Genomic DNA, 144,179 nt, shown 5'->3' on the forward strand with positions numbered 1-144,179 from the left:
TATATATTATTCAAAATCATATTCATCTCTTAGTCACTAACGTGACTATTATTTTCTTTCACATTTCTTTAATTTATTTAAGAAACTAATAATAATGATTATCTTAATAATAATACAATCATTTTATGTAAACATTAAACACGCAAAGTACAATAACCACATCAACTTAAGCTTAACAACCCTTATCGCTCTTAAGCCGATAGATAATTAGTTAGTTAAACGCTTAATTTTTCTGGGTCTTACACATTTCAACTGCAAAACTAATCTGGTCTCCTACAACCTGAGAATACATTAAGCTCCCAACTACATATGCATAATAAATTTTCTCCACATGATTCTGTTCCAAATCATTCTCTAGACATTCCATGAGACTTAATTTTCTCCTTCCTGATTTGGAACATGAGGTTATGAATATTTATCCATTTTGAATCTCTCTAAAAGTAATATATGGTTTCTAATCAGACAAGCCTAAAAATCCTTGTGATCTATTCATGAATACTTTTATTCATATCACATAACTTTTCATACACATATCTTTCGTTTTGAAATTACAAAAAAAAACTTCTTAGTCTCACTTGAAAGACTAAGTTTGCAAGCAAGATATCATTAACATACAAAACCAAAATATAAACTTACTCACACTGACCTTTCCTATATATATATATCAATCAACCATGTTTTCCTTAAATCCAAAGGATACAATATAATGATCAAACTTAAGACACCATTATGAGGAAGCATATTTAAGTCCATATATTGACTTCTTATGTTTACACATTATGTGTTTCTTTCCTTTCTCTATAAATCTCATTGGCTGATCCATATAGAAATTCTCCTCTAAATCCCCATATCGAAAGGTAGTTTTCACATCCATATGATGTAACTCTAGACAATAATGAGTCACAAATGTCATGATAATTCTGAGAGAGATGATTCATAGAGAATGGTGAAATAATTCAATGTCATCCTTTTTGAAACTAGTCTGACCTTATAACGTTCTATGTTACCTTAAGATTCAAGTTTGGTCTTAAGAACGTACTTACAACTAACTATTTTGCATCTTTCTGGTAACACAACAAAGTCTCAAACCTCATTCTATTTCATAGGTTTTAACTCATCTTTCATGACATCTAACCACTTATCAGCATTATCACCTTTTATGGCTTGTGAAAGTGTTACTGAGTCATTTTCAATTCCTAAGTCAATTATTGACTCTTTAAGATAAACCACAAAATCATCAGAATAGCGTATCTTCTTTAATGCTAATTGTTGAGGGTTTTTCACTATAGGATCAATAACTTCAACTTCATTGTGAGTAGTGGGGTCATTTATTTGTTGTTCTACATTATTATTAATCGGTTTAATAACATGAGGAACAACAACTTTATTAGAGACAAAAATTAATAAAACTTGCACTCTCATTTCTTGAATTTCACCTTTGTGTGGTGTTTCACTCCCACTAACTTCACCATCCTTAATGAACCTAGTATTCTCAATTTCAACAATTATTGAAGTATGGTTTGGACAGTAAAATCTATACCCATTTGACTAAACAAAACAACCAATGAAATAATCACCGGTTGTTCTTGCCTTCAATTTCTTTTCTTGTGGACCAATCCTAATTTCTGCCAGGCTTTCTCAAACGTGCAGTTGCCTTAAACTAGGTTTCCTTCCTATCCACAGTTCAAAAGAGTCTTTGAAACTGCCTTACTAGGACCCTTATTTAATAAATACATGACAGTCTTTATAAGCATAAGTCCACAATGAAATGGGTAAAGATGAATTACTTAACATATTTCTAACCATATCCAATAAGGTTCTATTACGCCTTTCTAATACAACTTTTGTTTCGATGTACTCGACATTGTGTATTGCACACATATGTCACGCATTTCATGGATTTAGAAAACAGAAATGGATACTATGCACTTTCATCATATCTTCCATAATACTCACCACCTCGATCAGACCTTACAATTTTCACTTTTCTATCTAATTACCTTTCAACTTTATTATTATAAATCTCTAATGCATTTACAGCTTGAGATTTATCATGTAATAAATAGATACATCCATAATGTGAAAATCATCAATGAAAGTGATAAAATATCTTTCCTTAGTGAAAGATTCAACATCAAAAGTGGACTGGGCGAGACCCCAGGGTCCCTCGCCCAGGGGCGCTAGCCTAAGGCAAGGAGCGCATCAAGGACTTGAGCCTTTGTCCCGAAGGCCCAGCTGGCCCATTAGGATGATTTAGAGGCGCTAGGCCCAACGCTCTCATTCTCTCTAGGAATCTCACATCACGTTCCTTGCACAGTAGGTACTATACATCATCTCAATGTTCATGATGGAACATTTGGCGACGTCTGTGGGAAACGGTAGATTTTGATTCCCGGACTACGTGGATTGTAATTGAATTTGGAGAATTCCGATTCTCTGTGTGAATTTCTTCAGTTTTCAGTTTTTCACTTGAAGTTCTTCGGTTCACCAATCAGGATCGATGGAAACACGTCGTCGACGACGCGACGAAGATCAGGAGCGGCGGCGCGGTTCGCCTCCACGTCACGTGAGAGGCAGGGCGCGACGCGAGCAAGTTCGCCGTGAAGAAACCGATCAGTTAACTCCTCCTCCACCACCACCACCACCACCTCCACCTCTTTCTCCAACGCCTCCGTTACCTTCTCCGCCGGAGCAGCAGAGATCACCAGCGCACTCACCCGGAGCTTCGGGAGAGGAGAATGCGGGGCACCTCAGGCACCGATTTCTGGCCAAGACTGGAGGCGTTTGATCCGTAGTGTTGATGATATACGACAGCGGAACGATTACTTGCAAGAACAGCTAGAGTATTATCGTTCCAAGCAGCAGGATGAAGGGGAACGCGAGGCGGAAGCCGTGTCTGAATTCGAACCGTTCTCAGCGGTAGTAAGGGAGGTTGCCATACCAGATAACATGAAGAATATTGTCCTTGAGACATACAGCGGGAAAGTTGATCCCAAAGAGCACCTGCTATATTTCAACACAAAAATGGTGATCAGTGCCGCTTCCGACGCTGTGAAGTGCAGGATGTTCCCAGCTACGTTCAAAGGCACAGCCATGGCGTGGTTTACCACGCTACCCCGAGGATCCATCACTAATTTCCGTGACTTCTCATCAAAATTCCTCGTCCAGTTTTCCGCCAGTAAAACCAAGCAGGTGACAATTGAGGATCTCTACAATGTCCGCCAATCCGAGGGCGAGACTCTGAAGCAGTATGTAAAACGATTCAGCGCAGCATCAGTCAAAATTGAGGAGTCAGAGCCGCATGCCTGTGCGCGTGCCTTTAAGAACGGGTTGCAGCCGGGGAAGCTAAACAGCAAGTTGAGCCGCAAGCCGGCTCGGTCCATGGCGAAGATCCAGACGCGAGCAAACACCTACATCCTGGACGAGGAAGATGATGCTTTCAAGCGAAGGCGCGCGAAAAAGGAGAAGGACGGCGAACCAGGGGACGCTTTGCCGGAAGTTAAGCGGAATAAGGAGAGGGGAGAGGGCAGCAGAAAGCGAGACAGGAAGCTGAGGATAGGGGAAAAAGCTACGAAGGAGCCATTGTACCCTAAGAGAGAAAATTTTGAGCGCCGCAGATCGTGGCATCAAGCCGACCCTCGCCGGCGAGAGGAGTCAGGTAAGAGTCTTAACGCACATCTGACGGAGTTGCTTCGAGAGGTCAAGGTAACTCACGCGGTTGAGGAAGGCGAGAAAGAGGCCGACCCGCCCCGAGTTGTGTTGGATAAAACAAAGTGGTGCGAGTACCACCGCTCGGCAGGTCACGACACGGGAGATTGCTTTACCCTGAAGAACGAGATCGAGAGGCTCATTCGAGCGGGACGATCGCAGATGAACGACCGTGGCGATCGGTGGAATGGAGAGCGGCAGCAAGGGAACCGGTACAAAGGTGGCCGTCAGCAGGATGACCGAAGGCGGGAGCCGCCAGTTGGGACAATAAACACAATCGCGGGTGGCTTCGGCGGGGGCGGAGATACAGCGTCGGCGAGGCGAAGACACGTGAGAACAGTGATATCAGTGCAACAGTACGAAACTCCATTCGGTTTCCGGCATCCAGATATTGTGATATCGTCGGCGGATTTTGAAGGGATCAGGACACACAAAGACGATCATGTGGTTGTGATGATAAGGATCAACAGTTTTAACGTGCGGCGGGTTCTTTTGGACCAAGGGAGCTCCGCTGACATCATTTATGGGGATGTTTTTGATCAATTAGGATTGACGGACAAAGATTTGATGCCCTATACAGGAACATTGGTATGCTTCTCGGGCGAGCAAGTCTAGGTACGCGGATATGTAGATCTGGACACAGTCTTTAGTATCGACGATAACACTAAGCTACTCTGTGTAAGGTATCTTGTATTGCAGGTTGTGGCATCCAACAACGTCATCATTGGAAGGAACACACTCAATCGCCTTTGTGCACTAATCTCGACGGCACACATGGCGGTGAAATATCCGCTGATAAGTGGAAAGGTGGGAAAGATTGTAGTTGATCAAAGGAGGGCGAGGGAATGTTACAACAACTATCTCAGCTTTTATGGAAAGAAACGAGCTGGCGAGGGACACAGGTGTCATGAGGTTGAGGTCATCCAAGGTAATCAGGGCAGGCCGGGGGGATTGAAGCAGGAAGTTGACAGGAAGATAGCAAGATCAAGGAGCAATGCAGGACAGGTCGGGGTAGATGGCAGAACGGGTAAGGATGGACAGTTCACGAATGCTCAAGCAGAGGAGCGTTGGGCAAATGTGATCGCAGACTTAGAAGCGTATAAATTCAACAGGGGGGTGTTGGCGATCGAGCCCAGGCTCACGGTTAATTAGGAGAGACGCTTAGAGAAGCTGGTAGAGGACAACTTTGACCTCTTCAGCAAGATGAGGAGAAGGGAAAGGGAATTACGATTCAGGAAATGGACCAGCGGATCGTCCAGCAGGGCAGGGGCGAGAAAAGAGACGATAAGGCGCGCGAGTGGTCCAAGGACAGAAAGAAGGCGAGGAGAAGGAAACCAGTGAGTCGTCACCCGGGTAAAGCAAAAAGAGAGTCAAAATACTGGAAGCCTGTGGGTTCGGTAGTTTTCAAGCCAAGGACGTCCAAGCACGACAGGCAGAAGGGCAAGATGGGAGAAGTTCCTCACCACCACGAGGCGGGCATGGAAGGAAGCCAGCCCAGAAATAATGACGAATGGCTAGCGAGCACGTCTGGCTCGAAAGATGTGGTGATGGGGATGATACTTTGACCCGAGGGGTTGGGAGCGGAAGCGTGTGGAGAGCGGAGCCGAGGACGCGGCAAAGGAAGCAGGAACGGGGACACAACAACAAAACAAAAAATTAGGACCAAAAATAAAGAAGCACTCTTTTTCTCGCCACGGGAGTTTTTTAATGAGGCAACCCTCCAATGTAAAATTTGTACAAATCAAATACAAAAGGATATTCTCAAGTAATACTCCTAGCTGGACTACAATATGACGGTCGCTCGGTGGGAAAAAATCCCCGAAGGTGGCGATCCCAACACGACCTTGATGTCTAGGGATCACTCCGGGAAAGTCCGACGCGAACCACTGCTACCCAGATAGCAACTCAACTAACATGTCACGTTCGCCCGGTGGGAAAAATTTCCTGAAGGTGGCAATCCCAACACGACCTTGATGTCTGGGCATTGCTCCGGAAAGTCTGGCGCGAATCGCTGACCTCTCGTTGGCGATGTGTGCGGGAAAGCTCCTTGTCCAAGGGCAAGCAGTTTATCCCAAAAGTCTCCCCGAAATATGGGCAAACGAGACCTCCCCAAAATTTGGGCGAGAACAAAAACTAGGAATAAGTCTGGGTAAACCTATGTGGTCATTGGGTCCCTAGCACCGTAAGCCCTCGCCGGGATAAAACCGGCGAGGCCGCACCTGCTCTTACGGGAAATATTGGTGCGGGGAGAAAGCCTCAGCCCAAGGCTGAGCTAAAGTCCTAGTTTCACTAGCACACATTCAAAATCGCTACACGAGCACAAAATGCAAGGCCCAAAGAGCACGAGGGCGCGAACGAGGAGAAAAATAAGCAAACGAAACCACAGCAAATTTTCATTAAATAACGTCGGACGATATTATTTCAAAAAACAAAAAAAAGAAGGTAAGAAAAATCAATACAAAATATTCACACTACACTAACGTTTTCTGCTTCTCTTGCGTTTTCACCAGCCGCAAAATATGCAGCATTGAAGCCCGGGGGATCGTCCGGGCCGACCAATCCCTGGGGGGTGACCTTCTTGAAAGCTCTCGTCCCGCTGAGGTCAATCCCCTCATAAAGATATTGGACTTGAGCTTTGGCGAGCAAGAAACCGCGACCACGCTCTTCCACGGCATCGGCTGCAGCCCTGGTCGCCAGCCATGCCAGGAGAGTTCTGACCTCAGAATCCGCACGGTATTCCGCGTCCGCGATAGCTTTGGCTTTTGTTTCTAATTCAGATTTCACCTCGGCGAGAGATTCGTTTGTCGACCCCAATTCACTTTGAAGGAGCGCGATCTCTTTGTCTTTGACGAGGCAGGCAGCCCTGCCCGCGGCAATCGCCTCAGCCTTGGCCTTCAATTCCTGCTGCAAATCGTCCCGCTCGCCCTCCAGCTCCTCCATTCTCTCTTCAAAAGCGGACAAGTCCTCCTCGCGACGGCTCATCTCGATGCCCAAGTTGTTCAGTTTAGTCATTTGGGCCGCAACTTGGGTCAGCAACTTGTCACGCTCGTCGTGCGCTTGGAGTGTGGCATGGCGGTAACCCTCAGCCCTCTGGCGGAGCTCTTCAACTTCAGCAACTGTGGCTGAATCCTACGACAACCTGGCAAAAAGGCACCCCGCACGCAAAATGCCCGAGATAGCTTCTCGCGCCACCCCATCAAGGTCGGGAGTTTCAGCTCCTCTCATGTTGTCAAGGAAGGGGTTGGTTAGCATAAAGTCAACAGGGGAGTGCAGCTGATGTGGGACAAAGCATGTCTGCTCATCACCAATCGGATGGCTAGTGGCGGGGGAAGAATGACGAAGCGGAAGCGAAGCAGTGGGAATTTGGTCTTCATTGTCGTCAATCATGGTGGGAACAGGAGAGACCCTAGGTGAGCTTGCCTCATCTTGGCGACATGAACGGATAGGGGAGAGGGTTGTTTGAGGAGCACCCGAGGGAACATCTTCAGAAGCATGTTGATCGGCGATGACTCCTTCAAGAAGGGGCGAGTACCCCGCATCGCCCATGGGGTCTGGCTTTTCCCTGCCCTCCAGATCTTGGCGAGGGGTAGATGTTTCGCCAGCCCTGGGTCTCTTGGTTTTCCTTTTCTTCTTCTTTGACTTTTGAGGTGAGGGGGTCGCGACCCTCGTTTCTTCATTTGTGCCAAGGGCGACCCTTTCGGATTTTCGGGGGTTTTAGTTGGGGAAGGTTGGATCGTATCGTCGGTGGACGTCGGAGCCGGCTCGTCAATCTCCAGCGGAAGGATGGGGTTAGGAATTGAATCGCCAAGCCTCAGGGCAGTGACGTTTGGGGCCACCACGGCTGTTTCAGAAGGGGCAGCACCGGATTTTCTGGTCCGTTTCTTTTGAGGAGAGGCGGCGACCTTGGCATCAGCATCCGCGACAGCACGTTTCCTCTTGACCTCGTTAGTATTGAAAATGGGAGGAAACTCAAGTGATTCAGCAGCTAGGGGGCGCTTGAGCGCGACCTCGGTGAAGTTCATTCCTCCTAGAGGTGAGCGTAGGGTGTTCTTGCGAGCGGCTTCAAGCAACTGAGAGCACTCAAGGATGGGGAGCCCAGCAAAAAAGCCAAGGATGGCTTTATCTTCATCACTCAGCGATGTATCAGATAGTTGCGGGACATCACGAGGACTCTTGGTCCAGTAGAAAGGTGTAACGCCCCAATTTCTCAACTGAGGAATCACATTAAGTAACCTAACAAAGTCTAAGGACTATTCTGCAATCCCTAAAATCCAAGGGTATATTTTTTTTTTGGAAATGACTAAATACCATAGGGTTGGAAACACATCATAACTTTATTTAAATAACTTATTTCCCAATATACAGTAATAATAGTTTACAATACCATAAGTAAGGTTCAGAATAAACATGCGCACTTTAACAGTGGCGGAAGCAAGGCTTTAATAACAGAGTTCTCATATAGAAAAGGAGACTCAAACATAGTCCACAATAAGAGAAGTAAAGCTGCTTCTTACACCTCTACTCCACCGCCTACAACCCGATCTCCAACTAGAGCTTCGGCGGAAGGATCTCCATCGCCTAATAGCGTTAAGCGCCCAAACAACAAGTAGCAAATAGAAAGGGTTAACTCCATGCCATTACCACATATGAAAGAGAAAACATGTTATTCGAACTTAATCATATAACGTGATAATTAAACTAATAGCATATATCAAGTTAAATGACGATTCATTGAACAATATAGCATCAAATCAAACATCAGTACGATCGAATGTTAGTGTCCTATAATGCGACTATATGCTTCTACCAAAATGGATCGATCAATATCGTCTCACAAGACGGGACAATCACGCGGGACCACACCCACCTCATCGCCACTTAGCGCCACTACGGACGGGACAATCGCGTGGGACCACACCCACCTCATCTCCACTTTAGAACATCTCGAAAGATGGGACAATCCCGCAGGACCACACCCACCTCATTGCCACTTTATAACGCCTCGAAAGATGGGACAATCATGTGGGACCACACCCACCTCATTGCCACTTAAGGACCAAAGCTTATATGCCAAGTCAGTCAACAACAATGCCCAGCAAATGATCAATTCAGAGTAACCACATGTTATTCCTATTATCAACGAACATAAATCAACTCAATTGCATACCAACTCAGTTCAATGACAGAAACTAGTAAACGGTCGAAGCCTCTCAGAAAACGGAGACACACGACTCAATAAGTTCACTCGGCCGAAGCCTCCAGAAAACATTTTCCCAGTTCAGCATAATAATCATAATCCAATGCCAATCAATATAAACATCTTCATCTCAAACGCAGGCAGTGCGATAAAAGCAGGCAAGACTCAAAGACGCTCTAAAACTGAGTTACCCTTACCTTCGTGAGTAGAAGTTGTGCATGGAAGTTGCGAACCTAGAACAAGGAAACACAATCATCAACACAAGACCTACTAGAAGTAATCAATCTAATAACACTAATCGAAACCGGAAAGAAAGCTTTTAAAGCTTCAGAGTTCCTATTTAGGCACGAATTGACAACAGAACTTTGTTTGCTAAAACGCGCATAACTTGAGCTACAGAACTCGGAATGACACGAAACCAAAGCCAAAATTTCGACAGTCGAAAGAGTTACGCTATAGCTCAGGTCATACAGACCCAAAAATTATTTTTGGACAAGGTACCATAACACTAAGTTTCGGCCACTTTAGAAAATAAGGTTTCCGAACTTTTTCTTCGATCTAAATCAACTCCTAGGTATTCTTAGGCGATATCTAGGCCAGGGAAGCTCTTAGAAAATTATCGGATCGAAAACTCGAACAGGGGTATTTTGGTCAAGATTTTTAGCTCGGAAACTCAAAGTCGGAATTTCGAAAAATAAATTGGATGAGGTCGATACCCACGACGTTTATGACCACTAATCCTACTGATGCTAAGCTCATTCGAGAGTTTTTGATTCAAAAAGCGGAACCTCAGCATAAAAAGGGGTATTTGAGCAGAATTGAAGCTCTGCGGCGATTCGACGAGATTCGGTGAAATGTAATCCGCTAAACATGTTCTTGGGCATGCAGGGAATAAGTTTAGACAGAGAAATCAAGTTATTTGGATAGTTTTACAAAAAGCTCAAAACTTTGAGCACAGAAAGACATAGAGAAAAGCGACAGAATTTACGATCAGAGGTAAGGAAAAGCATCAGTACCTCGAGGCCTACACGTAGCAACGAACAGAGCGACGATCAGACAAGAATCGGCGAAAAGCTCTCCTCCCTTTCTCTCCTTGAAGCTCGTGGGTTTGGTGGGTGAAGGGTGAGGATTTTTGAGTTTTTCTCCTATTTATAGGAGATGGTAAACGCGAGAAAATGAAAATTTCGCGATTCTGATTTTTCCTGCACATTCCTCTGTGAATTATAAGATAGAATCCGGCGCCAGAATTCCAGAACTCGAAACAGGTTTCTCAGAATTTAAGCAAACGATTCACTAACGGTGTTAATCGATTTAACCCGAAAAGTTACTTTTTGCAGTTGATGTCGGATGACAAAACTTCCTTCTAAAGAAAGATTGGAAACATCGAAAGAAATGGGTGTATGCATGTGGAATCTTCATTTGAAGCTCCGAATATAAAAAGTCTTCATCGACAGTTTACTTTAGGGTTCTTGAGCTATCAGGGATTCAGTTTCGGCAAACCTCCGAGAATCGAAATCGATCATTCGTACATTCCAGGGTTTCGTGTCGAAACACTTGTCGTGGAAAGGAATAAGAGAAATTCTTATATTCCTTTGAATATTTTTGAATATCGTTTCTACAGTGCTTTAAGAGCAAATTAGCCCTTTACTAACGTTTTCGCCCTAAGGCGGAAGTGAATGAAACTCGTGCTATAACCTATAGCGACTATATAACTATTCTTAACCATTTCCTGAACTTTCTTCTTCATAACGCTAATCCAAACATTAAACACGAGTCAAGTTTCCCTCACGCTTACACAAAATACTATGCGTGAGTTGGAAATTAATTATTTATTTAATTCTAAAATCTTGGGTCTTACAAAAGGGAACAGAGCGGTCCCGTCCCGGCGGGTGAAAGCTTCAGGGTAGGTAGGGTGTACGAGTATGCGGAAATACAGACACCCGAGTCCCTTCTTGATGTTGCTCTTGTAAGGGTAGAGGCGCTTACGGCCCGTACGAGATTTCAGAGAGATCCACCCAGGAGTCGGGGTCTTCAAGGATTTTGGCTCCACGCCGTAGAAGTAGAAAAAAAGGGAGGTTTTTGCTTCAAGACCAACGGCGTCGTAGAGAAGGCCCAAGCGTTCAGATGAAGTTGGCTTGGGGCTACATTGACTTCCCTCATAACCTGGCAGGCGAAGGGGGAGAAGGGTAGTTTGATCCCCAGGTCGAGGAAGAGGTACTCGTAAACATAAAAGAAATGGGGTTGCTTCACGCCTTGTTCGATCGTGCGGTGCTGCCAGGGGCGGCTGATTTCCAAGCCCCGACCGGTGATGAGGACATCTTCAAGGGATTTCTCGTGGCAGAGTCCGCCAGCCTAGCGGATCGTCTCGGCGATAGACTTGTCAGTGGACTGCTCAGAGGGTTGGCATATGCCCTCCTGAGTGGGGTCTTGAGTTATGGACTGGGGTAGGGTGGCGAAAATTTTGTGCCAGAAAGCGTTCTTTTCATCTTCAGTAAGAGGAAAGCCCCCGGAGGGGGGAGGGTTAATGGGAGAAGGAGATGCGGGAGCGGCGCTGCGGGATCGAGAGGATCCTTTGGTTCGGCGTTGGGGAGTCATTTTTGCTAGAAGGAAGAGGGTGCTAGTTTCTCAATTTCAGCAGATTGTAGGAATTCTAGAGGTGGTGAATGAGTAAGGGAAGGAGATTTTAAAAGTTGGGATAAGTAGCGGTTGGGGAATCGTGTCTCATCATGGCAAAAGTGGAATGATCACTCAAGGGAGTGCGGCGCGAATATCGGGACACGAATGTAGCGCATTAAATGAAAAGTTACAACAGTTGAAGCTTATTGGTTTAAATTCAAATTGTCAGGATTTACCACGATTCGAAGGGACGTTTCAAAGGTAGTGGTTGAGATTCCCTGGATTTGCTGACCTTTATGTCACTTCAGGGCGCAACGCGTGGCGCAGGCTCGGCACATGTCAAAAGTTACGGCTCAGGGCACGTGCGGGACTATGGCGGGGCGAGTAAATCTAGCATCATCGCTGCAAGCTCGCTTGTGGACTCAAGCCACCAAGGGAACATGATGAGGCGTTTAAAATTTTAAATTACCAAGCCATGTTGGCAATTGTTCTTTACTTCCGTACCTTATGCTTAGCATTAGTTAGCTTCTTACGTCCATCGCCTTGTCTCTTTTGTTTAAAGACACACTTAGCTCTCATGCTTCGAGCTCGGTGTCTTTTGGACTTGTGGACTGGGCGAGACCCCAGGGTCCCTCGCCCAGGGGCACTGGCCTAAGGCAAGGAGCGCATCAGGGACTTGGGCCTTTGTCCCGAAAGCCCAGCTGGCCCATTAGGATGATTTAGAGGCGCTAGGCCCAACTCCCCCAACTATAAATAGGGGAAGGATACCAAATGTAAAGGACTTGGAGCTCATTTGAGAAATAACAAGCTAAGAAATTCAGTTATTTTCTCTCTCTAAGCAGTTACGCTCTCATTCTCTCTAGGAATCTCACATCACGTTCCTCGCACCGTAGATACTATACCTCATCTCAATGTTCATGATGGAACAAAAAGGTTGCTTCTTGTGGCTTCTTTCTTTATGTGTGTTTTGTTTATTTACCTTTAATACATTCCACGCATACATTCAAATTAGTAAAATCTAATTCCTGAGGGACTTCATTCTTTACTAATCTTTTGATTCTTTCTTTAGAAACACGTTCCAGACGTTTATGCCACTAAGCATCACATTCACCAAGCAATCATGGTTAACATAATCGATGAAATCATTTCCTTGACTCTTAATTTTGATTTCTTCTTGAAGTAGCATACTATGCATTTCATGCACATTCCATTTATCTTTCATGGTGTATAGTTCATTTGGAAAGAATCATACTCGGACTACGGTCAAGGACATTCTCATCCACATCCATTTTCAATGTCTTAAGTCTTGTTGCAATGTTTGTCATTTCAATGACATATTCATACATAGTACATGAGCCGTCAAATTTAATGATGGTCAAAGTACTCATTATTGTCTCAGCAAGAGACTTATTTGTAGTTTGCAAGCGCTCTTCCACAAACTTCAACATTTCTTTAACACTTTCAGTTAAGAGCATATTTAATGTTGCTAACTTTACTCATTCACATATACATTAGACTTTAACATTTCCCAATTTTTATAATGGTGTTTCTATTCTTCAGTTTTCATATTAATAATAGTACTTGTTTTCTCTTCTCTAAGATAAATCCAATTTCATGTCATCAAGATAAAATTGGATTGTTCACTTAATCTAGAGAAGATAAGTCCATTGAAAAATTGGAACAAATGAGGATTGCGAATGTAAAGCAACAAGTACTATAAATGGTACAAATTTGAAAAATATCAAGACTTTGAGTTACATAAAAACATGCTAAATAAATTCAGACTATTTCATAAATATTTATTAATTTTCACCTTTGAGAATCCATCAATATACAATACTAGACATAATGATGCTTATGGAAATTTACTTAGTTTGACAATGACACATGCATCCACTTGAAACATTTACTATCTTTGGATGTATAATAAATATAACTAATAGTATAGCCACACTACCAGTATTCATGCTCATTGAATATAAGAACAAACGATCAACCTTTGGGCAATCATTAACTGTCCTATAATAATGAACTTCAATTTACTTATAAACCAATTATTTTCATATCATTTATAGCATCAAAGTTATGAGTAAATAAACAACAACTATATAATTTGGAGTTAACTAAACATAAAGATTTGACCACTTTGATGATTAACAAATCAATCAGAATATTACTCCAAATAAATGAAATGTAATCATAAAATTCAAAATTAAACAAACATAAAGATATAATCACTTTAGTGATTAATAAATCTATCATAATATAATTCCAAAATATAAATATTTCATAAATAAACAATCAGAAAATATAAGAATTACATTCATCCTAATTTTAATAATTTCATACAAAGTGCAAAATATTTATTTTACTTTCTTCATAATATACAAGTTATGGAATTTGACCATCAAAAAAAAATTATGGAATTTATGTTTCACATAAATATCTAACGACAATATCAACAATAAAAGATAATTTATGGCTGGTTCAGTGGCAATGTGCTACTCGTCTTTAATGCAGGATCTGAGTTCGATTCCTGTCATGCACCGTTTCACTTTTAAATTTAAAAATTAAAAAGTTTAAAAATGAAAACAAAATGGTGTTGGTCCAATTCGAGCCCACACACCCGCTAAACTTGAGTGAGCAAAACCACCAGGCCAACGTTCATTTATTGTCATCATTTACAGTTATAACTACTTTAAACCCAAATATTAGTTCATTCAAGAATTCTAAGAACCCGAATTGCAGAAATTAAAGAGACGGGGGTTGAGAAGATCACACCAGAGAGTTCTCTTGGTTCACCTCAATTGTTCGGATGAGGCTACATCAAGTCCCATGACATATGAGATTTGTTCCACTATGATAAGATACCAAAGCAATTACACCAATAACCTTGAATCCTAATAATCAACTAAGAACAAGAACCCTACTTTCTCTTCCACACACCAAACCCTATAGTGCACAATTAAACCCTTGAATTGATCAATAAAGAAGAAGAAATATGCAGGCAAAAATGGTGTTCATCCCCAATCAATTGAGAGAGAAGACCAAAAATGAATAATACCTTGAATCCCTTTGAAAATTAGCTCTCAAATCTCTAATCTCATGTAAAAGTGTATTGCGTTGTGTTTATGAGAGTGAAAAAACCTTATATATTCGCACCAAACTCCTCATACACTTGGGTATCACTTCTGAACTGACCCAAGAGAGATAAGAAAGTGTTTTTGTTGAAAACACGTCGGGTAATTGATTTCCCACTACTTGCAATCAATTACCACAGGGCACCGTTTCAGCTCTGTAATCTGTTACCCAAATATGGTAATCCATTACCCAGGCTTATTGTTTGCACTATGAAAAACACTTAAAAACACTTTTAAAACCACTTTTTTCTGGGGTTTCTAACGCTTTTAACTATGAAAGCATTTAAGTTCATATTAAACACATTTCAGAGATTTAGAGAGTCTTTTAACTAACGAACTTAGGTGTTCTTCCTAATAATTAAAAACCTATTTATAAAGCAATAAAGAAAGCAATAAATCTAGCTATTATAATCTTCATTCCTCTAACTAGAGGTCTTCAACTCTTTTTCTTCTTTGTAATGTTGTGATCATCAAAATCATGCCTAACTGTTCTTGGAATGAACATTAAAGGGAGGGATAGTACCTAGTGAGTGGAAGAATGTGCTAGAGGGAGAAAGAGAATGAGAGAGAGAGAGTGCTGAATTTCATATGTTATTTTATCAAATGAGCTCTCAGAGTCCCTTACAATTGGTAACTACCTCCTATTTATAGAGCTTGGGAACTACCTATTGGGCCAATTGGGCCTCCTAAGTTGAGGCCCAACTTGAGGCCAGGCTCTCACCCTTGGGCGGGCTGAACCCTAGGCGTCGCCCCTCTAGGGGCTTGCCCAGTCCACTAGTCCACAAGACACCGAGCTCGAAGTATGAGAGCTAAGTGTGTCTTTTAAATGCTCTTACATGCATCCTATGGCGTGCTGGAATCTAAGCTGCCAACATGGCTTGAGGGAAAAAAGAAGAAAACTACGTCGCCGACATGGCGTAAGCGAAAGGAAACAAGCATCTTTAGTCGCCCAGTCCACTGGTCTTGGCGAGCAACCCAAACCGGCAAGCCCATAGGTCCGCAGGCGGCGGGAACGATCGCTTTGCACTGACGATTAGCTGGAGTAGGCGAGCGTCTTTCGTCGGCGGGCTAGGCGGCAGGCGTTAACCATGTACTGATCATCCAAGTGTTGGCTGGCGATGCCCTTGGCAGGCGGCTAAACTTCATTGGCGCCATCGCTTGTTAGGCGATGGCGTTTAGTCTTCATGGTGGCGAGGTGTTTGGATTTCACGGTGGCGAGGGAACAAGCCGCCGATATTGCCTATGACACTTGTTGAATGATTGCTTTCGCCGTAAATCTTTTTGTCGCCCCTTCGTAAATCGCCGCATTCTTATTGTTAAAAAATTTAAGAATGAATTTCATAGTTAAACGCCCCGACGCACCGGAGTAATAAAATACTCAACATCCTGAGTGACCAAGCACTCGCCTTCCACCTTATTCATTCGCCGACCTTATATCTTGCTCTATTTTTCACGCGTCATGTAATTGAATTACGCCTAACGATTTCGTGCATTAATTTTTACTAGGGCTTATTGCTTGACATTTCTCCGTCAAGACTTTAAACATTTTCCACAAAGGGATAAATGGCCTCCATTCTTGAGGGCTTCGCCCGGGGCTTTGCCCGCTCGGGGCTTACAATGCTTGGGTCCCAATGGCCATTTGGGGGTCCCAAGACTTTTGCCTAGTTAACGGCGCTCGTCGTATTCTGGCGAGACTTACCCAGCACATCGTTTACGGGACCGGCGATCACATCAGACTTTCCGGGGGGAGATTCCCAGGCGTCAAAGGCCATTTGTGGAATCGCCGCCACCTTCAGGGTTCCAGCAAGCCCCTTTGGGGATCAAGCTTGTCCCACCTAGTGATCGCCGTAATTCTTTACATCGATCGGCAATTCCGATCGTCAGGGAATCCCTGGAATCTTTGGACATGAATTTCATGAATTTTCGTTTTATTGAAAAAGAGCACGCTTTTGTCATGGCGATACTTTGGAGAGTTTGGAGATATTTTTAGAGAAATTGAAGACATCTAACTTTGGAGAATTCATCTTGTTCATCAGAAGTTCTTCCTTGGAGCTTTCCACCTTTCCAGCTTTCTCGTCCACGATCAACTGTAATAATAGCGCAGGCTCAAACCGTTGAATGACCTGGGTAGTCGCCTTCCATCAAGCTCTTCCAAGTGATAGGCCCCTCTACCAAAAACTTTGACAATGCGGTAGGGACCTTCCCAGTTCGGAGTCAGCTTGTTTCCTGGGGTTCCCGATCGCCACTTGAGGACCAAATCGCCAACTTGCATATCCCGGACGCGAACCCTGCTATTGTACTTGGCGGCCACGCGCTGCTTCATCGTCGTCTCTCGAATGTGCGCCTCGTCACGCGTTTTAGACAAAAGATCCAACTCCATCGCCATATTGGCTTGATTCTCGCCCTCAAAATCCAGCTGAGTCCGCCATGTGAAATTGTCAATCTCCACCGGCAACATAGCATCTACCCCATAGGTCATCCTAAAGGGAGTTTCTCTTGTAGTAGATTGCTCAGTGGTGTTGTACGACCATAGTACCACAGGGAGTTCATCCAGCCAGGCTCCCTTAGCTTCCTCAAGCCGTCGCCTTAATCCGCGCAGAATCACCCTGTTTGCAGATTCTACTTGTCCGTTCATTTGCGGATGCTCCACAGAGGCGAACCTCATCTGTATACCCATTTCCTTGCAAAATTCCCTTGTGTGGTTGCTTGAAAACTGGGTCCCGTTGTCGGATACGATTGCCCTTGGGATCCCGAACCTGCAAACAATGCGCTTCCAGTAAAAGTTAACTATTTTTGCAGAGGTTATTTTGGCTAGGGGCTCAGCTTCAATCCATTTAGTAAAGTAGTCCACCGCCACTAATATAAACTTCTTCTGCGACCTGGCGATCGGAAATGGTCCTACCAAATCCACACCCCACATGGCGAAAGGCCATGGGGCGCTCATTGTTACCAGTTCCTTTGGCGGTGCCTTGGACAAATCCGCAAACACTTGACATTTTTTACACCGCTTCACAAAGTCCATACAATCCTTTCTGAGGGTGGGCCAGTAGAACCCCGCCCTTAACACCTTACAGGCCAAAGACCTTCCCCCGATGTGGCTTGCACATACTCCTTCATGCACCTCAGACATTATCGCCTCATATTTCTCTGGCGGCACACACTTTAACAGCGGCGTCGAAAAACCACGGCGATACAAATGTCCGTCAATGAGAGTATAGTGGCTCGCCTCTCGCCGTTGCTCCTTCGTGCACTGCTCCACTTCCGTCGGGTCCCCCGCCAAGATAGATAATATGGGTCCCATCCACGTCGCCCCTCTGTTCACACATGCTATGAGCTCACCTTCAATGCTGGGGCACGCTAGCGTTTCCTGAATCACACTTTTGTTGTTGTCGGGCTTCCGTGTGCTCGCCAATTTGGCCAACGCGTCCGCTCGCTGATTTTTTGCTCGAAGAACATACTCTACCACAACTTCTTGAAAAAGTATCATCAAATATCGCACTCGCTCAAGGTATTTGATCAGATTGGGATCCTTGACCTGGAAAGTTCCCTTCACTTGACTCTCTACCAACTGCGAGTCCGTTCTTATCAACAACCTTCCGATTTTTACTTCAAGCGCCAACTTCAATCCGGCAATGAGAGCTTCGTATTCTGCCTGGTTGTTTGTTGCCTTGAACTCAAATTTCAGCGATTGCTCCAATACTAGATCTCCTGGTCCTTCCAACGTTACTCCCGCGCCACTGCCACTGCTATTGGAGGATCCATCTACAAAGAGAGTCCACTGGGTGTCCACTCTTTCAACCAGGTCTGGGGTCAACTCCACCACAAAATCAGGCAGTGACTGTGCGCCAACTGTGCCTCGCTTATCATATTGTAACCCATATTCAGATAATTCAACCGACCAGGCGACTAATCTACCTGACAAATCCGGCTTTTGTAACACTTGTCTCAGAGGCAAATCCGTCTGCACCTTCACTGGAAAGCTCTGAAAATAAGGTCTCAACCGCCGGGCGGTGACAAGGACCGCCAGTGCCGCCTTTTCAATCTTCTGGTATCTGATCTCTGCGCCTTGGAGTGTGTGGCTAACAAAATAAACAATTCGCTGCTCGCCATCTATTTCCTGCAGTATCACAGAACTCAGAGCACTATCACTCACAGCAAAATACAAGTGCAGCGGGTGTCCCTGCATTGGTTTTGACAAGATTGGCGGTGATGACAGGAGTTCCTTGAGGCGACCAAAAGCTTCTTCACACTCCATCGTCCACTCAAATGCAGCATTTTTTCGAAGACACTTGAAAAAAGGGGAGGATCTATCACCAGACTTAGGAAGAAATCGAGATAAAGCTGCTATTCGCCCTGTTAAACGTTGGACCTCTTTCACATTAGAGGGGCTTATCATCTGCTGAATCGCCTTGCATTTATCTGGGTTTATCTCTATTCCTCTGGACGTGATCATGAAGCCTAAAAACTTGCCGCCTTGAATACCAAAAGAACATTTCTCCGGGTTGAGGCGCATATTGTGCTTCCTTATCTCGCCAAATGCTTCTTCCAGATCTTGATGATGGTCCAAGCCACGCGCTGATTTAACGATCATATCATCAACATAAACTTCCATATTTCTCCCAACCTGCCCAGCAAAAACCCTATCCATCAATCTTTGGTAGGTCGCCCCAGCATTCTTTAATCCAAACGGCATGGTGCGATAGCAATAGTTGACTCTGGCGGCCATGAAAGCTGTTTTGTCCTCATCTGTCGGGTGCATGCGGATTTGATGATAACCAGAGTAAGCATCCATCAAGCTAAGCAGTTCGTTACCCGAGGCACCATCAACGAGGCTATCAATGCTGGGAAGGGGATAAGAATCCTTTGGGCATGCCTTGTTTAAGTCCGTGTAATCCACGCACATTCGCCATTTTCCATTCGCCTTCTTCACCATCACGACGTTCGCCAACCACGTCGGATATTTCACCTCCCTGATGAATTCCGCCGCCAGCAACTTGTCTACTTCCTGTTGAGCCTCTTTTCCCTTGTCTCCGCCCAAGCGCCGCCTGAGTTGTAGCGCCACTCCCTTTGGCGATTTCCTCGATATTGTCCAGCACCGGAACGATTGTCCTGACGTTCATCGCCGTGACGCTCGTCTCCTCGCCCATCGCGCATGAAGTGTCCCGCACGAATCAACTTGTCAATCTCCCGCTGCAAAGTCCAACAGTTGTTCGTGTCATGCCCGATGGACCGATGGTATTCACACCACTTCTTGGGATTGGCGTCTCGTGGTTGATATTTTGGGGCTTCTGGCTCATCCACTAGATGTGCGTCTCTCGCCTCGCGGAGCATATCTGTTAAATTGGTATTCATCACCATGTCAGTCTCGTCCCGCTGGCGATGAGACTTAGATTGCCAAGGCCGGCGCTGTTCATAATCATCGCGCCGTGGATACAACTGTTCCCTGGACGGTTTTACCACTGCCTTTCCTTTATCCTCTCGCTGCCGCATGCCATCCCCCTTGCCTTCGCCATACTTATCTCTTTTCGCGCGCGTGGGTGACGTGTCGCCTTTTTCCAGTTTCACGCGCTATCTTTTGAAAGCGTCGTCCTCCTCATCAAGAATATAAGTGCTAGCGCGAGCACGCATCTCTTCCATTGAACGTGCAGGCTTGCGTGTCAACTTGCTGTTCAACCTTCCCGGTAACAAACCATTCTTGAATGCTAGAGCACAAGCTCGAGGCTCCTCATCCTCTACCTTGACCGATGCAGCGCTGTACCTGCTGATTCTTATTCGCCGAGAACTGTACTAGAAACTTGGATGAGAAGTCTTTGAAATTTGAAATCGATCCGCGCGGCAAAGTTGTGAACCACGCCATCGCCGTCGATTTGAAAGTCGATGGAAACATCCTGCACTTCATCGCATCTGATGCCGCAATTATCACCATCTTCGTGTTGAAATACAGAAGATGATCCTTCGGGTCAGAATCCCCGCTGTAAGAATCTAGAACCAACATTTTCATATTATCTGGAATCGCCACATTCTCAACGTCCTCCGAGAATGGACGGAACTCAGCTACGGAATCCGCTTCTCTGCCTCCATCGTCTTGTTGCTCGCGGCGGTAGAAATCCAACTGAGCTTGTAAATGCTCATTCCGCTGCTGGATGTCGCCAATGCTGCGCATCATATGTCGCCATTCCTCCTGCGTCACTGCCGGTTGTCGCTCCGGAGTAGGTGAATTCTCCGGTGAGCGCTCCGGAGATCCGATCTGCGAAGGCGATGGAGGAGGTGGTGGTGATGGAGGAGGAGAAGGCGGAAAAGAAGTGCGTGTAGCCTGTACTCCCGCTGTTCGCATCGGAGAATCCAAGACAACTCGCTGAGGCCGTCGAGGCGGCGAGATTTGCTGTCGCACCGGCGAACGATGTTGCTTCCTGCGTCGAGTCTCCATCTAAACCAGGAATGACACAAACTCGATCGGAAAACGAACGCTGGTCACAGAATCAGAATCGAAAAACTGTAGAATCGCCTAATCGTAATCAGAAATAGCCTCTTGCACAATCAATCCACGTGAACGGGAGTAGAAAGTTTATCGATCCCCACAGACGGGGCCAAATGTTCTTGGAATGAACATTAAAGGGAGGGATAGTACCTAGTGAGTGGAAGAATGTGCTAGAGGGAGAAAGAGAATGAGAGAGAGAGAGTGCTGAATTTCATATGTTATTTTATCAAATGAGCTCTCAGAGTCCCTTACAATTGGTAACTACCTCCTATTTATAGAGCTTGGGCACTACCTATTGGGCCAATTGGGCATCCTAAGTTGAGGCCCAACTTGAGGCCAGGCTTTCGCCCTTGAGCGGGCTGAACCCTGAGCGTCGCCCCTCTAGGGGCTCGCCCAGTCCACTAACGTTATAAGACCAATACCTCTTCTTCAAGGTCCCGCCATCAAATTGGAGCCCAATTTAAAGCCGTTAGTCTTTGGGCGTTACTTGCTGGTAACCCCTTCTATATGGGATTGGGTTGGGGGTGGTGGCTTGAGTCAGGCTTGAGTCGGGGTTGGGGTTGTGGGTGGGGAAGAAGATGATAATGAATAAAAAGAAGAAACATGAAGAGGAAAGAAGCAAATAGAAAATTTAAAAGAAAATATAAAAATATTTTTGTGTTTTTTGTTTTTTAATATTCATTTTTATTTTTTTAAGTAAATTATAATCCATGTGTGTCAGACATCAGTGACATGTTAATTAATGAGGCCACGTCAGCCAAGGTCGTCTAAATTGGGCTCCAATTTGATGGCGGGTCCCAATTAACACAAATTAGAACAAAAGGTAAAAATTGCTCATTTTAAACAAGGAGAACCCAAATTGCATAAGCACTAAACATCAGGAGCCGCAACTACAATTAAACATTTTTTTATAGGCAAAATTTATGTTCCAAGATCCAAACTTTGGACCTTCTCCTTTCTAAATCTTATGTCCTAAGCTTCTATTGCTTGAACTATAGTTCGGGACACCTAAGATGATATAGATAAGTGAATGACTTGATATTATTTCCTAATCTATACTTATTCATTTAGTAATTGCCAAAAAAAAAAATTACATTAAGCTAAGGATACTATGTAGATGAGATAAACATGATTTTATAAGAACGACAATTTAATCTCTCATCATAAGGGTAGAATAAGAATATTATTAAACTTTTTCCTTTGTGTCAGTTTTCATTAGGTTGTTCAAGATGAATCAGACTGAACCGAACCGCAAAAAACGAGTCATTTTTTGCAAAAAAATGGGTTGGTTAGCCGAAAATTGGTTTTCGGTTAAAAAAACGGTTTCTGGTGGTTTAGATTAGTCGGTTCCGGCTTGAGCTCCGGACTGACCGAGCCGACCAAACCAGATTTTATTAAAAAAAAAGAGCCTAGCCCAAATCTCATGAGAACCCTGACCTTATAATATAAATACTATCATTATCCACATTGTGCCTCCCAAACCCTACCAGCCACCACTTCTCCCCTTAAACCCTAGCAGCCACCATGCGACTCTCAAACCTTAACCGCGATAGCCACCAGCCCACCACTTCTCCTTTCTTCTTGCTGTCAGCATGGACTTCCGATGAGCTACGCCACCACATCCGCTTCTCTCTTCCCCTCGTCGCAACGACCCTCTAAGTCAGCGCCAACCACCACTTATCCTCTGTTGCCTGCTTCACCGTCATCAGGTTCGAGGAGGAACCTTCACGCGCTTCTTTTCTTTTACTGCATCTTCCTTAGATCTGAGTATGGAAGTTGAAGACGATATCAACAGATCTAGGTTTCTTCCATCTGTTGCACTTTCATTAGCCTCAGATCTTTTGCACAAGTGAGTAAAGCTCGACGAGGACAGACGAGAAGACAAAGAAGACACTCACGAAGATGAGGAGTTGAAGAAGACGCTTGCTAGCAGTTTGCCTTACTATTTCATAGTGTCACAGGGGATAAATGACATTGAAAAATAGTCCAGGTGTTCTTATTTGAATGAAAGTGGTACTTAACACAACTATTGTGCTTTGTTTTAATTTGTGAAATTTTGTACTCATCACTGGAAAGCAAAGAATTTCTTCCTCTTCACTATTCTTTTCCTCATCGGTTACCATTTAACCGATCTGATTAACCCGTACCCACAACACCCGAGGTCCGACCAAACCGACGCTTTACACGGACGGTGGCAGACCTGGGTTTTTGGTGATTTTCACCGAACAAAACCGACGCCAGCGGCCAAAACCAACTGTAACCGGCCAATGGACAACCCTAGTTTCATGCCTCATTAGAGAGGATTTCTGAAACTATGGGGTTCACATGTTTTTTTGCCCCTTCCACTTGTTTTCCATTGTGATCCAAACAATAAAAAACTCCCCTTTTCATGTGTAATCCTTCCATCTAACTTCCTTCCTTTCATATTACCGAGAAACAAACGTAGAACAAGAGAAAATTACATTCACCTCTCGTGAAGTATTCTAAATTCATTTTTTTGGTTGAAGCATTCTAAATTCTAATACTTCATTGAGCATCCTTTGTAAAATCTAATTGACACAATTTACCCCTTTTCTAACGGGAGTAGACGGTGACCGACTAGCAGACCTTCACCATTTCAGCACTCACCTCCACCAAGCTCCTTGTCGTCACCCTCCTCCCGGAGCTTCTTGGCCAAAACCTGTCACCGGTCCTCCACAGCACCACCCTTCACCGCCGCAAACAACCACACCGCGCCTCGGAGTCGGAGCTGTCATCACGTCGCACCTGACTTCGTATTCACACAACAAAACTAAATCGGGTATGAAATAATTGCCTTCCTTAACCTCCTCCTATTTTAATTCACACACGTTCCTCCATTCTACCTCTCTTCATTCATTCCCTCTCTCACATTCCATTGCTTTTAATTTGGTTGTTGCAAAGTTTCTTGGTTGTTAATTTTTTGGCAATCGAAACTTGAAAATGCTAGAATACCTCCAATAGAGATTGTCTCTCTCTGATAACGATAAGGAATGTGAGGGATTTTGAATTTTCACAAATTACAGGGGTGTGGCTGCAATTTCCACTAACAATAAATATATGAGAGATGTAATTACTTTAAGACGACTAGTTTGACTTGGACTGTACGAGAGTTGCCAATAAAAAGGTGTAAGGTGTGGCGTTCCAATAACGTGTAGCACGTTCTTGGGCGTGCTTGGGAGAGACATGTCCACTTAATATCATCTAAGAACTTCTGAAGATCAGTCTCATGACGGTCGGTATGGAATACATTATGAAACCAAAATGAAAAGGCGTGGCTTCATCTTACCTGTTTCCTCTGCTCTGCATATTTTCTTTCAACTCCATCCATGTTTTCCTTAAGATCTGATCCCTGTCCAGAGTGGATCTACGATGTCCTTTTGAGTTATTGTGTTAATGATGACTCTGCTAAATCTTTTGCATCACTTCTCTACACCACTCTCACAGAGGCTGGAGTTGATGTTTTCAAGGACGATGGCAAGCTTAGAAGTGGCGATCAGATATCATATTTCTCCTCAGTGCTTCATGCAATCGGAGTTTCTAGAATTTCCATCATTGTTTTCTCAAGAAACTATGCTGCATCTCAATGGTGTATGGAAGAGTTGGAAAAAATAATGGAGTGCCGCAGAACCATATCTCAGAGGGTAATCCCTGTATTCTATGAAGTAGATCCCTCTGATGTATTTATGCAAGAAGGTGCGTTTGGAGAAGGTTTTGAAGACAAATTGATAAGTTGGAGGGCAGCTCTCAGTGAAGCTAACAACATATTAGGACTTCACTCAGTGGATTCAAGGTAATCAAGTTATATTTTGCATTTGGTTTTGATTTTTGCTCTCCATATTTATGCTTTTAGGCTCTGATTGGCATATCTAGCTGATCACCACCCGGAAGCGGTAGCATGTCCTTCCCATCAAATGTTTTTCGCGAGATTCGAATTCGTGCACTCATTCTTACGTGAGTTTAACTTGCTTATCACTAGACCAATACCTTGTTGATATTTTATACTAATTTAAAAATAATTATTACTTTAAAAATAAGGTTTAAGCTAGTTGAAATATCTTGTCAAACAAAGCCTTTGTTACTATTATTAACAATGTGATTTTTAAATGAAAATTGTTTTGTTCACACTTGTAATAATTGCCATGAGACTAATCTCTCAACCCCACAGTCAGCGCTCTAAGCGCTAGGGGACCAAAGAGTTATTTTCTTGCATTTTCTTTTCTTTTGAATGATGGACTGAAGCACCCTAGTGCTCCATATTAATATATTTGGCTTATAAAAAAAGAGAAAAGAGAATAATAAGAGTGTGAATATATCATTACTCTTTTTAAATATCCCAAAATATATACCTCCTTCTTCTAATTTTTTTCATGTTACAACCTATTTTATTTTTTATTTTCATTTTCTTCTTATGTTTTTTGCTCATTTGGGACCGGGCATTTTTTAATATTTTTCTGGGCTGGGGTTGACATGATAATTTGAATTCAAAGAATGTATTTCCTACAGTGTTCTTCACTTCTTTGTTCACTTAGAATAATTAAATAGTTAGTTTTATATGATTATTATACAAATGATTTGATTTTACATGTAAAATACAATTGGGAGAGAGAACTTTTTGTCCACTGAGTTGGGATTGTACATGTTAAGGCAGACTTGCTAGCAGAGAATTGCTCTTTGGTTCACATTCTGTTAGAAATCATACGTTAGATCCACACACCACCACAAAACCCTAAGCTTAAGGTGAAAGGTGGGTGTGATCTAAGTTATATATACACTCTTTCCTTTTCTAATCTAGGCAATGTGGGACTCGTTTGAGTCACCACTTGTTATTTTCTATTACATTCTATAGGAGGGAACACGACGAGATCAACAAAGTAGTTGAAGATGTTATGGAAGATGTTAAGGCAGACTTGCTAGCCTTCAGACAATCGAAGGATCTAGTGGGGATAGAATCTCGTGTGCAAGATGTGGTTCGACTGCTGAACAGCCAACAATCACAACATCCACAAATACTAGGGATATGGGGTATGGCAGGGATAGGTAAAACAACCATTGCCAAAGAAGTTTTTTCTCGAATTGGTCATGGTTTTGAGGCTCTTGTATTCCTTAATAATGTCAGGGAATGCACACTAGAACATGGGTTGCTTTCTTTACAGCATAAGCTTCTTTCTACAATCTTCGAAACAGAAGAACTACAGCTACATTCAATTGAATCAGCAAAAAAGATACTGCGGGAAAGACTTCATGATAGAAAAATACTTGTTATACTTGATGACGTGAATGAGCCAGAGCAGCTAAATGCTCTGTGTGGAAGTCGTGACTGGTTTAGTTCGGGCAGTGTTATAATCGTCACCACAAGAGATAGGCGTCTACTCAAGACGCTTGGAGTTGACCATGTGTATAGAGTGCCAGAGCTGGACCAAATTGAGTCTCTTGAGCTTTTTTGTTGGCGTGCATTCAGCCAAGCAAGTCCTGGAGAAGATTTTGTTGAACTTTCCAGAAAAGTAGTTGCTTACTCTGGGGGATTGCCACTAGCTCTTAAAGTCACTGGGCGCACTGTGTTTGGAAGTGACGCATCAGAGTGGAAGAGTCTGTTACCCAAACTCAAAAGAGATCTCGATCACAAACTTTACCGAGTTCTAAAAAGTTGTTTTGATGATTTAGACGAGACAGCTAAAGTAGTAGGCCTTGATATAGCATGTTTCTATAGCGGGATGGACCGAAATGAAGTGATACAGATGTATGCATTTTCAGCAGAAGTTGCATTACAAGTTCTTCAAGACCAAAGCCTTTTAATTATTAATGAGAATAACAAGCTCAGAATGCACGTTCTGCTGCAACATGCGGGAAGAGAATTCCAAAAGGAGAAGGTGTTGCAGAAGGTTGCTCTGGTACGTATAGGTTATTGTGTGTGTGTGTGTGTATCTTCAACAAGAAGAAAACTGCTAACTAACACTATATCTAAATGCTCTTTGATATTTTATTTTTAATTTCAGGGAAAAATCTACGACGTGTTCTTGAGTTTCAGAGGGAAAGACAGTCGCCCAAAATTCGTTTCACATCTCCATACCTCTCTCGAAAATGCTGGAATATATGTTTTCAGAGATGATGATGAAATTCGGCGGGGAGATACGATCTCAGACTCATTACTGCGAAGTCTCAGACAATCTAGAATTTGTATTGTTGTTCTGTCAAAACATTATGCTAATTCAAAATGGTGCATGCTAGAGTTGGAGAACATAATGGAATATCGCCAAACCATGGGTCTGGTGGTTGTGCCAGTGTTCTACGAGGTAGATCCCTCAGATGTACGTCATCAAGCAGGTGAGTTTGGAAAAGCTTTTGAGGATCTTATAACAAGAACCTCACTGGATGAAGAAGACGACACTGTGCAAAATTGTAGGACAGCACTCCTTCAAGTTGGTGGCATAGCAGGTGTTGTCATCATAAATTCCAGGTAGTTTAGTTTTAGTTTTTTATCTATATATTTAACCTTATGAAAAAAAATTAAACCTGTGTTTTGATTTTTGTGGTATTTCAAATTGTCTAACATTGGAATATCATCCAAAATAATTGAATGTCTCTCGGAAGTGATTTTTGTGCAATGCCATGAAATAAAATTTAATTTTAGTGTACTGTTTTACTTTTATAGTGATTCTTTTAATTACTCCAACACTGCTTCTACCATGAACCACAACTTGGCAGCTCTTTCTTCTTTCCCATGGTTCTCGTTTTATGCAATGGCAAATTGGCAATCACTCAAAGTCAAATAAGTTGTCTTTTCTCTCACATGTTACCCCTCAACATTATAAATTGAAAGTTGAAACGAAATTAGATTTGATGTGTGAAAAACTTAATAATAAGTGTCAATTGTTTATTAGAGAACAGTACCAACAAAACATATGGTACTGTACGTAAGTTTTGTCCTAGATCCACCTGAATAAATAAGATGTTCACGTGGATACAAGCGGAGCTGTCAACTTTTCTCAATTAGATCTCCTCTTCTTTTGTATTTTATGACCACCCCAGTTTGTATAATGGTAATATGATCATTTATGCACTAATTCTAGGGTTCATATTTTACAGGAACGAAAGTGAGGATGTCAAGAAAGTAGTTGAAGATGTTACTGATTTGCTTGGCAAGACAGACTTATTCGTTGCTGAGCACCCAGTGGGGGTAGAAGCTCGTATTCAAGATGTGATTCAACTTTTGCATAGTCATCAATCCAAAGCTCCTTTGCTACTTGGGATATGGGGGATGGGGGGGCTGGGCAAAACAACCATTGTAAAAGCTGTTTATAATCAAATTCGTCGTGATTTTGAGGCTAAGAGCTTCCTCCTAAATGTCAGAGAAGTTTGCGAACAAAATAATGGTATAGTTTCTTTACAACAGAAGCTTCTTTCTGATATCTACAAAACAACCAAGATAAAGATAGATAATGTTGAATCAGGAAGAGTGGAATTGAAGAGAAGACTTAGCCAGAAGAAAATATTTCTTGTGCTTGATGATGTCAATAGATTGGACCAACTGGCTTCTTTGTGTGGAAGTTGTGAATGGTTTGGCCAAGGAAGTAGAATTATCATCACAACCAGAGATGAAAATATAGTCAGCAGGGCATTTGGAGTTGAGCTTGTATATAGAATAAAAGAAATGGATGAGAAGGAATCTCTTGAGCTTTTTAGTTGGCATGCATTTAAACAACCAATTCCTGGAGAAGGCTATGCTGACCTTTCAAGAGATGTAGTTGAGTACTGTGGGGGATTGCCGCTAGCTCTTCAAGTAATCGGGTCCTTTTTGTTGACTAGGAGGAGGACTACAGAGTGGAAGAATGTGCTGGAGAAACTCAAAGTGATTCCCAATGGTGAAGTAATGGAGAAGCTAAAAATAAGTTTTGATGGTTTAAGTGATGATGATATTAAAGAAATATTCCTTCACTTAGCTTTTTTCTTTATCGGGATGGACCAACATGATGTAATTAAGATATTGAAAGACTGCGAGCATTTTGCAGAAATTGGAATAAGTGTGCTTGTACAACAAAGCCTTGTAACTATTGATAGGAAGAACAGGATCGGAATGCATGATTTGCTACGAGACATGGGAAGAGAAATCGTCCGCAAGAAATCAGTAGATGGGGGCAAGGAGCCTAGTAGATTATGGCATTACCAGGATCTGGATTTTGTATTATCAAAAGATACTGTAAGAACTTCCTGCATCTACTGTTTTTGTTTCTAAAATATCTAAACTCAGAGGATGCTAAATGACCTTTGATGACCCAGTTATTTCTTGTCCTATTTTCTCAGTAATTGTGAATATATATTATCTTTGATTGTGAATCGTCTTGTGCTACTTGGTTCCCAGTAACAGATTATGGGCTTCAAACCTCTTAGTTTTATTCAGTTGCACTAGTAGATGTGTCTCATTTTGTTCATTTTGTTTCGCAGAGAAAGACAGATGTTCAGGGACTGACTTTGAAGTCTCCAGAAATGGATACAACTTATAACTTCGAAGCCAAAGCATTTGAGAAGATGGATAAACTTAGATTGCTTCAACTTGCTGGCGTGAAAATTGATGGAGATTACAAGTATCTTTCAAAAGATCTTAGATGGCTTTGCTGGCATAGATTTCCTTTAAAATACACACCAACAGACTTTCATCAACAAAGTTTAGTTGCCATTGACTTCAAATATTCCAATCTGGAACAAGTTTGGAAGAAGTCCCAGGTACAAGTTATAATTCTTTTTTTTATACTTTTAAAGATAGAGTTTAAACTGTTGGACGTCTTTAGATGATTTTTTTCTTTTTTCATCAAATTTTCCTATGCTGTTGTCAACAAATATTTTTAAATTTGTTTTATGTAGTTGCTGAAGAAGCTGAAATTTCTGAATCTTAGTCATTCTCCTAACTTGAGACAAACTCCAGACTTTTCAAACTTACCAAATCTTGAAAAGTTAGTACTTAAAGACTGTTCTAGTTTGTCTTCGATTTCTCATACTATTGGAAATCTCAATGAACTGGTTCTGCTAAATTTGAAGAACTGTACAAGCCTTCATTCACTTCCAAAAAGCATCTATAAGTTGAAGTCATTAAAAACTCTTATTTTGTCTGGATGTTCAAAAATTGACAAGTTGGAAGAGGATATAGAACAGATGGAATCTTTAACCATCCTGGTTGCAGATAACACTGCAATAACAAGAGTTCCCTTTGCTGTAGTGAGATCCAAAAGCATTGGATATATTTCTTTGTGCGGCTATGAAGGATTCTCACGTGATGTATTTCCATCAATTATACGATCTTGGATGTCTCCAACTAATAATATTTTATTCCAAGTTCAAACATCTTCTATGGGCATGTCATCCCTTGATATCTTGTATGAACAAAACAGTAGTTCATCAGGTCTATTCTATGCTCTAAAGGATCTTCAGAAGCTTCGACGCCTTTGGGTGAAGTGCGACTCAGAAGTTCAGCTGAATGAATGTGTAGAAAGAATTTTGGATGCACTAAAAATCACAAATTGTGCGGAATTAGAAGCAACACCAAGCACATCTCAAGTCTCAAACAATAGTTCTGCTTTACTTGATTGTCACAATCAAGTTCGCATTTCAGGGTCAAAACTTTCGTCGACTTCTCTTTTGATACAAATGGGAATGAACTGCCGTGTCTTCAATACTCTTAAAGAAACTATTTTACAGGTTCTCTCTCTGTCTTTCTTCTTTTTACAAGCATAATAGTACAAATGAGTTTATTTTATACATCACAATTTTAAAATGTTTTATAGACTTACTCATGTTGAATAATTTAATTTTATACATGCATGTACACTGTACAGATGTCCCCCATTGAGTCTGGTTTACTTCCCAGTGACGACTATCCTGATTGGTTAACATTCAATAGTGATTGTTCTTCTGTAACTTTTGAAGTCCCTCAAGTGGATGGGCGCAACTTGAGGACAATCATGTTCATTGTCTATTCTTCTTCCCCAGACAATATCACATCAGAAGGCCTGAAAAATGTGTTGATGATAAATTGCACAAAGAACACCATTCAGCTCTATAAGAAAGGTGCATTAGGATCCTTTAATGAAGAGGAGTGGCAGAAAGTAGTATCAAACATAGAACCTGGTAACAAAGTGAAGGTGGTTGTCTTTTTTGAGAAAGAATTCATTGTGAAGAAGACATCAGTTTATCTCATATATGATGTGCCAACTGACCAAAAGACAGAACACTGCCATGAGCCAGATAAGAGTGTTCCTGTTTCCGGTGGTGATGAAAATGTTAGTAATAATAGGCTAAATTTAGGCTCATTCTATATGATATTTTTTCATATTGTTATGCAAGTAAGCATTGATTCAACTCTTTCTTCAAAATAGTGTTAAAAGTTTTCCTACTCTTTATATATTTGTCTCAGGACTTTTCTCAACCTGAAGGTAGCAACGCTGATCCACCTCCTTGCTTAAAGAAAAAGAAAATCAAGCATAAGGATACTCAAAAACCAATTCCTAATGACATTGTTGAGAAATTTCCAGAGGTAAACTCGTTAAATTTATCTTTTAAAATATTTCCAATTTGAGCTTTGAACTTTGTTCTTTTTACTTTTTTTCAGTATAAAACCACAGAATCCTTCTTCTGTAAAATTTCAAACTCGAATTCCTTCTTCTATTTCTTTTTCTTTGAGCTCTGATGGCAGTTTGGAAGTTGACCATTTATTTTTGGCTTTGGCTTTGTAGATACCTGGAGGTGAAGCTGTATATGTTTATAGAGAGGCTGATCGAAACGTTCCCCCAGGTCCAAATTTTTCTTTAAACTCTGAACCTTATGATTTTGTCAATTATGAACCAGTCACATTAACTCCTAAAATTCCTGTAGAAACTCAAGGTCCTCAAATTCCTCCTTCTGGTATTCCCACTCGAACCAACATAGAAGTTCCTTCTCCTCCAATAGAAAATCCACTCAAAGAAGCTGCTGTTTCTGAAAATGAGCCTCTTCAGAATCCATTTCCAAAGATTGTTAATCCTTCAGGTCCAACTTCTGAAGCTCAAATTCTTGATACTTTGAATGAACCAACTGTTCAACAACAAGAATCTCCTCCATGTCCCTCTTTAAACATAAAAGATTATGAAAAGATGCTTGAAGATGACCCCTTTCAACTTATGATGAAAATCATTTCGAAAGAGATTCATTTCTCTGACACTAAACAAATTAGCACCAAGACTTCTGAGTCTTCAACATCTACTCCTCTTCCCATGTTGATCAACCAACTGAAGGAGCTTATATTTTCAGTGGACTTAATCGAAGCATTACCGTCGAACACCTTTCTGAGCAATCAAATTCGGAAGGTAATGGATGAGATTGAGGTTCATCAAGATAAACTCAAAGCTTACCGAGATATAGGAGTTGGAAATTTCTGTTATTGGTACAATGATCTTACTTCAACCATAGATCAAATAAAAAATTCAAAACTCTTTATATTCCAACTTGAAGCTGATCAGGAGGAAATTAGACAAAAGTTAATGAAAACTCGAAGCAAGTATGATGGTGCTATTGCTGCAGTTTTGATGGGGGCTTCGAGACGTTGTGAAATCAAGAATGAAATTCAATCACTCAAGCAACAAATTTCTGAGCTTGAGAAGGAAGATGCTTTGATTATTGAGGAAGAACTTAAATGTGAGGATCAAAAGAGAAACATCATTGAGGAAATCAAAGTCTTATCTAAAGAGGCTCTTGAGAAAGGTAAAGAAACTGCTGCCCTCCAGAAAAAGAAGAAGAAGCATGAATCTGTACTTGAAGCTCTTCGAAAGACTTATGAAGAGATGAAGTTCAAGCAAACTTTTTAGTCTATAATCTGTGGTTTTCCTTTCTAAGAGTTGGTCTTGTGAATCTCTTGTACATATTTGAAGCCTATAACACTTTTTTAAATTTTTCTATAAAGCTTTTGATGGAACTGCCCTGAAACATTCTGGAAAAACAGATGTGAATTTACTTTGAAGAGCGTCCAATTTTAAGCTCCATCCTTGTTGGCCTACCAAAAGAGTTTCCAATTTGCATTCTGAGAGGCCATCGGAGCCTCCAAATACTTTCATGGAGTGCAGTTACCTCCAATTTACACTTGAATCAAATTTGTTGCCGAAAGATGGCAAACAATGATAACAACAACTAACAGAAGCACATGGATCCCATTTTCCCCCAAGTGCAATTGAAATAGGTTCCATAATAATTTCTTTGGAAATAATAGTATGCATTAAAAATCCTTCACTGATAAAATTAATGAGTACACTATAAGTTCTCCTAGAACTATGGGGTACCATAAAATACAATTTTTCATAATAAGGTTGATATCAATATAATGAATGACCTTACCAATGGGTGCACTAGCATACACAATAGGGAAAGCAAAACCTCAAATGAAATATATCAAGACTAGTGTGTTTCACCCGTGCGTTGCACGGCGGATTTTTATTTTCAGATTTTACCTATCATGATTGATATAAAATAAACAATAGTTTCACAAAAAAAACAAAGATATGATTTTCGTGATTGAAATACAACGATGACAAAAATGTTATAAATTGAAGATTTAAGTACAGGTAAACAAACAAACAACACCAATTAACGAACGATATAGTATTGGAGTCAACTACTATTTAAAATATATAGATTAGTCTAATGAGTAGATGAATGTCTTGATAAAAATCTTTAAAGTTGACTATCTAGGGAATTCAAGTCTTCTCAAACCATGAAACTGCAAATACATAGATTTATGTAGATTAGATTAGGTTTATATGGTAATAAACAAAACTTAGTTTCAATGAACATTAAAATAAAAAAAAATTCTTTCAAATATAACATTGGCTACTTTGAATACAATTTTTTTAGTTAACTCATATTAAATGTTGGTTCCACTATGTAAAATGATGAAGATGTAAAGATTGATTTTTGACTTTTCTGTTACAAAATAATAACTAATTTTAAGATTAAATTCATAATGTTATAAAAAATAACTTAGATCATTAGAAAACGAACCTTTTAGATGTTGTCAAACACTTCTTTCGTATAAAACATTCTTTGTTGCGTTTGAGAGGTTTCCTTCATCATCTAAAATTAATAATTTGAGCATTTTTCTTAACTTCACTCTTGAAAGAGCAACATAGAGCTGACCATGAGCGAAAACTGGTCTAGGCAGATATAAGCCAACATGAGATAACGATTGACCTTGAGGTCATTCAAAGTTCAAAACTTTACCACCGAATGGTTTATCATAACCAAAGTTCAAACGGGTTTTCATGAGGTCATTCAAAGTTCTATCTAATGCTTCAAAACAATGTTTGTTCAGCATTGGTGCTTCATCTCATATGATCAAACTTGCCTTTTGAAGTAATTCAGCCTTTTGAGATCCTTGTTTGATATTACATGTTGATATATCATTAAGTGATATAGGAATAGAAAACCTTGAATGAGCAGTCCTCCTTCCAGGCAACAACAAAGAAGCAATACCACTTGATGCCACGTTCAAAACAATGAGTCATTGTGATCTAAAACCTGAAGACAATGTATTCCACACAAATGTTTTCCCCGAACCTCCAAATCCATATAGAAAATAAAACCCTCCATCGTCGGACAAAACTGAACTCATTATTTGTTCATACACTTTAGATTGCTCAGCAGTCAAAGATTTTAACGGTGCTTCATGTGTATCGCGCATTTCTTGTTTACAGTAATTCAACTCGTCAGCAACAAACTTGTTTTCAAATTGTAGTTTCAGAATATCTAGGATACGACATACATGGAAATTCTTTAAGTGACCTCCCATTGCTGTGGTGCTCAATTTCAATTAAGCAGAGGTTCATGAGAGCATTATCCTCTATTCGAAGACCTAGAATTATATGCATGTTATTAGTAATGAAACATTAGTTCTCTTATGAGATCGGTAAATGAAGGAATGTACAAAGAAAAATTTCAAGTAACATAGAAAATATGTTAAAAAATTTAGATAAAAAAATTAAATTGTGCAATACAAAGTTGTAACTATTGAAAAAATGTGTTGTCAGAGTGTGGTGTATTTTTTTAAAAAAAATGAGGAATCATATTTATTATTGATTAAAAATATTCTAATAGAATATTAAGTTGTGAGGTTAGTGAGGTGGTGGTTATTTGGTTAAAAATGTGTGTTGTGGATTAGTAGGGTGGTTATTCAATTTTTATTAAAAATTTATTAGTGTTTTATCTTAATATTCTATCCGATTTTTTTTTTATCAATCATTTTGGTAGTGTTTCATGGGATCCATAGTGAAACATTATATTCAACGTGGTGGGATGAATATCAGCAAGGGAAGAGAGATGTGAGGTTAGTGGGTGTCAGTTATTTAGTCCAAAATGTGTGTTGCTAGTTATTGGGGTGTTTATTTTAACAATATTAAAATATACCATTTATTTTGTTTAAAAATAAATTTTATTAAAAAAAAAAGAATTCACATTGAATTTTAAGTTGTAAGGTTAGTGGCGTGGTGGTTATTTGGTCGAATATGTGTTTTTTTACGGGAAAATGAACTTTCATTAATGCATCAAAATCAAATCAGCAGAGAGAACACCATTAATATCTAATATGTGTTAGTGGGTTAGTGTGGTGGTTATTTTAACAACATTAATATCTAATATTTATTTCGATAAAAAAAAATACATTTTTTATTGAAAAAAATAATAATTCGAATATATATTAATTTCTGGGGGGTTTATAAAAAAAAATTTATGAGGTTAGTGGGGTTGTGGTTTTTTGGTTTGAAATGTGTGTTGTGGGTTATTGGGGTGGTTATTATTAATAAAATTAATATAAAATATTATTTTAATAAAAAATATATATCAAAGAAAATAATGACGGTGAGGTTTAAATCATGAGTAATGAGTAGTGTATATTGCTAACTTAAACCTTTAATAAATGATAAGGATTTTTGGATCATTGAATGATAACATGAATGACATTCATGTAGTCTCTTCTTAAAATAATTATTAATGTATTTCTCTAAATTTTTAATTCATGTATTATTTGTTTCGGCAGTTTTTTTTTTAAAGAATAAGGAAATCACTCAACACACTTTTGAATTCATTGCACCTCCATTTTATGCTTCTAGTTTATGGCCGAGTTATTTTAATTATTTCGCATTCCCTATGATTGGATGACCAAGTTTAAATTTCTTTACTTAGATAAAACATTGATTTTTCAATTTTTAACTACAATTCCTAATTTTAATTTGATTTATTTAGATAGAAATGTGAAAGCTTCATTTTTAAACCAAAAACGAAAATGAAATGGTCAAATGATCCTTTAAATTTGCACGAAAATTTAAACATCTTAAATTAAAATAATATATCAAGTTCTTCATAAAAAACATAAGCCAAATACTTAAACAACAAACATAGCGACTAAGCCAAATACATGAAAACATGAAATACTTAAGAAACAAACATAATGCCTAAAAAAGGAACATGAAAAGTTCAATACATAAAATTAACATCCAAAATATGATTTGTCAATTTTTCTCCTTCTTAATCTTCTTGATCAGCTTCTTCTTGTTATTAGTTGAACCAATTCCTTCATTCTCCGAGTAAGTGCTCTACTTGCATTGGGGAACTTCTTCTTTTTCTATGTTAGGATCAACAACATCGCCACTCGCAGCAGCAACAAACTCTTCATTAAGATCCTGTTATGTAGTAAAAACTTAGATAACAACATAGTTATTAAAAATAAAAATTTATACTAAGTAAAATAGATAGTAGATGTAACCTTGGCCAAACTGGGACTCGCGTTTTCAACACTCTCATCAGATGTAGGTGTTTCTAGCAATAGTAATGGAGGAGTGTCGTCCTATAAGCAAACAAAAGATAACAATAATATGTGAACAACACATTTTCAATAAATAAACTCAACAAATATAGGAAAAAATGATTCGCAATGAGCCTAGTTACATTAGGAGGAGGGAGAGCTTCCTTGAAATGAGCAATTAAGTCGAGATCTGCACATATTTTCTTGACACGATATGATGGCTCAAACCTGGAGCCGGGATCTCCACAAGTTTTGTTGACACGATATGATGACTCACACCTGTAGCTTGAAGTGTTGTTAACTTCAATCCTAAAGAGAAAGGTCTTTTCCAACAACTTAAGTAATTCAACAGGAGTTGTAGAGCCAGAGCCAGCATGATTCTGTCACCAATTAAACATTTAAGCACTAAGACATGCGAAAAAAGAGAGTACCAGTAGTATTACATTTTTTGATAAAATTGCACTTTGATCTCATAAACACATACCTTTGTTGACGAATCAACCAAGTTAGCACAAGTAGTTTCAAGAAGAACACTCGCTTCTTTGTCAAATATGACCAATGTAGCAATGTCATTACCCTGCTTTACTTTGACTTGCAAACGGAACCTATAGTATCACCAAAAAAAAGGAAAATTAAATGGTCAAGAAATTTAATTTTCTTCACAAAATGGAATAGGTAGTTCAATACCTAGGGATCATGGAAAAATAATGACGGTTACAGTTATCACAAAAATACATTTTCTCATCCCAAATAACTTTTTTGTTGCACTTGCAAGCTTTGTATCACCAATTATTCCCCTCAGGTATCTGTATGATGGTCCCTAACACAACACAGCATGACTTCTACATAAAATGACCTGGTTACTTAAATACATTTAAAAACAACAAAAGAAAAAAAAACATAAATAAAAAATTATTTTTTTAGAAAAGAAATATTGATAGACCTCATCCATGGCTCTAATTTGCTCGAAAGTTTTCATATCTGAGAGTTTTAAGAACTCTTCATTGAGTGAAGGTTTTGAAGAGTCGGACAGCTGAGTAAGCATCTGAGATCTAGGTTCATTCATCTCGAAAAACCTATTGCATCAATAATTATGTCAATTGTAATGAAGCCATAAAATTAAAAAGTTAATATGCAAATGAGCATAAGTAATGAATATGGTCGTACTTGTCCCTCACAGCAGTAGCTTCAGGAATCTCAGGATTAAAGAGGATCCGTGTTGTAACATATGCATTTTGCAGGCTTTGTTGACCTACACAATTATTTTAATATGTTTATAAAAAGAAACATTGAACACACCATATATAAACAATTTTTTTTTCCCGAACATACCTTTAAAAGGCTCAATTTTTGCAAACTGGATTAAACCCACAACGCCGCTCAGATCGCGTGAAGATAAAGTAGAGAATAGCTCTTGGACGTAGCTTCCAAAAAATGCACACTCAACTTTCACTCTGTTTTCAACAAAATTATGATTAAAATTATTACTCACAATAATTCGTTAATGAATTCAAAATTTTAATAGATTTTGCGTTTTTGTTCAAAATACTAATAATTACCCTTCTTTTTCAATCTCTATGGTAATCCTCTTTCTCACTTGATGATTTTTTTCAAATTCCTGCTCGCCGCTTTGGCCGGTAAGGATCCCTATCACATCTGCGAGACAAACAAAATATGATAGATCACAAATAATTGTACGGATGTATACAGTTTTAGTTTGAAATCTCACCGACTAACAGTGTCTGATCTGGATGATTGAACATGAGATCAGAAACAGAAACAAATGAATAAGGACTCTTAGTGATGGGATCGTCGGTTAGGGTTTGAACAACCGAATCAAAACCAAAGATTATCCTGTGAGCATGTGTCGTTGTACGAAAATCCAGAGCGCTATCGCCAACACTGAAATGTGACAACATGTATACTCGACCCTCAACTAACAAAGGATTAAACTTATAAACATGAGTCCTTTGCACTGTGCCATGGATCCTATCACCCTATAGATTAAGAACATGTAAGTGAACGGAAAAAACTTAAAATTTTAAACTAACATCGAGTCAAATAGATATATATTTTTAAAACAACTAAGAAGACGAACCTTTGCATCCATTAAAACCAACTCCATCGAATTAGGAAGTTTTGAACGATCGAAACTTGGAGTCATCCACTTCCGCACCACCTTCACAATAACTCCCCACACATCCTTTTCCTTTGAAATGGAAGAAACATCGTCAACAGTTAGACTAAGAGCCATAACAACTTTTAGATGGAAAAGTGATGGATGAATTATGAAATCACATGAGGAATTTATAGAAGTGTTTCTCAAGGAAGTTTATCTTTTTTTGGCGGTTGATTTTTTATACATGGTATACATGGTGGGTGGTTATCAAATGTAAATGATGGTGGGAGTTTGGAGGTAAACCAACGTGAAAGTTGGTTTTTTTTTAAACCATGAACTTTGGAAGGAAAAAAAAAGAAGTTTAGTAGGAAATAGACGTGATTTTATACATGGTATACAATATGGGTGATTATAAAATGTAAATGGACGTGGTGGGAGTTCGGAGGTAAATGGTTGGTTTTTTTTTTTAAAGCATGAACTTTGGAAAAACAAAAGGAAGTTCACTTAGGAAATAGACGGGTGGATGGTTATCATAGAAATAGACATGGTGGGAGTTCAGAAAGTTGGTTTGTTTTCTAAAAGCATTTTGGAAATCAAAAATGAATTTCACGTGAATAATGGAGGTAGAAATTAGGTAGTTGATTTTCTAATTGGTGAGAAGTTATTTACTAAGTGGGTTAAAAGTTATTTTTCTAGTAGCATTATGGTCCAAAAAGTTAACCGCTGCTTAATAGAAGGACACATGGCATAAAAGCTCCTAAAATCACTCTCATAGCAGAATTCTTGTAGTGATGTCACGTGGAAGGTTTTTTCTTGGAGTGATTTTGCTTTATAATATATATACATTACGAGCTCAATCACAAAAACGTTAAGTTTGTGATGCCACTCGGCACTCGCATGCCAAAGATATTATTTTGATGTTCTTCTTTTATTACGCTGTTATTTTTCTTTTCAAGAAATCAAAAAAAAAACAACAGTTTTTCAGTTCTTACCAAAAAATTTAAAAACTTGGCAAGGACGTTTTTTAAATTAAAAAAGCAGTTCTCATTTTCAGTTTTGATAATTAAAATATCAAAATAGCTTAAACATATTTTCTGTTTTTAGCTCCATATTACAATTTTCTAAATATTGTTAAACATATCATTAAAACCGTTTTTCTTCTGAAAAACTATTTTTAACAAGAATGTTGTTGTCTCAAAAGTCAGAATTAAAAATGGTGAGTTCATATATGTTAAAGGCAGAGAGGATCCATCGAGTTCAATTGAGTTTCATGAGAAATATTCGAGTTTCTTGAGAAATTTAAGAGTTTTCCGTAAGAAATTATAGCTCAATCTACTATAGAAGCGGAGTTCACTGTAGCAGTTGAAGCAGTTAATCAAGCCATATGGTCCTGGAAGTTATTATATGATTTACATCTTGAACAAAAGGAAAGCACAAAGGCTTGTACATATAATCAAATTTTCAATCTCAATTTCTTCCAATCTAGTTTTTCATGAAAAGACTAAGCACTTCAATGTAAAGTTGAATTTTCTCATTGAAGTCCAACAAAAAGGAGAAGTCTTGTTGCAGTATTGCCTCAAGCATGCTTTGAAATATTAAGTGATGAACTTGGAGTTTGTAGCTAGTAGCTACTAATGCAAGGAGGAATGATGACAACATGCATTATTAGCTACTAATTAGAGTTTTTTTTTAAACAGATACTAATTAGAGTTTATTATTTCCCCAAGTTATGAGTTGTTACAAGTAAAATAAAATTGGAAGTAATGAGTTGTTATTGCTTGTTATCAGTTTCTATTAAGAGAATTATAATAAGTTTTTCTTATAAGATGAAGCGCTTACCACATGACCAAGTTTTTTAGCTTAAAAGCGTAACCTTATTTTATTATACTATCTCCCGTCCTATTTTATTTATAAGAGTCAAAGAATTTTTTTCGAAAGAAAAATATTTATTGAATAAAAAGTAGACATAATTTAAATAATCTAATTAAATTAGTTAAAGTGCATTAAATTTGTTCTCAATTAATACTTCTCCATTCCTATTTATCTATCACGATTTTGAGAAATTTTTTGTTTCAATTTATTTGTCACTTTCACACTTCCAAGAATGTTTTACAATTTCTACCCTTAATCCAATTAATTCTTAATAGTGATCAGAAAATTGAAGAGTCAAAATTTGTAAGAGCATCTCCAATGCTAGTTCTTATTTCTTAGTTCTTAGCACTATTTGTGTGGACCCGTATGGCCACATGTGTTTAAGCAACTCTCAAGCAATTTTGCTCCAACCATGAGTTCTTAGTTCTTAGTTCTTACCACTATTCATTTGGTCCCACCAACCACATTATTTATACTTTTTATTTTCATAAAGTAATAAAACAAAACTCATAAAGTAATTTGGAGGAGAGAGAAATAAATTAATATTTTAAGCTAGGAACTCAAAAAACAAAACTCCTTATATAAGAATTGAGTTCTTATTTTTAAGAACTAAGGAGTCCATGTCAGCACTTCCAAAAGTAAATTTTTTAGTTCTTAGTTCTTAACTCCAAAATAAGAACTAAGAACCTTGCATTTGAGATGCTCTAAGAGAGATAAAGGGGCATAGTATGAAGTTAAACAATAACTTTACTAAAAAGAAGAACATTAATGTTATTTCTTAATACATGTGGACAAGTCTTAAAGTGACAGATAAATATGAATATAGAGTATTAAACTTCCAAAATTGTCCTAACTTACTTTTCTTAATTTTTATGCATCATCATAAATGCTTATGAGAGTAAAAAGAGAGAGAAATTTCAACTAAATAAGAGTATTCTCGTTAAAAAGTAATTGATGCACCATAAACTCCGAGTTAATTCTTATATAAAAGACCAAAATAAATGTCACATTTACTTCTTATAAATAGGATCGGTGGTAGTAATACTCACTACTGCATCTAACTTAAAGGGTTGCGCCCATAAGAATCACCATGAATTTGGATGTTAATTCCATCAAATCCTAAGGAGGCATTTGGTGGAAGTTTAAGAATAATATTCCCGGGAATGATGTTTCTTATGAATCTCATTACTAGAAATGTCATTCTAGGGTGAAAAATGTGTTTGGTTTCTATAAATTATACTCACGATTGTTTTTGAAAACTATTTAATTTAAAAAAAAATAAAAATAAAAAATAAATAGTGGAGTGATATGTTAGTGGAAAATAGCTTACATTCCCCTAACATGCAAGATTTCCCCTTTTTGACATGAGAAGGTAATTTACAAAATTCATGTGCAACTTACATACTCGAGAATGAAAATTTTAAAACTTGTACCAAATATAAGAATATAACATTTCCACCCCACATTCGCGGGAATATTTTGAGATGCCACTCTATCAAAGATTCCCTAAGGCTATGTTTGGAGTGATGGTAAGAGATGAGATAAAGATAAATTATTTTTCTATTTCTATTCCATTGTGTTTTGCTCGCTTCTTGAGTAATGATACATTCACATTTCACTTTCTTTTCCATCTCATTTTCACTCATTTTTCTTCCTATCTCTATCTGCATTTCATATCGCATCACATATTATATCACTTATTTCTCTCATTTCTCTTTACATTTATGCAAGGTGGAGGTGGAAATTGTTTGTCTTTTCAACATTATTCCTTCATTATGTTCCGTCAATCCAAACATTGACGCGTGAAAATGGAGAATAAATCCAACAAGATTGAAGGCTAATAAACAATCATCTATTCTATAGAAAATAATTAATCGATATACAACTGCTTGTGGTAGACTGCAGGTTGCAGAGTCAACGTTTTTTTGTTATATCTTCCTCCTTTACTTTGACATCCTTCCCCCCAAATAAAAAATCATCCATCCATGTCTTCCTCCGCTGGTGATAGTCGGTTGTCTGAGGAGTCAAAGCCATCAAAGAGGTGGGATCTGGATCCCAGCAGCAGAAGATGGATCCACGACGTGTTCTTGAGCTTCAGAGGGGAAGACATGTGTGCTTCCTTCACATCACCACTGCAAGCAATCGAAGAGTCTCAGATTTTAGTAATTTTTTTCTCAATAGTATGCAGCTTCGCGGTGGTTTCTTCAAGAGTTGTGCCAGTGTTCTACTGTGTAGATCCTTATGAAGTGTGGCATCAAACTAGGGAGTTTGGGAAAAACTTTGACCAACTTATAAATAGAACTTCAATGCATAAAGGTGATTGGCGGGAACAATTGGAGCCCGGTTGAAGGAAGGCGCTTTGTGGATCACTCTTGACCTCACCATCCTAGTGGATTTACTATACTATCTCCATATATCTGCTCACTACCATCTTGGAACCTGACTCCACAACTATGGAGGTCTGGGATCGCTTGTCTGACATCTTCCAGGATAATCAGAACTCTCGTGTTGTCACCCTTGAGCATGATTTTTCTACTACTTGCATGGAGGATTTTCCTAATGTGTCTGCAGCGTCTCAAAATGCTTTCTGACCAACTGAAGAAAGTCGTTGCTCCTGTCAGCAATCATCGCTTGGTTCTTTAACTAGTCTTTGGTCTTTCCGAGAAGAAGCTACCTTGATCCGTCGGAGCAATCCTATCCCCACATTCTTCCAGGCCAACTCTATGCTTACCTTGGAGGAATCTGGTCTTGCTAAAATGCAAAGCACTGCCTCTCCTACAACTACGCATACTACTCGACAACGGGACTCTGATGACACTTCTTAGCAGCGCACCAATCACCTCTAGGGAAATCGTTCTTCCTCCTATCGTAATCGCAACAATCAGAACCACAATGGAGGTCGTGGACAGCGCGGTGGATCTCGCTCTAACAATCCCCAAGGACCCCCGCCTTGGCAGCAGCCACAGTATTCTCCTTGGACCTAGTGGGGTTGGATGCCTCCACCACGGGCGATGTTTCCTTGTCCGCATCCATCATCCTAAACATACTCGGCCCAACGGTCCTTCACGCCAACCGAGTATCCTAGGACAGCGTTCTCAGGCCTACTCTATCAGCACTTCTCTAGATCATGCAGACATTGTTGCAGCCTTACACACCATGTCCCTTACCACTCCTGACAGCACTTGGTACATGGACACTGACGCATCTTCCCATACTGCGGCATCACAAGGTACTCTCTCGTCTTATTCTAATTTGAGTCATTTAAATCAGAAACTCATTGTTTGTAGTGGCCAAGGAATTCCAATTCGGGGCTTCGAACACACATCCATTCCTACCCCTCACAAATCCTTAGCCATAAACCATGTGTTGCATACCTCGTAAATTATTAAAAATTTAATTTCTGTGCGATGACTCACAACCGACAATAATGTTTCTGTTTCTTTTGACCCATTTGGCTTCTTGGTGACTAACTTCCAGACGGGGACGCCTCTCCTGAGATGTGACAGCTTTGCGATCGCTACCCGGTCACCACTTCTTCCCATTTTGTTGGTCTTGCTTCCAGTATCTGGCACATATGTCTTGGCAATCCCGACACCTCTGCTTTAAATTATCTTTGTAAAAATAAGTTCATTTGTTGTGAACCATTGAGTTCAACTGCTGTTTGTGACTCTTGTGTTTTGGGCAAACATGTTAAGTTGCCTTTTTATTCATCTCAGACTACTACTTTGATGCCTTTTGACATAGTGATCTATGAAAATCTCCTGTTTTGAACACTGATGGTCATCGCTATTATGTTTTGTTCTTGGATGATTATTCTGATTTTCTATGGACATTTCCGATTAGTAGAAAATCTCATGTTTTTGAAATGTTTTCCTCTCTTACTAATCTCATAAAAACACAATTTTGCCAAATTGTTAAGTGCTTTCAATGTAATAATGGACGTGAATATGACAATGAGTTATTATGCAAACATTCTGATGCTAATGGTCTTATTTTTCGCTTCTCTTGCCCACACACATCTTCTCAAAATGGCAAAGCCGAATGAAATATACGCATCATTAACAACATGATCCGCACTCTTTTAGACCATTCGTATGCTCCTTCCTCTTTTTTGCATCATGCGCTTCAAATGACAACTTGTTTTTTTAACATTTTTCCTCGGCAATCTCTTGCAAATGAATCCCATACTCAGCTTTTGTATCACTGTGGTCCCACATACACTCACTTACGCATCTTTGGTTGTCTCTGTTATCCTCTCTTTCGTTCTGCTACCATTTACAAATTACAACCACGATCGACTCCGTGTGTTTTCCTGGGCTAACCGCTGAATCTCAAAGGTTATAAATGTTTAGATTTGTCAAGCAGAAAAATTAATAATTTCGCGGCATGTTACGCTGAATCTTAGAGGTTATAAATGTTTTGATTTGTCAAGATGAGAATTAATAATTTCGCATCATGTTATTTTTTTATGAGACTCAGTTTCCCTTTGGCAACCTGCATCCTACTCTTGCACCTACTTACTATTTTTTCAACTATGCCTTCCCTCTTTACTTGTGCATAATCAATCCTTGTAGCCTCTTGCAGCTGAGTCCTCCCGGCCCCCCGACCCTTCGGCCATCCCAACACCCAAAATGCTGATTTAGAGTTAGATGTGGAGAGGATGCCACTGCAGAAACTGCCGAACTCACTTCGTTGTAGGATGATGACCGCCAATTGTCCACTAGCTAAGACACCAGATCTCTTTGTCGATGGTCCCTACACCTTGGACTGTATTCAATGTCATTTGGTAACCACCAAATGACCTCTGGCAAAGCCACCAGATTTAGGCTTCCTTCATGTGAGATCAGTTGGGATATGCAAGACACTTTTGCGGATTATCACCTTGGGAACAAGGTGGATCTTTCAAGGCAGAGTACCTTGGGAACAAGGTGGATCTTTTAGGGCAGAGTATTGATAGGGGTTGTGTGAAATGTACTTGAGTTGTTTTAATTTAAATTGGGTCAATTATTATGTTAGTTGTGTTTGTTTGTAACTGTCTAGGCGTGGTTATTAAATAGCGGGTGTGACTGTTCATTTGTTTCATTCGGAAGTTGTGAGTTTAATGGGGAGAGGCTGGACTCTTGAATTCAGAAATTATGGAGAGGCTGGCTCTCGAAAACTAGAGTTGTGTATCATCATCTCTATAATAAATTATGTTCTTATCAGTCCTGCAATGACTACTTTCTCACAGGGAATCTTATGGGAATCAAGCCTTAGAAAAAAAATTTGACTCAGAAAGGAGATTAGTGGTACTGGGAAGGTAAACTTAATACTAGTATAAGAAAGCTTTTCAAGTATGTATGTACTAATTATAACTAGAGATACAGCAACTTCAAAAGTAATCTGATGAAACAGATTGCAAAGAAAACATGGGTTTGCATGTTTTGCAAAATTAGTACACCATATTAGGAATATAGCAACTGATAGTTGTGGTTAGTATAAAGCTCAAAATCAATGAAGAAACAGACATCACAAGAATGCACCTTATAATAAAATATTAAGTTATAAGATAAAAATCTCTATCGCATAGCTCAAAGTTAAACAACCACTAAAATAAATATATATCCTAAGAAAGAAAGGGAATGAGTAGATTAAGATGAAGCTAATCCATTAAAATTTCCTTTCCAATATCTACCTAGTTTAAGATTCACACATATGGTAGATTAAGACCACAATCCACTTCTATTACTTAAATAAGTAGGGCTTGAAAATGAATGAAGTAAAATGGACACAGAACAAGGGAGAAAAACAGAGTGAATGATCAGAGTGAAGAATATTACTTGCTATTAGTTTAAGTTACTGACATTGAATAAGTGAAATTTTGTAACACATTTTTAACTTAAGGTGGTATGTAATAATGTTCCATGCTCGGTGGAAATTAAAGTAATTACTTTTCTTAATCTCTTACGAGCAGGATGTTTGGAAGCAATAATGCTTTAGTTTGTGAAGTAGGTGGGCTTGGTGAACTGGTTTGTATTTTATCTGGGAAGGATAAACTTATATTGGGATTGAACTCAGGTCCCTCGCAGCATGAGATCAAGTATGTTTCTTTCTTACCTTTACTTGCTCTTGCTGTCATGCTTAGGTGTTGTGAGTTGAAGGAAGCTCCAATAGCTGGCGTATGTCTTGGCTTCAAAATACTTCGAATTTAAGCATGTTCAGTTAACACTAATTGAGTAAACTGATTGGGGTACCTGTAACTCATTTATCAATAACAACTATGATCATAGGAATTTCCACATAACTGATCTAATTTGTGTAACGGTGTTTAAATAATACAAAGGTAGCGCTATATGAGAACAATGCATCCCGCACTGGAGATCAAATTAGGTGAACACCAAGAAAAATTAGAGGAGATAAAACTAGGACTAAATTCCCATAGCCCTTCACTTCATGGAATCAAACAATTTAATCGCATAAAAATTCATAGCATTTCAATGGAGCACAGACTAAACCAAAATATGCAGCAAGCTACCATGCCAAACATTAACACAAAATATGATCCTTTCAAACTAAAAAGGATATTCTGATGTCAAAGTGCAGTATGTAATAGGGAACTGATGCTCCTGTAGGTATGTTGTAACATGATTGGCCACTTACCAAGAAATTTTTCCTAATACTATCATGAGAAAGAAGAACAAACATTCTTTTGTAATAGGGAACACAGTAAATCACCAGCATATGAAATAGTAATTTCTATTTAACCCTTACCCTCGCATCTGGTGGTCAAAAATCAGACAATAACCATATGATTGGTACACAAACATTACACAATATCTATGCCCTTCAAATAAAGTGTTTGCATGATGACATTAACAAATGACATAAGCTGTCATCTAAAAACAGTTTCAACTTTCCACCTACTAACAAATCTATCAAACAAATCTAAGTTCACACCATGTAGATTTCCTTGAGCAAATAGCTAAGTCCTTTAGCACTTCAAGTTTTTCCAGTGAATTAAGTTCAACACAATGAACTTTCATGGACCGTAAAGATGTTGAATTCTGCATAATATATTTTGCAAATTGTAAGTCACTTTTTGTACTTGTGTAATATGTGAGAGAGCAAACATTAAAATGTGATGTAAGGCATTCAGGAACAGCAAAATGAGGGTAATTTAGAACGTCCTCAGCGTTAAAAGATCCACCAAGTTTAAAACTTTGAAGTTTGGGGCAGTTCTTGAGCATCAAAAGCACCGAATGCCAGCTTTGATCATCCAAGAAGAGGGTCAAATGTCTTAAATGAGGAAATTCAGGAATCACATCAACTCCACACTGCAAAGAAAAATATGAAAAATAAAGGTGACATTATCTATATCCCAAACCAAACAACAAACAAAAGAATTCCCAATCCAATATATTCGAACCTGTTTCAAGATCAAAAACTCAGTATTACATGCTGCTTTCAGAAGCATATTAGCACCAACCATATCAACAGAACGTATATATGCCCTGACCAAATTGGGCAATTTAAACCCTTCCTCCGAAACATAGCCATCATATTCAAGATCATAATCTAGCCAAACTGTTTCCAAATCCTCAAGCATTGGACACCCAGAAATAAGTTTTATAAGATATTGAAGTCCAACAAATTCAACATTTGTCAAATGTAGCGTTTTGAGGGAGGGAAGCTCAACAGAAGAAGAGACATTCAAAGACAACCCTGACAACTTGAGAACAACAAGGGTTTTACAACTTAAAATGCAGCTTCTCAAACGTATCATATAGTTTAGAGGAAATATCTCGATGTCAAGGTTCTGAATCCCGCATCGTGTAGCCGTGTTTACCCAAACATTGAGATCAGCATTGGAACGGTTATAATCTGAACGTTTATAATCATAACTAGAAGCATCATATTTGAGACGGAAGCTTGTAATGGGTTGGTGAACATCTCTGGCGAGAATGGTTGTGTGCACTATCCTTTCAAAGTAAGAAATGGGGACATCTTTTAGGCAGGTTTGATCGTCAAAGTCGAGAGCGGGGACTGAGGTCCATAGGTGCCTCCACCTCTTTGAAAGAACACTTGTTTTAACTGCTTCTTGAGTTGGGAGAAAGGAGAGGATGTCACAGAGAACCTCATCAGGCAAATCGCTAATCCTGTCTACCATAACTAGCGTGGAAGTGGAGTTTTACGGCAAGGATTGTAATGTTTCTGTGAAGGGCGGTTTGTGTGCGTGCCTAAACTGGTGTAAAAAAAGGGTTTATGTCTTTATCATGAAAAAATGTTTTGATGTGTTATGAATTCTTGGATACCCATTTGAATTACGAGTTAGGGTTAAATGGGTCGGGCTCATATGTATATTTGTTCAATACTCCCGACCTACTATTATAAATATAAGTGAGACAATACCTAGCTGCTGAGGATCTCTATCACACTATTTCTCTATCTCTCATTCCTCTATTCTCCATTCTCTTTTACTACTTTTTTTAAAATCCTTTCTCTCTTACTTGCTTACTCCTTATTTATAAAATTACTAGTACTTTTTACCTGTGCGTTACACGGGGACATTCTTTTTTATTTTGTATTGTGTTTTTTTATGCTTTTTTAAAATTATTTATTCATATGGAAAAGAGAAAAAACAATATTTTTTGTGATAAATAGGTTTTTTTCGAAGTGTTAATTTATGTTTTTAAAATTTTTTTTTTATGTCGTAGGTTTTTTTATGAGTGTACTTATCTTTTTTATTTGTGTTGTTTGTCCTTGTTTATCTAATTGATGTTTTGGATTTATTCTTTTGATATACTGTATCAATTTTATTGTACTTTACAGATAGAAGTAGTATTTTTTTGTAAGATCTTATTTAATATTAGGTTTGTCTTTTCGAGGTTTATAACTCATGAAATAAATAGGCTTAATTCTCAAATTAGTCCCTGTCTTTGTTTCGCCGTCTGAACCAGGTCCCTGATCGGAAAAATTTGTGCAAAAAGTCCCTATGAATGAAAATCGTTTGGGGCAAGTCCTCGCCGGAGCCCGGAGCTCCGGCGAGTGATGAAGTGGCGTGATGACTAGATAAAAACTCATGACATGGCATTAAAAAAAAAATTATTTTAACATTAAATTAAACATAAACTAATTTGTTTTAATCCTCAATTAACAAACTTAAGCATATTTCCCCAAACCTTTTCCTAATTACCCACTCATTACCCTCAATTCCTAAACCCAATCCCAATTCCATTTCCTAAGTTCATCTGCATTCTTAACTTTTCATGTGAGAACCTAAGTTCATCTGAGAAACCTAAGTCCAATCCTTCCTGTGCGTTCGTTCGTTCTTCTGGCAAAGTGGATATACATTTCTTTCCTGTTCGATTTGGCAAAGTGTGAAGTAAGTAGACAACTCAACTCTCGATTAAGCATTGTGTTGATTATTGTGGTGATTATTCCTTTCGATTAAGCTTATTCTGAGATGGGTTTTGGGGTTTTTCATTCTCGATGGGTTTTGGGGTTATTCTGAGATGGGTTTTGTCGTTGTGGTTTTCATGGTCGATGGGTTTTGGGGGGTTTTCATGCTCGACTCAGGGATGGGTTGGGGTTTGCATGCTCGATGGGTTTTGGGTCTGGTTTTGGGGTGGGTTTTGGGGCTGGTTTTGGGGTGGGTTTCGAGTGCATTGCTGTGGAATGATTCTTTGGGTTTCTATTTTAGGGATTAATGTTCACTTGCTATTTAGGGGATTTGCAGGATGGTGTTTACCTTCATTGTTCGCCATGGTGGTTGGTTTGGAACCTCCCCTTACTGCCATTATTTTGGTGGTGGTCGAAGTGTTTTTCCTGATCAAGATGAAGATAGATGGTCATACATTGACACTGTTGACATGATCAAAGAGCTGGGATACAAGGAGTTTAATTTGTGGTGGTCATACATTGACACTACTGAGGATGTTCCTAAAGAAGTGTTCAGGCCTTACAAATCTGATTCTGATGCACTGGAAATGGCTACGATTGCTGCTTCAAAGGGTGAAGGTGTCTTGTTTGTTGAAAATCTGTCAAAAGAGCCACTCTCAATGCATGTTAGAAATTTTGAACCAATTGTACCTTCTGTGGCCACTAACTTGCTGGATTTGAAATGCATTTTAAATGCTTTTAGCTATCTTTATCCTTCTGTAAACAATGACAATTGGGGTACTTTAACTCCTCCTTATGCATTGATGGTTTACACTCATCTATTTAATTGTCTATGTTGGTTGGATATTTTTAGCTATTTTTAGTACATGGGAACATACACAAAATACTTCCTGATAGTACACAAGATGGAACATACAGCCTTGAACATGCCATTAACAACTCCTTTTCATTACATTCAGTACATGGAACATACACAAAATACTTTCTGATAGTACACAAGATGGAACATGAAGGCTTGAACATGCCATTAACAACAAACAAAATGAAGGCTTGCACATGCCATTAACAACAGACAAAATGAAGGCTTGGACATGCCATTAACAACAGACAAAATGAAGGCTTGAAAATGCCATTAACAACAGACAAGTCTAGATAGATAACCAAACATAATTAAACTAAGGCCTTAAACTAATTCTTTCAAGGCTTTCTTTCAACATGCAGCCTTCTTTCAAATCCTTCTTTCAACCCTTTCTCATACAGAAACACCATATTGATACTGTCACAGCAACCAGAGTAAAGAAACATGAGAGCTTCTTCTGGAATCTTTCAACTTCAAGCTTCATCTTGAGCTTCTTAATCTTTTTGTTCAAATCAGAAACAACATTAACATTAACAGAGTTTGAATTCCCAATCTCAGAATTATAACTCATTGCATGACCTTCAACTGCATCTCTTCCCTGAACTGCATCTCTTCCCTCATATGGATCATCAATCCAAAAAAAGAAACCACAATTATGTGGAAGCTGCCACAAGAATACATTTTAGTTACAGATTTTTCAACAAACACAAGCTTAAACTCATTTTGGAAGGCCATACACTTACTTGCCAATTTCTGCATCTGAGAAATCTCCTATCCGAGTTATGTCGAGTACCAGCAGTGTAAATGATCAGAGGAAGACCACATTGACATCTAGCACTTCCACCTGCAGTGATTGTCTTCGACCTTGTGCGAGATGAAGAAGCAGATGAAGAATTCATGGTTTGTGAGAGGAACGCGACTCAGGGAATCTGAAAGGAGAAATCTGAAAGGAGAGGAACGCTTATCAGGGAAGAGGAACGAACGCGACTGATTCTGAAACTCGAAGAGAAGAACCTCGACTCAGGGAAGAGAAAAACGCGACTCAGGGAAGAGGAACGTGACTCAGTGAAGAGGATCGAACGAATATGTGAAGAAGATGGGATGAAGAGATGAAATCAAACACTCAGATGTGAAGAACATGGGATGAACCCTAATTTCAACAGGTGAACGAAATTGGGATTGGGATTGGGATTGGGAATTGAGGGTAATTAGGAAAAAGGTTGGGGGTATATGTTTAAGTGGGTTAATTGATGATTAAATCAAGTGGGTTAATTGAGGATTAAATCAAGTTAATTTAGGTTATTAAATGGTAAATTAATTAATTTTTTTTTAATTTTATTTAATGCCATGTCATCAGTTTTTATCTAGTCATCACGCCACTTCATCACTCGCCGGAGCTCCGGGCTCCGGCGAGGACTTGCCCCAAACGATTTTCATTCATAGGGACTTTTTGCACAAATTTTTCCGATCAGGGACCTGGTTCAGACGGCGAAACAAAGACAGGGACTAATTTGAGAATTAAGCCAAATAAATAATAGTAAATTTATTCATGATAATTTGAATTTAATAGTATAAGTTCGTAGAATTACATTGATAAAGGAATATCAAGAGGAAGGGTTATGAGAGTTTTTTATTGAATGGCCTTAACTTTTAAGATTTTTTATTTATATTAATTATTAGTTGATTAATATTTCAACAAATCTAAACTTGTTTTATGAAATTCCCTATATTTTTTTTAGTGATATCATATTTAATATTAATCTTGTCCTATGACATTCCATAACTCAAATGAATTAAATAATAATAAATTCATTTTAAACAATTTTGAGGTTAATAGTAGAAACTTTTTTTTTTAGAACAAATGGATTATATTGATAAAAGATAAAAATCATGAGAACAATTTTCTCATGTAGATTGGATTATAGAAAGAAAATCAAGAAAATACAATCTTCCCCCGCCAAGACGAACAAAGCAAAAAGCTTTGCTAAACCAGACTATTTTGGTGAAACAGCTTATGCAGAGCCTCATTAGAACCCCCTTAGGAAAAACCCAGTGGGAAAAAGAGTACTCACACAAAAGCTAACACCAAAAGTAGTCACTAAACAAAACTATGGACACACATTGATGAAGGAAGTAAATAGATAGAGATGGTTTTCCTTTTCTTTTTGCATCACATGTTTGTGATACTTATTTTGGTAGTTATGTATTTTTTTAGTGATATCATATTTAATATTAAGTTTACACTATGGTATTCCATAAATCATATACACTAAATAATAATAAATTAGTTGAAAGTTAAAAACTAACATTGATGGAGAACGTTCAAGGGGAAATAGATAGAGATGGGTTTTGTATTGACATTAAACGATTTTTTCTTTTGCATCACATGTTTGTGATATTGTGATATTATTTTGGTATTTATGTATAATATTTTTTAGTGATATCATATTTAATATTAAGTGTACTCTATGACATTCCATAAGTCATATGAAATAAATAATAATAAATTTATTTAAAATAATTTTGAGGTGTAGTAGAAAGCTAGTATAGAATAACATTATATTAATGAAGGAAATTCAAGTGGAGGGTTTTTTTGGCATCACATGTTTTTGTTTTGGTATTTATTATGTATATTCTTTTAGTAATATCATATTAATATTAAGTTCACCCCTATGACATTCCATAACTCATATGAATTAAATAACAATAAATTCATTTAAAATAATTTTGAGATTAATAGTAGAAAACTATGGACTAATTAACATTAATGAATGAAGTCCAAAAGGAAATGGATATGGTTTTGTTTTATTGAATGGTCTTTAACTTTTAAAGTTTATTGTTAATATTAGTTATTACTTGATTAATGACTCAACAAATTTAAACTAATAATGTGTGTCTTATGAAATTTCCTAAGTTTTAATGTAAATTTTTTCTTATGAAATTTCATAACTCATAAGAATTCAACAATATATGTTCTTAAATAAAAAATTTGTAATTTGTTAATATTTGGTTTTGCTATTCGTTATTATAAAATTAAGTATTGGTAAAAATTATAATTATATTAATGTTGATATATAAACTTGAAAGTATTAAGTTTGTAAAAAATAACTTATATAATAAGGTGATTAAGTTATTTTATTAGATAATTAAGTGAGTAGTTGAGAGTGAGGCCCATTATAAGACTATTTTAGGGTTAGGAGTGAAATAGAAAGAGAGAAATCAGAATTTGAGAATTGAAGGAGTTAGCAGAGCAGAAGAAAAGAAGCGTGAAAGAGAGAAGGGGAGAAAAGAGAAGAAAACCTAGAATTTGATCTTCAAGAGGTAAGGGTTTGAATTCATGTTCTCTGGATTGGTATGATAGTGGATGATGATAAAAAGCCTGATTTAGGAACCCTAAGATGCAATTTGTTTTTAAACTCAAGGTGGATAGTTGAATTTAGGGTTATGAATTGTGGGTGGAAGAGAGGGAGTAGAGCGCCGCGCATGAGGCTGCAGAAATTTACGAGCTCTTGAATCCTATTTCGAGCTGTGTTAATGACCGAATTTGAAGAAGTAGTCTTCATAAGAGTTGTATCCCTTTCTGTTATAAAACTTTTTCCTCTGGTTTCACGTCATTCCGACGTCTGTAGCTCGAGTTATATGTGTTTTAGTGAGTATAGGTTAAACAGTCTCGTTTCTCACGAACTGATGTTAGTGTTAGATTTTTCCTGAATTTTTTAATTCGCACTTCAACTTGAAAATTTACAGGGATTTACAAAACGTGTATTGGGAACCATGATAAAAATATTGGATTTTTCTGAGAGTATTTGAGGTATTTAAAAATTCGCCTAGGTTGTTGAACAGTTTATAACCGTTTTTGAAACGCACCGTTTCAATAAAATAGGATAAAAAAAAAATAGCAGTCAGATAAAATAAAAAAATTGGAACTGACCTACCCCACCCCACTTTCCCTTTCTCCTTTCCTTTTTTCATTTTCTTTCTCCTTCGATAGCATCACTTCTTCCTCTTTCTCTCTATCATTTTATTTCCCAATCTTTACCCAATCAAAAGCAAAACTATTTACTCAAAAAGCTCCAAAGTTCCCACCGTATAATACTCCAATTGAAGAATAAAAGAAGCTGAATCTTTCAAGTGGGTGTATGCTCTTGGTTAGTGTTTTGGGTGTTAGGGATTTTGCTCTAAGAGAGGAGAAGATCACCCACCCCATAAAGAGTATTCACTTGAGCTCAATGAGGTATATTCACAACCCAAAAATTATAAAGATTGGTATTCTAGTCTATGTTAGTTTTGGGTAAGTTAATTTTAGGGATTTGAGCTCACAATTAGGGATTTCATGGTTGCTTTTGGATAATAGATAGCTTAATTAATTAAGTTCCTAAATAGTTGAAATTTGTTGTTGGTGTTCAGATTTGCCGACCACGGACTCATCCGGACATCTTGAAGTTGTTGGGAGCGCTCCTCTTGATCCTTCATAGTTGTGAGTGGTTTATGGCCATTGTGGCATATTTTTAATTACTCTATGTTTATGGTTTTGACTATTTTATTATAACTTGAAGTATCTATTTATTTAAAATTGGGGGAACATCCTTTCATTCACAATACTATCTTTTATTGAGTTATTTAAGGTTATGTAATCAAATAAATGAATTTGAGAATGATTTTAGTTTGTTTTAAGTTATGAAGTTACAAACTTTATGTATTGAATCATGTTGGGTTGAGAATGACATCTTGATGAGCTTTGATAATTATTGAGAACATTCATATTTGAAACTTTGATATGAGATTGCTTATGATTTTGAAAAGATGATTGTGGGAATACATGTTAGAACCCCGTAGCCGTTAACGGAGGTAACGGCCTAGGTGCACCTAGTTATTTGATTTCGGGTTGAGAGGGCTATCCGTTAGATGGAGCCGCCAGTGCACGGAAAGGGCTATCAACGAGATGTAGCTTCCCCCGATGAGATTGATGAGATATGACATGATTTCGGGTGGAGAGGGCTATCCGTTAGATGGAGCCGCCTCTTGGATACGATAATCCTTAAGAGGAAAGGGCTATCAACGAGATGTAGCTTCCCCCGATTGTTAACACCCTCTAAACCCCGCATAATAATATATCATAAATCAGAGTAAAATGCATAACACAGAGGGTGTCACACTTATTCTCCAGAAACATAAATCAAAACACCTGTCATGCTCATAATAAATATATAAATTTTCCAACTTTAATGTCGCAACATCATATGCATAGCACAGCGGATTTATTTCAACTCCAAAATTTAACATAAAGAGAGTTCATAGGTAACTCTTAACATCAAGGTACAAAACTAAACGTTTCCCGGTGTTACATAACAGAGCATGACTCCCCTAACTAAACCGTAAATGAAAGACTAGCTCCTCCAACTAACCCTCGCGAGAAGCTCCACTATCTTCGGTACCTGAGCGATGTCGCATAGAACATCATTCCAACAGAAGGGTGAGAACTCATATCATATGGATAAGCATAGTAATAAATAATGTAAAAGCTTATCTATGCTCCACATAAATTACTCACATTCACTAACAAATAATAAATTATGTAATTTTAACATAATTAATCAAGTTCACAGTTATGGCAAATACTCCATAAATTATAGCTCAATTAGAACATATATAATAGTCTCTAATTACCACCACATCAAATCTCTCCAAAAATATCACCATAACACATATGACTCAAGTGAGACCCGGGCAAATGCCTTTGGTACCAAAGTTGTTATCCTTAGCGGTATCACCGCGTCCACTCCAGACAGATAACCACCAATAAAGCCCTCGCTCTAGGCTTCAAAACCACTCCAGTTTTGGGACAAGTCACTAGCCTCCACGAGAACTAGCAAACATTGCCTCTTGACAACTATGCAGTGTATTGTGCAAAACTCAACTAACATATGCATATTCAGACCATCTCCAAGTCCTAATTATTTTAGCATATTCATCACCAGTTGCACAAAACACATATTACATGTTATCAATTATACAACTTGCAATCACAACAACTTAGCATCTCAAACATAACATCAATTCAGAAACAACATCATATAATGATTATTAAAAATAGATGTAAATTAAATATAATTCATATATAACAGGTTCTGCAACTATTTCCTAAAGACTGGATTTCTCTCTAAATTTTCCCAAAAACTCGTGACATGCTCATGCTCGCCATCTCGCGACATCTCACTGCACAACTCGCCATGTCGCGACATCTCACGACATCTCCCTACGCAACTCGCCATGTCGCTGAATAACTCGCCATGTCGCGACATCTCACGACATCTCCCTACGCAACTCGCCATGTCGCGACATCTTGCGACATCTTCCTGCGCAACTCGCCATGTCGCGACATCTTGCGACATCTTCCTGCGCAACTCGCCATGTGCGCGCACCACACATCTAATGAACTATTAAACAGATGTAAATTATCAAATATACTCAGAAAAATCTAATATTTTTATCATGGTTCCGTATACACGTTTTGTAAACCTCTATAAATTTTCAAGTCACAATTCGAAGTACAAAAATCAGGAAAAATCGTACACTAACCACAGTTCGTAAGAAACTGGACAGCTTAACCTATACTCACTAAAATACACCTAACTCGAGCTACAGACGTCGGAATGACGTGAAACCAGTGGCAAAAGTTTCGTAACAGAAAAACCTACAACTTTTATGAAGACTACTTCTTCAAATTCGGCCACTAACATAGCACGAAAAAGGGTACAAGAGAACGTAAATTTCTGCGCATCATGCAAGCCTATCATCTACCCCCAAAATCATCTAAAAGCCAAACCCTAACTATTTCAATTTGGGAATTTTTGCAACCTAGGGTTCCTAAATCATGCTTTCTATCATTATCCACTATCATACCAATCCATAAAACATGAATTCAAACCCTTACCTCTTGTAGATCAGTTCTAAGTTTTCTCCTCTTTTCTCCTCTCCTTCTCTGCTTTCACGTGTTTCTTGTTCTGCTTCTCTTCTAATCCTTATTTTTTTTCTTTTCTTTCTTTCTATTTCACTCCTAACCCTTAAATAGCCATACAATGGGCCCCACTCTCAATTACTCACACTAAACCCTAAAACCTTATTTATCTATATCACATAATCACTTAATTATCTAACAAAATCACTTAATTACAATATACCATAATACTAATTAAAATAAAATAATAAATAACCTAATAACAAAAAATGGGGTGTTACACCGATGACACGATGTGACTTGAGAAAGGAAAGGGCTATCCGTTAGATGGAGCCGCCCCTAGGGGAAAGGCCACCCCGTAGGAGGAAAGGGCTATCAACGAGATGGAGCCGCCTTATGACTATGGTTCTCTCATGTGTGTTCCCTATTGTATTTGGATTATCGGATTTTGAGTGATTTTATAAATTGAAAATGCTTTAACCGCATTATGATTCTTTAAGTTTTCTCTATGTCAAAGTGACAGTGATTTGAGTTAGTAAAGCATGAAGCTTTTACCATGCCATATATGTTATGAAAGTGATTTGAGTTACTTGACTTGATCAAACGTCATATTTATCCTGAGTTTTAAAGAGAAAATCGTGCCTATGATGTTCCCCTTCTAGTTCGTGGTGGTTTATAGGCCCTCACTAAGTCTTTGTGACTTACCCCCTCATTATTTCCATTTCAGATTCACAGGTAGCTGAGTAGGAGGTTGCTTCAGTTGCAGCTTGTACAATTACTTCTTTTTGGTAGGCCTCCTACGGTTGGTGGCCATGTTGATGTCTTTTGTTGATCTTTTTGGTATTCTGCAGCTATAGGGAATATGTAATAGTTATATTTTGTAAGTGTAAAAGTTCTACGATGTATTTGATGATGTTACTTCTTGGATAATTGATATGTGTAGATTTGGATCTCTGGCTGAATGATATATCTCTTTAGCAGGTCTTGTTATTTTGTAAAAATGTAGAAATACAAAGGAAACTCTGTCCAATTATCGTTTGAGCTTCGTAAGCATGTTTCTTTCTTTATAAGAGGTATTGCAGAAACGAATCATGTGAAAGCAGGCTTGCTAGGCTATGGTAATAGCTTATGCGCCGGTTACGGCTTAGGTTTGGGTCGTGACAAAGTTGGTATCAGAGCTTTGGTAGTAGGTCCTAATAGCTGCAGACATGAGGTAGTAATAGAATCTTGCTAGTAAATTGTGAACCGCGGCACAACTTACTTCCAAGATGCTATTAACATCTCATGGTAGTCCTAGAGTCTTTTTCAATGTTGTGATTGAGTCTATTCTTAATTCCTTCAAGATGGAGTCTTGTCTTGTATTTGATTAATGTTTTGTTCTTAGGTGAGGATGCCACCCAGGATGAGGATTCCTGCTAGAAGGGGTAATTCTGATGAGTCCGCTACCCAACCCCAAGACCCTCCTCCAAGGGGTCGTGGTCGGCGTCGTGGTCGAGTTAGAGGGAGAGTTGAAGGGAGAGATGCACCGGCTGGGCGTGGATTGGCTGATGAGGTAGCCAATGATCAGGTTCCTAGGGCAAGAAGAAGCAATCCAGGGGTTGCAGAGCTTGCAGCTACTATGCAAGTGTTTCAACAATCTGTGCAACAACTTGTAGGAGTTTTGGGTGGGCAGCAACAACAGGGGAACCCAACTCCTATAGCTAATGATCCGCAACAAGGAGTAAGACAAGGACAACAACAACCAGCAGCTACCCTTGGTGAGATTACTGTCTCATTGGCAGACTACATGAAGCTCAAACCGCCTACTTTTTCTGGGTTACCGAGTGAGGACCCACAGAGGTTCATTGATGCTTTGGAGAGACTATGGAGAGCCTTGGGGTGCTCATCTGTTAGGGCTGTAGACTTGGCATCATTCCAGTTGGAGGGTATAGCACATGATTGGTATGATACCTTGATTCATTCGAGGCCAGCGGGATCGCCTCCATTAGACTGGGGTTCTTTTTCTCAGCACTTTATGAGTCGTTTCCTTCCAGAGAGTGTCAGAGATGGTTTAGTCCATGAGTTTGAGAGACTGGAGCAGACGGAGGGCATGACTGTATCAGAGTATAGTGCTCGTTTTACTCAGCTCTCTAGACATGTTCCTTATCCTCTCTCAGAGGATATGCGTGTCAAGAGGTTCATCAGAGGCTTGAGGGAGTATTTGTATAGATCTGTGGTTGGGTCTAATTGTTCCACTTTTACAGAGGCTTTGAGTTTAGCACTTCAGATTGAGCAGCGACAGAAGGAGAAAAACAGTGGTACTCGAGACTCTCGCAAAAAGCAGCGACTAGAGGCGTCACAGAGTAGCCAGCCGAGTCGTGGCAGTGGATATGGTGGACAACCGAGGTCAGTGGTTCCAGGGAGTGTATCTAGTGATCGGTCTTCAGGCTCTGTGCAGAGTCATAGATCACGTTCTGGAGGGCCTTCCCGACCTAGTTTTTCTCAGAGGCATGGTGATGTGAGATCTATTCCTTGTCCTACTTGCGGGAGGTTTCATGCTGGAGCTTGCTTGGGAGATAGTAGAGCGTGCTATCAGTGTGGCCAAACTGGTCATATTAGGAGGGATTGTCCTTTGACTGTGGCACATCCTTCCTCTAGTCATGCATCAGCACCAGGTGGAGCGGCTTTAGCATCTTCTCATACTCCTGTAGCATCTGTGAGGCCGTCCGGGAGTGCTTCAGGTCGAGGTTCTGGAGTATCTCAGCAGGGTGGCAGAGGTACTGGTGGCAGAGGTCAGGGACAGGCTAGGAGAGGTCAGGCACGTGTGTTTGCTTTGACTCGCCGGGATGCTCAGGCATCCAATGCAGTGGTTACAGGTACACTTTCTGTATGTTCTCAGGATGCTCGTGTTTTATTTGATCCTGGAGCTACACACTCTTTTGTATCAGTGTGGTTTGCTTCTCAAATTGGTAAATGTTCTTGTCCCTTGAAGGATACATTGGTTGTGGCTACCCCTCTTGGGGAGAATCTTTTAGCTGATTCTGTTTATCCTTCTTGTGAGGTATTCGTTGAGGATAGAAAATTGTTAGCAGACTTAATCACTCTAGACATGGTTGACTTTGATGTAATCTTGGGTATGGATTGGTTGGCCTCTCATTATGCTACTGTGGATTGTCGTAACAAAGTAGTGAGGTTTGATATGCCTGGAGGGCCTTATTTTTCATTCCAGGGTGAACGGTGTTTGACACCGTATAATCTAATTTCAGCATTAGGAGCCTTTCGGTTGCTAAGGAAGGGCTGTCAGGGATACTTAGCTTTGGTAAAAGATACTCAAGCAGTTGAAAAGAAACTTGAAGAAGTCCCGATAGTGTGTGAATTTCCAGATGTATTTCCTGAAGAATTTCCTGGTTTACCACCTGATCGAGAGATAGAATTTTCTATAGACTTGGTTCTTGGCACCCAACCAATATCTATACCTCCTTATCGGATGGCACCAGCAGAGCTTAAGGAATTAAGGGAGCAGTTGCAGGATCTTCTTGATAAGGGCTTTATTCGCCCTAGTTCTTCTCCTTGGGGAGCACCTGTCTTGTTTGTGAAGAAGAAGGACGGGACCATGCGGTTATGTATTGATTACAGACAATTGAATAAGGTGACTATAAAGAATAAGTATCCTTTACCTCGCATAGATGATTTGTTTGATCAGTTGCAGGGAGCTCAATGTTTCTCAAAGATTGACTTGCGATCAGGGTATCACTAGTTGAAGATTAAGAAGGAAGATGTTCCTAAGACGGCATTTCAGACACGCTATGGCCATTATGAGTTCTTGGTCATGTCCTTTGGACTCACTAATGCCCCTGCTGCTTTTATGGACTTGATGAACCGAGTCTTTAAACCCTTCTTGGATCACTTTGTGATTGTGTTTATTGATGATATTCTTGTGTATTCTAAGGGTAAAGAAGAGCATGAAGAACATCTAAGGTTGGTTTTGCAAACTTTGAGGGAGAAGCAGTTGTTTGCCAAATTCTCTAAATGTGAATTTTGGCTTGATACTGTTGCCTTCTTGGGGCATGTTGTATCCAAGGATGGTATAAGTGTTGATCCTAGCAAAGTGGAAGCAGTGCAGAATTGGCCTAGACCCACGACAGTGAAGGAGATTCAGAGTTTTCTTGGTTTGGCAGGGTACTATCGTCGCTTTGTGAAGGACTTCTCAAAGCTTGCCTCCCCTTTGACCAGGCTAACTCAAAAGAAAGTTGAATTTCAATGGTCTGACGCTTGTGAGGAAAGCTTTCAGAAATTGAAAGAATGTCTGACTTCAGCACCCGTCTTGGCTTTACCCTCAGGTGGTGGAGGCTATACAGTTTATTGTGATGCTTCTAGAGTGGGCCTTGGTTGTGTGTTGATGCAGCATGGCAAAGTCATTGCCTATGCTTCTAGGCAACTCAAAAGGCACGAGCAGAATTATCCCACACATGATTTAGAGATGGCTGCAGTAGTTTTTGCTCTTAAAATCTGGAGGCATTATCTTTATGGTGAGACTTGTGAAATTTTTACTGATCACAAGAGTCTTAAATATATTTTTCAGCAGCGAGACTTGAATTTGAGGCAAAGAAGGTGGATGGAACTTCTAAAGGATTATGACTGCACCATCTTGTATCATCCTGGCAAGGCGAATGTGGTTGCCGATGCTCTAAGTAGAAAATCTATGGGTAGTCTTGCTCGCTTAGCGGAGGTTAAGAGACCCATTGTTAAAGAATTCCAAGAACTTGTTGACAGTGGAGTTCAATTTGAACTTGCACATTCTAACTCATTGTTGGCTAATGTGCAAATTCGTTCTACCTTTGTTGATGATGTTAAACAGGCTCAATGTCAAGACCCATATATGATGAAGATGGTGGAAGATGTTCAAAATGGCAAAGTTTCACAGTTTTCAGTAGATTCTGATGGTGTATTGCGCCTTGGATGCCGGTTGTGTGTGCCTAATGTAGAAGGCCTAAGGAGGAAAATTTTAGAAGAAGCTCATCATTCTTCTTACACTATCCATCCTGGTTCTACTAAAATGTATCAAGACCTAAAGGAGTTTTATTGGTGGGAAGGGATGAAGAAAGATGTAGCAGATTTTGTTTCTAAGTGTTTAGTGTGTCAACAGGTGAAAGCGGAGCACCAAAAGCCAGCAGGATTGCTTCAGTCTATTGAGATACCGGTGTGGAAATGGGAAGGCATTGCTATGGATTTTGTGACCGGTTTGCCTCGAACTTTGAAAGGTTATGACTCTGTGTGGGTGATCATTGATCGATTGACTAAGTCTGCACACTTCTTGCCGGTGAAGACTACCTATACTGCAGCTCAGTATGCTAAGCTTTACTTGGATGAGATTGTCTCTTTGCATGGTGTACCAGTTTCTATTATTTCAGATCGAGGGGCTCAATTTACTGCACACTTTTGGAAGTCTTTCCAAAATGCTTTAGGGACCCGCTTGAATTTAAGTACAGCTTTCCACCCTCAAACCGATGGTCAGTCTGAGAGAACAATCCAGATATTGGAGGATATGCTTCGCTCTTGTGTTTTAGATCTTGGAGGGAAATGGGATCAGTATTTACCTTTGATGGAGTTTGCATATAACAATAGCTATCAGTCTAGTATCCAGATGGCACCATTTGAGGCATTATCCAATAGGTTGGTTTGAAGTTGGCGAGGCCAAGCTTGTAGGCCCAGAACTTATCCAAGATGCAATTGAGAAAGTTAAGTTAGTTCGTGATCGCTTGGTTGCAGCTCAGAGTCGGCAAAAGTCTTATGCTGATAAGAGACGACGCCCTTTGGAGTTTGCAGTTGGAGATCATGTGTTCTTACGTGTGTCTCCAATGAAAGGGGTGTTGCGGGTTGGCAAGAAAGGGAAGTTGAGTCCAAGATTCATTGGACCATTTGAGATTTTAGAGCGAGTTGGCCCAGTAGCTTATCGGTTGGCACTTCCGCCAGATCTTTCCGGAGTTCATCCAGTTTTTCATGTCTCTATGCTTCGGAAATATCTATATGATCCTTCGCATGTTATCAATCATGAGGATGTGCAGCTAGACGAGAACTTATCATATGAAGAGCACCCGGTAGCTATAATTGATAGACGAGTGAGACGTTTGCGCTCTAAGGACGTTGGGTCAGTGAAAGTTCTTTGGAGAGGACAAGCTGGCGAAGAGTCAACATGGGAACCCGAAGATATCATACGTGAGAAATACCCTTTCTTATTTGAGACTCAAGGTTAGTTAATGTTTTAAAATTCGAGGGCGAATTTTCTTTAAGGGGGGAAGAATGAAACGCACCGTTTCAATAAAATAGGATAAAAAAAAATAGCAGTCAGATAAAATAAAAAAATTGGAACCGACCTACCCCACCCCACTTTCCCTTTCTCCTTTCCTTTTTTCATTTTCTTTCTCCTTCGACAGCATCACTTCTTCCTCTTTCTCTCCATCATTTTATTTCCCAATCTTTACCCAATCAACATCAAAACTATTTACTCAAAAAGCTCCAAAGTTCCCACCGTATAATACTCCAATTGAAGAATAAAAGAAGCTGAATCTTTCAAGTGGGTGTATGCTCTTGGTTAGTGTTTTGGGTGTTAGGGATTTTGCTCTAAGAGAGGAGAAGATCACCCACCCCATAAAGAGTATTCACTTGAGCTCAATGAGGTATATTCACAACCCAAAAATTATAAAGATTGGTATTCTAGTCTATGTTAGTTTTGGGTAAGTTAATTTTAGGGATTTGAGCTCACAATTAGGGATTTCATGGTTGCTTTTGGATAATAGATAGCTTAATTAATTAAGTTCCTAAATAGTTGAAATCTGTTGTTGGTGTTCAGATTTGCCGACCACGGACTCATCCGGACATCTTGAAGTTGTTGGGAGCGCTCCTCTTGATCCTTCATAGTTGTGAGTGGTTTATGGCCATTGTGGCATATTTTTAATTACTCTATGTTTATGGTTTTGACTATTTTATTATAACTTGAAGTATCTATTTATTTAAAATTGGGGGAACATCCTTTCATTCACAATACTATCTTTTATTGAGTTATTTAAGGTTATGTAATCAAATAAATGAATTTGAGAATGATTTTAGTTTGTTTTAAGTTATGAAGTTACAAACTTTATGTATTGAATCATGTTGGGTTGAGAATGACATCTTGATGAGCTTTGATAATTATTGAGAACATTCATATTTGAAACTTTGATATGAGATTGCTTATGATTTTGAAAAGATGATTGTGGGAATACATGTTAGAACCCCATAGCCGTTAACGGAGGTAACGGCCTAGGTGCACCTAGTTATTTGATTTCGGGTGGAGAGGGCTATCCGTTAGATGGAGCCGCCAGTGCACGGAAAGGGCTATCAACGAGATGTAGCTTCCCCCGATGAGATTGATGAGATATGACATGATTTCGGGTGGAGAGGGCTATCCGTTAGATGGAGCCGCCTCTTGGATACGATAATCCTTAAGAGGAAAGGGCTATCAACGAGATGTAGCTTCCCCCGATGACACGATGTGACTTGAGAAAGGAAAGGGCTATCCGTTAGATGGAGCCGCCCCTAGGGGAAAGGCCACCCCGTAGGAGGAAAGGGCTATCAACGAGATGGAGCCGCCTTATGACTATGGTTCTCTCATGTGTGTTCCCTATTGTATTTGGATTATCGGATTTTGAGTGATTTTATAAATTGAAAATGCTTTAACCGCATTATGATTCTTTAAGTTTTCTCTATGTCAAAGTGACAGTGATTTGAGTTAGTAAAGCATGAAGCTTTTACCATGCCATATATGTTATGAAAGTGATTTGAGTTACTTGACTTGATCAAACGTCATATTTATCCTGAGTTTTAAAGAGAAAATCGTGCCTATGATGTTCCCCTTCTAGTTCATGGTGGTTTATAGACCCTCACTAAGTCTTTGTGACTTACCCCCTCATTATTTCCATTTCAGATTCACAGGTAGCTGAGTAGGAGGTTGCTTCAGTTGCAGCTTGTACAGTTACTTCTTTTTGGTAGGCCTCCTACGGTTGGTGGCCATGTTGATGTCTTTTGTTGATCTTTTTGGTATTCTGCAGCTATAGGGAATATGTAATAATTATATTTTGTAAGTGTAAAAGTTCTACGATGTATTTGATGATGTTACTTCTTGGATAATTGATATGTGTAGATTTGGATCTCTGGCTGAATGATATACCTCTTTAGCAGGTCTTGTTATTTTGTAAAAATGTAGAAATACAAAGGAAACTCTGTCCAATTATCGTTTGAGCTTCGTAAGCATGTTTCTTTCTTTATAAGAGGTATTGCGGAAACGAATCATGTGAAATCAGGCTTGTTAGGCTATGGTAATAGCTTATGCGCCAGTTACGGCTTAGGTTTGGGTCGTGACAGTTTTGAATAAAATAAGTCATTTTAGGTGCAAATGTTGTTTTCGAAAAAAGATATGGTGCGCGCGCGTGGTGATGCGCAAGGCGCGGTGGCTTGCAACCATAGCGAGGGTTGCGCATGGGGGAGGTGGCGCATGTAGGTAGTGGTGCGCGCGGTAGCGCGCATGAGGGGGATGGTGCAGGGAGATGACGAGCTTTTGAGGAAAATTAGGAAGAATCCCGTTTTTGTATAATAGTTGCAGAACCTGATATATATGAATTATATTTAATTTATATGTGTTTAATAGCTCATTATATGATGTTGTTTCTGAATTGATGTTAAATGTTAAGTTGCTAAGTTACTGTGATTGCAAGTTGTGTGATTGATAACATGTAAGTGTGTGTTTTGTGAAATTAGAGATGATTTCATATTTTTGAACTGGTGATGAATATGCGAAAATAATTAGGACTTGGAGATAGTATGAATATACATATGTTGGTTCAGTTTTGCACAATACACTGCATAGTTGTCAAGAGGCAATGTTTGCTAGTTCTCGTGGAGGCTAGTGACTTGTCCCAAAACTGGAGTGGTTTTGAAGCCCAGAGCGAGAGCTTTATTGGTGGTTATTTGTCTGGAGTAGACGCGGTAATACCGCTAAGGATAACAACTTTGGTACCAAAGACATTTGCACGGGTCTCACTTGAGTCATATTTGTTATTGTAAAATTGCTATGCTAGGCCTTAGAGAGCTGTTGATGCTAATTAATGATAATTGTGATATTTTTTGAGATTTGATGTTGTGGTAATTGGTGACAATAATATTTGCTTACTTGATGCTATGAATTATGGAGTATTGTCATAACTGTGAGATTGTTGATTATATTAAATTACATAATTTATTATTTGTTAGTGAAGTGTGAAGAATTTATGTGGAACATAGATAAGCTTTTACATTATTTATTATTATGCTTATCCATATGATATGAGTTCTCACCCTTATGTTGGAATGATGTTCTATGCGACATCGCTCAGGTGCCGAGGATAGTGGAGCTTCTCGCAAGGGTTAGTCGGAGGAGTTAGTCTTTTATAGGTAGTTTAGTTATGAGAGTCATGCTCTCTTATGTAACACGGGGAAACGTTTAGTATTTTACCTGGATGTTAAGAGTTATTTCATTTACTCTCTTTATTTATTCTTGGATTATGTTTTATTTTGGAGTTGAAAAATAAATCCGTTGTGCTATGCATAAGATGTTATGACACTAAAGTTGGATTTATATATTTATTTTGAGCATGACAGGTGTTTTGATTTATGGTTTTGGAGAATAAGTGTGACACCCTCTATGTTATGCATTTTGCTCTGATTTAAGCTATAATATATGCGGGGTTTAGAGGGTGTTACAAAGAGCATTTCAATACTATTAACAATTTGAGGTGTTTTGAAATCTCTTGTTTCCCATACATGGAACATACGAACTATTTGAGTCATCCTACATAACAAAAAGTTGAGCAAATCAATGAAAAAATAATTCTTTAGGTGTTTCAATTTTAGATGATAAAATCAAGTTGAAGATCATCATGAAATATAAAGCATGTTAGAACACATGTTAACATTCTAGGTTAGTACATCAATAGTTAGCCGTTGGATATATGTACCTGGAAAAATGTCTTGAAGCTTGAGCATTTGAAAAAACAAAAGCAAATGCTTCAACAAAACTTAGGTGAAGTGCACATGTTGAATGAGTATCAACACTTATTAATCATATAGTTGTAGAGAAAAGGGCTAGTGATAATCTTTTTTTCTTTTTGGTAAGATCTTATTTAGTATTGGACATACATTTTTGAATTTCATAACTCATATGAAATAAATAATAATAAGTTCAATTAAAATAATTTTTAATTAATAGTAGATGTCTAGAATGACATTGATGAAGGAAGTTCAAGAGAAATGGATAGTGGAGTTCTTTTTATTCAGTGACATTTAACTTCTAAGGTTTATTATTAATATTAATTATTAGTTGATTAATACTTCAACAAACCTAAACTAATAATATGTGTCTTATAGAATTCATAACTAATATCATATTTAATATTAATTTTGACCTATGACATTCCATAACTCATAAATTAAATAATAATAAATTCATTTTAAAGTAATTTTGAGCTTAATAGTAGAAAGTTATATACTAACATTGATGGAGGAAATTGAAGGGGAATATCGAACGGTTGAGATTAAAAGTCTGTTGTATATCGAACGGTTCTAAAAATCACATATGAAATAATACGTATAATTACTCAAAAGCTCATAGATAAAAATAAACATATGAAACATTGTTTATTGATAGACTATTTTACCCTTGAGATTACTAAACTTCTTAATATATAAATAAATATAAATATATTTTTGAATTTCATAATTCATATTAAATAAATAATAATAAATTTAATTATTTCAATTAATAGTAGAAGTCTTTAGAATGACATTGATGAAGGAAGTTCAAGAGGAAGGGATATGGGAGCTTTTTTTATTTATTGACCTTTAAATTTTAAGGTTTATTATTAATATTAAATATTAATTGATTAATACTTCAACAAACCTAAACTATTGATAATGCGTCTTATGGAATTCATAACTAATATCATATTTAATATTAATGTTGATCTAAGACATTCCATAACTCAGATAAATTAAATAATAATAAATTCATTTAAAATAATTTTGACCTTAATAGTAGAAAGTTATATACTAAAATCGATAGAGGAAGTTCAAGGGGAATATCGAACGACTGTGATTTAAAGTCTACTGAATATCGAACGGGTTCTGAAAAATCACATATGAAATAATATGTATAATTAATTACTTAAAATCTCATAGGTAAAAACAGATACATGAAACTTTTTTTTAATTCAAGGATTTACTTTCAATAGAAAAATAAACAAAACTCACCAAATAGAGTGGATAGATAAAAGGAATGAGAAGGAAAAATAAAACTGAAAACTGAAAAAATAATGTAAAATTAGTGACCACATTCATAGTGTAAATATCACCAAACAAATGACATAAATTGAATGAAACTTAAGGCAGACGATGAAGATGACAACACCACACCAAATAAATTGAAGGTGACTCTCATTTAGTCGACTAAGTTCATAATGAAACAATAAAAATTACGAAAAATGCAAGAAAGTTACATGTTTTCAAGATGTAGCATTGGAAGAATGGAAAACGACAATGGGAAATCTGAAAAAACAAACAAATTGAGACTAAATCAATGAAATGTAAAAGAGAAAAAAAGGCTTCATTGTACCAGATTAGTAGAAAAGATTATCATTTGGTCAACTAAGTTGATAATAAATTAATCAAAATTAAAAAAAAAAGTAAGAAACTTACATTGATGAAGATTAAACTGTCAAAGAAATGGAAGCAAATATCATAAAATTGTGCAAGAAAAATAATGAAACACAATTAGAGAAATAATAAAGGAGATGACTTTAATAGTTTATGAAGAAAAAATATTTTTGAAATGAAATAGAAGTTACAAACAGATCATAATAATATTGATAATCAACAGCAAAGAAAAAAACATGCATAAATTACAAAAGTAAAATAAAATTTGTAACTTTCATCTATTGAATAAGCGATAACAACGTGCATATTGCGAATAAAGACTGAATCTTACAGGAGTGGGAGATGAAAACTGAGAAGAACGAATGAGAAAAAATAAGACCGTTTGGGAAGAACGTAGCATGAGAACAAAATCTGAAGAAGAAGAAATGGCGAAATCAGAACAGATAAATCAAAAGGGATAAATAAGGCGAAAAAATAAGTGCTCTTACCAGATGGAAGATGATGATGGAGAAAAACGTCAATGCCTGGGAATGAAAAGTGATGAAGAAGAAGTGACTGGTGGAGAAGAAAAAACGCAAAATATTCTTGTGCTGATGGAAGATATTCTTGTGCTGGAATGATGCTGTTGGAGAATCCAATTTGAAGAGATATGACCTGCACATGAATGGAGATGCTGAAGGACAAAATGAGAGAGATGAAAATAAGTTGAAAGGGAGTTCATCCAAGAAGAACAGTTCCTCTAATTCCATGAATTTTTTTAGAATGCTCTTTTCTTGAATGATATTCAAGAAAATTTCGGATTGCTTAGTATTCCACCAATTAGTAACCCAATATTCCATACCTTTCTTACATGTAAAAGAGATGCACCAGGGCAAAAAGACTATGGAAAAATGTTTTATATATGGGAGAAGAAGGAAGAAACTCTTGGTGATTTTGTAATCATAATCCATAATCAGGAGTTACAAAAGCAACAAATAAAACGGCAAAGAATATGAAAAGGTTGTACAAAGGGTTTCATAAGAAAATGATCAACGGTTAGGATTAGAAGCAATGAATGGCCAGGATTGATTTCATATTGAATTACTCACAAATTTACGTATATGACCATGGAAAATTTTTCACCCATGTTTATTAAAGTATTAAGTTACAATTTTACCCCCAAGGTTGCAAAATCTCTGCTTTTATATAGATTATAGATTATAGATAGATAGATAGATTATAGATAGATAGATATAGATAGATAGATAGATAGATAGATAGATTATAGATAGATAGATAAATAGATAGATAGATTATAGATTATAGATTATAGACAGATAGATTATAGAAGATTATAGATAGATAGATAGATTATAGATTATAGATATAGATGTAGATAGTGTCATAGTATTATTTATTTAAAAAATTTATTTGGAGTAGTAGCTATTTTTTTTTGTAGATTAAAGAAAATACCGTTCTATTTATAACTTTTATAGCACATATAAATAATATTATTTTTTGGACGGAAACACATAACTAATATTAACATAAACATGGGTGAGAACCTAATGCGTGCAGCTGTGTGTATGATGAAGTTCTATGAAGGCGTAAACCCTACGCCTCCATCGGTGGCTGCCGTGGCGGTGTGGGTCCAGGACAAGCAAAAACCTCCTTCCGTGACAAGCTCATGGGTGGGAAGACGGTGCCAAAGACTACCGAGACAGTGAAACTCTTCGAGAAAGGAAAACTGGCAGTGGACTACGCCAATGGTAACTCTCTACTGCCGCAAATTCATGTTGACAAAGGTGTGCTAGCGGAGCTGTGTGCCTCGTGGACAGAGGCTCTGGTGGTTTTCCTTTTGGGGAAAAAACTGGGATACCGAACCATGAAGACAAGGTCGGCGTACCTATGACGGTTATCTAGTGATTTTGAACTCTTAGATATTGACAATGGGTTCTATTTGGTCAAGTTCGATTTGACGGCTGACAGAGCGATGGTCATGGAAGGTGGCACTTGGATGGTTTTTTATCACTACCTTGCGGTGTCCACCTGGAGCAAGGAATTCATCTCTCTAGCGGCTAGGGTTACTCACACGTTGGCATGGATTAGATTTCCTGGGCTCAGTCAGGTGTTTTACGGTGAAAGCTTCTTGCTTTCAGTGGCACCGATTATTGGCAGGCCGATCAGGGTTGACATGAACACCCTCCGTGCGGAGCGAGGCAAGTTCGCCCGAGTGTGCGTTGAACTGGATCTCCGTAGGCCAGTCATAGGAAAGATTTGCATTGAAGGATTTTGGTACAAAGTGGATACGAGGGTCTCCACGTTATCTGTACTTCTTGTGGGTGTTATAGCCATCGCAGCAGTGAATGCTCCGGCCCGCTGCCTGCGCCGCCACCGCCGCTTATTCCAGCCACCGTGGTCACACCCCCAAACCCTAATCCTTTGCGTGCTGATCAATCAAGCACGTCAATTCCGGAATCTAGCCCACAATCTAGGGATTCCCAGGCGGGCATGGATCACGTGGCCCCAGGTAATGATGATGCAATTAATGAGAATCAATCTAAGGAGAAGAGCACCACATTGGTGGAGGATATACCAGAAATACATGGTGATTGGATGATTGTCTCTCGGAAGAAGTGAAACTCCAAAGTCATGCAGGCCAATCAACAAAAGTCAACTAGGGCTATGCATGGTGGGGCTTCAACGTCACGTAAGACAATGGCCACTGTTGAACCTGTGGCCCAATGTGCGAATCAGAGTGTGCCACCTCCTAAAGCCTAAGTTTTTGCCATTGAGAAAAAAAATACTTATGATGTTTCAGGTGCTAGCGGGGCCATGTCCAGAATTTGACTCTTAATGATAAGATCTGGGTCAACAAAAGGAAACAAGCACCAATGAGCGTGGAACCCCGTTTCTAGTTGGCCATTAGTTATACTTTGGAGAATAATGGCGAGGCAACTAGGAAGATTGTGGAATTGATACAAGGTACTGGGACGAAAGATACACTAGCACTACATCCGGAACTACATCCAGCCTCACAACCTCCTTCTCTCTCACTGGGGAACTCCATTCTCTCCTCCTTTGCGTTCCATGCCGGGTCTACTGGGCAAGGGGACCATGGAAGCCGTCCTCCAGACCTAACAGTGTCTCAGGGAAATATTGCCACCTTGCAAGACCTACCTCAGGGAGAGATCCAAGGAGAGATGGACATGGGGATTGACCTTGACTCTGATGCCCTTGGGATCTGATTTCCGTTTGGACCTTTCACCCTACTGTTGCTTAATGATGATGAATCAGGATTTCTCAGTGCTTTCCTAGAATGTGCGTGGGGTGGATAACGTGGTCTTGCGACGGTATGTTAAAGAAGTGTTGAGGTCTACTACTCCAGATATTTGTTTTCTACTTGAAACCCATGTCCCTTTCCGCCAACTCCGTAGCTTCTGGACTACTCTGGGATATGTTCATATTGGTATAGAAGAGGCCCAAGGGCAGGCTGGTGGCGTGTGGGCTCTGGCTCGATGTGCCTTGCGTGATTCTGTTATCGTGATTGCTTTTCATCCCCAGGCCATCACTCTGAAGATTTCGACTTCGTCTACTCCCTGGGCCTGTACCGGTGTCTATTGTAACATCCTGATCTGACGACTAGCCTCACGCTAACAACACGAGTCTTTTCAGCGCGCTTTGTCCTTACTTACGCGCTTCCCGAGAAAACTTCTCAGGAGGTCACCCATCCCAATATTGCTCCAAGGCAAGTGTAACGCCCCGATTTCTCGAGTGTCACACAGTAACCAAGTAACCAATTTTCATAAAGAATTTTCGTCGATTCAATTATTAATCTTCAATTAAATGACAAAAGTTCAATTTTACAAAATTCTTGAAACTTAACCATTTCGAACTTGCGGAAATAATCATCAATGTAAACCTCTAACTTTATTAATCATTGAAAAGAGTATGAAATAAATATCCGAAATAAAACTTCAAAGTAAATTACATCAAGTTAAAATATCCCAACTAAAATAAAGTAATGGTTCAATGCTTCCAAAACTCGGTACTCTCAACCCAAAAGGAAAAATGGATGTCTCTCAACCCAACCATATCCTTGGCCCCTTCCTCTTTATCTTCTTCCTCTTCATCAGGAGTATAGTCGTCATCTGGTAGTGGCTCGTCACGTAGTATCAGCTCCCAAGAATGAGTCGTCGCCATTATCTTCATGACCATCTACCCCCCCCCCAAATAAACACATAAACAAGTAGTGCAAGGGTCAGGTTCCACAACAAATCATGCATAAACATAATCACATCTCATATAAACTTTCATCATATGAACATAACCACCTGTCATAACTTCTCTTGTATTAATAGCACTAATTGAGTTAGTAACCTACTTCTCAATTAGACTAACGTTTCCTCACATCACACAACCCACCAAAACTCCTTGGCCAATCACATACATCCGCAGATGTACAATCACATGGATACGCAATGATCCACAATTCACAATTCTCACGGTGACCACAGTCAACCAAATCACGAGGATCCACCGATCCACAAAATCTCCCTCGCGTGCAAGCTACCGTTTGTCTCTAACGGCACCATCGTTCTCATGACCCATAGTCTTCACTAGACCTATGTCCGATTTATCACATTTACTTGCAAGCGAGTTATATCTCATTCTCTTTGTATTTAAGGCTCTAAAGTCTGTCCTAGAGTCTTATCAACTTTAACGACAAATAATAAACATAACGACAATAAATATTCACAACACCAATGAGAATTACAGCTAGGTGAGCGACCCATGGTTCCTCAGTCAGGCGATATTCATAACACATAAAATATCCCAAACCATATTCGCATGCTTCTCAAACACATAAACATGGCAAGATAACCAAAACGAGATGCCTAACAACCGGTGCAAGAAAACGAAGAAAAGGAATGGCTCGAACCCTAAAACTAGGTTCGACCGAACCATTTACATGGCCCTAGGGGTTTTCAAAAACTTTTCCTTCTTCTTTTTCAAGTGCACTAGCCTTAGATCAGCCCTCAAACATCAAACTAATTCCTCAAATTTTCCAGATTTGATCAACCATCAAACATCATGTTGGAAACAATCAAAAAGTAAGCCAATCTAGCAAGTAGTCATATGAATTTCACATAAAATCATAGATCCATGGCAAGTATATCAAATGTGTATAATTAAGCATGCATCCACTGCACAAATTTCCAGCAACAATTATATTCACAAAACATCAAGAGAAAACCTTCAAGATCATCACTTTTCCTCATAGAAATTCATAGCATCTCACAATCACATGTTCCTAAACAAAAACTTCAATATTTTCGCAACTTAGCTTTTTTGACAGCCGGGACAACATTCATTGAAACTGGTCTACAAAACGCATCTTCCAACCAAAAATCACGTATGATACCTTTCTGAAAAGCTATTTTAAAGATCTACAATTCTCTAGTTAAACTAGTTTTCATCCGAGGTCCAGAATTGGGTGATAATAGGCCCTGAAGTCCGCTGTCCAGTACAGAAAACTGGCAGAGAAACTTCTGCCTCTAAATTAATTTATAAACCAATTAAGCACAAGGTTTTAAGCTATATTCCAACAACAAGGATTCAGTTAACACGTGTCTCATAACATGCTTTAATTTCCAGAACCAACAACACTCAACAAGTCTTCATAAAAGTATGTCAAAGATCACAACATCACAAAACAATCATGATAAAACCCTAACTCTACCCTTTTCCTAAGAACAAGCCCTTACCTTTGTCAAAGTTGATGAAAAACAGAGGTTGTTGGAGATGAAAAGTGAGCAAAAGCTGCTGTCCAAGGTCCCTCTTCACCTCCCCTACTCGATCCCTCCCTCTCTCGCACGGTCTCTCCCTCTCTCGCACGGTGGTCGGCGGCGGCAAGCAAGGGTGCAGCGGCGACGACTCCCTCTTCTTCCTCTCTTTCTCTCTTCTGTTTTTTTCTTACGTGAGTGGTGTGTGTGGGTGCACTACTATTTCTGCATGAGAAGGAAATAAGGGTTTCCTCCCCCCCTTCACCCCAATCAACTTGCGGCCAACAACACTATGGGCTAGGGTTTTGTTCTTTTCCTTTCTTTTTAAGCCCAAACTCAATTAAACACTTGACCCATTAGTTAATCACCTAATCAGGTCTGAACCCATTGAAAACCTAGCCCTTTTTCATTAAAAATAAGAGCAAACTCGGAATTAAAAGAAAAAAAATATCAATTAATCCGCTGGCACTGTACAGCCCTAACAACAGTCACTAAAACGAGGATATCTCGAGTTACCGAGATCGGAATGACCTGAAACCACTTGGAGAATTTTCTTAACTTAAAGGGCTACAACTCGCATGAAGGAAGTTTTCCCAAATGAGGTTGTTAAGACCCTCTATAAATTCGTACCAAGTGACAGCCAGAATCTGTCAAAACTCAAACCTTGTCAAGACCTTCATTTTTATTCAATTTTCCACTTGAATAGTATAAAATGAGTTTAGGGCCTTACAATACCACCCTCCTTAAAATAGTTTCGTCCTCGAAACTACTATAGGAAGACACACCACGCTTCCGTTGCGCACTCTGATACTCTCCACAAATGTCTTAGTCGTCTCGACGCCTAGGTAATTGTCCTTAGTCTCATCTTTCTGGTCTTCACGTGACATCTCAAGTGGTCTAGCTAGTTCCACATCATTTTCACAAAGGGAATCCGTCTCTCCTTAACGTTCCTTTCATAGTCCAACATCAACTATCATTCCGATCACCATTTTCCAATATCAAGTTGATCAGGCTCGATATCCAAAAGATGGCAATTAGAAAAATAATTGGTAAGGATGTTCGAGTTACTCACATCTCACTGTCAATAACCTAAACACTCGTCGTAGAACCTCACGGAACTCTTCCGTTAGAACACGACCCGGACTGCCTCATTGCAGTCTCACAAAACAACAAAAAGTTTTAAGTCAAACAGGTGTTATGCTCATGCCGGTACACGCTGGTCGGCGTCCCGTCCAGGTGATCCAGATGCAACATCAACAGCTCAGACACGGGAAAACAAACTTTCCGGACACCAAGCTCAAAGGTTCCATCCACCAATTCACTTGTTCGGTAGTTCCATCCACCACCTAGTCCATTCGACGGTTCCATCCACCATCTGGTTTGTCCGATCTATGGTTCCATCCACCATATACGATCGTTGGTTCCATCCACCAATCCTGTCTTTCCTGATGGTTCCATCCACCATCTCGGTCTGACCAATGGTTCCATCCACCATTCCTGATTCACCGATGGTTTCATCCACCATCTCATCGACCGTGATGGTTCCATCCACCATCTCGATCGACGCACTCCGTTCACTGGCTCCATCCGCCATCTCATCGACCTTGATGGTTCCATCCACCATCTTGATCGACGCACTCCGTTCACTGGCTCCATCCGCCATCTCATCGACCTTGATGGTTCCATCCACCATCTTGATCGACGCACTCCGTTCACTGGCTCCATCCGCCATCTCATCGACCCTGATGGTTCCATCCACCATCTTGATCGACGAACTCCGTTCACTGGCTCCATCCGCCATCCTTTCTTAGCCAATGGTTCCATCCACCATCTTTGCTAAGTGAGGATAATCGAGAGTGCAACACAATCAGACAAAACACCATAAAAACGTAAGGAAGACATTGATTCGGTCAGTGTTCTCCCCCGCCTCTATGACTCAACAATTAGCCTTCAGCACACCAAATCACATCACACACATAAATCACAAACCATTCACAAAATGAAATAATACCAAATATTATTTATTTTACCAAGTCTGACACAAAGTCTCGATGTGGTCAGGCGTGTCCCACTTGGAGCGTCCATTCCAACCTTAATCTTTGGTAAGCGACAACCCCTAGATATCTAGCAATCATCTTCAGATAGACCTAGATATCACGCTCGTACTAGGGCACTAGGCGCCAAATCGAAGTCCAATTGATCAACCGTTTATAAGCTAATCATCATCTCAATACCTAACAATCCTTACGTCATCTCTTGTTTCGGAACTATCCTCATTCAGACCTTAAATCAATCTTTCGCTTATCCACAAGTCAAATTATAGCTTATTTTTAAGTCTGAAAACTCTGCATAACTCATAATTCATTCCCTTGAAGATCAAACCATAAATTGTGCCTCAAGGGACCTAGCCCAACTTTCGCTCCCTAGATTTTAATCTTCAAAGGTTCAACTGCTATCGTCACAACTAAAACCATTAAATCTCTTATTCATACCTGACTCTCAACTCTCAAGGACAGTCTTAACCCCTACAGTTTTAATCCCGCTTAGTAAATCTCACTTAGTAATCCTAGCACATTTCTCTGAAATCCATATCAACACTCTCATGTATTCAACTTATGCTAAAACTTTCTTTCTCTAACTTGATCACTATCACACCAATCAACTTCTTAATCTCTCAATCCAATTCTAATAAACTTTAAGTCCTACACAATTAGGACAAGAATTTATGGACTCAAAATCTAAACTTTCACCGAGTCCGCACCAATAATGTCCTCTAACTCTTCAACACTTTTTTTTAGATGAATATTCATTTCTTAGCACTACGACTTCTTCACAAAGGGATCAAATACCTAACAAAACTCATCTCTCAAATTTGACCAACATCTATCAATTCCTATCAACCTTTTTATCATGGTCCATTGCCAGCTATAATTCTGAATATCACTACCCTCAATATTAAGTCGATTAGGCTTAATATGTCAAAGATGAAAATTTAGAAAAAATCACTAGAAAGGTCAATGAGTCCCTATCATCCAGTAGTCACATAAATTGAGGTCATATCCAATCGATTCAATTTCAAATACTTCAACCTAAAAAATTATGTACCCTTGACATCTCATCTCTGGAATTCATATGTCATTCCACTAAGATTCATCCTTAGCTTCTACCTTCGCCTTTTGACACATCAAACACGTTGATACATACTCGACTACTCGTTTCTTCATCCCAGGCCACCAGAAATGAAGTTTTAAGTCTTGATACATCTTCGTCATTCTCGGATGAATACTCAATCTACTCTTATGACCCTCATCCAAGATCAACTTCCTCAAAATATCTTGACATAAAGTCAAACACTTAATCTCAAGTATCACGGCAATGATACTAATCACAGACAATCTCACAGTCAAACAAACATCTTAGCAATCAAGTCTACCCAAATCTCACCGTGAAGCCTTGAAAACACCTTTATAAAAAACAAAACACAACGAGTTCGGAAACTCGTAAGCCCAAAACCCTTAGTGCTCTGGTTTCTCAACCGGAGCTCTGATACCACAATGTCACGCCCCGATTTCTCAAGTGTCACACAGTAACCAAGTAACCAATTTTCATAAAGAATTTTCGTCGATTCTATTATTAATCTTCAATTAAATGACAAAAGTTCAATTTTACAAAATTATTGGAACTTAACCATTTCGAACTTGCGGAAATAATCAACAACGTAAACCTCAAACTTATTAATCATTGAAAAGAGTATGAAATAAATATCCGAAATAAAACTTCAAAGTAAATTACATCAAGTTAAAATATCCCAACTAAAATAAAGTAATGGTTCAATGCTTCCAAAACTCGGTACTCTCAACCAAAAAGGAAAAATGGATGTCTCTCAACCCAACCATATCCTTGGCCCCTTCCTCTTTATCTTCTTCCTCTTCATCAGGAGTATAGTCGTCATCCGGTAGTGGCTCGTCATGTAGTATCAGCTCCCAAGAATGAGTCGTCGCCGTTATCTTCACGACCATCTACCCCCCCCCCAAATAAACACATAAACAAGTAGTGCAAGGGTCAGGTTCCACAACAAATCATGCATAAACATAATCACATCTCATATAAACTTTCATCATATGAACATAACCACGTGTCATAACTTCTCTTGTATTAATAGCACTAATTGAGTTAGTAACCTACTTCTCAATTAGACTAACGTTTCCTCACATCACACAACCCATCAAAACTCCTTGGCCAATCACATACATCCGCAGATGTACAATCACATGGATACGCAATGATCCACAATTCACAATTCTCACGGTGACCGCAGTCAACCAAATCACGAGGATCCACCGATCCACAAAATCTCCCTCGCGTGCAAGCTACCGTTTGTCTCTAACGGCACCATCGTTCTCATGGCCCATAGTCTTCACTAGACCTATGTCCGATTTATCACATTTACTTGCAAGCGAGTTATATCTCATTCTCTTTGTATTTAAGGCTCTAAAGTCAGTCCTAGAGTCTTATCAACTATAACGACAAATAATAAACATAACGACAATAAATATTCACAACACCAATGGGAATTACAGCTAGGTGAGCGACCCATGGTTCCTCAGTCAGGCGATATTCATAACACATAAAATATCCATAACCATATTCGCATGCTTCTCAAACACATAAACATGGCAAGATAACCAAAACGAGATGTCTAACAACCGGTGCAAGAAAACGAAGAAAAGGAATGGCTCGAACCCTAAAACTAGGTTCGGCCGAACCATTTACATGACCCTAGGGTTTTTCAAAAACTTTTCCTTCTTCCTTTTCAAGTGCACTAGCCTTAGATCAGCCCTCAAACATCAAACTAATTCCTCAAATTTTCCAGATTTGATCAACCATCAAACATCATGTTGGAAACAATCGAAAAGTAAGCCAATCTAGCAAGTAGTCATATGAATTTCACATAAAATCATAGATCCATGGCAAGTATATCAAATGAGTATTAATAAGCATGCATCCACTGCACAAATTTCCAGCAACAATTATATTCACAAAACATCAAGAGAAAACCTTCAAGATCATCACTTATCCTCATAGAAATTCATAGCATCTCACAATCACATGTTCCTAAACAAAAACTTCAACATTTTCGCAACTTAGTTTTTTTGACAGCAGGGACAACATTCATTGAAACTGGTCTACAGAACGCATCTTCTAACCAAAAATCATGTATGATACCTTTCTGGAAAGCTATTTTAAAGATCTACAATTCTCTAGTTAAACCCTTTTTCAGCCGAGGTCAGAAATGGGTGATAATAGGCCCTGAAGTCCGCTGTCCAGTACAGAAAACTGGCAGTGAAACTTCCGCCTCTAAATTAATTTATAAACCAATTAAGCACAAGGTTTTAAGCTATATTCCAACAACAAGGATTCAGTTAACACGTGTCTCATAACATGCTTTAATTTCCAGAACCAACAACACTCAACAAGTCTTCATAAAAGTATGTCAAAGATCACAACATCACAAAACAATCATGATAAAACCCTAACTCTACCCTTTTCCTAAGAACAAGCCCTTACCTTTGTCAAAGTTGATGAAAAACAGAGGTTGTTGGAGATGAAAAGTGAGCAAAAGCTGCTGTCCAAGGTCCCTCTTCACCTCCCCTACTCGATCCCTCCCTCTCTCACACGGTCTCTCCCTCTCTCGCACGGTGGTCGGCGGCGGCAAGCAAGGGTGCAGCTGCGACGGCTCCCTCTTCTTCCTCTCTTTCTCTCTTCTGTTTTTTTTCTTACGTGAGTGGTGTGTGTGGGTGCACTACTATTTCTGCATGAGAAGGAAATAAGGGTTTCCTCCCCCCATTCACCCCAATCAACTTGCGGCCAACAACACTATGGGCTAGGATTTTGTTCTTTTCCTTTCTTTTTAAGCCCAAACTCAATTAAACACTTGACCCATTAGTTAATCACCTAATCAGGTCTGAACCCATTGAAAACCTAGCCCTTTTTAATTAAAAATAAGAGCAAATTCGGAATTAAAAGAAAAAAAAATATCAATTAATCCGCTGGCACTGTACAGCCCTAACCACAGTCACTAAAACGAGGATATCTCGAGCTACCGAGATCGGAATGACCTGAAACCACTTGGAGAATTTTTTTAACTTAAAGGTCTACAACGCTCATGAAGAAAGTTTTCCCAAATGAGGTTGTTAAGACCCTCTAAAAATTCGTACCAAGTGACAGCCAGAATCTGTCAAAACTCAAACCTTATCAAGACCTTCATTTTTATTCAATTTTCCACTTGAATAGTATAAAATGAGTTTAGGGCCTTACAAGCATCCTCTCTATGGAAGTGTGGTCTCAAATTCATGGAGTCGACATGAATTTTGTGTACCTTCAGCAGCGGTTATGTAAGGCCCAAGTTTTTCAGTTTATACCAAGTGAATAAATTCTTATTCACCGGTAGGTTTGAAGCATGGCAAAGGGAAACCTGAACAAGAGTTTAGTAAATGAAATAAATGTATGAAGGAGAAAGTTCAGGAAAAGTCTGAGGTTCGTATTGAAGTCGATAAAAGTTATAGCACGATCGTTTTACGCTTAAACCTAGGTCAGAAACCCTAGTATATAGCTAATTTTCACTTTTAGGCACGACGGAAGTTAATTCCAAAAATCTTCAGAGAAATGTTAGAACTTCTCTTTTTCCATATATCACAATCGTTTCGAGGCGAAACTCTAGGATCTACGAACGTCCGATTCCAATCATCGGAAGTTTGCCGAAACCGAATCCCTGGTATTTCAAAACCCTAGAATTTCTCGACAATGAAGACTTTTTCTATTCAGAGCTTCAAATGAATATTCTACACGCGTACACCCATTTCTCTTGATGATTTCAATCTTTCTTCAGAAGGAAGTTTTCCATTCCGACATCCGATGCAAAAAGCAACTTATCGGGTAAAATAGTTTTATACATACTATGCTTTAGTTGCCAAAAATACAAAGAGACCTCATTTTAGTTTTGGAATTCTTTCGCCAAAACATATCTATTAATTCACGGAGAATGACGCCGGAAAAATCAGATTCGCGAAACTTTCATTTTCCCGCGAATTTCCAACCTTTATATATAGCAAAGAAAGGAAGAAAAACTCAAATTTTCCTCCATTTTCTCTCCTCAAACCCGCGGCCAAGAATAAGGAAGAAGGAAGAAGAATTTTGTTCATCGCTTGCTTGATCGTCGATCAATCAGTTGCTACTTCAAGGCTTCGAGGTATAGTCGCTAATCCTTACCTCTAATCGCTTTTTCCATAGCTTTTCTGTAGAGTTTTCTGAGCGGATAGTTTATGGGTTTTTGCAAAACTATCCTGAATCTTTCATTTCTGATTCTAAACCTCTTCCTTATGCGCCCAAGATCACTTCTGCCGGGTTAGATTTTCCGTTATGTCGCCGGAATTCCGCCGGAATCAATTTGAGCCTAAAATACCCATTTTTGGAGTTTTTGGTGTAAAGCTTCAACCTTTAGGCTGAAAACTATCACCTTAGCTTAGTGCTAGTAGGATTAGTTGTCATAAACGTCGTTGGTGACGTCCCTGCAAAATTTTATTTTTGGGATTTCAGTTTTGAAAAATCCTAAGTTAAAAATCATGACCAAAATACCCCTGCGACAGTTTTTGATCCGATAATTTTTCCGAGTTCAGAATACCCTTAGTTACGGCTTATGAAAGCATAGGAACCAAGTTTGATCGAAGAAAAATCGAGTCTCCTAATTACCTAAAGTGGCCGAACCTATTAAAGGGAGAGGAGGAAATTTCCTTTTCCGAAAACTTGTCTTTTCGCGCTAGATTATCGTACCTTAGAGTATAGATTACTTCGAGTAACCTTAGTAAGTATCGATAGCTTAGTTTTCGATAGATTCTGATAGTATTTCTGTGGTTTTGCTCTAAAGGTGATTTTGAGGAATTCCCAGAGGAGCAAGCCTTTGATTGTGAACAAGTGTTAGGAGATCGTCCTGGAGAATCTACAGGTGAGGGCTTCTCACTGAATCTCTAGTTAATGCTTAGGGTCGATGTTTCGACATTGTTTACTGTTTATGCACTGGAATTGTGTGTGATTGGAAAATGTTTTCTGAGGCTTCGGCTGACAATGTAGATGATTCATCTACTGAATGTTTTTGAGATTGACTTACATGCTATGTGCTATGTGGGTAATCTAGGATGTGTGGTGCATGCTTTATATGCTAAGTTCTAAGTGTTTATGATGCGATTTATTGATATATGACATGTTGTTGATTGTGATGATTTAAAAATATGCTCTGTACTAGAATCTGAGATTCTGAATGGTGAGAATAGCGGGCAGGTCATGCCGATTTTATTTTGAGAGTTTTGAGAAAGTTTGATAGGACGAACGAGGTTCGGGCCTTAATTTTGTTTAGTGGATCGAGACATCCTCTGGAAGCGACTTGGGATTGGGAGATCCTGAAAGTGTATAAGACTTGCGATATGACAAAATTGAATCTATTTTATAAAGAAAATTCATAAGACCTTAAATAACCTCAAAATCTTTAAGTAATGATAACAACCTCGAAGGAAGGCATTGGAAGTCAAATCATAGTTTTGGAAAAACGAGGAGTGTCGTCGGATCCAAGTGTTGAGTTTGTTGTTGTGCTGTTGGAGCAGCGTTTGTTGTTGTGCTGTTGGAGCAGCGTTTATTGTTGTGCTGTTGGAGCAGCGTTTGTTATTGTGCTGTTGGAGCAGCGTTTGTTGTGGTGCTGTTGGAGCAGCTATGTGTCGTTATGAAGTGTGTCTTTTGGTCGCAGAATCGACTTTACCTTAGGGTAAGCTTTTAGAGACTTTAACTTCCCTAGAACACGTGGCGACGTGTCGAGTGAGGACGGAGACGTTGTTTGACTAATCATTTTGCATACATGCAACATTAATGGGGTATTAACACAGGACGTACTCTGGACCTCGTCGGTTTCCAAAATGGTCATAAGACCCGGAATGCCGTGAAAGAGCGTTTATAGACGTCTCTTGTAGCAGACTGAAATGGCAGACCTACGGGTTTACTGCTGATCTGGCTACCTTTGTGTGGTGTAAGAGGCACGCGGGCCGAAATGGTTCCACCGTGGCTGGTGTTAGGGCTGATCCGTTTGATGTCCATCCCTTTCCGGAATGCATGTGGTTAACTGGGTTAACCTGCATATCATTTCATGCAACATGCATACTGACTTAGTGATGAGTGTGTTTGATACTTGTTAATTCTATTTGAGGCATGTTAACTGTAATTTATCGTCGTTTATATTCATCATGAGATATGCAACCCTAGGATGTTATCCCTAGCTAAAAGCCTAAGTGGCTATCCTATTATCTGTATCTATCCTTGCTATTATTTACATAATTCTTTGGAGTTGACCCTCGCGTCTTCTGTGTGTGCTTTGGCGAACAAACGCCCTTTGTCAGATGTCTTTGGCGGACTAGTTCACGACGGTTCACCCTTTGGGGGAAACTAGAGTTGAGATGCTGGAACAGGAGCGCATCGCGGTAGCGAGAGGAGGACGGATGGTGTACATAGACTAGGTCGCTCTGGATCTCGAATTCGGACGACGATCATGCTAGCATGTAGGTTTTAGTGCTGGTGTGAGCTCCTCGAGATGGGATTAGTGTAGGAGTAGAGTCTTAGCTCTGAACATCATTTGTTTCTTTTGGGACAGGGTAGTTTCCCACCTATAGCTTTTTGTGTGGTTTCTTTACAGGAATCACAGAGAGTTGGTTGGACTTAGGAGGTCTTGCTTCAGGCCGATGGGCCAGCGGATTTTCAGTTTTGAGGGATGGTGTTGCGGACACTTCACCTTTACTTTCAGTCTGTACACATTGCCTACGGGCGTTACACTTTTCTTTCCGTCACTGGAGGTTTACTCGTGACGAGGTTACTACTACAGCGGGGGCTGTTTATATATTGTATATTAGTTCTGATTATTGTTATTGTTGGATTTTATTTATTTCAGTCTTGTCTTAGTTATAATCAAAAAAAAAAAATATTCACGTTTTTCCGCATTAAGTTTATTTTGGTTACTAAAGTGACGCCACCGAAATCGGGGTGTTACAGGTTAGAAGTGGAAGACTATTTTGTCCTCCTCACACATCTCCAGCATGCAAAGGAGGAAATGCTTTGGTTCCAAAAATCTTGTGAGAAGTGGCTTAAGTTCGAGGTTCGAAATATTTCCTTCTTCCATGCTCAAACAATTATTCGTCGGAAACGGAACCGAATTATGGGCCTCCATCTCTAGGATGGCTCTTGGTGTGATGATAAGGCTACTCTCTAGAGTGAGGCTATTGTCTTTTTTAAATCCTTATTTGCCGAGACCGTTGATGTTGATTTTGCAAACTATGCCACACCAAATCTTCCTACTCTCCCAGCTCAATTCAGGGATGATCTTATGAGGGAAGTTACAAAGGAGGAGGTGTTCTCCGCTTTGCAGCATATGGGTTCTTTCAAGACACCGGGCCCCGATGGCTTCCACGCTCTTTTCTTCAAGGAGTATTGGGATATTGTTGGTGATAAAGTTTATCTCTTTGTTAAGAACGCTTTCTTGAACCAACAATTTGACCCGAAAGTAGGAGAAACCCTAGTGGTGCTTATTCCTAAAGTTGATAGCCCATCTTCTTTTAAGGATTTCCGCCCGATCAGCCTTTGCAATGTTGTGTATAAGCTGATAACCAAGATTCTTGTGAATAGGATTCGCCTGATTCTTGATGAGATTGTGAGCCCTCTCCAGAGCGTAGGTCTTGCTGTAAGACCAAGATTTGGTCATGCGGTACAACTCTATGTTTTGATGATAACAAGTTTATACTTGTGTATGAACAATTAGGGTACTCTAACATTTGTCTTTTAAGTGTTTGACAAACAGGTTCTGACTCTAACCCAAAGATATATCCATCAGAAGTTAAAGACCAAAGAGTAACCAATGAAACGCTTCTGTAATCACTACGTTCTTCTGAACGGTAGTAAATGATTCAGATGTTCTGAAGATTAAAGCTCTGATGTGGGCTCTGAAGATTCAAGTGCTGAAGTTCTGAGGACCAGAAGTTCTGAGTGAACGGTCCAGAAGCTGAGACTTTAAGATTCTGAAGTTCAAGAATAAGCTGGCTCTCAAGACCAAAGCTCTTCATTCAAAATATGATAAATGATGTATTCAGCGTTTGAACTTAACATCTTTTAATCGACTCAACTCGCTTAGATAAAAACAATTAAACAGAATATTTCTTGAATTCAAACATCTTCAAACAAAAATAATATTTAAAGCAAGAGTTAAATAGCATAAATCAACTTGAATAGAAAAACATAATTTTATTAAGAACTGAACCTCAAGTTTGCAAACACACGAAGATTAAAAATCCTCAAACTAACTAAAAAGTTTAGCAACTCATACTAAAACTATGAAAATAAGAATTAAAAAGGAAGAGATTACAGGAGGTGAGGTGAGGTGTCTTACAAAGACCTAGACCTCACTTATTTACACTAACAATAAACTTCTCCTCCAAGTAAACTTGCTCTCGAAGTAATATCTTATCTAATTCAGAAGCTAATCTAGCTGGCGCAAATCCAAGCCCAAAGGGAGTAAAAGGTCTGTTGCTCAACTGGCCCAATTAAAGTGCTGACAGGTCTTCTAACTTCAGAGCTACACGAACCACTATAGATGGACAATTCTGCAAAATATTTAATCATAAAAGTTGTAGCTCATCCAGTTATCTTTTCGTAGCTTCCAACCACACTCAAGTTTGAGTCTTGTAGCTCAAGTTATGATCAATTTAGTCTCCAGACTGTTCGAGTCTCGCAAGATCAGTGATAGAAACTCTACAAAGCAATTCTGAAAAAACTAAAGGCATATTCTGCATTTTAACTAAATATGAGAGTTGTAGAGCTCTCTTCTAGCTTTCGAACGATATATTACATGCCCCATTCGAAACACTCTAACTCCAGATTTAACATTGTTCTAGCAAAAGAACTGTAAGACCCGGATAATTTATGCGATTAATTAACTAGTTATTTATCAACTTAATGGCGATAAGCGCTATTAAGCTTAAGTTAATTTGTTATTTGTGCCTTGTGTGTTTATATAAATGAATGTATTATTAGTATTATTATTATTTTCTAATTTAAAAGAAAAGAAAAAGAAAAAGGAATTGAAGTTAAAAGATTGAAAAACAAAATGAAAGAAAAAGATATGAAGTTGAAGAAAAGAATTAGAGTCACGTAAGTGACTTAAATAGAAAAAGAAGAAGAAAGTAAACTTGAAGAAAGAGTTTACGCATATACTAATAAGTTACTTAATAATAGTGTTCTTGTTGACACTTTGTTCCTTGATCACTTAAACTTGCTTAAAGTGATCTTAAATTAATTATAGAGTTCCTTATAATTTTTAGGATGATGAGTCAGCTTCCTAATATTTTTCCCTTAACTCTATGAGTTAAATCCTACACTACCTAAATTAATCTAAACTTAAATTTCCTATTTCAATATATATATTTCTCAAATCATCAGATATAGTGGTAGTTTAATAGAATTGAAAAAAAATAAACAAACGAAAACACACACTCACGCACACAGCTATGGAGAAAAGAAGGATATAAATGAAATTAAACAATTAGAGAAGATAAGAAGTGGCAGAGAAAATAATTATTTAGCTAGTCTCTGTCATCATTTCCATGACTAAGCTGCTTTTGTAAGTTGCAATTTCTCCACCTCCTCCTTGTTGCATGATTCATCATCAAGTTAATAACCATGACAATGCAATTTTCTCTTCTTGCATTTGACACGTCCAAATTTTACTTGTCACCACCAGCTAGCTTTATGACTAAGGATGGTAAGAAGTATCTAAGCATGGCACCTCATGCTTAATTTCTTGCATGATTCATTCATATCCTTCCAACTCATGCTTTTTGCAAGTTGGACGTGGCACTCTTTGGCTCTTTTCCTTCACACTTAAGTTTTGATGGAAGCCTATATATATATATATATCAACCTGAATTGCTTTGAAAAAGATGGACAGAAGCAATTGAAAATACACACGAGAGGATACAAACACACACTTGTTTTGTGTGATTTATGTTTTGGTGAAAAATTTTACCTCTTTACGTTGAGTGTGAGAAGATTCTTGAGTTTTGGGGCGGAAGCTAGGATCTGGAAGCTTAGCATTTTCTGAAGCGATTAATTTTCTAAAGATATAAACTGCGATAATGCGTTCTTGTCGGAGCTAAAGAATGGAAGGAAAGCTAGCCGGTACGAGGAGCGATGACGTGATTGGATCGAAGTCACAACTTAGGAAAGAAAGTGGCTAAGGTAAGGGTAACTCGGTCTTAGCGCGTCTTTGAGTCTTGCATGCTTTTATCGCACTCCATGCGTTTGAGATGAAAGTGTTTAATTTGATTGGCAATTGATCGAAATATTGGTGTGCTTGCTATGTTGTATACTTGCTTATGTTGAATGTTTTCTAAAACTTGTGCCAAATGTTTTCTGAGGCTAAGGCCATTGTTAAACAATAGAGACACGCGTCTCCGTTTTCTGGGGCTTCGGCCATTGATTATTGAAATTATGAATAACATGTGGTTATTCTAAGTTGATTATTGGTTTGGAAATTGTCGTTGACTGACTTGGCATATAGGGAAAGTGGCAATGAGGTGGGTGTGGTTCCACATGATTGTCCCGTCTTTCGAGGCGTTATAAAGTGGCAATGAGGTGGGTGTGGTCCCACGGGATTGTCCCATCTTTCGAGATGTTCTAAAGTGGCGATGAGGTTGGTGTGGTCCCACGCGAATGTCCCGTCCATAGTGGCGCTAAGTGGCAATGAGATGGGTGTGGTCCCGCGTGATTGTCCCGTCTTGAGAGACGATACTAATCGATCCATATTGGTAGTAGCATATAGTCGCATTATAGGACACTAACGTTCGATGATATTGATGTTTGGTTTTGATGTTATGTTGTTCAATGAATTGTCATTTAACTTGATATAAGTTGTTAGTTTAATTATCATGTTATGTAATTAAACTTGAATAACATGTTTTCTCTTTTATACGTGGTAATTGTGTGGAGTTAACCTTTTCTGTTTGCTACTTGTTGTTTGGGCTCTTAACGCTATTAGGCAATGAAGAGCCTCTCGTCGATGCTTAGTTGTGTACGATCTGGAAAAGGGATAGTAAGCGGCGGAGTGAAGATGCGAGGAGAAGTTTGATTTTCTTTTGCGAGTTGTAATTGAGTCCTCTTCGTTATCTGCAAACTCCATTACTAAAACCTTGTTTTTGCCACTATTTAAGTATGCGTACTTATTTTGGAACCCGGTTTATAATGATGAGAACTACTATATGATTATGTATATATTTTTATGTTGGATACAAGTTTAAGGTTTTATACTATGTTTCAAAAATACTTTGGCTGGAAAGTCTTACTAGTCAAGATGACAGGTGAGCTCGCTTTAGCAACAATGTGTTTAGTCCTTTCGAAAAAAATTGCCCTTGTATTTTAAGATTGCAAAATTGTCCCTAAACTCGTCAGGTTACTAATGTGATTCCTCAGTTGAGAAATTGGGGCGTTACAAGAGCCATACAAGTTAAAAATAAAGAATTAAGCACTTTTCTATGAATAATCCAAATAAACACTAATGTTCAGAACATGACTAAGTCATAACAATTAAGATTTAAGAACAAAATGAATATAATAAAACTTACAAAGTCACAAATAAAGTGCATTAATTATGCGCTTATCAACTAGCATAGGCAAGAATGTGCAAAAATTAGGTCTAGGGTTTGAGCATCTTATGCTCTATTTATAAGTCCCTTACGAGGAGGCTAACCTTAATCCTTATTGGAGTTTATTTGGGTTTTCCAATGGGCTGGTCCAAAAACAGCCCATCTAATGGTATGGTCCAATAATAAGACAATGTATATTCTAGTTGGCTAATTCTATGCGTGCGACTTTATAGGTATCTCTTACATACTTAGGCTGCAATATTTATATATAAATATTAAGCTACTAGTACATATATCAACAACTAGAACATTAAATTTAATGTTGGGTACCTTTAAAGTTTGAGCTACGACTTTCCCATGACATGAATAATGAGATTCTCATTTTGTTGTGGGACCAGTCATGTGATTTTGTTGACAATCAAAGGAAAAACATGCATAAAATATTAAGAAAGGTTGGCTACCCTTGTTGTCCACTTTATGTAATTTTTTTAAAACAAGAGGAAAGACAAGAAACACAATACAACAATAGAGAGAGAATGGGTTTCACAGGGATGGTTTTCAGATTTTGGTGGCAGGTAAGGAGGGTTAGTGATTTTGACTATGTTAATGGTTTAATTTAATTTAGGGTTTTAAATTAAATCTAATATGAAATCATGAGTTTTAAAGAAAAAAGGCAATAATTTCCCGTCAATTTATTAAATGATGTGGCAGTTTCACGTATGCACAATGAAAACGTGTAAACATGTTGGTCGGAGTCACCCTCAGGCGAGGACCAAAGCCAACCATTACCCTAACCGAAGAGACCACTTTCGGAAGTTACGTCGACGATGGACTAAAACGAGCCCTCGCTCAAAGCTCAGGATCAAAAACATATTTAACTCATATTATTAAATTTGAAAAGTTCCTATACTTGGTGGGTACAAGAAGGAGCCCCTTAGAAGTCATTGCATGAGGGAGTATTTTGTATATTGACGATGATTAATTATATTTATCTATTGCATGGTGGGTACAAGTTCCTACTTATAACATTTGTTTTAGAATTTTTTTAGATACTCTAAATTTGTATATTGACGATGATTAATTATATTTATCTATTTTGTTCCTATGTGAGTTTTTGAGGGGTCGACGATTGTTCTTCTCAATTTTTTGACTTGTTTTCATATCCTTTTTTCATTGGAGACGAACTTGTACTTTTGTCCTGTGTAATTAAACTCGGCTCGGACCAGTTGGTCCAACCGATTCAACTGTTAACCGAACCCTAGACAGGTCTGAGCTGTGCATCACATCTGACATGCACTTGACTCAAAATGAATTGGTTCGACTCAGCGAGTTTAGGGAAAAAACCGATGACTCAGCTGATTTTTGGTTGAACCGTCGAGTCACCAAAAAAATTTGAAAAATTTGTGAAACTGAAACGCGGGGCACCTGTCAAGGTCCCGGGGTCTGCTTCTTGACTGCGCCATTCAAAGCATACTGAGTGGCTTGGTGGACTCTTTTTTGGATTTAGAGAAAAACATTTTGCATTGGTATTTAAAAGTTATTTAATTCATTAATGTTAGTTATTATAGGGGAGAAATTTCCGTGAAACAAAAAATAATTTTAAATTAACATATGCGTTAACTTCTCTAGGAACATGAGCAATTGAGCATGCACACTTCTCGATTCCACTTCAGAAGTTGGCAAATACTCTCATATGATAAGGACTCATCTCAAAGTAGTGTTTTAAGAAATTTATACTTAATTGAATGATTTTACTAATTAAGTATTTAGATTTATATATTTTTAGTTACTTATTTTTTTTATTGAAAAATAAAAATAGTGAAAGTTGTATTTTGGTTAACTAAATAGCGAGTATTGGGTATGAGTACGGACATGTAGGTACTCAGAGAGTACAGAGATAAGTTTTAAGTTGCTACCCACGCGAGTATGAAAACTGATACGGGTAATTTTTAAAAACACGGATATAGAATATGCACTATAATCTATAATCTATAGTACCCTACACACAGACCCAAATTTTTTTTGAGAGATAGGCCCATATTTGATCTATTTTCCCTGTCATAAACCCTCCTTTTTAGGGTTTTCAGCATCCACCACCACACATAAACCACCGTTCCCAGAAACATTACAATCCTTGCCGTAAAACTCCACTTCCAAGCCAATTTCAATATGGTAGAGAGGATTAGCAGTTTGCCCGATGAAGTTCTGTGTCACATTCTCTCCTTTCTCTTAACAAAAAAAGCAATTGTGACAAGTATTCTTTCAAAGAGGTGGAGGCACCTTTGGACCTTAGTCCCTGTTCTCGACTTTGACGATCATAATCTCCCCTCATCTTACTTTGAAAGGATAGTATACGCAACCATTCTCGCCAGAAATCAGCAACAACCCATTACAAGGTTTCGTCTCTTATACAAGGCTTCTAAGGACTGTTCATGGTTCGGTTCTTTGCTTGAACCGAACCTGAACCAAAATTTTGGTTTGAGAGAACCGAACCGATATAGTATGGTTCGAACCGAACCGAACCGGTTTCAAGTTTTGGTTAACCAGTTTGATAAAATATGCATATTTATAGATGGTTCGAACCGAACCGAACCGATATACTATGGTTCGAACCGAACCGAACCTGAACTAGTAGTAGATATTTTGGTTCGGTTACCGAACCGATTTTTCAATTTAGGTTCGAGTTCGGTTCGATTCTTAAACGGTTCGGTTTTTGGTTTGGTTCTTGGTTAGCTTCGGTTCTCAGAGAACCATGAAGAGTCCTACTTCTGATCATGACCGTTCCAAAGCCGATGTCAATGTTTGGCTGAACACCGCTGTACAACGCGGTGTTCAGAACCTTGACATCGAGATGTATAATCTAAGTAATATTCGTTTGAGCTGCTGCCACCTGCAAAACCCTTGTTGTTCTCAAGTTGTCAGTTGTCACGGTTATCTCTCAATGCTTCTTCTTCTGTTGGCATTCCCTCACTCAAATCCCTACATCTGGAACAAGTTAACTTTTTAGAACCTAAACATCTTATGGAGCTTCTTTATGGCTGTCCAATGCTTGAGGATTTGCATATGCTTTTCATAGATTTTGTTCATCAATATGATGGCTCTGTTTGTAAGAAAGGGTTTAAATTTCCCAATTTGGTTAGGGCATATCTATGCTTTGTAATTGTTGGTACCGTTGATATTAATAATCTTCTGAAAGCAATATGAAATGCTGAGTTTTTGACCATCGCACAGGTTCGAATTCGAATATATTCAATAGGAAATGTTTTTAGTTTGTGGTTTGGTTTCGTTTTTATATACTCTCAAGTCTCACCTATGATTCTCATAATTTTCTTTGCAGCCTGGAGTTCACGTGATTCCGGAATTTCCCCGCTTAAGATATTTGAGCTTCAACTTGGAGAAGCATAGCTGGCATTCGGTGCTTTTGATGCTCAAAAATTGTCCCAAGCTTCAAAACCTTGAACTTAATGGATCTTTTAAACCTGATGATGTTCTACCCTACCCTCATTTTGCTGTTCCAAAATGCCTTACATCACATTTTAAGAAGTGCTATCTCATATATTACCCAGGCACAGAAAGTGACTTACAATTGGCAAAATATATTATGCAGAATTCAACATCTCTACGGTCCATGAAAGTTGACTGTGTTTCACTTAATTCACGGGAAAAGCATGAAGTGCTAAAGGAGTTAGCTTTCTGCTCAAGGAAGTCAACATCGTGCGAACTTTCATTTGTTTAATAGATTTGTTAGTAGCTGCAAACTCTTTTGAGATGACAGCATATGTTATTTGTTAATGTCATCAAGCAAAACTTCATTTGAAGGACAAAGATTGCGTAATTGTGACTCATTGTATACCAACTCATCTGGTTATTGTCTGATTTTTTACCATGCGAGGGTGAGGGTTAAATGGAAATTACTATTTCATATATATGCTTGTGATTTACTGTGTTCCCTATTGAAAAAGAATGTTTGTTCTTCTTTCTCATGATAGCATTAGGAAAAAATTCTTGGTCAGTGGCCAATCATGTTACAGGATACCAGCAGGAGCATCAGTTCCCTGCCTTATTAAACTGCTATGATTTGGTGACCTACATACTGCACTTTGACATCAGAATCCTTTCTAGTTGCAAGGATCATATTTTGTGTTAATGTTTCGCATGGTAGTTTGCTGCATGCTTTTAGCATTAAGGAGGACTAGTTTAGACCGTGATCGAGTTGAAATGCTAAGAATTTTTATGCAATTAACTTGCTTGATTTGAAGAAATTAAGGCCTATGAGAATTTAGTCCTAGTTCTATCTCCCCTTATTTTTCTCAGTGTGCACCTAATTTGATCACTAGTGCCGAATGCATTGTTCTTATACAGGGCTATCTTTGTATTATTTAGATATCGTTACACAAATTAGATCAGTTTTGTATAACTTCTTATGGTCATAATTGTTATTGATAAATGATTTATAGGTACCCCAATCAGTTTACTCAATAATCAGTTTAGAAGTCATAAAATGCTACGTTGTCATTGATGCCCTTAAGATTCCCTAAGAGAATGTCTCCATTGCAGGACACTCAAGGTTAAGGAGTTATAGGTAATCAGTATTAAAGGATTCTTTGAGCCCTTTCTTTCTTGGGGTTTGGTTGTTATTTTGAATCTGATTTCATTCTGTGTATTCTTTCTTTTGGTCCATGCAGTTTTCCAAGTGGGAAAAACATTGTTTTCCACATATGGTGCAAACTTCTCCTTGGCCTATATCCAGGAATGTGATACTGGATACCTGCAAAGTTGAAACTCAAGTGAGTGATCAAGAATGGAAAACTGAGTGAAAGTGAAATAATCATAACTAAGGGATGGGGAAGAAATAATTATTTAAAACAACAATTACAACAATCATTTCCTATAGGCTTGTGCCCAGTATTCAAAAGACATGATTTAAAATAGTACCTTTGGTATGGTTGATGGCGATCACCATGTAATCCATCTCCACACCATTTTATTCCTTTATGGTGATGTACAATGCACAAAAATCATTGTTTATAATGTGGCGCCATTTGTTAGCATCATTCCAAATTTGATCACTCTGCTATTATATGTGTCTTCATTGATTATATTCTTGACAAAAGGGATATAAGTGTTATATATATATAACTATCTGGGTCATTGATTTGGTGTTTCCATGGATGTCAAATTTAATAATGATAAATCTTTCTTCTCTAGTTGATAGTTTCAGGGGAAGAGAACTCGTAAGTCTCTTGAGTCTTTACTTGAAGCTAAGTCCTTGTTTGATTTACTATCTGACTTGATGACATGCAGTGCAGGACTAGTGATAGAATCATCCAAGAAGAAGACAAAAAACTGTCACTGTTGCTGAGTAATTTAAGAGTCTCAGCCTCTCTCCATAAACCTCAATCCCAAGTGATCCAAAAAGATGATAATACATTTTGTAACTCTTATTTATAGTCTCACTCTCTAACTATCTCTCCAACTAAGTGAAACTCCCTCAGCTAACTAACCTACCGGATGAGGGACCTATCAATAATCCGCCCTTGTCCATTCAGACAAGGTGAAGGGTTGAATACAAGCTAATCCAAAATAGAAACAAAGAAAAATTACAAAACTTCTCTAATGTGTAATCCACACTGTCTAGAGACTCCATTTCGAATTTTTCTTGCACTGATGTGTATTTCTGCTCTTATGTGCCCTGAAGAACCAACTACTTTTGCATCCAAGGTAACTCTCTCATCCCCATCTCCTGCGAAACTCGTTCAAACACTAACTTGGCCTCAGAGTCTCTTTGTAGGTACCCCCAGCGGCGGGTCAGGCGCCAGAGGAAGCAAGGAAGCGTGGCTGGACGTATCATGACTCATTTTTCTATGTCAGGTTCCTGGAAAAGAGAAACATCTGTCTGGGGTGATTGATCAAACTTGTTTTGATAATTTCCAACCACCATTGCTTCCATATAAATTTCCACATTTTTCTTCTTTAAAGCTGTTGAGTCTTTTTGGTCTCTCTGCATTCTTAGTCATGAAAACAAATCGTCCAATTAGAACATTTTGCAAGTTTGCATAGATAGCTCCATAACTAATTAATTTGCATGCGATTGTTACATGAGTAATATTAGACTTGTTTTTCTCTATTTTTGGACCACATAGTCATGTAAGCTTCACATTTCGTGATAACACCACTTGGACATTCAAAAACACCATTTACAAGTTGAGAGATGCATCAATATGAAAAGAGTGTAAAACATAATTTGAGGCCCGTTGAGGTTTTCAGCACTCTCTAAAGAAACTCTTTAACACATGGTACCCTCTTTAACAAACGTTTTGTTGGGGTTGATTACTTCACTAAATGGATAGAAGCCGAGGCGGTGGCGACTATCACGGCTGCCAAGGTCAGGAGCTTCTTGTGGCGAAGGATTGTTTGTAGATTTGGGGTCCCCAGGGCGTTAGTAATGGATAATGGAACACAATTCACAAGTAATGTTACCCGGGAATTTTGTACAGAAATGGGAATCGAGATGCGATTTGCCTCTGTAGAACATCCACAAACCAATGGGCAGGCTGAATCGGCTAACAAGGTTATCCTGAAAGGTTTAAAGAAGAAACTGGATGAAGCAAAAGGGCTTTGGGCGGAGGAACTACCAGGCGTTCTTTGGGCATACAACACCACTGAACAGTCAAGCACAAAGGAAACCCCGTATCGTTTAACTTATGGGACTGACGCCATGCTCCCAGTTGAAATTGAAAACCAAAATTGGCGAGTGGTTCGGTTTAATGAGAATGACAACGGGGAAAATTTAATAGCAAATCTAATCATGCTGCCCGAGGAACAACGTGAGGCTCACATAAGGAATGAGGCGGGAAAAGTGAAGGTTGCAAGAAAATTCTCAACGAAAGTAGTGCCTAGAAAAATGAGGGTAGGAGACTTAGTGCTCCGAAAAAATACAATACCTGATAAACACAACAAACTTTCACCCAACTGGGGCGGGCCTTACAGGATTATAGGCGATGTTGGAGGCCTCATGTCTTGGGGGCATGTGGACTGGGCGGGATATAAGTATCCCTTATTCCCGCCCAAATCAAGCATTTAGATGAACGAAAGCAGCCGTGGCGGGGTTATGGAACAACGTCGAAGCCCGCCCGTCTTCTGGATGGGTCCACGCGCCAGCTGGAAGATTCCTTTAGTTTTGTCTTATATGTATAGAGGCTTGGGCCCCGGTTGTCAGGCCCAAGTACAGTGACAGTCCATGTTATGATCATTCCCTCTATAAAAGGAGAGGTCAACCCCTTGTAAAAAGTACCTTTCAAACATTTAATGAGAATATTCCTTTTGTGATATTTTTAGCACTCTGCTAGGGTTTACTTTCTGTCAGTTTCCGACGTCAGAACTCTCTAGTACGGAACATTGGCGCCGTCTGTGGGTCTTACTTCGATCTACTACTTGACATAGAGGGTGCGTTTTAAGATCCATGGAAACTCGTTCGTGTGGTGTGGGCCGCCGCGATCATCGCCGGAGGGGTGGTCGTCACGGCGGCCGCGGCGGTGGACGGTACAACAACCGCGAAGTACCTCAAGAGCCGGAGCAGGAGGCTTCTTCGGCGGGGGTTCACTCGGTGGCGCAGTCACCAGTCTCGTTGGTGAATGCAGCTCCAGGAAGACCTTCAGATCTGATAGCTAGATCAGATCCAGGAGTCAGGCGACGATCAGCGCCGCCTGAGTATGTAAATCTGGATGACCTCAAAACCAGCGTTCCGAGAAAAGCGGCAGAGGTGGTGACGGGAATCACTCCGGCGGCCTTGCAACAAATGTTGGACACTTTGCAAAAAGTACAAAGCCAGAACGAGCAGTTGCAAGCCCAGGTGCAGTACTTAACTCAGCGACAAGACTATAAGCAAGAACAACGGCTCGAGGCCGAAGATGTTGTTGAATTCCAGCCTTTTGTTCCCGCCATCACACGGGTGGACATACCAAAGCATCTGCAAACGATGGCGTTGGACGCCTTTTCAGGCGACTCAGACCCCATGGAACACTTGCGTTATTTTAACACGAAAATGGTTATTGGAGGAGCAACAGATGAGGTGAAGTGTAGGTTGTTACCATCAACATTCAAGGGGATGGCGATGCAATGGTTCATCCGTCAACCGCCCTTCTCCATTGACAATTTTACTGATTTGTCCACAAAGTTCTTAACTCAATTCTCCGCCAATAAAACTACCAAGGCAACCATGTTTGATCTTATCAGCATACATCAACAGCCAGGGGAGAAGCTCAAGAACTACATGGCGCGTTTTAGTAAAATGGCGGTTCAACTGGAGGAGGGCAATCCGGATGTTTGCCTTGCGTCTTTCAAAAATGGTCTTCGGGCGGGTGACTTGAATCGGGACTTGACGAGGCGACCAGCAAAAGACATGATGGACCTTCGTGCTCGTGTTCAGGAATTCATATTAATTGAGCAGGATGATCAGAAAAAACAAGAAAGAGAGGAAGGACGCAAGCAAGCCCATTCCGGCGGGGTTTCGCAGGATAAACCTAAGGCAGGGAAGGAAACCAGGGTAGCACAAACCCCCCGTGTACCAAGACCGGGACCATATCAAAACTCCAAACCAGGATTTCAAAATACATGACACCGTAATTCTCAAGGTCCCGCTGCAGCCACAACTGGTCAGCATGGTACTACGCCAGCTCCAGTTCCACTTACAAAGTTAAATGCGCCCTTAAGCACCATTTTAAGGGCCGTTGGGCAAACGAATGTTGTGCAGTACCCGCCACCCCCGCGGCGACCGCCAGCTAATGTAGATACCAATAGGTGGTGCGAGTACCACAAAGCGTTGGGGCATACGACGGATAATTGTTGGAATTTGAGGCGGGAAATTGATCGATTGATTAAGGCTGGTCATCTGGCAAACTTCGTTAAAGACACAGCAACGCCAGAAGTCGCTAGGATCACCCAAGGAGACAAAGGCAAAGGCAAGGAGATAGTGGAAGAGTTGGGCGATCCTGTTGGGGAATGTTCATCTATTGCAGGAGGATTTGGCGGGGGTGCAATTTCAAGTAAGGCTAGAAAGCGCTATGTGGCGGCAGTACACTCAGTACATGAGGCAAGCAAAAGCGAGTGTTGGGTGAATCATTCCCCTATCATATTCACTCCTCAGGATTTTGCGCACGTGATTCCCCATGACAACGACCCAATTGTGGTAACAATCAGGGTTAACAATTATGTCACGAAGAAAGTATTTTTAGACCAGGGGTCTTCGGCGGATATCATTTATGGAGATGCCTTTGATCGCCTGGGGCTAAAAGAGTCAGACTTGAGGCCGTATAAAGGAACCTTGGTAGGGTTTACAGGGGACCGTGTCACTGTCCGAGGATATGTGGAAATACCAACTGCTTTTGGCGAAGGAGAGTTTGTAAAGAAATTTCAAGTGAAGTACTTAGTCCTGGCGTGCAGAGCCAACTACAATGTACTCTTGGGACGAGACACCCTCAACAAGCTATGTGCGGTCGTTTCAACAGCTCATTTGACTGTTAAATATCCAGCCTGCAATGGAAAGGTTGGGGTATTACATGTGGACCAAAATGCAGCAAGAGAATGTTATCTAAGAAGTGTGGCACTTTATGGGCGTAAGGCCGCCAAAGAAAGTCACAGAATCACAGAAATCTTTCCGCAAGAGGGATTCAGTTTGGATCCAAGAGACGATGCTGATGATTTCCGCCCACAACCTCTGGAAGAAACCAAGAAAGTGCAAATTAAGGATAAAGTTTTAAAGATTGGCAGCAGTTTGACAAAGGAACAAGAGGAAAGGTTGATCACGCTGCTGGGTGATAATTTGGATCTCTTTGCATGGACCATCAATGATGTACCAAGGATTGACCCCAATGTGATCACTCACAAATTGGCTATTCGACCAGGGGCGACCCCAGTCATCCAGCCAAGGCGGAGAATGAGTGATGAAAAGAATAAGGCAGTACAATTAGAGACTGAGAAACTAATCAAGGCTCGCTTCATCCGTGAGGTGCAGTACCCGACATGGCTCGCCAATGTTGTGATGGTCAAAAAATCCAATGGGAAGTGGCGAATGTGCACGGACTACACAAGCTTGAACAAAGTGTGTCCTAAAGATTCATATCCACTTCCCAATGTCGATAAGCTTGTGGATGGAGCGTCGGGGAATGAACTTTTAAGTCTCATGGATGCTTATTCGGGCTACAATCAAATCATGATGCATCCATCGGATGAAGAAAGTACAGCATTTATGACCAATCAGGCGAATTACTGTTACAAGACAATGCCTTTTGGATTGAAGAATGCAGGAGCTACGTACCAACGACTCATGGATAAAATCTTTTCAAAACAAGTGGGCAGGAATATGGAGGTATATGTGGACGACATGATCGTAAAGTCCGCCAGGGCTAGTGATCATGGCGGCGATCTTAAGGAAGCGTTTACTCAATTAAGAACATATCAAATGAAGTTGAATCCTGAGAAGTGTTCTTTTGGGATCCAGGGAGGAAAGTTCTTGGGATTCATGTTGACATCGAGAGGAATAGAAGTGAATCCTGATAAGGGAAGGGCGATCTTAGAGATGAAAAGCCCAACAAGTGTCAAAGAAGTTCAGCGTTTGACAGGACGAATGGCCGCCTTGTCACGTTTCTTGCCAATGGCGGGTGACAAAGCGGCCCCATTCTTCACATGCTTAAAAAAGAATTTAAAGTTTCAGTGGACAGAGGAATGCGAACAAGCTTTTACCAAATTAAAGGAATCATTGGCCACATTGCCAGTACTTTCCAAACCAACACCAGGCTTTCCATTAGTGCTCTATCTAGCAGTTACTGACAAGGCGGTGAGTACAGTGTTGCTCCAGGAAGAGGAAAAAAAGCAGAAAGTTATATATTTCGTGAGCCATACTTTACAGGGGGCAGAGTTGCGGTACCAAAAAATTGAAAAGGCTGCATTGGCGATTTTGAAAACTGCGAGGCGCCTTAGGCCTTATTTCCAAAGTTTCCAAGTTAAAGTTAAAACTGATGTCCCCTTAAGACAAGTACTTCAGAAGCCCGATTTGTCAGGGCGATTGGTTAGCTGGTCAGTGGAATTGTCAGAATATGATATACAATATGAGCCAAGGGGCCAAGTCACAGTTCAAAGTTTGATCGACTTCGTGGCGGAATTAACACCCACGGAAGGCGAGAAGACTCGAGGAGAATGGGTCCTATCTGTGGATGGATCCTCTAATAAGACTGGAAGTGGGGCTGGGATAACAATTGAAAGTCCAGACAAAATGATCATTGAACAGTCTCTAAAGTTCGAGTTCAAGGCGAGCAACAATCAATCTGAGTATGAGGCTTTGATTGCCGGCTTAAGGCTAGCCATTGAGCTGGGGGTCCAAAAGTTATTTATCAAGGGAGATTCGCAGTTAGTGGTTAAACAGGTGAAAGGCGAGTACCAAGTAAAGGATCCGCAACTTTCCAAATACTTGGAAGTGGTACACAGATTGATGATGGAGGTCAAAGAAATTAAGATAGAACATGTCCCGAGGGGCCAAAATGAGAGGGCAGATGTGTTAGCAAAATTGGCGAGCACAGGGAGATTGGGCAATTACCAAACAGTCATTCAGGAAACCCTGCCTCGCCCGAGCATTGATTTGGTAGAAATAAAGTTGAAAGCAGTCAAGTCAGTAATTGAGGGCGAGCCTTCTTGGATGGAGTCAATCAAAATCTTCCTAGAAAACCCTCCAAAGGATGACGATGTGAACACAAGAGCGAAACGAAGGGAAGCCAGTTTTTACACAGTGGTGGATGGTGAGTTGTATCGGCGGGGAATTATGTCCCCTATGCTCAAATGCGTTGACACCAAGAACGCCCATGGAATAATGGCGGAAGTCCATGAAGGTGTTTGTTCAAGCCATATAGGCGGGAAATCCTTGGCGGTGAAAATCGTGAGAGCTGGATTTTATTGGCCGACAATGAAGAAGGACTGTCTTGAGTATGTTAAGAAATGTGAAAAATGCCAAGTCTTTTCTGACATGCACAAGGCTCCGCCAGAAGAGTTAACAACCATGATGGCGCCTTGGCCATTTGCTATGTGGGAGGTTGACATTTTGGGACCATTCCCAGTAGCGAAGGCACAAATGAAGTATATCATCGTGGCGGTTGATTACTTCACTAAATGGATAGAAGCCGAGGCGGTGGCGACTATCACGGCTGCCAAGGTCAGGAGCTTCTTGTGGCGAAGGATTGTTTGTAGATTTGGGGTCCCCAGGGCGTTAGTAATGGATAATGGAACACAATTCACAAGTAATGTTACCTGGGAATTTTGTACAGAAATGGGAATCGAGATGCGATTTGCCTCTGTAGAACATCCACAAACCAATGGGCAGGCTGAATCGGCTAACAAGGTTATCCTGAAAGGTTTAAAGAAGAAACTGGATGAAGCAAAAGGGCTTTGGGCGGAGGAACTACCAAGCGTTCTTTGGGCATACAACACCACTGAACAGTCAAGCACAAAGGAAACCCCGTATCGTTTAACTTATGGGACTGACGCCATGCTCCCAGTTGAAATTGAAAACCAAAATTGGCGAGTGGTTCGGTTTAATGAGAATGACAACGGGGAAAATTTAATAGCAAATCTAATCATGCTGCCCGAGGAACAACGTGAGGCTCACATAAGGAATGAGGCGGGAAAAGTGAAGGTTGCAAGAAAATTCTCAACGAAAGTAGTGCCTAGAAAAATGAGGGTAGGAGACTTAGTGCTCCGAAAAAATACAATACCTGATAAACACAACAAACTTTCACCCAACTGGGGCGGGCCTTACAGGATTATAGGCGATGTTGGAGGAGGAGCTTATAAGTTGGAACAACTAAATGGTCAAAAGGTTCCACGAACATGGAACGCCTCTCATCTAAAGCAGTATTTTAGTTAATAGAAACAACCAAAGGTGAATGAAGTCGCACTCTTTTTTCCTTTCTTTGGGGAGGTTTTTAATGAGGCGGCATGTAAAAAGAATGGGACAATTGTTCTCATGTGAAAGAAAATTAATGAAAAGGTTATTTCAACAAAATCGCCTGTATTTTTAATTCAATATAATTTATATTACGAGTTCATGCAATGCAAATCGTATCAAAGTATGCAATACTGCGAGTAAACCTTTCGGAATAAGAAAGTGTCGCCATCAAATGTTAAAAGCCTTGGCAATTCTAGTGGCCACTAGAAACCAAGCCTCGTCGAAAAATCGGCTAAGGTATGCGAACCAAAGTAACAACAAAAGTTAGTAACAACTCAAGGTAACAACGAATGAACTCAAAATGGTATCCATTAAAAGAAAGGCAAAGGGGGCGACGCCCGTACATGATTTGGAATGATGATAAAAGACAGGGCAATGCCCAAAGCAAAATTTTAACTTCATGAAATAAAAAAAGAAATTCAAGCCAGGTTCTCATTGTTGGCGTTGTTGCCCTGGCTTGTCCCAGCTTGAGGGTCTTCCTTCTCGTGATCCTCGTTCTTGTGCTGCTCATTCCCATCCTCGCCACCTTCTTCAGGCTCACTTTCATCATCGAATTGGGGAAGGAGGTCGAGGCTAATGTCATCATCACCAACTACTTGACCATCCTTGATCTCCTTCAGCCACCCAATACGGGAAAGATCAAAGCCCGGCTCAACCACACTAATCTGCTCTTTGGCCGCCAGAAAGCCTTGAGCAAACTGGAGAGAAGCACGCCCCAAGATGGAAGCACTTAGGCGTTCGTACTTCTTTTCCAGTTTTTGGCACTTGGCCTGAACAGCAGTGTGTTTTTCGTTGATAGTTTCTTTCAGAGATTTGGTCTTTTGAAGAAGCAAGTCAGAAGCCGCCAAGTCATCAGTTAACTTAGCACACCTCTCCTCAGCAGCCTTCAGGTTTTTGTTGGCGGTCTCAGCATCGGCTTTTGCTTGCTCATAGGCAGTCTTATAGTCAGCCGCCTTCTTTTCATAACGGTTCTTGGTTGCTATCAACTCCTTCACGCACTGAGCCATTCCCGCCACAGTACTGGCGGCAGAGAGCGCATGATGGATCGCCACAGAAGCAATGTTGGGAGGGCCTTGACCGAAAACATCCTTGTGAATCCGGTTGTCAAAGGTACGATTCATAAAATCCAATCCGTTGAAGCGAGGATCAGATAGGTTCAGCAAAGGGGGAAGAGCCTCGCCACCAATAGCTGAGCTAGGGCCAGCTTGGACGAATGGAGTTGAAGGGCGGTTGATCAGTGCGCCTGAATCCGGTTGATGTGGCGGGACATTGTCATGCCCCTTCTTTTTCTCAGTCGGACGACCTTTTGGATCAAGAGTTGATTGGTGAAGAGGTTTAACACCAGCAGCGCTCGAAGTTTTTTGGCGCTTTGGGTCCCTGACGTTATCAGAGCCCGAAGTACCTTCATTCTTTTTCTTTTGCTCAGTCTCGGCGGCCCTTTTCTTCGCCGCCGCAGCAGACTGGGCGAGGTATTCCTTCATCTTGAGGGGGTTGGCATCAACCTTGCTTTTTCCCATCGTGGCTGCATGGAAAACATCAATTAGGCGAGGTACATAAACAAAAAGAAAAACAAGTTGTGCAAAAATTATAAACTTACTAAAAAATTGATTTAAAGTGCCGGATTTCGACGCTTCAATCAAGTCATGACCAGAGATCACTGGTAATGTGCGGAGGTAATCGGCGATGGCTTGCTCGGATTCATCCAAGGCGTCGTATGAAACGGATATTTTTCGGCGAGGGTTTTTTGTCCAGTAAAAGGGGAAGAGAGGGTGGTTATTGGAATCTCGAAACAAGTTATTCATTTCAGGCGACTCCATGACTTTGAAATATTTTTTCTGCCACACTTTGTAATGGCTTTTAAGGGCGGTGAATCGGCTCATGTTCTTGCGAGCCAAAAGGGGAACCCACTTGACAGATGTAGGTTGTGTGGTGACTGTCTTATAAAAAAGGAAAAACAAGGGATAGGTGGGAGTGCAACTCAAATGTTCACAGAGAATTTCAAAGCAGCGTATGAAACCCCAGACGTTGGGCTGGAGTTGACAAGGCGCCACGTTCAAAAAGGTAAGAACGTGGCATATGAAGGGCGAGAAAGGGAGTTTGATATTCAAATCCAAGAAAAAATAACCATAAACAAAAAAGAAATCGGGCGATTCATCAGTGGGTTCCTTGCGAAAAAGAACGCAATCGTCCTCGCCACATGGAAGAACATTTAACAGGTGATCTTCGTTATTGGAGGTGGCGGGATTTATCTTTGTAAACCCTTGAGAAGATATTCGAAGCGAACTGATGCTCCCAAGGCTACCCCAGATGGAGCGCCAAAGACACTTATCTTCAACTAAATGCGCATTGGAACGCCATTCGGGCGAAGACAAATCTCCATTAGAGGAGAGAATAGAATCAACGGAGCCGGCGGGACCGGAATCGTCGTGAGTGGAGAGCGAGGATTGTATTTCGATAACGGTGGGGGCAGAAACTTCCCCCTCCGTAGAAGGGGAAGTGAGCTCTAAGGAGGAAATGCTAAAATTTTGTGTCGACATGCTGGGTAATTTCATAAAAATAAAAAAGAAGATGAACAGGTCCAAACACAAAGAAAGAAGAAGACACAGTGTCAAGAAAAGAGAAAGGGGAAGGACTCACCGGAAGAAGAAGCGGAGGATTGAGTAAAGAGAACGTCGGCGATGGGGGAGCACCGCGCAATGACGACGGCCGGAGTGAGCAAGGTTCACCGGAGAACAAAGAAGAGAGGGAAAGCTGCGATGAAAAAGTTTTCAGAGCAAAGGTTTTCAGAAAAGTGAAAAGTGAAAGGTAAAAAGGGTATTTATAGAAGAAAAAGGAAGAGAGAGAATGAGTGGGAAAAACTGCGAAGGATCGTGGGATCGTGGGTTTGAAATTTGAAAAGGTATGAAACGAAAAGACGTAACTCCTCGAGACGCACAACTGCATTTATGGCAAATGATAGCAAAATCCCGGAAAAGAAGGATACGTGCGTCAGTTGAAAAGACGTGTTTGACAGGTGTGATAACGGCGAGATATCGACAAAGATAAAGAATGGCGACATATAAAGGAGCATGAAAATGGCGAGAATTCATAAGCAAGAATGTGACGACAGACCCATGACTACAAATAATGGCGATATACTGTAAAGACGTCTCGACTCAAGGAACCTAAGTCTCATGTCTTGGGGGGCATGTGGACTGGGCGGGACACCTACACAAATGAAAGAACGGCGATACAATTATCAGAAGAACGAAGTAAATGATAAAGGTAGGCGACGAAGCAACGTATAAAGACATTTCGACTCAACTTACTTAAGCCTCATGTCTTGGGGGCATGTGGACTGGGCGGGATATAAGTATCCCTTATTCCCGCCCAAATCAAGCATTTAGATGAACGAAAGCAGCCGTGGCGGGGTTATGGAACAACGTCGAAGCCCGCCCGTCTTCTGGATGGGTCCACGCGCCAGCTGGAAGATTCCTTTAGTTTTGTCTTATATGTATAGAGGCTAGGGCCCCGGTTGTCAGGCCCAAGTACAGTGACAGTCCATGTTATGATCATTCCCTCTATAAAAGGAGAGGTCAACCCCTTGTAAAAAGTACCTTTCAAACATTTAATGAGAATATTCCTTTTGTGATATTTTTAGCACTCTGCTAGGGTTTACTTTCTGTCAGTTTTCGACGTCAGAACTCCCTAGTACGGAACAGTGGTGATAGCTAGATTAATTCATTAAGTGATAGGTGGTAGGTTGGTTTATTGAGAAACTTTGAATTAATTAATCAACAAGAGTATAAAGGCAAGAAAATGGAAAAAAAATGCATTGAATTTATAAAACAAGAACCATTTTGGAAAATATAACAAAAACTAAAACAACAACCAAATTGGAACGGACGGAGTAACATATAGTATTTTGAAACGGTTTAAGTATCTTATGATCAAAAGTTACTTATTTTGCCATATTGTGCTCTCACTATATGTAAGACCCGGATTTTCGGAACAAGTTAATTTCCGACTCACGCGTGGAATCAGTGTAAGTGTGACAGGAGTTTGATATTTGAGAAAGATTAATGAAGAAGAAAGTTCAGGAATTGCTCGAGGAATGTGGCGTTGTTTCTTTCGGAGCTAGTGCGAGTCGTCTGCACACCTGCCTTATGGCGAGCATGTCCAGAATAGGCTAATTTCGCTTTTAAAGCAATGTTTAGGCGATATTTCGAATTCTTGGAAAATTTAAAGATTCTCTTTATTTTTCCTTCGACCAGCATTTCATTTCGGAACTCTGGACTGTACGCACGATAGTATTTACTTTTCGGATGTCCGCCGACGCTAATTTCTTTGCTTCGAAACCTTAGTTTTGAGCGAAGGATGAAGACTTTTTCTATTCGGGACTTCTAACGAAGATTCCGTCCGCGTTGCCAGACTTGTTTCGACATTTCCAATCTTTCTTCTGTTGGAAGTTTTGTCGTCTAAGCATCACAGCAAAAAGTAGTTTTTCGGGACAGACTAACTTACACCGCTTTTGGCGTTTTGGATATCGTTTTTCCTAAATCTTAGATATTTGTTTTGAGTTCTGGAATTCTGACGCCAGAATCTCTTTTAGAATTCCACGGTGATCGTGCTGCAAAAATCGGAATCGCGAAATTTTCATTTTCCCGCGATTTCGCCTGCCTATAAATAGCTCAAAAAGCAAAAATTCCTTCATTTTCTTCCTATTGTGGCTGAATTTCGTGGAGAGCAAGGGGGGAGGAGATTTTCGCGAAAACTTGACCAATCTTCGCGCAGTTCGTCCCTACTTCTAGGTATCGAGGTAACTAACACGATTCCTACCTCTGATTGTTGTTTCTGTTGCGTTTCTAAAGTCGTTTCTGTGCTCACAGTTTTGAGCTTTTTCTAAAATGGTTCGATTTCTTCGATTTCTTGGTTGGGTTATGTTCCTTACGTTCCCCTGAGTCTAAAACCTCTGTCAGTAAACGCTGATTGTGATCCAGTTGTCCAGGATCTGAAAAACCGTTTCAAAACCCTTTTTGTCTCACATTTCGAAACTTTATTGTCGAAAAGACTTAATCTGACTTCGTGCCTTTAGGATTTGTTGTCACGGATGTCATGAGGATCATTGCTGTCAAATTTGTTTTCAGAACTGATAACTTTGAAGTTTTGAGCCTTTATTTTGGACCAAAATGCCCCTGGATAGTTGTATTTCGGCCCGATTGTCCGAAAATTGTTCCGACAGTTTCTTTGCCTTAGTTTTACCCTAAAACTACCTTGTGAATTGATTTGATCGAAGAAAAAGAGCCGAAGCCCTTTTCTCCTTATGGCCGTGGGCTATTTCCTAAGGGGGGGGGGAGTTTTTCGTTTTCGAAAACTTGTCCTTTCGTACCCGATTGTCGTATTCTGAAGCTTTAATGCTTTGTCTATCGTTTATGTATTGTTTTGCGATCGAACTAATCGATTTTGTTTGGTTTCTGCTTTGTTTTCCTCCGAGGTTCAGTTGAAGGAACTTTGGAATACTCAGAGCAATTGTTTGAGGAGAACTTTGTTTGCGAAGCTGGAACAGCTCGAGGTTAGGGCAACTTGCTATATTTAGCTATGATTGCATGATAGGCGTCGATAAATTCGACTTATGCTTTATCTGATGTTGTTTATGATGATGATTTATTGTTATGATTGTTTTCATAACTTATGATATTGATGATGTGTTGAATTGAGCGTTTTGACACAACTTCGGAGTGGAGGTTCATTGACCTGGTGATCTTTGACATTTCGGGTTGGATGAACAACCCTAGGCAAGTCCGAATGTGGGGTTTGAGACTTAGCCATTTGTTGGGATTCGTTGGAATTCCTAGACTTTCCCCGGGAAATGTATTTTGGGTGGTTGATTTTTGGAAACTTAGAATGATAGAGCTTTCGAAAAATAAAGACTTGGGAAACTTAGACTTTGAGAAATAAACTCATAATTTGACTAATTTGAATTGAAATCATTTTTATTAACGTTTAAGCATAGGAGAACTGAAGGGGAAAAATATTTACGAAAGGCGGGGAAAAGTCGACCTTTGTTGTGGGTTTGGAGAGTTATCGGAATTGGGAAAGCCACTAAGGTGAGCTATGGTGATGATTGAAAGTCACCGAGTACGTTAGTACTCTTGGGGAGTGTTGTGGAGCCGTGTTGTATTGACCGACACCTAGTGATCTTGTTGTTTGGGCTGTGTTGTATTGACCGACACTAGACCCTCGTGTAATCTTGTTGGTGGAGTTGTGTTGTATAGACCGACACTAACTCTTGGGTTGTTTTGAGTTTGGGTCGGAGCAGTTTTTGACCATCGAGATTTGATGAGTCAGATGACTCAAGAAGTCATCAAGGGTGATCGCACTCCTTTCATAATTAATTGTCTTTTGTCGCCGAATCGACATATACCTTCGGGTACAGTATATACCTTCGGGTACAGTATATCTATATACCTTCGGGTACAGTATATCTATATACCTTCGGGTACAGTATATACCTTCGGGTACAGTATATCTATATACCTTCGGGTACAGTATATACCTTCGGGTACAGTATATCTATATACCTTCGGGTACAGTATATCTATATACCTTCGGGTACAGTATATACCTTCGGGTACAGTATATCTATATACCTTCGGGTACAGTATATCTATATACCTTCGGGTACAGTATATACCTTCGGGTACAGTATATCTATATACCTTCGGGTACAGTATATACCTTCGGGTACAGTATATCTATATACCTTCGGGTACAGTATATCTATATACCTTCGGGTACAGTATATACCTTCGGGTACAGCATGCCTTCGGGTAACTCGGGCATTCGTTGGAGGGAAAAGTCGACCCGCCGGGTTAGGACTGATCCGACTATGTCAAGGTTGTAAGTGACACCCGAGGGTTATGGTCGGCACAATGCTAGTGCTAGGACCGACTCGATCGTGCCCAGCCTATTTCTTCCGGAACCTTCTTAATTGACGTTGCATTGACATATCATGCACTCTAACTATATCTGTTGAGATATTGATGATTTGATGTTGATAAACATCGTTATGTGTTTTGATGATTGAATTGTATTAGGGAGTTGATACAATACATAACTTATATGTATATATACAACATATATATATACCCCCTTTATCGCATGTTGATTGTATATCTATTGTATTCTGTAAGTTGACCCTAGCACCTTGGCTTTGTTTGTATGTTTGTGTTTGGGCGGTCGGCCTGCTGCCAGGCGTCTGTCAGCCGGTTCGTGATGATTCGTTGTGCGGGAAAGACCCGGAGCGAAATGTCTATTACTGAAGCTTTCGACGAGGACCCGGACTTCATGGCTGATCGAGGGAGAGTCGATAATAGTAGTGTGGGATATGGGTGGTTAGAGTCTTTTGAGTTGGTTGTCACTGTCATAGCTCTGATTCGTCTTACTTTTGGGACCGGGTAGGTTCCCGATATATGGCTTTTTGTGTGGTTCTCTTGCTGAGGATCACAGAGAGTCTGTCGGACTATAGGGGTCTTGGGTTGAGGCCATTTTGAGGCCGACTTTCTCTTGGATAGTGGTATATTTGATGCTTTTGCGTACAGTTCTGGTTTGTATATATTCGCCTACGGGCACGCTACCTTGGAGTCACTGCGTGTGCGCGTGACGGGATAGTGCAGCAGAGGCTGTACCTTTGTATATGTTGTTTATCGGTTAGTTTAGTTGTTGGGCTTTGTCTTTATTTCTTTATTGCTTTTATTAAAAGGAAACAATCAAAAAAAAATTACCTGTTTTCCGCGTAAAGTTTATTTTTGGTTATTAAAGTGACACCTGGAAATCGGGGTGTTACATTGTGGTATCAGAGCTTAGTCGAGTCTTTTGGGAGTCTTTGGGGAATAGGTCTTTTGTGCTAGGTTGTGTGACTCTGCAAAGAGTGAAAATTGATTGTCTGCAGAGCGATTTTCGCTCTAATTGCTTGCGTTACTACTCAATCGGATTGAGTGGTTTGTCTAGTGCTACCGTATGGTTAGTACTAATCGGACGTTCGATGGGATATAGGATGGTGGATCTTAACCGGATGGCGGAGGCTACACGTGAGCATCATCAACGACTGATGGCGACAGCAATGTATCAACAAAGAGGAATGAACCGAACTGGAGCTGGGGGACCAATGAGGTCAGGTTTCCAAGGCTACAACGGAAGGAAGAGCTACCATAAGTGGGGACCATATCAGCGTTCCGAGGGAAGAAATCTTATCTCAAGAGAGTACAAACCGACGACTGCTGATACTGGGGGGAAGCCAGTTGGTGACAAAGGAGTGACATGTTTTCGTTGCAGAAAGTTTGGGCATTTTGCTAACAAATGCTCAGTGATTGGACGGAGATGCTTCAAGTGTAACCGAGAGGGGCATCTAGCTGTGAATTGCAAGACCAAAGAAAGTCTATGCTTCAATTGCAACCAACCGGGACATTTCTCCCAAGATTGCAAGGCACTCAGGGGCGAATCATCAGGGAATGTTGGGAAAGGAAAACAACTTGCTCCAGAGGAAAGGATTCATGCCAAGGAGGGCAAGAGCTGAGGAGTTGAACGAGGAAGAACGTGGGAACGATGTAGGACCTTATTCGAGGTTGCTCGTGATTTAACTATAGAAGTTACACGAGGTTGGGAATAGCACACTAAGTCTAGAAAGTAGTCTTCCACCGATGCGTTTATGAGTAAGCTAGTAGTTGAAGAACGAATCTTAGGGAGATTCCGTATGGGTAGTATACGTGTTATGTTGAGGGTGTGTAGTTCCGTAGCGGGATCCTTAAAGGATTTAGTATCAGGATATTTGTGACTACTGGAGGATAGGAACTCATTGACTGTTCCAGTGGGTTTTTCTAAATTTCCACCTTCGATGTATTAGGCCTGATCAACCTAATATTGAGGGGGTGATATTCGGAATCACAGCTGGTTATGGACTTTGATAGAAGGATGTGTAAGATGAATTTGAATTGATTGAGGATTAGTCGGATTTGGGAGGAAAGTTCGTGTTAAGCACTTGATTGTGAAAGATTAAGATTTAAATCTTTGGAATTCGATGAGTGTCGTATAGACATTGATTGGTTAGTTCATGTGATTACTCCAAGTAGAGGTAGACTAAGTCAAGAGGTTTAATGCCGGAAAAGTATTAAGTAGTTTCTCGGAAGTTATGAAGTCATAGGTTATGTGATTACTGAGTGGAATTGTTAGAGACTAAATAAGTTGAATGTAATCAGGTTTTAGATGATAGCTTGATGGTAGCGAGATTGAGAAGAATTAACTCTGAACTAGATTGTTATAGTCGAGTTCGAGGAATAAGTTTTGCTAAGCGTTGGATTAATATGTGGAGACATTATAGTCTTAAGAGATGAATTTTCGCTTGAAAAGTGTTGAATTAATGATTAAGTTGGAGAAAGAAAGTTTTAGCATAAGTTGAATACTTGAGGTTGTTGATATGGATTCCAAAGAAATATGCTAAGATTACTAAGTGAGATTTACTAAGTTGGATTGAAATCTTAGGGTTAAGATTGAATCTTGAGAGTCGAGAATCGCGTACGAATAGGAGATCTTATGGTTGTAGGTGTGACAATAGGAGTTGAATCTTAGAAGATTGAAGACCTGAAGGTGAGCTTCGGGTTAAGACCATTGAGGTATAATATAAGAGAGATCTTGAAGTAAAGGAATTCTGGGTTGTGTGGAGTGTTAAGGTTGGTGATCGATTGATGTTGATTATGAGGTTGCGGACATAATGACCATGTGACAAGATTTGAATGATGTTAGCATAATAAGTTGTGAATGTGAAAGCATGACGCCACTGGTCAGGTCGTTTGGGTAAGTGAAGGAGTTATAGTTTTTAAGAAACGGATATTCATTTAAGAAGTATTGAAGGATTAAAGGTCACTAGAGGACCAAACTTGGTGAAGGTTTAGGTTTTAAATCTATGAATGTCTGTCTAAGGTGTGTAAGACTCGAAGGTTGTCAGAATTTGATTGAGAGATTAAGAAGTTGATTGACGAGATGGTGATTGAGTCACAAAAAGGAAGGTGTTAGTATTAAGATGAATACCTGAGGTTGTTATATTTTGACGAGTTTCGTAGAGTATAAGAGTCAATGGGACTTTGTTATGGATTTTGATGATGCATATTACGGGTAACAAGTGAATTTTACTAAAGTTGAATGAGAATCCTAGGGCTAAGGTTGACCTAGTGAGCTGAGATTCATGTACACATAAGAGATTTAGTGGTGTTAGCGGCTACGATAACAGTTAAATCTCAGAATGTTGAAGGATCGGATGATAAAATGGCTAGTTAAGTCCCTTGAGGTATAGTTATGATTTAATCTTCTAGAGGATAAGTCTCGATTTGTGCGAAGTGTTAGGAATTTCAGTAAGTGTAAATAGGTTTGAGTGAGGGAAGTTTTGAGGAAGAAGACGATAATAATGGATTGTTAGGTATTAAGAGGAGGATTATCTTATAAGTTGTTGATAAATTGATGTTGAAGGGGATAAGATTAGTGAAGGACAAGAAATAAGGACATAAGTCGAGCTTTAATTCGAATAGTGACTAAGTAGAAGTGTGATTTCTTGGTGTGTGTAAAGATAGTTACGAAGTTAGAGGTGTTTTAATGGACTAGCGGTTTCCAAGGGGGAGGATTCGTCTAGGAGTTATCGAACGAACAAGTGGAGTTTTGGACTGTAGATGAAGATCACGAGGACAAGTTGAGTATCTACTTTGAGATGACAGAGAGGCACCGAGTTTAAGAAGGATTTCGGATGACCGACAGTAAAAAAAATAAACAAGTGGCTAAGATTGAGCGACTGCACGGAGTGCCAACCGGTATCATTTCAACCAGAGATCCGACGCAAGTGATCGAGCCAGACGACATGAAGTTGAATGATGGTTTGTCTTTTGAGACACCGACAGTTAGCAGTGGGGATAGAAGAGTGAAACAGTTAAGGGGAAAACAGCTTGCTTAAGTAAAGGTTATGAGGAACAATGACACGGGCAATGATACATGGGAATTGGAAGACCAGATCAAGGAACTGTATTCCGGAATTTTCTCAGAACTCTGAGTTTCGAGGACGAAACTTTCTTTTTGGAGGGGAGTATTGTAAGACCCGGATTTTCGGAACAAGTTAATTTCCGACTCACGCGTGGAATCAGTGTAAGTGTGACAGGAGTTTGATATTTGAGAAAGATTAATGAAGAAGAAAGTTCAGGAATTGCTCGAGGAATGTGGCGTTGTTTCTTTCGGAGCTAGTGCGAGTCGTCTGCACACCTGCCTTATGGCGAGCATGTCCAGAATAGGCTAATTTCGCTTTTAAAGCAATGTTTAGGCGATATTTCGAATTCTTGGAAAATTTAAAGATCCTCTTTATTTTTCCTTCGACCAGCATTTCATTTCGGAACTCTGGACTGTACGCACGATAGTATTTACTTTTCGGATGTCCGCCGACGCTAATTTCTTTGCTTCGAAACCTTAGTTTTGAGCGAAGGATGAAGACTTTTTCTATTCGGGACTTCTAACGAAGATTCCGTCCGCGTTGCCAGACTTGTTTCGACATTTCCAATCTTTCTTCTGTTGGAAGTTTTGTCGTCTGAGCATCACAGCAAAAAGTAGTTTTTCGGGACAGACTAACTTACACCGCTTTTGGCGTTTTGGATATCGTTTTTCCTAAATCTTAGATATTTGTTTTGAGTTCTGGAATTCTGACGCCAGAATCTCTTTTAGAATTCCACGGTGATCGTGCTGCAAAAATCGGAATCGCGAAATTTTCATTTTCCCGCGATTTCGCCTGCCTATAAATAGCTCAAAAAGCAAAAATTCCTTCATTTTCTTCCTATTGTGGCTGAATTTCGTGGAGAGCAAGGGGGGAGGAGATTTTCGCGAAAACTTGACCAATCTTCGCGCAGTTCGTCCCTACTTCTAGGTATCGAGGTAACTAACACGATTCCTACCTCTGATTGTTGTTTCTGTTGCGTTTCTAAAGTCGTTTCTGTGCTCACAGTTTTGAGCTTTTTCTAAAATGGTTCGATTTCTTGGTTGGGTTATGTTCCTTACGTTCCCCTGAGTCTAAAACCTCTGTCAGTAAACGCTGATTGTGATCCAGTTGTCCAGGATCTGAAAAACTGTTTCAAAACCCTTTTTGTCTCACATTTCGAAACTTTATTGTCGAAAAGACTTAATCTGACTTCGTGCCTTTAGGATTTGTTGTCACGGATGTCATGAGGATCATTGCTGTCAAATTTGTTTTCAGAACTGATAACTTTGAAGTTTTGAGCCTTTATTTTGGACCAAAATGCCCCTGGATAGTTGTATTTCGGCCCGATTGTCCGAAAATTGTTCCGACAGTTTCTTTGCCTTAGTTTTACCCTAAAACTACATTGTGAATTGATTTGATCGAAGAAAAAGAGCCGAAGCCCTTTTCTCCTTATGGCCGTGGGCTATTTCCTAAGGGGGGGGGGGGGAGTTTTTCGTTTTCGAAAACTTGTCCTTTCGTACCCGATTGTCGTATTCTGAAGCTTTAATGCTTTGTCTATCGTTTATGTATTGTTTTGCGATCGAACTAATCGATTTTGTTTGGTTTCTGCTTTGTTTTCCTCCGAGGTTCAGTTGAAGGAACTTTGGAATACTCAGAGCAATTGTTTGAGGAGAACTTTGTTTGCGAAGCTGGAACAGCTCGAGGTTAGGGCAACTTGCTATATTTAGCTATGATTGCATGATAGGCGTCGATAAATTCGACTTATGCTTTATCTGATGTTGTTTATGATGATGATTTATTGTTATGATTGTTTTCATAACTTATGATATTGATGATGTGTTGAATTGAGCGTTTTGACGCAACTTCGGAGTGGAGGTTCATTGACCTGGTGATCTTTGACATTTCGGGTTGGATGAACAACCCTAGGCAAGTCCGAATGTGGGGTTTGAGACTTAGCCATTTGTTGGGATTCGTTGGAATTCCTAGACTTTCCCCGGGAAATGTATTTTGGGTGGTTGATTTTTGGAAACTTAGAATGATAGAGCTTTCGAAAAATAAAGACTTGGGAAACTTAGACTTTGAGAAATAAACTCATAATTTGACTAATTTGAATTGAAATCATTTTTTTTAACGTTTAAGCATAGGAGAACTGAAGGGGAAAAATATTTACGAAAGGCGGGGAAAAGTCGACCTTTGTTGTGGGTTTGGAGAGTTATCGGAATTGGGAAAGCCACTAAGGTGAGCTATGGTGATGATTGAAAGTCACCGAGTACGTTAGTACTCTTGGGGAATGTTGTGGAGCCGTGTTGTATTGACCGACACCTAGTGATCTTGTTGTTTGGGCTGTGTTGTATTGACCGACACTAGACCCTCGTGTAATCTTGTTGGTGGAGTTGTGTTGTATAGACCGACACTAACTCTTGGGTTGTTTTGAGTTTGGGTCGGAGCAGTTTTTGACCATCGAGATTTGATGAGTCAGATGACTCAAGAAGTCATCAAGGGTGATCGCACTCCTTTCATAATTAATTGTCTTTTGTCGCCGAATCGACATATACCTTCGGGTACAGTATATACCTTCGGGTACAGTATATCTATATACCTTCGGGTACAGTATATCTATATACCTTCGGGTACAGTATATCTATATACCTTCGGGTACAGTATATCTATATACCTTCGGGTACAGTATATACCTTCGGGTACAGTATATCTATATACCTTCGGGTACAGTATATACCTTCGGGTACAGTATATCTATATACCTTCGGGTACAGTATATCTATATACCTTCGGGTACAGTATATACCTTCGGGTACAGTATATCTATATACCTTCGGGTACAGTATATACCTTCGGGTACAGTATATCTATATACCTTCGGGTACAGTATATCTATATACCTTCGGGTACAGTATATACCTTCGGGTACAGCATGCCTTCGGGTAACTCGGGCATTCGTTGGAGGGAAAAGTCGACCCGCAGGGTTAGGACTGATCCGACTATGTCAAGGTTGTAAGTGACACCCGAGGGTTATGGTCGGCACAATGCTAGTGCTAGGACCGACTCGATCGTGCCCAGCCTATTTCTTCCGGAACCTTCTTAATTGACGTTGCATTGACATATCATGCACTCTAACTATATCTGTTGAGATATTGATGATTTGATGTTGATAAACATCGTTATGTGTTTTGATGATTGAATTGTATTAGGGAGTTGATACAATACATAACTTATATGTATATATACAACATATATATATACCCCCTTTATCGCATGTTGATTGTATATCTATTGTATTCTGTAAGTTGACCCTAGCACCTTGGCTTTGTTTGTATGTTTGTGTTTGGGCGGTCGGCCTGCTGCCAGGCGTCTGTCAGTCGGTTCGTGATGATTCGTTGTGCGGGAAAGACCCGGAGCGAAATGTCTATTACTGAAGCTTTCGACGATGACCCGGACTTCATGGCTGATCGAGGGAGAGTCGATAATAGTAGTGTGGGATATGGGTGGTTAGAGTCTTTTGAGTTGGTTGTCACTGTCATAGCTCTGATTCGTCTTACTTTTGGGACCGGGTAGGTTCCCGATATATGGCTTTTTGTGTGGTTCTCTTGCTGAGGATCACAGAGAGTCTGTCGGACTATAGGGGTCTTGGGTTGAGGCCATTTTGAGGCCGACTTTCTCTTGGATAGTGGTATATTTGATGCTTTTGCGTACAGTTCTGGTTTGTATATATTCGCCTACGGGCACGCTACCTTGGAGTCACTGCGTGTGCGCGTGACGGGATAGTGCAGCAGAGGCTGTACCTTTGTATATGTTGTTTATCGGTTAGTTTAGTTGTTGGGCTTTGTCTTTATTTCTTTATTGCTTTTATTAAAAGGAAACAATCAAAAAAAAAATTACTTGTTTTCCGCGTAAAGTTTATTTTTGGTTATTAAAGTGACACCTGGAAATCGGGGTGTTACACTATAGCTCCCAATTAATGTATATAGAAGCATCAAAGAAGAATGACCAACTATTGAAGCATCATTAATAATTTTGACAAGACTAAAAAAATCCCGATTATGTATAATTAAACACTCCTCAAACATGATGTTGCAAAATACACACTGAGGACTTTATTAATCAAATCCTAAACAGTTTATGCACCAAAAACAAAACACAGTAAATCTCAAGAGAATAAAGTTCCAACCACACTGAAATTTGCCAGGGCTGCAGTTTACTCAGATTCATCCCAACAGTTCTAGAAATCCGAATAGAGACTGGCCAGGAATGCCTTATTGTGACAGTGTTTAGTGAGAAAAAAATAGTCACACCCATCAACCTCAAAAAGCACCAACTCTGGAATGCATGTTCCCGACGGTCGATAGACATCAATATCATAAAAATTATAAGTCTTTCTAATGGATTTTACCCGCGGGGCCAACATCTCCACCTCAAAGCTGTCCGAACCAGGCTGCCACCGGATTTTATGGATGCGGTGGCGATCTAGCCAACGAAAGCCAGCATTAAAAAGAAAACCAATCAATATTGCAGACCCATTTACACCCCCCGGCAGTATGAAATCAGGGAATGTCAACAAGTTTAAGATTGAATATGAAATTACCAAGCCGCAACAAGTCCAGAGATTCATGACTCTCACTATTTTTAATACGATTGAGATTGGATCAGAATAAATAACTTGAGTTTCCTTATCATCTTCCCAATATTGTCCCCCACCAGCAGGTCCAAAGTTAAACTTGAAGTCCTTGTCTCTAGTTCTGGCTTGAGATGCACATCTTATTTGGAAAACAACTTCGAATCTTGGATTAGAATAAATTGGAGTTTTAAATATTGGATTCGTACTAACTGATCGTTCATATGTTGAGGACCTAAAACAATGATGAACTGAACCATGGAAACAAATGTATACAAACAAAATATCATTAGTTATATTTGTAACCAGCATTCAATTCAGAAACAACATCAAAGTAAGATCTCAATATAAATTTAAGAACGTGATCAATTTAGTTTTGCTAAGTTAGAATCATTACATATTATTAAATGAGCAATTAGAAGACTCAATAGTTTCACATAGCAGTGGAAATAAAGCAACACAACATACACTCTCAGCAGCTTCTTATGGAAAGAGCATGTGTACTTCCAGCAAGGCAATTACAGCTACTGGACAGTTCAGCAGTGCCAACTGCCAACTCAGAAAGAGGCGGTTCTGGCTAACTGATTGGGGAATAGTATAGGGTGTAGTAATACTATAGGATAGTTATGGTGTACCAAACAATAGATAGTTTAAATAATCTGTGTACTTACTTTTCCATTCTATCAATAAGAATTTCTTTGTTTATCTCTCTACTCTGCATTTTGTGACATATGACATAATTCAATGTAGCAAAAGTCTAAAGTAACAAATTTTGAAGAAATGAGTTTTACTATTTTAATAAAAAAAGAGTAAGATTATATTCTTATCATTCGGTCATCAAAAGTATGCATATGTTTTAACCAGTGACCTAAATAGCAGGCTGCAAATAGTCACACTCAGCAAGTAGTATCACAAAGGGTGCACATTAGATTATTTTTCCACATTTCAATGCTCGTGGTCTATAATGATGGGGTTGAGTTCAATTAAGTCTCACATTGCTAATGAAGGAAGAAGGAGGTTAAGGAAAGCACTTGGAGAAGTCTCACATTGCTTGCTTAGCGTGAAGGGTGGAGGTGTCCAAGGCTATATATATAAAGATCTTAAGCTTATTGTTTCAACACACCAAGTACCAACACCTAGAAACATAAGCTTATATTGAGACAAGACCAATAACACAATAACTCAGCTAGAACATCAGGGAAATAAAATTCCCATTAAATGAATGCAAACCCATAAGAGTAATAGATTTAAATTCCCCACACCCTTGTTTTCTTGAGTCAGTGTAAAAGAATTGAATTTTAGAATTTAATCAATTAATTAATGGTAACCTAAACTGAATCAACATAAACGAGTATAGATGAGAGCAAGAGAACCTGAAGGAATAGCTGTTGTAGTGGAAAAGGGAGACTTGTTCTGCGACCGCAGCATGTGAAGGAAAACCACTCTCGCCATTGCAATGCAACTGCAACCAAGTTACACTTGAATAAGTGATGGTGGTGGTGGTTCCGTTTTAGATTCATAGTTGTTTGGTATAACAGAATTTTCCAAGAGAAGAGAGATTTTCGGGAAAGAGAGAGATCCTTCCAACTCCAAATGGAGAGAAAAGAGAGCATTGCATACGTGAGGTGCACTCAACTTTACGGTAATTTTTTCCTCTTTTGCCAACTGTGGTTGGTTTGCTCATCTTTTACCATTTTAACTCTTTTTCTTTTTTGGTGGGATCTAGGTCCACCAATGAACCACTTAAAAAAAAAATTAACACGGGTAAATAGGTAAGTAATGGTAAGTTTTGGAAAAATTTATTATGGACCAGTTTTTGGTGGTCTAAAGTTAAACCACTACCTGTTGACCTGGTACTGGAGGTTTTATTTTATTTTCATTTTTTTTCAAAATTAAAATATTTAATATATTCAAGTAAATTAATTACCCATAATCTTCTCCCTTTTTCTCTCTCTCTCAAAGCTTCAACCTTTTCAATCTTCTCCACTACCACCCACAACCCTAACTCCGACCACCCAGCCGCCGCCATCTCATCATCCACCCAACCACCACTGCCCCCACCCCACCGCCCAACTCACCAAACACTGAAATCTGTTTCCTCTTCCTCCTCCTCTTCTGTAGATCGTGGTTCTTGTGTTTCCTTACTTCATGAAATCGACTGGAGTTTGTGATGGAAGGTGCAAGGCGTGGTGGTGGTGGTGGTGGGGGTTGGGTGACGACAGCGGAGTAGAGCGGCGCGACGATGAGGTTGTGGGGTTGGGTATCAGATCTGGGATCGATTTGCACTGTGGGTTGCGGTGAGGATGGGGTGAGGTAGGGTGTGGGTGGGTTCTGGGTTCGAGTGGGTTGCGGTTTGCCGGTGTGGGTTGCGGTTTACTGTATTGGGTTGAGAAGAAGAAGAATTGGAGTTGGAGGGTTGAGGATGAGAACCCAGAATTGTTTTAGGCTTTAACACGAATTGAATTTTGAAGGCTATTTATGAATCTGCCAAGTTGAGAGCCTTCTTCATTCAATCCCTAATTTCTTCCTTCTAAATTTCCATTTTCTTTCTTTTTGTATCATTATTACTGCAATGAAAAGAGAGTGGTTTGTGGCTTATGTGTTTTGATTAGTAAAAATGGCATTCACGTGGAATTGAAGGTGGTGATTTGTCATGTCCTGAGCATTGCTTGTTTAGTTGAGATGATATGATGGAACGAGCCGCCACAGATTTACTGGAGAGAAGGATTTAGTCATGGTAGAGGAAGGGAGGTTGAGGGTGGTGTCGTGGTGGAAGAAGATATGGCAGATCTGGTGGTGGTGTTGGTGGAGCAATTTGCAGATTCAAAGACGGATGAACAAGAGGGATGGAGAAGATGAAGTTTTTTTTTTTTTGAAATAAAAGATGAAGTTTCTGGTAGGATGAAGATGATGAGGGTTTAATTTAGTGAAGGTTCTTCATGATGAATGAACTGATCCAATTAGCTTAAATCATACATTAACATTCGCTAATTATATAACTAATTATACTATAATATATTAATTATTTTATTTTTGAAAAATTACAAATTACCTGCAAAACCTGCAGTTGCAGGTCAAAAGCAGGTGGTGCAACTATAGACCACAAAAAAGTGGTCCATAGTAAACGCTTTCACATGTATTTTGATTTATTTTTTTATATTAATTATATGGCGGTATTTACGTAAAACATCTTTTATTAAGTTAATTCAAAAAAAATACTTTCAGTATGAGTTCGTTTGTTCCCAACCATAATCTCCTATTCGATGAGCATAACCATCATCCCCAACGAATTACTCTGTTACACCGGTTCACCCCTGACTCATAGGTTTCTTCAGCTATCGGAAACCCTTCCATTACCTTCATGCAACCCCAACCCTACCAATTTCTCTAGTGTACATTTTCCGGTGCGTTATTCTCTTTCCTCTTTGTCGATATGCTCAATTTGAACTTCTACTGTGTTATTTTTTTCTTTCTGGGTTATTTTTTTTTGTTTTTAATCCCTAATCAAATTTGTTGGGAGAGTAAGGAGAAGGTTTTGAGTGCAGAGGTTCGCTAGAAAAAAATGGTAGGAGAAGGGGTGATGGGTGGGAGGAGGAAGAGGAGAAAATAGAGAAGTACAAAATTTGACGAAAGAGAATTTTAAATGATAAAAACTTGTGTGAAAATTACATGTGGCGACTTATCTGACTAGGATTGCCCACGTGGGCTGGTGACTGGGTAAAAAGTATTTAAAAAATGTTTAACGATACCATAATGATTATTTTCAATCAAACAATTTTTTCAAGATTATAAATTGTGAAACTTTTTTATATTTAGATTAGAGTGTATAAAGAAAGACCAAAAACATATTTAACCCAAAGTGTAATCTATCATTTCCTCCCGCGTGTATGTTCCATGCTCTGGAAATTGCAGAAATTGCTTTTCTTAATCCATGCATATGCATGGTTTATATTATGAGGAGGATGTTTTTTTTTTTTGGTCAAATGAGGAGGATGTTTCATGTTTGGAAGCAATATTGCTAAGTTTGTGAAGGAGGTGGGCTTGGTGAAATGGTATGGTATTTGAGGTTGGAAGGATACACTTAAATTGGGATTGAACTCAGGCCCTCACCGCATGAAATGAAGTGTGTTTCTTAAATAGGCACTACTTCGTTGAACAACCAAGGAAATTACATAAGGGAAAATGAATAATCTACCACAACAACCCAACGTGTCTAGCCAAACAGTAAATTCATCAAAACCACAACTTCACATAAGGTTTCTCGGCATAAAAGAAAGAGGGTATAAGCAGGATCTGCAAAAGTAAACACAAATGCAATTAATCCTTTACCCAAATGAAATGTACATATCTGTTTTCCTCATGCCAAATCTTACTGCGCTAACAAAATTTAACAAAATAAGAGCAAGTTCTTGCCCGAGTCAACTCATCGCGCAGATGAAATCCCAACTAGGCTAATACTGACATTGAACCAAACACTAATAACGTAACTCCCTCCCCTTTTCTTTTATCCACCAAGATTCCAAAAATAAAATAAAAAATGTTATCAAGAAAACAGAGTCACACAAAAGAAAGTTAGAGAAAGAACAAACCCATCAACGCAAGAAATGATGCACCACAGAACTTTACATCATACAAATACAAAAAAAAAAAAAAACACATCACTGAAACATTGACAGATAGATAGTGGCTAAGCCAAGAAGGAAACAAGTCTGGAAAAGCAAAACACTTCGGACAAGAATTCAAATTAGGGGCTTAGCAAAAACTACCTTAAGAAACAGGAAAAAAAAATAGACAGAAATTATAAGAACAAAGCAAAGGATATAGTAGCAAATTTAGTCACACATTGGGCCAATACAAAGCGCAAATATATGAGCAACTTCATGATCTTAGGTTTCAAACTTAATTCGCATGCTTAACCAATGAAGCTCTAAAAAATGGTAAGCTGATATCATAAAATACAACAGATATGGGAAATCATTAAACTCTGAAAACAGTTTATTAAACAGAAATCATTTTATTTGAGGGTAATATGAGACGTGATCATTGCATAGCCAAATTTTTGGCATTTGAGATACTTAATATTGAAGAGTAAAGTGTAATTTCAAATCAATACAAAAGCCTACACTAATTAGACTAACAACAAACCCAGCATCCATAGTGGAAGAACTCCTAGCCCATCAAACATTGATTATCCACACATAAATAACATGATAAGGTAAATAGAAAACATGTCAAAGTAGCTCTAATACAAGAGAGATTGCCATCCGACCAAAACAAGATTATACACATAGTTCGGCACCTAGTAATCAACTATTCAAAATTCAAAGTAAAGTAACAAGATAACAAAAAACTCATAATAAAGGAAGACATAATATCATACAAAGTTTCATATATCTTCATCTTTCTAATATTTTCTTCCGCGTCAAGTTAAAATATAATTTGATTGACACTAGTAAATCAAATTAGGTGCAAAAAATTTAGGGCCTAGGACTAAATTCTCATAGGCCTTCATTTCATCAAATCAAGCAAGTTAATCTCACAAAATTTCTTAGCATTTCAAATCAAGCACAGACTGCACCACTCCTCCTTACTAGTTAAAAAGCAAGCAACAAGCTACTATGCCAAACATTAACACAAAATACAATCCTCACAACTTGAAAGGATTCTGAGATGTTAATGTGCAGTATGTAGACACTAAATTGTAGCCCGCTTAATAAGCATGGGAATTCATATTTGTGCAGGTATCTTATAACATGATTGGCGATGGACCAAGAAGTATGTTAAAATACTATCATGAGAGAATAAAATGCATCTTTTTGAATAGAGAAAACACTACATCACGAGCATATAACCAGAAAACGGTAACTTAATTTTCACCCTTCGTGGTGAATCATCTGAAAATAACCAGATAATGCAAGTCCCCCAAATCCAGGGTTTGCATTATATTAACAAATGAAGTATACTGTCATCTAAGAATAGTACGCAGCCACTAAGAAATCTATCAATCAAATGAAAGTTTACAGGATGTAGAACTCCTTGGGCACAAAGCTAATTCCTTTAGCATTTCAAGTTGTGTCAGTGGATTACCTGAAACTTTACGAATTGTCATGGACAGTAAAAATGTTGAATTCTGCATAATATATTTTGCAAATTGTAGGTCACTTTCTGTGCCTTGAAAATGTTTGAGATAACACTTAGTAAAGTGTGATGTAAGGCATTCGGGAACAACAAGATGAGGTAATGCAGAACATCTTTAGCTTCAGCAGATCCATCCAAATCAAGTTTAAAACTTTGAAGCTTGGGGCAATTCTTGAGCATCAAAAGCACCGAATACCAGCTATGATGATCTAAGGCGAGGCCCAAATGTCTTAAATTAGGGAATTCAGGAACCTCAACAACAACTTGAAACTGCAATAGTTATAAAGAGAAATTATGAGAAATGTAGGTAACATTAACTAAAAACCAAACCAAACCAAACAAAAACTAAACACACTTGCTATCCAATATATTTGAACCTGTTTAAAACGCAAAAACTCCACATTACATATTGTTTTGAGAAGAACAGTCTCATCCATCCAAGCAAAACGTATATCAGCCCTGACTAACTTGGGAAAGCTTTTAAACTTCAACTCATCCTTATAATCATACTCATCAACATCATAATCTATCCAACATGCTTTCAAATACTCAAGCATTGGACAGCCATTAAGAAGCTCCATAAGATATCTAGGTTCTACAAACTTAACATTTTTCACATGTATGGATTTGAGTGAGAGAAATTCAACAGACGACGACACATTGAGAGATAACCTGTGAAAATTGAGAACAAAAAGGGTTTTACAGCTGAAAATGCTGCAACTCAAACTAATCATATAATTTTCAGGCCACGACCCGATGTCAAGGTTTTGAATCCCTCTTTTTATAGCCGTGTTTACCAAACATTGATATGAGCATTCGAAAGGTGATGATCGACATCGAAAAGTTGAGAACGATAAGTATACAATTTGAGAGAGAAGCTTGTAATGGGTTGGTTGACATTTCTAGCGAGAAGGGATGCATATACGAAGTTTTCAAAGCAAGAATAGGGTTTGTTGTTTTTGAGATAGATGTCGTCGTCATAGTCAAGAGCGGGGACTAAGGTCCAGAGGAACTTCCATCTCTTTGAAAGAACACAAGTCGCAGCAGCTTGTTCAGTTGGGAGAAAGGAGAGAATGTGACAAAGGAGTTCATCAGGCAACAAGCTAATCCTGTCCATCATAATGTGGCTAAACAGAGGACGCTACACAGAGACAGAAATCTCAATTAATCTACAAAGGGCAACATGGAAGATGAAGGCACTTGGGATGGGTTATTGTTTTATAACTTGTTATATGTTCACGTTGGACTTAGGCCAATTACTCCTTGGGCTTGTCCCATAATGGAGGATACGGGTAATTTTTTAGTACCGTACAATTCGAACAGTTTGAAAATAGTCTCATACTTAACCAATACAAATATGACACATGTTATTAGATATTTTGAAGTTAATATTTAAAAAAATTACATTTTAATCCCAGTTAATCTGCATCTTTTTATTTTACTAGTACTTTTACCGGTGCGATGCACGGGGGGATTTTAATTTTTTTTTATTGTACGAAAAATTTTAAATTTGTGTTATGTTTATTAAAATAAAAAATTCATAGGAAAATGTTAGATGTAAAAAATGTTAGTAAATTAGTCAGTCATCGGGGTTCGAACGCTAAATCCTTCACTCTTCATTCTCCCAACCCTTATGTCCCCTAAGTCTTACCATTTGAGCTAACTGTCGGGGACTATTAAAAAATAGTTTATGAATTAAAAGGACAATAATAATTTTGAATATAAGAAAATACAAATTTATAAATTTTTCCGTCGAGAATGTGTTTGTTTTTATTTTGTAGAAGCCCAACTATTTTATTTATTCTTGGGTTTTGTCTTTAATGTTGCACTATTTAATTTAGTTTCTTATAGAGGAAAAAAATTCTTTTATTATTTATACATATTTATTATTTATGTTTATTGAGTTAAAATTTAATAGAATAATTTTATCTTTATCAGGTTTATAAAAACAAAGTTAAGAATTAAAATAATTAATTTTAGATATAAGTTAACTTAAATTTTAAATGTTTTTTTGTGTGTGTCGTAGGTGTTTGTATTTATTTTTTAGTAGCATGATAATTATACCAATTTGTGTTTTTTACGTTTGTCAGTTGTGTTATATCATTTGGGAGGCAAGAAACAGGTTAATTTTTGAGGGGGTACAGGCTTCAACCGAGGTGGTCTTGTCTCGTGCTGCTGGCCTTGCGTCTACGACTGTTGTGGCGCCTGTTCCTTTGCGTGATGGAGCTATTAGTGATGTGTGGACCAGGCCTAGCGAGGATACAATCAAAGTCAACTTCGATGCAGCTTGGGCCGATACCAGAGGAGCTAGCTGCGGAATGGTGGCAAGGAATGGAGAGGGGGAGGTTATGGCACCCGCAACTAGGCCAGGTGTGGATGCGCTCTCTCCTCTTTTAGCCGAGGCAGCAGCGTTCCGGTGGGCGATGGTGCTGTCAATGGAGCTCGGGTTCAGGACTGTCAACTTTGAAACCGATTGCAAGCTACTCTATGATGCTTGGCGTAGGAAGGATTTGGGTTCATCTTATTTGTTTGCTATTCTATCTGATTGTAAGGATTTGGTCCAGTTTTTTGATTCTTGTTCTCTCTCGTTTGTCCGTAGAACTGGTAATATGGTTGCTGATTTCTTGGCTAAGCGGGTGGGGGACTTTGGTGATTCGGTTTGGATCGATGAAGCTCCCCAGGCCGCTATGCCATTGGTTTTGGATGATGTAAGGGCCCTTGTGCCCGGCTGATCTTTTCTCTTAATATTATTTCCATTTGAAAAAAATAAAAATTTAATTGTTTATTCTAGTGAGATGAAATATTATATATGAGGTTGTACTTTAACTCGTGCGATGCACGGGGGATTTTCATTTAGTTTATCACGTAATTTTTTTCTTTAATATATGTTATTTTTATTATGCTTATTAAAAGATAATTTAAGAATAAAAAGAAAAAATATTTATATATATATAATAAAATAAAAATTTGTTTTTTGTGATGAATGTGACTGTTTAAATTTAAAAAAAAAAAGCACAATCTTTTTATTTATTTGTGGTTTTTACCTCTATTTTTTTTAAATGTTACATTATTTAATTTTTCTATATAAAAATTTAATAGTTTTTGAAGTCATTCTTAACTAAATTTTTTATCAATTTAAATTATTATTTATTATATTTGTAATTTTTCAATTAATTTATAGGCTTAATTGCAACTTTGGCCCCTGAAGTTTACCAATTCCACGATTTTAGTCCTTCACCTAATTTAATTACACGGATGGTCCCTGACTTTACTGGTCGTCTGCAACGTTGGTCCTACCGTTTATTTGTTAATGGAGGGGGTTTACGTAGATGGTCACTTAGCTGATGTGGAAGTCGAATTGGAGAGAGAAAGAGACCAGCAACTAATTCAACCTTCTTCCTCACCTCCAGGGACTCGTTCGTTCTTTATCTCTTCCCTTTTCGCTCCAACTCAAGCTTCGAAACATCTTCCTCACGGTGCTCTGTTTTTTAAGAGGAAGATGGTAGAATATGATCGTTGAAGGTCTCACGTGCAACTCACATGCTTCCCTCTCTCTTCAGTCCTTCTTTCTCTCTCCAATTGGACATCCACGTAAGCCTCCTCTGTTAACAAATAAACGGCAGGACCAACGTTGTAGACAGCCAGCAAAGTCAGGGACCATCCGTGTAATTAAATTAGGTGGGGGATTAAAATCGTGGAATTGGTAAACGTCAGGGGCAAAAGTTGCAATTAAGCCTAATTTATACTTTTTTGAATTTTTCTAGTTATATTTTTTTTGATGATTTTTTTTTTTGCTTACAGACAAAATGTAGTAGCATATAAATAATACAATTTTTAACTATATGAAGTACAATGTAAATATATCGTTGTGGATTTCAAAACTATATGAAAATGCTTTCATTTTCAATCTTTACTCTTTTAACCTAACTATGTGTGTATTAAATGATAAGTTTTTTCCAATATAATCACTATATATTTTCTTTTATTTGGTTATTTTATTTTAAAAAATCATTTTTGTTCTCCTTTAATTTAGTTTAAGATTACTTTGAAATTTTTTCATTAATATTTTATTTCAAATAGTTAGTCTTGCCATTTCAAAAAAGTGGGATTCTTCCATGTCAATTCATTCCAAATGACACTACTAAATATTCAATAACATCTAAAGTACATTTATGGTAAAAATATTAGTAATGAATAAAAATATGGAAGATGTAATGTGTTTTTTATTATAACTAACCCATTAAAGATTAAATTTTTTACCAACCTAAAATGAATGACACAAAAATCAATCAAAGTTTTACATTTCTATTCACATATGGAGATGGAATGAACAATCCTGATTGAGACGAGCCAGTACTGTTCGTGGAACCTAAGATAAATAATTAGCACTTTTACATAAATACTCATGCTTAATTTGTGAGTGGTGTACAATGAATTAGTGAATGACAAAGTTGTCCCTCAGCTGCAAAAACTTTCAATTTCTATTTTAATTAGATTGTGCGTAATTACATAATTAATATTTGTAACACCCCAATTTCGGTGGCGTCACTTTAGTAACCAAAAGAAACTTAATGCGGAAAAACGTGAATATTTTTTTTTATAATAGAATGACAAATTGAAAGAAAAGAAACTCAACAACAGAAGATAACAGATATACGATAATAATTACAGCCCCGCTGTAAGTAGCGAACCACGTCACGAGTAAACCTCCAGTGACGGGAAGTAAGAAAAGTAACGCCCGTAGGCAATATGTACAGTCCAAAAGTAAAGGTTAAGTGTCCGCAACACAAACCTCAAAAATGAGAATAAGTTAGCCCAAACGGCCTAAAGCAAGACCTCCTAGCCCAACCAACTCTCTGTGATTCCCGTAGAGAAACCACACAAAAAGCTATAGGCGGGAAACTACCTTGTCCCCAAAGAAAACAATGACGGTCAGAGCTAAGACTCTACTCCTACACTAATCCTATCTCGAGGAGCTCACACCAGCACTCAAAACTATGTGCTAGCATGATCGTCGTCCGAATCTGAATCCAGAACGACCAAGTCTTTAAACACTATCCGTCCTCCTCTTGCAACCGCGATGCGCTTCGGTGCTGGCCTCACGGGTTTAGGGCCCGAGCCAAGATCATCAATGATAGCAACGGCAGGTGAGCTAGACTCTGAAGAAGTCACTCCCACCGGCTCCTCCTCTGAGGGGTCCTCATCATCCGAAGATAACGGTGGTGGTGGTGGTCCTACTCCTGGTCCGCAGTGCACGCCAGGTGGCAAGTTGAAGCTAACAGTGCATCTCCTCAGCACTCCTTCCGTCAAGTGTCCTAAGCAGTCGACACGATCCTCCATGATTCTCCCCGAGTACGTTGCTCGATGGCTAGCGAGGTCGACCACCCACGCGCCAGGGTCATCCTGATCTATCATCTCATATCTAGTCCCCCCCGAAGGGTGGACCATCGTGAACCAATCCGCTAAAGACATCTGACAAGGGGCGTAGTCCGCCAAAACACACACAGAAGACGCGAGGGTCAACTCCAAAGAATTATGTAAATAATAATCCCAATAGGTACAGATAAAAGATAGCCGCTTAGGCTTGTAAGTTAAAGATAGCATCCTAGGGTTGTATATTCCACAATGAATATAAAAGACGATAATAACAATTAGCATGCATAAAAAAGGATTAACAATTATCAATCACATTCAGCAACTAAGTTAGTATGCATGTTGCATGAGATGCAATGCCAGTTAACCCAGTTAACCAAATGCATTCCGGAAGGGATGGACATCAACAGATCAGCCCTAGCACCAGCCCCGGTGGGACCATTTCGGCCCGCGTGCCTCTTACTCCAACAACAACGGTAGCCAGATCAGCATAAAACCCGAAGGCCTGCCATTTCGGTCTGCTACTAAGAGTCGCCTAATAGCGCTCTTACGCGGAAATCCGGGTCTTATGACCATTTTGGAATCCATCGAGGTCCGGAGTACGTCCCGTGTTAATACCTCATTAATGTGTGCATGAATGCAAAGTGATTAGCCAAACAACGTCTCCGACCTCACTCGACACGTCGCCACGTGTTCTAGTTAAATTAATGTCTCTAAAAGCTTACCCTAAGGTAAAGTCGATTCTGCGACAAAAGACAATTCTTTACAAGAACTCATTATCTCATGATGATCTCCAAATCATCCGACTCATCTCCATCCGATGGTCAAAACTGCTCAACGAGCAAAGAGTATCAACATACTCGGAAACTACCTGTTTCCCGGCTTATCTCTCAGATAGCCCAACAACACAACCGCTTCTCGAGCACAAGAGTATAAACGTACTCAGAACTTATTAATTTTCTCAACACTTGGATCCGACGACACTTCCCCTTTTCCAAAACTAAGATTTGGATCCTAAGCTTTCTTTCGAGTTTGTTATCATTATTTGAAGATTTAGAGGTTGTTTAATGTCTTATGAATTTTCCTTATAAAATAGTTTCCATTTAGTCTTATCGCAAATCTTATGAGTTTTCAAGATCCCATAATCCCAATTAACTCCCCGAGAATGTCTCGATCCACTAAAACCATAACAAGGCCCGAATCTTCGTTCGTCCTATCAAACTTTCCCCAAAATCTCAAAATAAAATCGGCATGACCTGCCCGTTATTCTCACTCCTCAGTACCACAGATATATGTGAAATGACATAGTTAAATCAGCACAGTCAACAAACATGTCACATATATCAACACATCCTAGAATAACCACGTAGCACTTAGCATATAAAGCAAATATCACACATCCTAGATTAACCATTTAGCACGTACCATGTAATTCAATCTCAAAAACAGTCAGTAGATGAATCATCTACGTTGTCGGCCGAAGCCTCAGAAAACTTTTCCCAATCAAACACAAACAAGTACATAAACAGTAAATCAAGTCGAATACGTCGACACCTAAAGCATTAACTAATACTTCAGTGAGTAGCCCTCACCTGTAGATTCTCCAGGGTTCTCTTCTAACATTCCTTCACAATCAACTCCTTGTTCTTCTAGAAATTCCTCAAAAGAACCTTTAGGGTAAAAAACCACAGAATTCCATCAAAATCTATCAGAAACTCAGCAATCAATACTCACTAAGGTTACACGAAGTAGCATATACTCCGAGGTACGATAATCTAGCGCGAAAGGACAAGTTTTCGAAAAAGGAATTTTCCTTCCTCCTCCTAGGGTGCTCACGGCCACACAGGGTAATTGTGTGTGTCGATTTTTCATCGATCAAACTTGGTTCCTAGGTTATTATTAGTCGTAACTAAGGTTAATCTAAACTCGGAAAAATTATCGAATCGAAAACTGTCGCAGGGGTATTTTGGTCAATATTTTTAGCTCATAATTTCAAAATTGGACAATCGAAAAACAAATTGGATGGGGACGTCACCAACGACGTTTATGACGACTAATCCTACTAGCACTAAGCTAAGTGGATAGTTTTCAGCCCAAAGGACGAAACTTTGTCTAAAAATGGGTATTTGGAGCAGAATTGAAACTCGACGGTAGTTTTTCGAGAATCGGCGTAATATTATTCGCTAAACATGCTCTTGGGCACGTAGGGAAGATGTTTAGATAGAAAGATGAACTTATCTGGATAGTTTTGCAAAAACCTCAAAAATAAGAGTACAGAAAGACATAGTGAAAAGCTACGGAAATGACGATCAGAGGTAAGAATTAGCGACTATACCTCGATACCTTCAAGTAGCAATTGTTGGATCGACGATCAAGCAAGAAATGGCGAAAATCTTCTTCTCCTCCTCCTCTTGTGAAGCTCGCGGATTTTGAGATAGAAAATGGTGAAGTTTTGCAATTTTTCTCATTTTCTTGCTATATATAGAGGATGGGAAAACGCGGGAAAATGAAAGTTTCGCGATTCCGATTTTTCCGGCTTCATTCTCCGTGAATCCTAAGATAGGTTTTGGCGACAGAATTCCAAAACTAAAAAGAGGTTCCTTGGATTTTAGGTGAATAATGCAAAGTCGGTGTAAATCTATTTTACCCGATAAGTTACTTTTTGCAGTGGATGTCGGAAGAGAAAACTTCCTTCTGAAGAAAGATTGAAAACATCAAGAGAAATGGGCGTATGCGTGTGGAATCTTCATTTGAAGCTCCGAATAGAAAAAGTCTTCCTCGACCGTTCATTCTAGGTTTCTTGAACTATCAGGGTTTTAGTTTCGGCAAACCTCCGAGGATTGGAATCGGACGTTCGTACAACCTAGAGTTTCGCCTTGAAACGATTGTCATATAAGGATTAAGAGAAGTTCTAACATTTCTCTGAAGATTTTTGGAATTAGTTTCCATCGTGTCTTTAAGAGTAAACTAGCTATTTACTAGTGTTTTTGCCCTAGGTTTAAGCGTATATCGATCGTGCTATAACTTTTATCGATTTTGATACAATCCTTAGACTTTTCCTGAACTTTCTCCTTCACAAATTTATTCCTTTCGATAAACTCTTGTTCAGGTTTTCCTTCACGATACATCAAACCTAATCGTGAATAGGAATTTTATTCAGTTGGCATAATCTTAAAAACTTGGGTCTTACAATATTAGCCTGGAGTTCCGAGACAAAAAGATCTTGGAACTGGAAAACACGTTTGAGAGATTCAAACAGGAGGCACAATTGGAGTCTGACACAAAGGAGGACTTGCTTGCCTCCAAAGATCAAACCATTTCTTCCATGGGTGCGGAACTTGAGACCCTCCGTGCCGAAATGGTTAAGAAGGATGAAGCTCTGGTTGCAGCAAGGGCCCAAGTCCGATCCGATGCGGAGGCCCTTGAAAAGAAGTTAAGGTCAGATGCCGCTGCAGTTGACGTTTTCAAACGCGGTCGCGGCTTCTTTCTTGCCAAAACCCAAATTCAACGCCTCCATTCCCAGCTGACCTTAGCCCAATGAGGGCGTTCAAGAAGGTCACTCTTGCCGGATTTATTGGTCCCGAGGTTCCTCCGGGCTTTGTAGCCGAGCATTTCCTGAATGATGAAGACATAGAACAGGAAAATAACGTTAATAATACTTAGAATGATTGTGTAATAATTGTGTCCTTTTTTGTCAACACTTGTAACTTTGTTTATATTTGTTTTAATGAGAATAGTTGTTTTGAGCGTCTTTGTTCTCCCTTCGCTTATCGTCTCGCCATGTTTCGCTTTTGCGTTTGTTTTTTGGTTTAAGCCTGAATTACGTTCAACGACCTTGAGAGTGTGCTGGGTATAACTAGGACTTTTGCTCAGTTTTGAACTGAGGTTTTGTTCATACGCTTTTCCAGTTTTGCTTGGCGAGGACTTACAGTGGCTCGGGTCCCAATGGCCATGTGGGTTGCCCGAGGCTTAGCCTAATTAGGAGTGCTCGCCCATATTTCGGGGAGGCTTTTGGGATAAGAAGTTTATCCGCACACGTCGCCAACGGGTAGCAGCGGTCGCGCCGGACTTTCCGGAGCGATCCCAAAACATCAAGGTCGTGTTGGGATCGCCACCTTCGGGGAATTTTTCCCACCGGGCGACCGTTACAATTCAGTTGTGAGTTAGGAGTATTACTGGGAATATCCTTTTGTAAAAGGGATGCCTCATTAAAAAACTCCCGCGATGGAGAAAAAGAGTACATCTCTATTTTTGTCCTAATTTTTGCTCCTCCACGCCACGCCATTGCTCCTGTCATTGGCCCGCTTTGCTTTCCCGGTAGTCGCCCCTTCTGGTTAGAGTACCACGCCAAGCGCCTCATCCTTCAGCCCCGACGTGCTCGCCACCCACTCTTCGCCCCTGGAAGGCCGGTTGTAACACCCTCTAAACCCCGCATAATAATATATCATAAATCAGAGTAAAATGCATAACACAGAGGGTGTCACACTTATTCTCCAGAAACATAAATCAAAACACCTGTCATGCTCATAATAAATATATAAATTTTCCAACTTTAATGTCGCAACATCATATGCATAGCACAGCGGATTTATTTCAACTCCAAAATTTAACATAAAGAGAGTTCATAGGTAACTCTTAACATCAAGGTACAAAACTAAACGTTTCCCGGTGTTACATAACAGAGCTTGACTCCCCTAACTAAACCGTAAATGAAAGACTAGCTCCTCCAACTAACCCTCGCGAGAAGCTCCACTATCTTCGGTACCTGAGCGATGTCGCATAGAACATCATTCCAACAGAAGGGTGAGAACTCATATCATATGGATAAGCATCATAATAAATAATGTAAAAGCTTATCTATGCTCCACATAAATTACTCACATTCACTAACAAATAATAAATTATGTAATTTTAACATAATTAATCAAGTTCACAGTTATGGCAAATACTCCATAAATTATAGCTCAATTAGAACATATATAATAGTCTCTAATTACCACCACATCAAATCTCTCCAAAAATATCACCATAACACATATGACTCAAGTGAGACCCGTGCAAATGCCTTTGGTACCAAAGTTGTTATCCTTAGCGGTATCACCGCGTCCACTCCAGACAGATAACCACCAATAAAGCCCTCGCTCTAGGCTTCAAAACCACTCCAGTTTTGGGACAAGTCACTAGCCTCCACGAGAACTAGCAAACATTGCCTCTTGACAACTATGCAGTGTATTATGCAAAACTCAACTAACATATGCATATTCAGACCATCTCCAAGTCCTAATTATTTTAGCATATTCATCACCAGTTGCACAAAACACATATTACATGTTATCAATTATACAACTTGCAATCACAACAACTTAGCATCTCAAACATAACATCAATTCAGAAACAACATCATATAATGATTATTAAAAATAGATGTAAATTAAATATAATTCATATATAACAGGTTCTGCAACTATTTCCTAAAGACTGGATTTCTCTCTAAATTTTCCCAAAAACTCGCGACATGCTCATGCTCGCCATCTCGCGACATCTCACTGCACAACTCGCCATGTCGCGACATCTCACGACATCTCCCTATGCAACTCGCCATGTCGCGACATCTTGCGACATCTTCCTACGCAACTCGCCATGTGCGCGCACCACACATCTAAAGAACTATTAAACAGATGTAAATTATCAAATATACTCAGAAAAATCTAATATTTTTATCATGGTTTCGTATACACGTTTTGTAAACCTCTATAAATTTTCAAGTCACAATTCAAAGTACAAAAATCTGGAAAAATCGTACACTAACCGCAGTTCGTAAGAAACTGGACAGCTTAACCTATACTCACTAAAATACACATAACTCGAGCTACAGACGTCGGAATGACGTGAAACCAGTGGCAAAAGTTTCGTAACAGAAAAACCTACAACTTTTATGAAGACTACTTCTTCAAATTCGGCCACTAACATAGCACGAAAAAGGGTACAAGAGAACGTAAATTTCTGCGCATCATGCAAGCCTATCATCTACCCCCAAAATCATCTAAAAACCAAACCCTAACTATTTCAATTTGGGAATTTTTGCAACCTAGGGTTCCTAAATCATGCTTTCTATCATTATCCACTATCATACCATTCCATAAAACATGAATTCAAACCCTTACCTCTTGTAGATCAGTTCTAAGTTTTCTCCTCTTTTCTCCTCTCCTTCTCTGCTTTCACGTGTTTCTTGTTCTGCTTCTCTTCTAATCCTTATTTTTTTTCTTTTCTTTCTTTCTATTTCACTCCTAACCCTTAAATAGCCATACAATGGGCCCCACTCTCAATTACTCACACTAAACCCTAAAACCTTATTTATCTATATCACATAATCACTTAATTATCTAACAAAATCACTTAATTACCATATACCATAATACTAATTAAAATAAAATAATAAATAACCTAATAACAGAAAATGGGGTGTTACACCGGTCGCCCCGCTCGGCTACCCTATTGCAGAAAGGGGGCTCGCCTAGCATGTTCTCCCGCTTGTCGCACCGGGCCGCCTTTGTCGGTCTCAAATTTGCGGCCCCGCTGGTTTCCAACACTCCACCTTCCCTTTTCTTTTGTTCCTGCGGCGACGCGCTCGGCTCCGTTCCCCTACTTTCTTCGGCTCGCCCTGGGATTGCTCAACTTTTCTCATTTGCTTTGCTCGCCGCCGCCTTGCTGTAGATTTAATTGAACCGCACCTTGTATCACTGCCTCCTTTTCTCCACTTCCCTCCTGTCACATGCCCAAAAGAGTTTGCTCCCTAAACCTGGGTAACCCCCAGAATGATGCGTCCTTTTGACTCCAATTAAAGAGGTCAAAATTGTCTCCTACTAACTTTTCCAAGCGCCTTTCCTGATCAGCTGTGAGCCTGGGTTCAATCGCCAACACGCCCCTACTAGATTTATTCATTTCCAGGTCCCCAATCATGTCTGCCTAGCGCTCCTCAACATGAGCATCGATAAATTGCCCATCTTTCCCCGTCCTTTCATCTGGTCTTTCCTGACTTCGGTTCCTTCTTGGCTCCCCATACCTTTCATTAATCCACCGTCCCTGTCTTCTCACGCCGCTTTGACCCAGGCCCTGTAAGCCCTGCTGACCTTGACCGCCTTGCAAGACCTCAATCTCGTGACATATATGCCCAGCGCCAGCTCCCTTATTCCCATACAAGCTCAAGCAGTTGTTGTAGCATTCCCTCGCCCGCCGTTGATCTACCGCAATCTTTCCTACCTTTCTGCTTGTCAGCGGGTACTTTACCGCCAGGTGAGCCGTTGATATCACTGCGCAGAGGCGATTCAGCGTGTTCCGACCAATGATGACATTGTACGACGCCACTACCTGCAAAACCAGATATCTTACGCGCAAGAGCTTTGCGTTCTCATTAACACCAAAGATTGTGTCCAAATCCAAGTAGTCACGCACCCAAACCTATTCCCCAGAAAAGCCTACCAAAGTCCCGGAGTATGGCATCATGTCTTTATCTGTTAACCCCAACTGGTCAAATGCGTCGCCATAGATGATATCCGCAGAACTACCCTGATCTAAGAGCACTCTTCGCACATTGAAACTGTTGATCCTCACCATCACCACCACGAGATCGTCCTTGTGTGTCTTAATCCCTTCAAAGTCTGCCGACGATATCAATATGTCCGGGTGCTGAAAACCAAATGGAGTTGAAAACTCTCGCACTGAACTCAACGCCCTCACATGCCTGCGTCTCGCTGATGGCGTATCGCCGCCTCCGCCGAAACCCCATGCAATTGTATTGATCATCCCAACCGGCGGTTCGAAATCCTTGTTGAAGGTTTCTTCAGCTCCTTTCTTCCTTGTCGCCAATGTCTCCTTTTTGTCCGATGTTGGTGTCTGACGACAACCATCTCGCATGCGATCATCCTGCTGGCGGTTTCCCTTGTAGCGGCTCCCCTGTTGGCGCTCGCCCTGCCCGCGGTCAGTCATTTGCGAGCGTCCCGCCCTGATCAACCTCTCGATCTCGCCTTTCAATGTAACACAGTCACTGGTGTCGTGGCCTGCCGAGCGATGATACTCGCACCACTTAGTTTTGTCTACCGCCTCCCGTGGCGAATTAACTTCCTTCTCGCCTTCTTCGACTGCATGTGTTGCCTTTGCCTCCTGGAGTAGTTCTATCATAATCCCTAATCTAATCTGTAAAACAAAAACAAACACCGGAACAAGTTGCTCAGAACGACGACTCTGAGAAGAAGAACAACGCCGCATCCGTGGTGTCGTTCATCGCTGTGAAGCCGCAACTGCTGGGGGAAGCTGATAGAACTCAAAATTTATGAGGTCGATTCTTATTGAATATTAAAGAAAAAGATGAGCACAAGGCTCTACAATAGGAAATACTCCAGAGTCTATGACTCCTTACCAAAGAGATATTCTCTCCTTAACCTAATTCTCACCAGCAAACATGCCTCCTTTCTCCTCCCCTCCTCCCTCTTATATAACCCATATTAACCTAAAATAACCTAGCTGCCACATAGGCTACACATATTTATTTTAAATATATAAAATAACAATAGTACTAATTATCTCTAATAACCCCATCCCACTAATCAAGGAAATCCCCCCTAATAAACTGAATCCCACTAATCAAGGGAATCATTAATCCTCATATCTGGTGTCCTATCATTGCCCCCTCTTCAACAACAGCCTTGTCCTCAAGGCTGATAGGAGGAAATTGACTATGCAGCAGCACAGCTTCATCCTTCCTCTAATTCAATTGTGATGACCTCCCCTTCCTCATTTATAGTCTCGTCATCCCCTAACACAATCAATCGCAATTGTTTCTCTGCGCACTGGTGAAGAGGATTATACTTCTCACTGCATCTGAAACACAACCCTTGTGCCTTGCGATTCATCAGTTCAGCATAGGGAAGGTGTTTGGTGCCTCGATTCCGATCATTGGTGAAGGAACGATCATTGTTGGTGGTGCTTCCTTGTTGGACAGCGGTACGCGACTCCCCTTGGGTCAAATTCCCTTTGGATTGGGTTCCCAAACTTGGGCCAAGCCCAAAACCTAATTTGCCGGTGTGTGGGTTCTGAACCGACCCGGATCCGCCTTTATCAACATAGCCTGAACCCCAATCTCGGTTTCCTTTCCACGCTCGGGTTCCACTACCTCTGGCAAAAGATTCGCCCTGCAGCTCTGCTTCCAGGTCCCGAGCCAGACGCATTGCTTGCAAGCGATTCACAGGATTATGGGTGTGAACTCGTCTCCGAATCTCTGGCTGAAGGCCTCCAATGAAATAACCCAGGTATTGCTCCTCTGGTAACCGCTGTACTTGAGATGATATGAATTCGAACTCCGCCAAATAATCCTCTACGCTCCCGGTCTGTGAGAAATTCTTAAGTTCTTCGAAAGGGTTGTCACTCTGGCGACCACCATAACGGGCTATCAAGGCCCGTTTCAGTTTGGCCCAAGTCAGAACCTCCTCTGTTTCACGGAGGAGATTGAACCAATGGATGGTGGCTCCTTCCATGCTCAGTTTGGCCAAACGTACCTTCACTTCCTCAGATGTCCACTGTACTTCAATGTATGTCTCAGCACGGGTGATCCACCCAACCGGGTCTGTACCGTCGAACGGTGGGTTTCCACCTTCTTCACTGCCATTTTGTACTATGTTGCAGAGTCATCCAAGAGCAGAGAGCTTGGGGTCTCCACCTGACGCCCGTTGCGAAATTTTGCAAACTCCTCCAGTATAATACTTGTTCAATCAGAAGGAGCTGAACATGAGACAACGAAGATGAATGGAGTTCATCAAGGACTACGAGTTTACGCTGCAATATCACCCTGGGAAGGCAAATGTAGTTGTTGATGCTTTGAGTAGGAAGATGCATGTCTCGTCAATGATGGTTAAAGAGCTGGAATTGCTGGAACAATTTCGAGATATGAGTTTGGGTGTGACACCGTTTGAGGGAATGTTGAAGTTTGGTATGATCAGAATCGCCAGTGGACTGATGGAAGAGATTAGAGAGCAACAATTGCAAGATGCGTTTCTGCTAGAGAAGAGAAACTTAGTGATTCAAGGGAAAGACCCGGAGTTCAAGATAGGGGCTGACAACATCCTACGATGCAAGGACAGAGTTTGTGTACCCAACAACCCAGAATTGAGAAGGCTGATCATGGATGAAGGACGCAAGAGCAAATGGAGCATTCATCCTGGAATGACAAAGATGTACCAAGACTTGAAACTGAACTTCTGGTGGCCGAGAATGAAGAAACAAGTGGCCGAGTATGTAGCTGCATGCTTGACTTGCCAGCTGCTCCATATGCGCCACAACGGCACGATGAGCAAGCAAGGTCTTTCGCTTCTTTCTCGAGAAACGAGGGAGGTGTGCAGCTTCAACCTCAAGAACCGAGTGATGGAGCGGGTTGGCGATGGCTGATTCGCGACGTCATAAATCGCTTGGAACGACTTGATGCGGAAACGAGCGCCACAAACACAATGCCGGAGCTTGATGCTTCATACAGACAACATTACCGAGATTCCGTACAACGAATGGAGTCTCCTTTCTCTCAAGGACAGATGGATGCAGAGTGGTGTGCTTATCACCGAATCTCAGGACACGATACTGGAAAATGTCGAGCTCTACAGCGCGCGGTGGTAAAGCTGATTGTAGTAGGGAAATCAGCCACGACACGGGGCAATGTGTTTCCGACGGCGAAAGAGGTTGGCACGATTGCTGGAGGTTTCCGTGGAGGAGGAACCACTAGTGCGGCACAGAAGCGATACGTTAGAGCGATGAATGCAGTTACAGAGATTCCTTTTGGTTTTCAACATCCAGATATCAAGTTTTCGCCTGCTGATTTCTACGGAAAAAGCCGCATTTAGATGATCCGATCGTGATCTTCCTCCGTGTTAATCAGCTCACCGTGCAGGGAGTACTTCTAGACCAGGGAAGTTCGGCGGACATCATTTACGACGGAGCGTTTGCTCGGCTCGGTGTGCGCGAGGAAAGTCTCGCTCCTTATGGGGGAACCCTGGTGGGATTCGCGGGCGAGCAAGTATGGGTGAAAGGCGCTATTGACCTTGATACCACGTTTGGCGAGGAAGAGAACGCTAGGACGATCAACGTCAAATATCAAATCCTTAAGGCAGAAGGGTCATACAACATGATCATCGGGTGAAACACCTTAAAACGTCTGTGTGCCGTGATCTCAACAGCACACCTGGCGGTGAAGTATCCACTGCTGAGTGGGCATATTGGAAGAATTGTTGTGGATCAAAGGATCGCAAGGGAATGCTACTGTAATGTTATGGATCGGTATGGGAAGAAAAATGCTTCAGTCGGGCACCGTTGCAGCGAAGTTGAGGCGCCAGAAGAAAGTTTGGACCCAAGGGGCGAGGGACGTGTCAGTAGGCCCACACCGATAGAAGAAACCAAAGAGCTGAAGTTCGGCGAGAAGATACTCAAGATAGGAACCAAGTTAAGTAAGGACCAAGAACAAAGGTTATCAAAGTTGTTAGGCGACAATCTAGATCTTTTTGGCTGGAGTCACAAGGACATGCCAGGTATAGACCCAAACTTCATTTGCCACAGGCTTGCATTGAATCCAGGGGCTAAGCCTATAACCCAAACTCGCCGGAGAATGGGAAACGAGAAAGAGAAGGCTATCCAGCAAGAGGTAAACAAGTTGCTTGCGGAAGACTTCATACGGGAAATCAAGTACCCTACCTGGTTGGCAAATGTTGTGATGGTCAAGAAGGCGAACGGGAAGTGGCGAATGTGCGTGGATTATACAGACTTGAACAAGGCATGCCCAAAGGATTCCTATCCCCTGCCAAGCATAGATAAGCTGGTGGACGGAGCTTCAGGGAATGAACTTCTGAGTTTAATAGATGCTTATTCAGGATATCATCAAATCAAGATGCATCCGTCGGACGAAGAGAAAACAACTTTTATGAACGCAAGGGTAAACTACTGTTACCAAACTATGCCTTTCGGGTTGAAGAATGCGGGGGCGACGTATCAGCGGTTGATGGATAGAGTGTTTGAAGGCCAAGTGGGAAGGAACATGGAGGTATACGTTGACAATATGATCGTCAAATCGGTTCTGGGATCGAATCATCATGAGGATTTGATGGAGGCCTTCGGTAGGATTCGGAAGCATAACATGAGGCTTAATCCGGAAAAGTGTTCTTTCGGCATACGGGGTGGGAAGTATTTAGGCTTCATGATTACGTCCAGAGGAATTGAAATCAATCCAGACAAGTGCAAGGCGATCCAGGAGATGAAAAGCCCAAGCAACGTGAAGGAAGTGCAGAGGCTAACCGCGCGGATCGCGGCCTTATCCCGCTTTCTCCCTCACTCGGGCGACAGGTCAGCCCCGTTCTTCAAATGCCTCTAGAAGAACGCGACATTTGAGTGGAATTCAGAGTGCGAGGAAGCCTTCACCCGCCTCAAGGAGATGTTGTCCGCCCCACCAGTCCTTTTGAAACCTGTCCAGGGCCTACCTTTGCATTTATACCTCTTTGTTGGCGATCACGCAATAAGCTCGGTGATTCTTCAGGAGGTGAATGGAGAGTAAAAGATAGTCTATTTCGTAAGCTATACACTTCAGGGGGCAGAGGTCAGGTATCAGAAGATAGAAAAAGCGGCGCTCGCCGTCCTCGTCACCGCCAGACGCCTACGACCGTATTTTCAAAGCTTTCAGGTAAAAATAAGAACTAACCTTCCTTTGAGACAGGTATTGCAGAAGCCAAATTTATCAGGAAGGCTTGTCGCGTGGTCCGTGGAGTTGTCGGAATATGGATTGCAATTTGACAAAAGGGGAAAGGTCGGCGCACAGCCCTTGGCGGATTTTGTAGTGGAATTGACGCCGGAAGAAGGGGAAAAGGTGAGCACGCAATGGATATTGTTTGCCGATGGGTCGTCAAACGAAAACGGAAGCGGGGCCGGGGTCACGCTGCAGGGGCCCGGGGAGTTGGTGTTGGAACAGTCCCTCAGATTCCAGTTCAAAACCAGCAATAACCAAGCAGAATATGAGGCTCTTATTGCGGGTTTAAAACTAGCAATTGAGGTGCAAATTGACAGTCTACTGGTAAGAACAGACTCGCTGCTAGTGGCAAGCCAGGTCAATGGGGAGTTCCAGGTAAAGGAGCCGGCCTTGATAAAGTATGTAGAGCGCGTGCGGCAGCTCATGGGTCGTTTGCAACAGGTGGTAGTTGAATTCGTGCCGAGGACACAAAACCAAAGGGCGGACGCCCTAGCAAAGCTGGCAAGCACTAGGAAGCCTGGCAACAACCGGAGTGTGATTCAAGAGACCCTCGCCAATCCCGGCATAGAGGGGGATTTGGTGGCTTCGGTTGTTCGCCAGGAAACTTGGATGAATCCCATCTTTGACATTCTGGCGGGAGAGCCTAGTGACGTAATAAAATACTCAAAGGCGCAAAGGAGGGAGGCGGGGTACTTCACGCTACTCGACGGGATACTCTTCCGGCGAGGATTCAGTTCGCCCCTTCTAAGGTGTCTTCCACCTGAGAAGTACGAGGTTGTTATGACGGAGGTCCATGAGGGAGTTTATGCAAGCCAAATTGGAGGAAGGTCACTGGCGAGCAAAGTCCTTAGAGCGGGTTTCTATTGGCCTACGATAGGGAAGGACTGTGCAGAGTTTGTGAGGAAATGCGAGAAGTGCCAAGTATTTGCGGACCTACCCAGAGCTCCGCCAGAGGAACTAG

General features: G+C 39.8%; 7 protein-coding genes, 2 long non-coding RNA genes and 2 pseudogenes across 15 annotated transcripts; 6 read left to right on the forward strand and 5 right to left on the reverse strand.

The window, feature by feature from the left end:
* Nucleotides 1-3,093: 3,093 nt before the first annotated feature.
* Nucleotides 3,094-4,860, forward strand: LOC130738772 (uncharacterized). Its single transcript, XM_057590923.1, has 2 exons — nucleotides 3,094-4,296; nucleotides 4,408-4,860. The coding sequence occupies exons 1-2, from the start codon at nucleotides 3,094-3,096 to the stop codon at nucleotides 4,858-4,860; spliced, it is 1,656 nt and encodes a 551-aa protein (XP_057446906.1).
* A 17,740-nt stretch (nucleotides 4,861-22,600) lies between these two features.
* LOC130729137 (disease resistance protein RUN1-like) lies at nucleotides 22,601-33,106 on the forward strand. 7 transcript variants are annotated; one of them, XM_057580784.1, is made up of 11 exons: nucleotides 22,601-23,939; nucleotides 24,184-24,950; nucleotides 25,974-27,048; nucleotides 27,154-27,614; nucleotides 28,244-29,354; nucleotides 29,600-29,878; nucleotides 30,017-30,847; nucleotides 30,985-31,428; nucleotides 31,563-31,682; nucleotides 31,882-31,939; nucleotides 32,021-33,106. In XM_057580784.1, the coding sequence occupies exons 2-11, from the start codon at nucleotides 24,487-24,489 to the stop codon at nucleotides 32,986-32,988; spliced, it is 5,811 nt and encodes a 1,936-aa protein (XP_057436767.1). In that variant the 5' UTR covers nucleotides 22,601-23,939; nucleotides 24,184-24,486; the 3' UTR covers nucleotides 32,989-33,106. The 7 variants fall into 7 exon arrangements, with proteins under 7 accessions (XP_057436767.1, XP_057436775.1, XP_057436759.1 ...); XM_057580792.1 differs by having other exon boundaries at nucleotides 22,601-23,152; nucleotides 23,727-24,950; XM_057580808.1 differs by having other exon boundaries at nucleotides 22,602-23,939; nucleotides 24,605-24,950.
* Nucleotides 33,107-36,759: 3,653 nt separating this feature from the next.
* On the reverse strand, nucleotides 36,760-39,222 carry LOC130738836 (uncharacterized). Its single transcript, XM_057591007.1, has 11 exons — nucleotides 39,067-39,222; nucleotides 38,698-38,965; nucleotides 38,528-38,624; nucleotides 38,301-38,422; nucleotides 38,136-38,220; nucleotides 37,912-38,044; nucleotides 37,724-37,788; nucleotides 37,453-37,573; nucleotides 37,112-37,348; nucleotides 36,930-37,010; nucleotides 36,760-36,846 (listed from the first exon to the last, which is right to left on the reverse strand). The coding sequence occupies exons 1-11, from the start codon at nucleotides 39,220-39,222 to the stop codon at nucleotides 36,760-36,762; spliced, it is 1,452 nt and encodes a 483-aa protein (XP_057446990.1).
* Nucleotides 39,223-42,859: 3,637 nt separating this feature from the next.
* On the forward strand, nucleotides 42,860-44,732 carry LOC130729193 (uncharacterized). The gene is made up of 2 exons (XR_009015901.1): nucleotides 42,860-44,188; nucleotides 44,437-44,732. It is a non-coding gene; the product is annotated as an uncharacterized LOC130729193 (long non-coding RNA).
* A 3,517-nt stretch (nucleotides 44,733-48,249) lies between these two features.
* LOC130731916 (FBD-associated F-box protein At5g38590-like) lies at nucleotides 48,250-49,392 on the reverse strand. The gene has a single exon (XM_057584080.1). It carries the CDS (start codon nucleotides 49,103-49,105, stop codon nucleotides 48,257-48,259), a length of 849 nt encoding a protein of 282 aa, XP_057440063.1. The 5' UTR covers nucleotides 49,106-49,392; the 3' UTR covers nucleotides 48,250-48,256.
* Nucleotides 49,393-50,119: 727 nt separating this feature from the next.
* On the forward strand, nucleotides 50,120-51,403 carry LOC130738845 (uncharacterized). The gene is made up of 3 exons (XM_057591013.1): nucleotides 50,120-50,320; nucleotides 50,664-51,143; nucleotides 51,191-51,403. The coding sequence occupies exons 2-3, from the start codon at nucleotides 50,676-50,678 to the stop codon at nucleotides 51,401-51,403; spliced, it is 681 nt and encodes a 226-aa protein (XP_057446996.1). The 5' UTR covers nucleotides 50,120-50,320; nucleotides 50,664-50,675.
* A 175-nt stretch (nucleotides 51,404-51,578) lies between these two features.
* LOC130738851 (uncharacterized) lies at nucleotides 51,579-52,095 on the reverse strand. The gene is made up of 2 exons (XM_057591026.1): nucleotides 51,940-52,095; nucleotides 51,579-51,860 (listed from the first exon to the last, which is right to left on the reverse strand). Exons 1-2 carry the CDS (start codon nucleotides 52,093-52,095, stop codon nucleotides 51,579-51,581), a joined length of 438 nt encoding a protein of 145 aa, XP_057447009.1.
* Nucleotides 52,096-64,622: 12,527 nt separating this feature from the next.
* LOC130729230 (uncharacterized) lies at nucleotides 64,623-66,295 on the forward strand. The gene is made up of 3 exons (XR_009015912.1): nucleotides 64,623-64,810; nucleotides 64,984-65,053; nucleotides 66,097-66,295. It is a non-coding gene; the product is annotated as an uncharacterized LOC130729230 (long non-coding RNA).
* Nucleotides 66,296-92,441: 26,146 nt separating this feature from the next.
* LOC130731917 (F-box/FBD/LRR-repeat protein At1g16930-like) lies at nucleotides 92,442-93,669 on the forward strand (annotated as a pseudogene).
* Nucleotides 93,670-118,367: 24,698 nt separating this feature from the next.
* Nucleotides 118,368-120,492, reverse strand: LOC130731918 (uncharacterized). Its single transcript, XM_057584081.1, has 2 exons — nucleotides 120,312-120,492; nucleotides 118,368-119,189 (listed from the first exon to the last, which is right to left on the reverse strand). Exons 1-2 carry the CDS (start codon nucleotides 120,388-120,390, stop codon nucleotides 118,546-118,548), a joined length of 723 nt encoding a protein of 240 aa, XP_057440064.1. The 5' UTR covers nucleotides 120,391-120,492; the 3' UTR covers nucleotides 118,368-118,545.
* Nucleotides 120,493-125,221: 4,729 nt separating this feature from the next.
* Nucleotides 125,222-126,196, reverse strand: LOC130732792 (F-box/LRR-repeat protein At4g14103-like; annotated as a pseudogene).
* Between the last annotated feature and the right edge of the window lie 17,983 nt (nucleotides 126,197-144,179).

This window comes from Lotus japonicus, chromosome 1, assembly GCF_012489685.1.
Source record: "Lotus japonicus ecotype B-129 chromosome 1, LjGifu_v1.2".
In the NCBI taxonomy this organism is placed as follows: domain Eukaryota; kingdom Viridiplantae; phylum Streptophyta; class Magnoliopsida; order Fabales; family Fabaceae; genus Lotus; species Lotus japonicus.

Coding starts and splice junctions, on each gene's coding strand:
- LOC130738772 (XM_057590923.1), top strand. CDS start 3,094: ATGGCGTGGTTTACCACGCTACCCCGAGGATCCATCACTAATTTCCGT. Junction 4,297..4,407: donor TGCCCTATACAGGAACATTG/GTATGCTTCTCG, acceptor CTTGTATTGCAG/GTTGTGGCATCCAACAACGT.
- LOC130729137 (XM_057580776.1), top strand. CDS start 24,487: ATGTTTTCCTTAAGATCTGATCCCTGTCCAGAGTGGATCTACGATGTC. Junction 29,355..29,599: donor TTGTATTATCAAAAGATACT/GTAAGAACTTCC, acceptor TTTGTTTCGCAG/AGAAAGACAGATGTTCAGGG. Junction 29,879..30,016: donor AAGTTTGGAAGAAGTCCCAG/GTACAAGTTATA, acceptor TGTTTTATGTAG/TTGCTGAAGAAGCTGAAATT.
- LOC130738836 (XM_057591007.1), bottom strand. CDS start 39,222: ATGGCTCTTAGTCTAACTGTTGACGATGTTTCTTCCATTTCAAAGGAA. Junction 38,423..38,527: donor ATAGAGATTGAAAAAGAAGG/GTAATTATTAGT, acceptor TGTTGAAAACAG/AGTGAAAGTTGAGTGTGCAT. Junction 37,574..37,723: donor CTTGCAAGTGCAACAAAAAA/GTTATTTGGGAT, acceptor GTGATACTATAG/GTTCCGTTTGCAAGTCAAAG.
- LOC130731916 (XM_057584080.1), bottom strand. CDS start 49,105: ATGGTAGACAGGATTAGCGATTTGCCTGATGAGGTTCTCTGTGACATC.
- LOC130738845 (XM_057591013.1), top strand. CDS start 50,676: ATGGTGTTTACCTTCATTGTTCGCCATGGTGGTTGGTTTGGAACCTCC. Junction 51,144..51,190: donor CTCCTCCTTATGCATTGATG/GTTTACACTCAT, acceptor GGATATTTTTAG/CTATTTTTAGTACATGGGAA.
- LOC130738851 (XM_057591026.1), bottom strand. CDS start 52,095: ATGAATTCTTCATCTGCTTCTTCATCTCGCACAAGGTCGAAGACAATC. Junction 51,861..51,939: donor TCAGATGCAGAAATTGGCAA/GTAAGTGTATGG, acceptor TTCTTGTGGCAG/CTTCCACATAATTGTGGTTT.
- LOC130731918 (XM_057584081.1), bottom strand. CDS start 120,390: ATGGCGAGAGTGGTTTTCCTTCACATGCTGCGGTCGCAGAACAAGTCT. Junction 119,190..120,311: donor TACAACAGCTATTCCTTCAG/GTTCTCTTGCTC, acceptor TCCATGGTTCAG/TTCATCATTGTTTTAGGTCC.